This window comes from Copadichromis virginalis, linkage group LG8, assembly GCF_057382275.1.
Source record: "Copadichromis virginalis isolate Kocher_CV1m ecotype Utaka linkage group LG8, C_Virginalis_male_GT1.1, whole genome shotgun sequence".
Classification (NCBI taxonomy): domain Eukaryota; kingdom Metazoa; phylum Chordata; class Actinopteri; order Cichliformes; family Cichlidae; genus Copadichromis; species Copadichromis virginalis.
In genome coordinates, this window is record NC_140625.1 from 21,028,238 (window position 1) to 21,170,617 (window position 142,380).

General features: G+C 39.2%; 10 protein-coding genes across 16 annotated transcripts; 4 read left to right on the top strand and 6 right to left on the bottom strand.

Moving 5' to 3' along the window:
• Positions 1 to 386: 386 nt before the first annotated feature.
• ascc1 (activating signal cointegrator 1 complex subunit 1) lies at positions 387 to 15,922 on the bottom strand. Of its 4 annotated transcripts, XR_014921983.1 has the most exons (11): positions 15,564 to 15,922; positions 15,342 to 15,444; positions 15,120 to 15,217; positions 14,846 to 15,024; positions 14,599 to 14,732; positions 12,735 to 12,854; positions 12,500 to 12,624; positions 11,815 to 11,888; positions 9,434 to 9,578; positions 8,423 to 8,574; positions 7,051 to 7,497 (listed from the first exon to the last, which is right to left on the bottom strand). XR_014921983.1 is itself a non-coding variant. In XM_085466478.1 (10 exons), exons 1-9 carry the CDS (start codon positions 15,676 to 15,678, stop codon positions 9,462 to 9,464), a joined length of 1,065 nt encoding a protein of 354 aa, XP_085322604.1. In that variant the 5' UTR covers positions 15,679 to 15,922; the 3' UTR covers positions 387 to 1,153; positions 9,434 to 9,461. The 4 variants fall into 4 exon arrangements, 3 of the variants coding, with proteins under 3 accessions (XP_085322604.1, XP_085322606.1, XP_085322605.1); XM_085466478.1 differs by lacking the exons at positions 7,051 to 7,497; positions 8,423 to 8,574 and adding an exon at positions 387 to 1,153; XM_085466480.1 differs by lacking the exon at positions 8,423 to 8,574.
• A 110-nt stretch (positions 15,923 to 16,032) lies between these two features.
• On the top strand, positions 16,033 to 18,805 carry anapc16 (anaphase promoting complex subunit 16). The gene is made up of 4 exons (XM_085466483.1): positions 16,033 to 16,119; positions 16,407 to 16,560; positions 17,669 to 17,743; positions 18,163 to 18,805. Exons 2-4 carry the CDS (start codon positions 16,419 to 16,421, stop codon positions 18,270 to 18,272), a joined length of 327 nt encoding a protein of 108 aa, XP_085322609.1. The 5' UTR covers positions 16,033 to 16,119; positions 16,407 to 16,418; the 3' UTR covers positions 18,273 to 18,805.
• Positions 18,806 to 20,213: 1,408 nt separating this feature from the next.
• On the top strand, positions 20,214 to 22,029 carry ddit4 (DNA-damage-inducible transcript 4). Its single transcript, XM_085466481.1, has 3 exons — positions 20,214 to 20,353; positions 20,592 to 20,814; positions 20,906 to 22,029. The coding sequence occupies exons 2-3, from the start codon at positions 20,631 to 20,633 to the stop codon at positions 21,403 to 21,405; spliced, it is 684 nt and encodes a 227-aa protein (XP_085322607.1). The 5' UTR covers positions 20,214 to 20,353; positions 20,592 to 20,630; the 3' UTR covers positions 21,406 to 22,029.
• Positions 21,904 to 30,217, bottom strand: dnajb12b (DnaJ heat shock protein family (Hsp40) member B12b). Its single transcript, XM_085466477.1, has 9 exons — positions 29,866 to 30,217; positions 26,423 to 26,600; positions 26,166 to 26,311; positions 25,905 to 26,078; positions 25,718 to 25,788; positions 25,458 to 25,567; positions 24,825 to 24,997; positions 24,516 to 24,654; positions 21,904 to 24,115 (listed from the first exon to the last, which is right to left on the bottom strand). The coding sequence occupies exons 1-8, from the start codon at positions 30,008 to 30,010 to the stop codon at positions 24,536 to 24,538; spliced, it is 1,116 nt and encodes a 371-aa protein (XP_085322603.1). The 5' UTR covers positions 30,011 to 30,217; the 3' UTR covers positions 21,904 to 24,115; positions 24,516 to 24,535.
• A 776-nt stretch (positions 30,218 to 30,993) lies between these two features.
• scd (stearoyl-CoA desaturase (delta-9-desaturase)) lies at positions 30,994 to 42,013 on the top strand. The gene is made up of 6 exons (XM_085466482.1): positions 30,994 to 31,126; positions 31,392 to 31,650; positions 32,503 to 32,633; positions 32,787 to 32,992; positions 33,343 to 33,575; positions 36,311 to 42,013. The coding sequence occupies exons 2-6, from the start codon at positions 31,413 to 31,415 to the stop codon at positions 36,499 to 36,501; spliced, it is 999 nt and encodes a 332-aa protein (XP_085322608.1). The 5' UTR covers positions 30,994 to 31,126; positions 31,392 to 31,412; the 3' UTR covers positions 36,502 to 42,013.
• Positions 42,014 to 45,048: 3,035 nt separating this feature from the next.
• Positions 45,049 to 57,450, bottom strand: sec31b (SEC31 homolog B, COPII coat complex component). 2 transcript variants are annotated; one of them, XM_085466485.1, is made up of 25 exons: positions 57,326 to 57,450; positions 56,462 to 56,694; positions 55,704 to 55,899; positions 55,507 to 55,602; positions 54,698 to 54,838; positions 54,191 to 54,433; positions 53,446 to 53,607; positions 52,876 to 53,028; positions 52,552 to 52,782; positions 52,383 to 52,457; positions 52,172 to 52,264; positions 51,980 to 52,088; positions 51,714 to 51,892; positions 51,492 to 51,618; positions 51,237 to 51,382; positions 50,882 to 51,055; positions 50,620 to 50,772; positions 50,339 to 50,534; positions 49,860 to 50,246; positions 49,674 to 49,712; positions 48,978 to 49,036; positions 48,491 to 48,616; positions 48,287 to 48,406; positions 48,091 to 48,162; positions 45,049 to 46,500 (listed from the first exon to the last, which is right to left on the bottom strand). In XM_085466485.1, the coding sequence occupies exons 2-25, from the start codon at positions 56,662 to 56,664 to the stop codon at positions 46,321 to 46,323; spliced, it is 3,660 nt and encodes a 1,219-aa protein (XP_085322611.1). In that variant the 5' UTR covers positions 56,665 to 56,694; positions 57,326 to 57,450; the 3' UTR covers positions 45,049 to 46,320. The 2 variants fall into 2 exon arrangements, with proteins under 2 accessions (XP_085322611.1, XP_085322612.1); XM_085466486.1 differs by lacking the exon at positions 49,674 to 49,712.
• Positions 57,451 to 57,687: 237 nt separating this feature from the next.
• On the bottom strand, positions 57,688 to 63,828 carry ndufb8 (NADH:ubiquinone oxidoreductase subunit B8). The gene is made up of 5 exons (XM_085466484.1): positions 63,696 to 63,828; positions 63,328 to 63,454; positions 63,057 to 63,156; positions 58,792 to 58,947; positions 57,688 to 57,851 (listed from the first exon to the last, which is right to left on the bottom strand). Exons 1-5 carry the CDS (start codon positions 63,826 to 63,828, stop codon positions 57,759 to 57,761), a joined length of 609 nt encoding a protein of 202 aa, XP_085322610.1. The 3' UTR covers positions 57,688 to 57,758.
• A 653-nt stretch (positions 63,829 to 64,481) lies between these two features.
• On the bottom strand, positions 64,482 to 66,260 carry gpx9 (glutathione peroxidase 9). Its single transcript, XM_085466487.1, has 5 exons — positions 65,917 to 66,260; positions 65,734 to 65,827; positions 65,096 to 65,226; positions 64,821 to 64,951; positions 64,482 to 64,743 (listed from the first exon to the last, which is right to left on the bottom strand). Exons 1-5 carry the CDS (start codon positions 66,046 to 66,048, stop codon positions 64,686 to 64,688), a joined length of 546 nt encoding a protein of 181 aa, XP_085322613.1. The 5' UTR covers positions 66,049 to 66,260; the 3' UTR covers positions 64,482 to 64,685.
• Positions 66,261 to 67,249: 989 nt separating this feature from the next.
• On the top strand, positions 67,250 to 69,837 carry fbxl15 (F-box and leucine-rich repeat protein 15). Of its 2 annotated transcripts, none has more exons than XM_085466488.1 (5): positions 67,250 to 67,430; positions 67,761 to 67,923; positions 68,014 to 68,516; positions 68,640 to 68,843; positions 68,979 to 69,837. In XM_085466488.1, exons 1-4 carry the CDS (start codon positions 67,405 to 67,407, stop codon positions 68,827 to 68,829), a joined length of 882 nt encoding a protein of 293 aa, XP_085322614.1. In that variant the 5' UTR covers positions 67,250 to 67,404; the 3' UTR covers positions 68,830 to 68,843; positions 68,979 to 69,837. The 2 variants fall into 2 exon arrangements, with proteins under 2 accessions (XP_085322614.1, XP_085322615.1); XM_085466489.1 differs by having other exon boundaries at positions 67,764 to 67,923.
• Positions 69,838 to 111,938: 42,101 nt separating this feature from the next.
• pax2b (paired box 2b) lies at positions 111,939 to 141,695 on the bottom strand. 2 transcript variants are annotated; one of them, XM_085466490.1, is made up of 10 exons: positions 141,102 to 141,695; positions 139,367 to 139,532; positions 138,691 to 138,888; positions 135,828 to 135,907; positions 135,616 to 135,735; positions 127,008 to 127,183; positions 124,141 to 124,255; positions 117,109 to 117,210; positions 115,103 to 115,189; positions 111,939 to 113,797 (listed from the first exon to the last, which is right to left on the bottom strand). In XM_085466490.1, the coding sequence occupies exons 1-10, from the start codon at positions 141,142 to 141,144 to the stop codon at positions 113,676 to 113,678; spliced, it is 1,209 nt and encodes a 402-aa protein (XP_085322616.1). In that variant the 5' UTR covers positions 141,145 to 141,695; the 3' UTR covers positions 111,939 to 113,675. The 2 variants fall into 2 exon arrangements, with proteins under 2 accessions (XP_085322616.1, XP_085322617.1); XM_085466491.1 differs by having other exon boundaries at positions 113,671 to 113,816.
• Between the last annotated feature and the right edge of the window lie 685 nt (positions 141,696 to 142,380).

The following is a 142,380-nucleotide window of genomic DNA, read 5'->3' on the forward strand; positions in this document are numbered from 1 at the left end:
CTTTTTTTATTTATTTTAATTGCAGACAGTTTTTAAGAGTGCTGCTCTTCTATATACGAGTAGCAACACAGGGTCCGAGTGTTTTTACTTCTCTGAAAATCAAATACTTAGAAACATGTCTTACTCAGATGTGAAGAAACACCTCAGATTATCATGTTAGTTAACTCAAGGTGTCATGCTCTCACACCCTTCTGTGGCCAAGAAATATTTATTGCTGTTGGATGTTTTATAGTCATTTTTGATGACAAGAGGCACTTTAAAATAAATATACCAACCAAGAAGACAATGCTGTATGTATATAAACCCTTTTATGTTATTCAGAGCCATCAACACATGGCCGAATCACATCTATTACAGCCTTTCACAGAACAGAGCTCACGGTAAAGTAGACTACAATGCTCTTTAATGTGCTTAACATGACAATATTCATGCTCATTTAACTAAAACTTGTATAATCACACATATCAAAAAGCACAATGTGAAGCCTCTTGCATCTTAAACATAAAAGCAGCTCCATGCAACTTGTTTAACATCTTCTTCTACACATCAAGAGTCACGCTGTGGAAGAGTGCCTTTAATTGTAAAGGGATTAGCTGATGGCATTGGTTCCTCCTGCTCCTCTCTAGGCAGATAAACCATATCAATCCTCCACCGAGTGTAATCAGTCTACACAAAAGGAGCAGAGGGACGGGAAGCTTCATTTGAATATCAGGCAAGACTCCATGCAGCAAAAAACTTGAAGGCTTCCTTATCTGTTAATATTTCCCATCCACAAATGTAAACAACGCATCTCTTTTCTGTCTCACAAACAGCTTGTGAAGCTCAACAGGAGCTTTGGACCTTATCACAGATGTACATTGGTTATAAGTGATGTAACCGCTCCGTAAAGATCACTTCAGGAATTTCTGGTACACAACAATTCATTTCAGAAGGCAATGGTTGGATGGAAAAGACATTTGTTTATTCCTGACAAATCAAAACAGAATATACAGCACGAGAAAACAACCAAAATCCTAATTTTCCAAATGAGTTCAACATAAGATTCAGGAAAGATGCTGTAACGTCGTGTCCGTGTCCAGCTGTCAGGAAAGAACTTCTTCATCAGCGAGCATTTCTTAACATTTCCAATCCTGCTGTCGTGTTCATCAAAGACCTGCAACACATAATCAGAGATGAATTTTGTACTTTAAAGCACCACCAGGGCTGCAACTGACCATTATGTTCATCTAAAAATTAGTCTGCTGATTTTCTTTCATTACTTGCTTATAAATTCTCAGATGTCTTGAGCCACCTTTTAAAGTCTTTTTATTTTCCTAAGAAAATGGGAGAAGCAACTTTTTAAAATGTGTCCAAGCGTACATACAATTTGAACAAGCTTGAAAGTCAGTATTTGGTATGATTGTTTGATTAAACTATTTTCTGCATTTATAAATCCATTCATCCGTACAGCCTGACAATGATAGAGCCTCCACTGTGTTTTAAGGATGGCTCTACACGCTCAGTGTTGTACTTCCATGTATGGCGATGACGATTTGAAGCAAAAATTTTAAATATGGATGTGTCACTTAGCAAGACCTGTTGCCACTGGCAACACAATGGCTTCTTGACAGCCACTTTCACTGACATCTTCTCCAATGAGATTTTGGCAAACAGGGTCAGATGCACCTCTCAGGTCCTGTGTCAGGTCTTTGCTGGATCTTTTCCAGTTTCTTAAGGACATGAGTTTTGGATACTGTTCACCTGCTCTAGATTGTTATATAGACCTGCCACTTCTTTTCCACCCTCCACTTGTCCAGTTTCCTTAAATTGCTTAAGGACTCACTGCACATCATGCTGAGATATGGCAGGTTTTCAGTTAATAGCACTTTGGGAGTGACCTTGTTGGTGCAAAAACTGTCTGCCTGTCAAACTGTGTTACCTTTGGCATTTGTTGATTCAATTAAAGAAATTCTGTATTTTTATTGCCAAGTTGTCTGTTATGTGTGGACAATACAGGCTCATCCCTTGAATAAATTGCTCTTTTACCCTTGAATGATTCATAGGTGAGCATTAAGTTGCTTAAAAAGCAGCCGATGTCCAAAGAAAAACTTTGAAAGACCTTCCGAGATCCTGGAGAACCCTTGCTCACGACCACTTTAAAAAAAAAAAAATACAAGATAGTTCTCCTTGGAAGCAAAATATAAAGAAATGATGGGTGGTTCAAGACTTTTGCACACTACTGTACAGGTGACTTTCTAAGTCAGTTACTTCATGCCCATATGCAATTATGCAATACAAATGTACAGAAAATAAAAATAAAAAAGGGACCCTAACACCACAGTAAAGGGCATTAAGGCATGAAATATTGATAAAGTAACAAACTACTTGTTTTCTTACAAAGGTCCCCTCTGTGGTTGTTTTTGTGTGTGTGTGTGAATTGTGTATGTCCAGTTGGAGGTACCCAACGACACGGTGAAGAAGAAAAAAAAAAGCAAATAGCCTGTAAACAGGATCATGGACAGGAAATCCCATCAAAAGAAGATATTTTGAGAAAATAAACCACACGGGGAGACATTTAATAAGTAATCCTTAGTGACTTACAGCTGTAAGTAGAGCTGCTATAAATGTGTATAGATTTAATTCAATAGGATTCAAACTGGGTCACTCAGCTATTAAAAGTGCAAAGTTAGTTGAGAGCAGTCTGACAGCAGTTTGCCTTTTCCTGGCAAGTACTGAAAGCTGCTGTTTTCCATTGCAGGCAGCTGCTGCAGAGGTGGAAGAGAGTGTAGCACCTTTTTCAATTAAACGTGCACAATAAACAGAAGATGGCAAATACTCTGAACTGTGACACGTTCGGTCTCAGTACAGGGTTTCATTTTTACTCAGTATTATTAAGCTTATACCGGCTATTATAAATAACAAATCCCCATCAGCTGCACTTTTATATACTAACAGTAAAAAAAACAATTGAGTATTAAGTGATGCACTAAGGAATTTCACATTGCGTGATAAACAGATGACACAACATTTATAACTTTTGTATAAGCATCCTTCGCATTTAGTGCTGAAATAAGAGTGTTGATCTGTGCTTGTGTTATTACATTATTTAGTTCTGTAAAGCAGCTCTAGTGATACAGTAACAGCACTCACCCACCTCTGCAGTGCTCTCCGGAACAGTTTAGCAACCTTGAGCATTTTTGATTTTATGAAACACCACCTTACAGTTTCCTTTGACTCTTAGTGCTTTCATTGTTCCTTCCTGGCCTAATATGCAGATATATTCATTCAAAAATCATTCATAAAAATAGACCATGAAGCACTGGGCTGCACATCTTAAAAGAAGAAGAAGGTCACAAGTACTCCAGTCACCAGTCAACCCAGTATTAATACTTTACTGGACCCCCTTCTGCCTTAACAATTGCCTTAATTCTTTGTGGCTAGACTTCGAAAAGTTGCTAAAAACATTCCTCAGAGATTTTGGTCAATGTTGACATAATAGCATCACATATTCAAAACTGCTCTATTAGATAGAGATCTGGTAACTGTAGAGACCATTTGTACACAGATAAGTCACTGTTATGTTCAAGAAACATTGAGATCATTTTGAGCTTTGTGGAGTGGTGTGTTATCCTGCTGGAAGTAACATTCGGAAGACAAGATGGACACGGTAAGTAGACAAAAGGCACAAAGTGTACCAAGAAAATATCTGGCACACAATTACACCACCACCTCCTCCCCAAACCTTTGATACAAGGTAGGATGGATTCATGCTTTTATGTTGTTTACCCCTAATTTTAACTCTACCATCCAAGCGTTGTAGCAGAAATCGAGACTCATCACACCAGTCAACATTTTTTCCAGTCTTCTGGTGAGCCTGTGTAAATTGTAGCCTCCGTCTCCTGTTTTTAAGTGACAGGAGTGACACCCGGTATGGTCTTCTGTTGGTGTAGCCCACCTGCTTCAAGGCTTGGGGTGTTGTGTATTCTGAGATATTCATCTTTATAGCTTGGTTGTAACAAGTGTTATTTGAGTTACTGTTGCCTTCCTATCGCTTGAAGCAGTAAGTTCATTCTCCTCTGACCTCTGGCATCAACAAGATATTTTTGAGAGCTGCTGCTTGCTAGATACTTTATCTTTTTTTCAAACTATCCTTTGTAAACACTACTGATGCTTGTGTAGAAAAATCCTAGCAGATCAGCAGTTTCTGAAAAGTAACTTAAAATCACCTTTCTTCCCCATTCTGATGCTCAGTTTGAACTTCAGCAGGTCATCTCCACCGTGTCTGCTGATTGTGTATACACATCAGTCAAACATCTGGTAGATTTAGTCCTTTGCCAAACGTTTCATCATTTATCATTTACTACACAAAAATGTCAAAACGTTCACTAGCTACTGCTTCTTAAATGTGAGGATTTAATGACTGTTCTCTTTCATATTACTGTAAATGGAACATATCTAGATTTTGAGAGGCAATTTGGGTCCTTATATGCAACATGTTCAACAATTCCTGACATTTCATAGCTTAAAGTATAATTTTTTTTTTTAAGTAACAGAATGTAACTGGTGATGATAATCCCCATTTTAAAATCTTGTAGTGCTAAGTGTACATAAAGTAAACAGTAGCTCTGAATGACTTCTTACTGTTCAAACACTTTAGGCTTTTTGCCTTCCCTCCCTCTGTGAATGCCTCCAGCAGTAAACAGACGTGGACAGCTGCAGGCAGCCTCCAGACTCAGCACTCTGAATGATAAAGAGCTGGTGCAGGGATCACCTGCCTTTTTGCTAGAGACACATATTAGACATTTCAAATACTCTAGCCTTGGCTCTCCATCAAGGCCCCGTTTACGTCTATTAGTGACAGAGTGATCAGTGTGAAATTCAGTCGGTGGTGACACACGACTGGAGAGTCAAACACAAGAGAGTTTAAAAAAGGCACGCCGTCATATTTCACCCATAATGATATCCAGTTTCGAAATTTCAGTTTTGTCTAGCAGGATTGTTTATAGAGCACCTTTCTACTTCCCGTGAACACAAGTGAATAAGTTCATACAACTGGATTCAAGTGTGTTAGAGGAATACACGGCACAAAAAGGCCCAAACCACCTTTCGATATGTCATATTTGATTTAAAATATTATTTGTATCAGTCTGAGTGTACACTGAGCAAACCTTACTGTGACCTTAAAAAGTAATTAGGCACTTAATTGATTTGATGCATGTCATTAGTTACTCCAAGCATGCAAATCAAACATATCTACTGTATTAAAGGTCATGTCTGTCAGCCAAAATCTATTTTTTCCCCCAGCAGACGTTAACGCTTTCCATATGGAAAGAAAGCTTAATTTCTAATTACCCTATGAAAAATTCCAAAGTGTGGCTCTGAATATCAAAATCCGAAATGTACTAAAAAGAAAAGAACAAAAAAACAAAAAAACTGACAGTGATCAAGTAAAACCCATTTAAAAACTGGCTTTTGCATTTAAAAAGGCTACTTTGAACATTGCCATGAAATTAACTATGCAAATCGGGTTGGGGGAGCGGGGGGTACAATACTTGGTCAAGATAACAAGACTTCAGTTACCAAATGTGATATGAATTTCTTATTACTGAACAGTTCAGTGCAAGTTCTAAAAGTGTTGCAGGCGCAACGAAATGATTGCTTTTGCTTTCAATCCTTTTAAAAATCACAAAAACAAATTGGCTGGAAAATAAGGTTTTATCAGCTTGTTTTATACTGCAAAGGCGCATTTTCAGTGGGTGTCGTTTACCGCCCTTCTAAATGCTTATCAGTGCATGTAAACAAGCACATGCACACATGCCTGCATAAACAGCTAAAATGTGCAACGTTTTAATTAAAATCCCATCTCCTCTGTCCCTTTAGATCGTTAGAAATAGAGACGCAGATCCACAAAGGGAAAGAGGTCGCTGGTAACACCAACACACGCAGGGGTCTCATTTATCAGTCTTATTTAAATTGGCTCATGCTAGTTTTGAAATCTTAAGGGTCTAGTTGGATGTTCTCACTGCAGGGACTGCGGAGATGACTAATTAGGTAGAGGGATGTGGCAGAGACAGAAAAAACTATGTATGTCGGGCAGTGCGTAAGCAAGCTCACCCACACGGACATGCAAAGCCACATTTAACTATGTTTACAGATAAGCCGTGACATTCTGACCACTCAGATGAAACGTAAAATTGCTTACGTTGTGACAACAGGGTGTCATGGTGTAGGAAATATGACATGTGGTTTCATAGCCAAAATAAAGTTTTTTTTCTGACTAGGACCTTATGGGGCATTACTAGGAATGTTAGCAGTACAATAAAGGCTGTTTTTGAAAAATGTGTAACTGTGTCCAGTCAAGAAACAATTGTTTCAGATATTTCTGTTTAATATGTTTGTCTCTGTGTGTAGACAACAGCTTTGCAAAAAATTGCAACAGATTAGAAACTCTTAGCAGACTGATTTTGTGTTATTGCCGTTTTATCGCCAACCTAATGTACCAAAGGTTCTTTGAAGAGAACAACTGACTGCGAGTGGTTGGAGATTTGGTCACCATCGCAGGCTGAGTAGTCATGATCATGCCACGATCTTCAACTACTGTTTTTCCTAGTTTGACTGGAGCATTAGGCCCTTGTCACACAGTCCTAGAGACCTATTGGCAAACATCTGGCAAGCACTGGTGGTTAGGGCAAAATGTATATTCTTTGGCTGGTGGCAAGTGCTTCCTGGAGGTTGTTGGCAGACACAAGGTGAAATTGGTCACAGTTTTCACTGCTTGCAACCAGTTTTAACGAGCAACTGTCTCCAACCTTGACTTGGTCGATATACATTTTTCCCTAGAGAGTGACGGTTGCAGGGGATTTACTGACCGGTCTTCTAGGCCTTTTTGGGACTTTAGCCTTACAGAAATCAAGTGATTTAAAGACAGACTGTAGTAATAATTTTTTCAGCAACTTTTTATATTATGTCCTATCTATATAAATAACAGACATAAAAAACATTTGCTAAATAATCTATACAATGTAGCAATCTATCAATCTTTTTGTGAGCAAATTCTTACTTGGACACATTTATAGCTGAAAACAGACTGAAAATTTATTAAATATTAAACACGAAGCCTTTAACTTAATTAAAACTAAATTACAGTTTCAAAAACCATTTACTAAATGTTTGCTTCCAACTTATCAATGTTAAATCTGGCATCCTAAATGTTACCCATGTTTCCAAATTTCCTGACATTTCATAGATAATTAACCAATTTATCAAGACAATATGAATGTCTGATAGTGAGAAATTATTCCTTCATTGCAGCCATAATCCAATATGCTCCCGATCTATACAGCTAAGAAGACATATGGCCATTTAAATAAACAGTCAGTCTGAATGCGTTATATTAAGTCTCAGGACAAATCGTATCTGTCTTCAGAGTCCGTGTCTACGGATGACGTATGTTTCCTCATGTGTTTTCAGTACAATCATTAATGCGGACATCTGTGCAAAACATCCTCAATCATGTCCCTGCCAAAAGAAAAACAGAGGCATAGTCTCAATGAATTCAATCAAATTTCAATTGCCTTGTGATGCTTTCTTTTTGTGCTTAGGAGCAATAGTATTGGCAAGTGTCAGAATTCTGTTATTAGCTGGAGTGCTTTTACGTTGGATGCAATCCTGACCCACTAAAAAGCATGCTGTCAAGAGCTCTGGGCATGATTAATTAGGTCCCAGGTCCTAGGTCGGAAAAGATCCCACTCCAAGACAATGAAATAGTGAGGGTATGGGCAGCTCAGCTGGCTAGTCTATATCCAATAACAAAATCTGCATGGGAATCTGTGCAAGCAGCTTCAAGAAAAAAGAGAAGAAAAGAAAATCATGCCACTGCTGGGATGGGAGGGTGGATAGGACAGGGTTGCAAAGCTGACAAACAAAAAGACCCCTTTGTTTTTATCAGTGTAACTTTTGGCTGCCTGGCAATCACCCTCCTGCATTCCAAACAGAGAGCATTGCCAGCTGAGGGGAAAGCGAAAATAAAAAAAAAGGCTGTGACGGCAAAACCAAGTGTCTGTATTCACTGACACTGTTGACAGTCGGGAGTGAAGACAAGGTTCATGTGGGAAAGGCAAAGATTTAAAGAAAAATGATGGAAAAAAAAAAAGCTGGAGGAGAAAAAAAGGTCTGAAAGATCATATCGGTGATGCATTCATACTTTCATGAGGCAGTGCGTTGAAAGGATGAAAGGAAAGGTGTAAATCATGGCTATGACCTAGAGTACTGCAAGCAAGAGATTAGAGCAGCATGAAATTCAACCAGTGTTTGGACAGCTATAGAAGCCAGTTTGGCAGAAGATCTGCATTTGAATCTATTGGGATGCTGTGTAAAGTGTAAACATGAACAAGATGCAAAGATTGTAAATTGTTTAAGCCAAATATTTAGATGAAATTGTTACTGTGCTGCTGGAAACATTCCTCAAAGATTATGGTCCACATTGACTTGACAGCATCAGGCAGGTGATACAGACTGCATATACTTGATGCCAATCTTCCTTTCCATCACATCCCAGAGGTCCTCTATTGGACTGAGATCTGGTGACTGTGGTCACTGTGTGAAAACAGTGAACTCACTGTCATGTTTAAGAAACCACTAAGATGTTTTGAGCTTTGTGGCATGGCACAATTTGGTATTTATATTTCTGTGTAAAATCAACACCATAGGTATTTTGTAACAACAAACCCTTCTCTAACCCTACACTGTAACCTGATATGCACCTCCCTAGGGATATAACTACACATCCCCGTCGACAAAGCCAATACAGATAGAAATGTTGGCAACAGCACTGGCCACTTCCATAGGGTACGTCACTGGCTCTATGTAGATTCACTACAGCAGTATAAACTATGCACTATCCTGCTGACAGCAGCCAGCTACTGTTGTAGCTACTTTGGCCATTACAGAAATAGCTGAAGTAACTGCAAATTGCCTATTAATTTTCATAAACTATTCATTTTTACAATGATCAGGATTATAAGAGTGTCTTCTTCCTGTAACTTTCTGTTTCATTTGATATAAATATAAAAGTTATTAAAATTGTATACATTTTATGAGCTTTTTAGTCCTTAGGAATACATGAAAGAGCAAATGTTTTAATGTATAATCTTATCTTCAAATACTTGTCAGATAAATATACCAGGCCAAAAAAATGTGGAATAAAACTAAAAACTAAATAAAAACAAGTATCTGAAAATTCCATTTAACTAGATTTCTATGTTTCATTTGGGCACTGTGGTTTACAAAGTACATCTAATATTTTTTATTCTTCTCTATTAAAGGGATAACCATGACCCAATCTCCACCTCTCTGTTAACAGCCAAATGACTCAATCTATGCTGCCACCTACTGGACAGAACTATCACGAATGCTGCAGTGCTCTCAAAGCTATAAACTTTATTAATTTTCCCACCTCAGTATATGCTCACTCTTGCATGAGCTCAAGACAAGCTGATGCTCCCTGCAGAGCTGTAGTATCCAGTGCAGTCTGTTGAATATCTCTGGGACAGCTGGACAGTATTCAGCTCAAACTCTCCAAAACAATAAGCATCAAATTTCTGTAATGAAAACACATTAAATTCATAAACTTGTAACAATCAATCAATCCATCCATCCATCCATCCATCCATCCATCCATCCATCCATCCATCCATACTTACATACATACAGTCAAGACTATTTCAGACAACCGTGTGAAACAACAAAGCAGGACAACTTGTGTTGACATCAAACAGTCAGCACTGTGTTAGAAAGTTAAAAACTGCTTGTCAAATTCTATTGTGAAAACAAGGTAAGCTGTCGCAAACATGGTATTATCATATTTATAGGTGGCTGAGTGTTTGCCTGCTACCTTTGTGTCACTTCCAGAGGAAAAAAAAAAACAGCAGCAACAATGTTGTTATTCAAACAAAGACCTTCTCTGTAGAGGAGGGGAAGGTGAATGTCAGAGCTTTTCATCTCCAGTGTCGCATTTCAGTTGTCAAAACTCCACCAGGAAGATTTTTGCAACCTGACTCTGACAAGTGTTTTTTTTTTTAAACAACACAAACAACCAAGAGTCTTTGAGCTGTACTGGTGCGTTATTTTTATTTATTTATTTATTTTTTAACCAAAAATAACAACTGCTAATAAAGTATATTCTTAAGTAGTGTTCCCTAATATTTCTGCCAAAATAGCAGGTTTTCAGTAGTCAGTCAGCACAGACTGTATATAAATGATGGACATAGAAACACACATTAATTTGTGGGCTCACTTTGAAGCCTCAACTTTAGAATTTTGGCAAGTTGTTTTTTTGAAAAGTGTCACTTTCATGTAGTGTTCAGTGTCTGCTGCAGACACTTTTTTAGGCCTGTCACGTCTTATTTTGTTCACTTTGTCCAGTTTTCTTAAGATTCTTTAAGGACACACTGCTTACCAGGCAGAGATATGCTAGGTTTTTGGCTAGTACCTAACTGGGAACCACCTTGCTGGTACAAAATATTATTTTATGCCTGTCAAACTGTTATTTTTAGAATTTTTCATAGACTGAATTAAAGAAATTGGAACAAATAATGTGTTTTTACGAGAAGCAATTTCTAACAAAGTGCCTAAAGACACAATTGAATATTGGTTGTTATGTGTAGGCAGCACTTGTTCATTCCTTGAACCTCTTTTATGATTGAATCATAGGTCAGTGTTAAGTAGCTTAACAAAATTCCTATATAGCCAATGTCCAAAAAAAACTTTGAAGGACAATCAGAAACCCTGAATAACTACTGCTCAAATCCCCTTTAAAAATTACAAGCTAGTCTAGGTTGGCTTCACTTTTCAGACCTGAGGCTCACTCCTCTTTTAATATAAAAGGTCTACAGCTGTGACACAAAAAAAATAGGTGGGGGGAACCAATTTTGACATATCACACTAGGAGAAGCATATGAGGTAATTGTTATTACTGGTTCAGTTTCAAGGTGGCAAAACAAGAGTGCATCAGTGTTTCCCAACTGGACATGAAGTCATAACTAAACACGATTTGAGCCTGGACTGCTGTGAAGCAGGTCAGGTGGTTTAACGTTAAATTACATAGCTCGTATCACAACTAATGTGAGAACATAATTGATTTGTCCCAGGTGAAATGAAAACACCTTTTCCCTAAAGAAGATAAATGTAAATCAGAACCAAAAATCAATACAATACTCTCAATTTTCATGTTTTTTTCACTAAAAGAGCAAAGAAGCAATTAACTGACAAGATCACATGGGACGAGCTATGGACAAGTCAACCACAGCTGGAAAATCTATACACAATATACTTTAAACAAAAACAATGTTGCATCAATTGGATAGTGTAATATTGCTGCAAGCTCCTGAACATAGCAATTAAGATGCATTTGTATTTATTTATTTATGCATTTTAGAGTTTTTATACATTTTCCCAATTAGTATATACATAAAATTCTAACACTGTATTTTATTTTTTCCCCAATTGAAACTATGCATATTGTGCCAATACAGTAAAATGTTTTTTTGAATGGACTGGCTTTTATATAGCACTTATCTAGGCTTTTTGACCACCCAAAACAATTTTTACTGTGGGAGGAAGCCAAAGACCCCAGAGAAAAGCACAAGGAGAACATGCATATGCCACAAGGAAGCCTCAGGAGTCAAGGAGACTCAAGCTAGCACCTGTCTTACTGTGGCGTTGGCACTACTAACCACTGCACCTCCATCCCGCCCAGTGCTGTTGCCTACCATATTGTTATTAACTGCAGTCAAGAAGTGAGTATGTGTCTCAATACAGTAGTAAATTTCAACTAACCTTTAGTATGTTTTTGGCATCAAAAGCCTCTCTTTCATTGACGGTTTGACGTCCTGCTGCGCCCGTATCTTCCACTGTAAAAACACGAGAGTGTAAAGAACAAGCTGATCAATAAAGCACAGCACTGAGATATGTTATCTCAGTGATAAACTAACATGTTTACTTGAACCTGTCAGTGGCTTTACAACAGTACGAGCAAAATCAAGGACATTTAGTTAGTAAAATTAGTTTGTGAAATAGGGACTAAGAAGATGAAAAAAAAACTAAATTTTAATAGGGCTTATCCACAAGGCGGTAAACATGGTCAGCAGTGGCACAGTCTCTGTGTTGTGTTCCTAGTAAGCCCAGTACAAATTTGAGAACTGCTCCTGGACTTGATCCATGTCCAAAATGAATGAAGCTTTTGTCAGAGTACTTGGAAAACATGTAGCTCAGTGCACGTAAACAGAACTGTGGCCAAACAGAGAACTGCCTCCCCAATTCCTCTCTGCACAATTTTGTTGTCAGAATTGGTCAAGACTCTGCTTTGTCGTCACTGCAGCTACACTCCAAGCCAAAAGATAATGAGGGAAAATTGGCAAACATCCACTGGGTGGCAGCAATCAATACGATCCCAGCAGTTCAATAACTTCTCTACTATGCCTTCGTGCGAGTTAGGCTGGCATGTGTGTGTTTATGTCTTTACCTGTGGAGTCTTTTCTGAACAGAGTGTTCATCACAGTACCATGTAGCTTTACTCTGTCCCACTCTCGGACCATCAGCCCTGCAGAGACAAAATGCTCTACCAGTCTGTCTGCAATCACCTGCAACCTATAATGTGATTCCATTAAAATAGAACAGAGATTAAAGAAATAAAGTTAAAACAGTAAAATGTTGGATATTTGTAATGTTGTTATTTAACTATTCACTGATGTACTAACCTGTCAGATCCATCTCGAACATTGACCTTCACATACAAAACATCCACCACTGCTGGGTCATCATTCATGTACTCTATGCCTGTCACCTCCAGTGGGAGAGGTTTTCCTTCAGTGATGTCTCTAATGAAAAATCAGACAAAGAAAACCATTGTAGTGTAACACAAACTGTATTTTTTTAAATAAGTGAAACTGTCTGGGTATGTAAACAGCTAATCAAGGTAGTAAAGTACAGTGACACAGGTTCTCCTATTCAGAAATAAGGCTGGAGATACTTGGTCAGAAAGTTAACAACGATGCAACAATTCAGTCCACACACTGCATTCATAACTCACTGAATTTACATAAAGATTTCCTGTCAATACCTGAGGTCAGAGGAGAATGGCCAGATTGCTACAAGCTGACAGCAAGGAAACAGTAACTTAAATAACCACTAGTTACAACCAAGCAATGCCGAGAGCATGTCTGAATGCACAACCGCAGAAGAGCACACTGGGTGCCACTCCTGTCAGCTAAAAGCGAGAAATTGAGGCCACAATTCGCATGTGCTCAACAAAATGTTACAAATGTTGCCTGGTCTGAGGAGTCCAGCGACATTCAAATCAGAGTAAATAAAATGAAAGCATGGATCAATTTTGCTTTGTATACAGTGGCTGGTGATGGTGTAGTGGTTTGGCTACTGTTTTCTTGGCACGTTTTGGGTCCATTAGTACCAATCTGAGAATTGCTACTGACCATGTCCATTCCTTTATTAGACAGTGTACCCATCTTCTGCTGACTGTTTCCAGCAGGATAATGAATCATGTCACAAAGCTTGATCATCTCAAACTGGTTTCACAAAGTTGAGTTCACTGTATTCCACTGCCCTCCAAAGTCAATAGAACCCAATTCAATAAAACTCTTTTGCCTCTTTTGCCTCGCCTCTGTCAGTGCTCCCCAGGCCGGCTGTGGCTACAATGTACCTTGCCATCAGCAGTGTGTGAATGTGTGTGTGAATGGGTGGCTGACTGAATGTGTAAAGCGCTTTGGGGTACTTAGGGACTAGTAAAGCGCTATACAAATACAGGCCATTTACCATTTCACCATTTTGGGTAGAATGATGGATTCTCATAAATGTGCAGCTGACAAATCTGCAGCAACTGGACCACAATGTCAGAGGAATGTTGTCAACACCTTGTTGAATCAACGTCATGAAGAAGGCCACTTTTTTGCTTTCAGAGGCCACTCTGAAAACAAAAAAGGATGCTTGAAAGGTGTAACTAATAACTGATGTATAAGCATACACCAATGAACAAAACATTTTTACCAACCCATAAGACTGACAGTTACAGATGATTTTTAAATGATTTTTCTCCTTTTTTAAAGAACCACATAAGTTTTGAAAGTATGAACCAATATGAACAAATAGGTTCTCGAGCAGGATTCTGCTAGTCGATCCTAAGTGCACAGCAAAAGCTTTAAGGGAGGCAGCTTTTAGTTTTTTTGCAATGGAACAGCAGCTGGAAATGTTGAAATCTTTAAACTTTACCCTGGATTTTCATTAGGAAGGTTAAACATTACTTTGTTTTGCAATTTTATTGTTTTGGCTCTTTAAATCTATAAACTAGTGTGACATTATTTTATTAGGATTATTTTACTGATTGTTGTATAATTTATAATTTTGTGTTTCATTTTATAATGTTAGTATTTTTCAGTCAGTGATTGTTTGACATATACATTTTTTTTTTACTGCTCTTATTTTATTTACTTATTTTTAGATCGCTTATGTTTAACATTTCATTCTGTTTCACAGTGCAATTTCTTTTGTAGTCATACACCAAAATCATTAAGTGCTTTGTATAATGCAATAACCTTGTTCGAGCCTTACCTGATGAAGTTTTGACACTCTTGGAGATGTTCACATGCTTTTCTCACTTCCATTTCACTTAACAGAGCCAAGGTGCCGATGGTCAAGTGGAGCTTTGCAGGGTTCTGAAATATGCTTTCCTCTACTCCATGATCCTACAGAACATGGAATTTGTTAATGGTGTAAAATGCTCTCCTTAAGCAATACATTGCCATAACTGCCCCTCACTATCACCAGTTATATTTTGGTTCCTTTTTACAGAAGATACCTGTGAACATTGCTTCAAAACCTCATCTTTAAATCTCAGGAATCCCTCTTGAATTTTTGAGTCGTTTAAAGGGAATGACAAAAAGTGTGTGAAGGGCTGCTTCCTCCGGAAATTCTCAACAAGGACCTCCACCCGAGTGACAGCAGATGAAACTGCAGTTTTGGTGGAACCTGTAATGACTGTTACACAATGAGAGAGTGGAGGGAAATGAGTGAAGGGAAATATCTTTTGCTCTCTGTTCAGTTTTTAAGTGACATTTGCCCTTAGTCCCCACCAATCTGCCCTTCCACTCCTTGTTTTGGGATGTTAATAGACGTCTTTGTGTCAAACTCCAGACGTTTACGCGTTTCTCCTTTTTTCCCAATGATGTATCTACAGAACACAAAGAAAACAGAGAAACACAGACAGACGTTATGCTGCTTACAGAATCTTGTATTATTTTCAGAAAGTGAAAGGTTAAGGACAACCAAAGCAAGGTCTACTGTTGATGACACACTTGTAAAGAACACTTGGGACATCGATGGCACAGCGATATCCTTTATCACTCTGTTCAATTAAGTGGGTATCACAGGTTTCATCTTCTCCAAGCTCTTCATCATCTAGAAACACAGAAATATACTCACATTTTTAAAAAGAAACTGTGCTAAAATCTGAAAGCATTATCTGGAGCTTCTTACAAACATGTATTTTACCTGTTAGCGGATAGTTCTCGACTTACCTGGTGGTCCCATGTAAGAAAACTCTTCCTCTTCCTCATAATGCTCTTCCTTAATTATATTCCTGCGGTATATTCTTCCATTTATATTTATAAGAGGAGGACGTAAGACATCCATACTGGTAAACTAGCTAGTGTTAGCAAACCTGTGCAAATCTGACAACAGAAACGACGGTTCAGGCGATACTGAGGTGACTTTTGGTGACGTCAAAAACACTTAATAGATAATATACTAGCTTGTCAGCTAAGTGAAAATTGTATAAAATAACAAAGTCTGTCTTTCAAAACTTATTTAGCTAGCTAGTTGGAACTGTCCTGGTTATTGACGTTTTAAATGTGTCGGAAAATGTGTTAACAGATCTACAAAAGTGATTGAACAACCTTTTAGCGACAGACGACTGAGACGAGCCATCCCTATGAGTGTAAAATCTGCAATAGCTGCAACCCCCTGTCGCGACAAACGTAAAATGCGGTCTCTGTCGTAAACTACTGGTATACGTCTGAAAAACAACAAAAACTGGCTGGATTTTAAGTTGTTATATTTGCTGTGACATCGACGGTAAGTTGTACTTTTGAATAAAAATGGAGACTTAATGCCATATTATATTTGTTAATATTTCTGCTGGGTGGTTATCATCAACAGTATAAGCAGAATAGTTAGCTTTATTGCTAGCAATGTTGTATCATTAAAAATAGTGAAACAGTCCTTCCAAGCTAACCCCTACCGGTTGGTTTGGATGTTTAAAAGCCTTTGTGATTACTAGAGCACGAACCACCTTGCTTTATCTGTGTTTGACACATTAAACTGGTAGTAACAACAGTCGTTGTTGTGTGTGTTGTTTAAAGTTTATCGAGGCAATGGCCGCGTCTTCTTCGTCCTCTTCTGCGGGAGGAGTGAGCGGCAGCTCCGTGACTGGCTCTGGGTTCAGTGCTTCCGAGCTCATCCCACCAAGGAAAGTCCTCTATACGTATCCAAAAGGCGCAGGGGAAATGATGGAAGGTACGATGAAGGAAAACCGGATAAAAGTACTTGTATAAAAGCTGCCCAAATGCTCCCAAATAGCCAGGAAATAGAAATCATATGAAAATCATATATAATGCTAGGAGGTTTGCAACATAATACCTTAATATCATAATATCTGCCAACTTTAGTATAACACTGAGAATATATGTGCCTGTGTTTCTAAAGTATTTAAGAAAGATATGTTACTACAAAGCAGAGTCTGCCGCTCTTCTTCACAATCAAGAGCTTTCTCTTGCACATGGTAGACAAATTAAGATAAAGCAAAACCCTTAAGCCTTTTAAGCTGTGTGGGGCATGGCATAGATTCAACAAAGGTGCTGGAAACATTCTTCCGAGTTTCTGGTCCATATTGACATGATGTTATTAAACAGTTGCTGCACATCCATGATGCAAATCTCTTGTTCCACCTGGTGACTGTGGAGGAAGTTTGAATACAGTGAACTCATTGTCATGTTCAAAAAGCCTGTTTGAGATCATTTGAGTCGTGTGATATGGTGTGTTATCCTGCTGGAAGCAGCCATCAGAAAATGGGTACACCGTTCTCATAATGGGGTGGACATTATCAACATCAATACTCAGGTAATATGTGGCATTTAAATCATACTCAAGAAAGAAAATATCTCCCACACAATTAGACCATCAATAGCGAGATCCAGTGATACAAGGCAGGAAGGATCCATACTTTCATATTGGTCCCGCCAAATTCTGACCCTAAAAATGTGGCAGCAGAAATCGAGACTCATCTGACCATGCAGCATTTCTTGATTTCGTGATTCACTGATTGCATGTTTGCGTTATCAAGCCGCTAAACAGGTGTGCCTAATAAAATGGTGGTTGAGTGTATACTAATGGATGTTGTCTCTTAGGCTTTGACATTGTAATGTTTTTTAAAAAACCCAAAACTATTTTAGCTGTATTTTACTGTTGTTGTACTTCTTATGTCATAAATATATGAAATATTTTAAGATCTCTTTCTGATGTAGCTTGAAATCTATGTTTTGGCTTTTATTACCCTGGAGACGAAAGCTTGAATAAGAATTCTTTATTTGACTGACCTTTTTTTTCATTTTACGTTTCTTTTTAGATGGCTCTGACAGATTTTTATGCGAGTCTGTATTCAGCTACCAAGTGGCCTCAACACTGAAACAGGTTAAACATGGTAAGTCTAACTATATTTGCATAGCTTCACATTAGTCTTGGTTGATCTAATACGGGTGCCAAACCCATTTTACATTACAGGCCACATATAGCCTACCTTCATCTTAAATGGGCTGGATGAGTGAAACTCCCGTTTCTCACAGTGTAACTACAAATTTAATCCCTGCGAGATATATAGACGGTGAAAAAACACATTTTTTGTTTTGATCCGTTACTTAATCACGTTGGCATCATATAAATGGTTAGCATTATTTAACTGCATTTTAACTGTATAAAAGGCTAAAATTTATGCCCACCTTCAGTTGTTCTAAAGCCATGTGGGCCGAATTAAAATCTTTAGTTCTGGCTCCCAGGCTTTATATTTGACACCCCTGATCTAATAGAAACAGGTATACTAATGAGTAATGTCCATTCTTACAGATCAGCAAGTGTCTCGAATGGAGAAACTCGCGAGCTTGGTGGAGGAGCTAGAAGCAGACGAGTGGCGGTATAAACCTATTGAACAGCTATTGGGATTCACACCATCTTAAATAAAGAGATTCAGATGTCTTTTGCTTATTTAATCAGCCAAATAGAAGGAAAATGTAACCTTTTTTTTTCAAGTTACACATGATATTCCTTCTGTATTCTGTATCATAAGTTTAAAAGTGTTATCTGGAGATCCCAAATGTGAGATGTGTTATTTTATCACTTCTATATGATTGTTTTATTTTTAAACCACTTATTACATTAAACCCAGCATACTAAATAAAATCTTGTCAACAACATTCTTATAAATTAGTAACTACACAATTCACAAGTTAACAGATTTTCCATCTGCTTTAGGCTGTTCAAGATGATTCTCTCATTGGAATTAGCCTTCATGTTAATGTAAATACTACATTTGGTATTAAATCCCTGGAAGAGAAGCATTGTGTTTCCAAATGGCTCCAATGTAACTTATAAACATAAAGCCTGCTGCACTGTTGGTCTCTTCTCCTTTCTGTGTATGTCCTTACTCCACCAGCAATTGGAACAAAACAAAGAGAGCTTGTAAATAAAATCAGACTTGGGACATTCTTCACATTGGTTGCTGTTTGTTTTGCCTGGTGTGTATTTTGTCCAACTCCACCTCACTGTGTTAAGTTTTGTTAAATCCAAGGATAGAAAAGTATTTGTGCTGCTTTTTTTGTGGTATGTATTTTGATATTGCTGTTGTTCATTCTGTTCTTTGAACGAGCTAAAGTCTGAAACCCATCAGTGCAGTTTTCCGTGCCACTTTTGTCTTGTGGTGACAGTGAGTAAACGTGCAAACTTGGTGTTTTCCTCAGTGAATGATTGTCTTCAAGCAAGTGAAGGGTGGGAGTGTACAGAGTGTACTGTACTGTACTGAGTGTTTCAGGACGGCCCTGAACACAACAGGACACACCTCTGGCTGGAGCCTAAATTTCTTTTTCTAGTTTGTTTCTGGCCACACTTTCTGAGAATCCAATTAAAAAGTGATTTCTCATAGTTTTTGTTGTTTTTACTCAAGCTACTAAATCTTCTTACTCCACGTCCCCTGCTAAAGATTTCTGATAACTTTTTTATAGCACCCACCTCAGAACATAGTGTTCCTACACGTGTTTATGTATTTCAGTTCCTGTCTAACAAAGTACAGTGTATTCCACGCCTACACACGTGCAGAAATGCAGCGTAGCCTCTGGCTGCTTTCCAACATACAGCTGTGAGCAAAATGTGTAGTATGTAGCCTATGGCCCCGACACAAATAACTTGCTTTTGCATTCTAACAAATCCGCTATATGTTTTTACTCTCATACACAGTTTGTGTTATGCCTTAAAACACTTTGCTATCTTTTGTGATGAAGTAATAAATGGTGCAAAGATGCTACAATAACAACCCCCCGGCGCATTTCTGCATAGAACGTTGCTAAATAACTCTAATAATAATGATGATGATAACATGTGTAATTTCTGTGCAGTCTTTTTGTTTGTAACTCAAGGGTAAATGTAGAAAGAGGTGTCCCATAGCCGTTTTTATTATCTGTTTTGCCTTGAGCACAGCGCACTGAGTGTTCTCTGCATCTATGTGTGTCAGATAAAAAATTCTGATGTAATGGTTTAGCAAAACAGGTGACGTAATGTGCACTGCAACACTGAACCTGCTCATCCAGGCCTACATTCTGTTAAAATGTAGGTGCACATACAGAAAAACGGTTTACCAAATACCCACATAAGATATCAAACAAAGAAACAACAAGATCATTTTCAAGCCCACTCAAGTCCCCTGAAACATATCCATAACACTAGGGTCTGCTATTCATCCCCCACCACCCCCCTTCCTCCTCCTCCCCCTCCTGTTTGTCTTTCTTCTCTGCTGGCATGTTACCAGGCAAGAAGCAGCGCTGGTGTCGTGCCTCTCTTTTTGATTGGCTGGTTAGGGAGAGACAGGCGTGGCCTCGCAGCCCACATATATAAACATTGTTGCAGGACAGACTGCAGAGCTTGGCAGCTGGTGAGAGAAAGAGCAGAGGAAAGAAGTTTCCATATACAAATTGCAGACAATAACCGTTAAAACTACGCATCTTAAACATCCACCGCGACCTTGAACCACGCAGAATTTAAATAACGAGTAAGTACAATTAATTTATTTGCCGGTTTTGCTAGTTTACAGCTAATTTTGACAGTGAAACAGCTTCTAGCTGCAGTCAAATTAAAAAGGTGTTCTTTTTGAAAATGTTTATTGTTCATATCTTTAGCAGAAAGCTATACCTCAAAAGCCTGATATGTATGTTTAATTAAGTCGTTAAACGTGGAATTAACGGCAGTAGTTGGGTGCTCATCTGTTGCCTTTGTTTCTCCTGTGACAGTTGACCACATAAGCAGCTGATACTGCAGGGAGGACAACCATGCCTGAACTCTTTGCATATACTGACATCGGCAGCTCACCTCCTTCTCCAGTGGACAGCAGCGACAGAAGGCTGTCCTGGGGCAAACTGGTTCAAAGACTGACTGATTTCAGCACACCTGCCAGCAGCAGGAGTATGGAGTCAGGGTCCAACAATAGCAGCAGGAGTGATCTCTCAGACTCAGGTAAGCAATGCTGCATAGGCATCTCACATCTCATGATTCTTTTCTTCTGTATGCAAGTTTCAGGTTCTAACTCATTCTTGCTTTTACACAGGCTCAGATGTCTCAAGTGACTTGTGTGCCTTCAATGAGGACCTGTTTTATGATCCAATGGAGGAGACACTCTTAAAAGAAGTAGTGGACCTGATTGCACGAAGTCTGAGAGAAGCCAAAGACACAGATTGCGCCTTAAGATGTACAAAACTGCTCATTCCAGACAAACTTCTGGAGCACATTGGACAAGAGCTCCTTCATCTGGCAGCTAGTGAGCCCTGCGGTTTAAGAGGGGCTCTCATTGACCTCTGCGTTGAGCAAGGGGATGTTTGTGAGAGCATGGGACAGCTATCTGTGGACCCATACCTTGTCCCTACATTTCAGCTCGCTCTGGTGTTGAGGCTAGAGTCGGGCGGCCTTTGGCCTAAAATTCAAGGACTCTTTAGCACAAAGTCGCCTTCTACTCCAGTAGTGAGACAAGCTATTAAACTTAGCACTGGTTTCCGTGTGATCAAGAAGAAGCTGTATAGTTCTGAAGATCTTCTAATTGAGGAATGTTAAGTAATACAAACACTGATGTGCTTTGATGCTGACAAGAGGACAATAAAAGCTCACAAAGGGGCCTATTACTGTAATTACATGTATATGAAGCATTCTGAAGTGTATCAGATGGACTTTGTCATGATGTAGTCTACTGTTCCCACTGTAAAGGGGCTGAACTTTATGGTACCTGGAGCAGGCAGTGCTCCTAATACTCACTCACTGACATTCAGATTTTAAAATGACAACATGTAACCATCATATTATATCTGGTGACATGGCATTTACAAGTATTGGAAGTGCATACCTCAGTTTCTATTGAAACTAAACAACGGCAGCTAGCTATATTGTTATAGTTATTATTGAAGTTCATTGTGTTCTTTTTCTTTTTATACATGACAGTTAATTGAATTGGACAAAGCCTGATGAAGTGGTACACCAAGAGAACATTTGGTAACCTTTGTGAAGTGTGAAAGGCCTACCCTTGCTTGCCTTGTGCATTGTTTTTGCAAGCCGCGGCTAAGATTACAAATGTAACTTGATCTTGTGTTGTGCAGCCCTGTCCTGCTTCGGTTGATATTCAAATACTCAGTGAACTTTTTTTTGTACCTTTATCGAATGCAAATAAATGATTGTTTTCTAACATTTTGTTCTTTCTTCTTATTATTTATTCAATCTTTCATATCCAAATGATCCATAGTTGACTTCGCTGACAGAGTTAGGAGAGATCTAAGAATGAGAGAAAGCGAATGAACATCAAGTCTTCAAATGTGCGTGCATATGTGAACCCAGTCTGCAAAATCTACAAACGCAAACTACACTAGAGCACACCAGCTGGTGCGGTGAGGTACAGTGGTTAACGGTATTCCGATGCAGAACAGCTGACAGGAATATGTGGCAGCCATTAAAGCCACATTAAAAAAAAGCTAGTGTGAAATTTGAAGAAGTCAAAGTCATGAATCAGATGTGCAGCATCTGCAGTCTGCAAAAAAAACAGCTGAGTGTGTTTGTGCTGAAAGAATGTGACGCTGCACATCCTGCCAGGCACATTTTGCACGTCACTGAAGAGCTGAACGTGCACGCCGCCTTGTCTCTAGTTCCCTGTCTCTGTAAGCCAGCCGGCCGGCACACTGTACGTGCCAAATGCGCTGACTGAGCTTTTATCTCCCATTCTGTGCCTGTTCTGTTCAAAGCAGAGAGTCACACTTAGCACGTTTGAGCAACCATGTTTATTTTCATCTAGAATTAAAAACATGGTGGAAAAACGAAGTGAACAAGATCTGTATGGTTTTCTTATCCTCTCTTTATAATCTATTTCTCCAAGAAATAATACAAAGAATAAGTAGCATACTATAAACTTAAAAAGTGAGACAAAAAATGGCTTTTTCCGACAGATTGAGTAGAGACGTGACAGTTCCCAACTTGAACTGGTTAAAGTCTGATTTTGTGGATCGCCACGTCTCATTCTCATGGCATTTATTGTGAAGTTGTACTACATGTTTGCCCTTAATACATTTAAAGGAGGTAAAGTGACAGGGACATGTCCTAGTGGCTATCTCACACACAGCAGAAGAAGACAAATTTCAGGTGTTCAAGTGTCTAAAAAGCCTAGACATTTGACGTATTAGATTACTACTGCATAGTCTGAGAATGTGCATCTAAAATCAAAACCCCTCAAACTTTTCTCCATTGAATTACAGCATAAAATCAAGGTGGCATTCAATGTGGCATCTGTTATATTGCTACATAAATAACATCCATATGACTACATATAACTTAAGTATGGTCTGTTTTCATACCATTCCCCCCAAAACAAATATAAAGTGTTCTTTATGTTCTTTCTTTAGTGCTTGGAGGTTCTCATTCTTAGTATCCGTTTTGACGTTTAGACATGGAATGCGCCTCCCTGTGTACTCAGAACCATTATGCCAATCCTAATTGATTGGTGATTACATCCTCATCAAATTAGCAAATTCTAAACATGTTTTCATGACCACAAATCACTATGATTTTTATTTTCCACAATAATTTGTCAACACAACTTCCAGTTTTTCATGTATTTCATGTAACAGGGTTTTTGGTATATGTGCCTATCTCTTAAATACTTTGGGTCAACTTCTGTTGTTTAAATGTGCTATAGGCTATAAATAAAATAGATGCAACAGTCCCCACCAAAAAATAGTTTTGTTTTTATACTATGGTATTTTTTGTAATGGAAAAATACACAAACAAAAGAATTCATTTAGGAGTGTTAGCTCACTGGGTGCTAGCTGCCTAGCTTATCTTGAATAAACATAGCTTATTTGTGCAAGCTACTTAAGGGTGGTTGGTTCTGAATGACATGTTTGTTACGATCATCAGCCAATCAGAATTGGCATAATGAAATAAATATTTCTGAGGAATACCCAAGGAGGAGCATCGCATAGTGAGCCATCGAAACGAATGCTTTTCTGAGAACCAGAGTTGCGCAAGTAACCTAAAGTTTTTCAAACCCACATTTTTTGAGGATAGCAAGCTATTTTAAGTACCATTTCCATTCTAAAACACTATATTAACACTATATCTTTTTATCACATACTAGACTTCCACAGAAATTGTTTGAGTTAGTTTGTGTGATCTGTTTGGTGACGAGTGGTGCTGGTCTGCTCCTTGTTGAGTCATCTTCAGCCTCCAGATTGTAGAAATGCATCTTAATAAATTACTGGTAATCTTTTGTAGTGATTCTGGAAACCTGGAGACAAGAAAAAAAAAGCCTTTTTCAAAACGTCTTCACAGCAAGCTGGTTGACTTTTGTTGACTTTACCACCATTCTTTTTAGAGGTTCAAGTGTCATGAAGCTGTGATTCTGGTAAGTAAAATTAGTCTGATGTGCTTGCATGATACAAGTATTGACATACTGAAGCCAAATATGGTATTGAGAAAACAGAGGATAGCCAAGCGGAAAGCCTTCTGACGGGCTGTCTGTCTGGTTGTGTATTCAGTCTTTAGCCCCATGCCAGCTGGGATAGGCTTCAGCCCTCCTGCAACCCTAAGTTAATCAAGGGGAATCAATGCTATATATTGGAATGTCAATATTTTTGCCCCATCCCTGGTGCCAAAATGAGAAAATATTCAGAGTTTGAAGAACTTGCTTTGAATCATGAAAGCATTTTCATCCAGAAGAAGCTGTGATCTCGGACAACTTGGCGCAGCTTGGTGTGCGAGCCCTCTGTGCTCTTTGGTATAGATCGCTGTCCCCAAAATAGCGAGCTCTGTATAGCATTCCTTCCTCTGTAAAAAACAAACACACACACACACACACACACACACACACACACACACACACACACACACACACACACACACACAATTAAAAAATGATCTCAGCACTGATAATGACACTGACAATCACACCAATACTCATGCTTAAATTCAGATATAAGAATCATTTATTGTCATACTTTGCTGTTTCTCTTTCCAGCAGTTGTTGCGAAGGTTGGAAATATAATCATCCTCCACCGTCCGCTCCAGATTTTTCAGATTCACACCAGTGAACTCTTTGGAGAACTGCTCCCCCACATAATATGGCACCTTCAGGTTCTCAGTCAGCCTCTTCTGTGAGTAACCTGCTGACCTACGTGACAACAGGCCAGAGTGTGGGAGTGTTATCATATGACAGAATGCAGCACAGATCTTGCACCATCTGTCTGTCTTAACATGAGTCACTGCTGACAATGGTTTAAAGCAGGGCCCGAAACTGCAGGCGTATATCTGAACACACAAAGGCAGTGTACTGGGAACGGGACAAGACACATGACAGCAGCACAAACAAGAGGAGCTCTGTGATTAATTGGAACTAACAGAGGTAGCAGCAAATTAATACGAGGAGAAACAACCGCCAATACTGTGAAGGCAAATCTAACACGACCACCCAGCTTATGCAAAGATCGAGTGAAAGCACAAGTACCGTGAAAAAAACCTGGGTTGGATTCTGCTAACATAGAGATAATCTTTTGTCTAAGTCCCTCGCAGTTTTGCAGAACAACAGTTAGTTGTGTTACTTTAGATTCTTGTGTTACAAGGATCACACTCACGGCCTGAAGCTGAGGCTGTAGGAGGGGCTGTTGACCATTATTTGACTGAGAGCTGACACAATAACCAGGATGAGGATGGGCATGACTTGCACAAAGAGGGCGAGACCTCCCTGTGGAAAAACACATTACAAACAAACACACACAGTCTCTGAGAGAAGCCTCAGCTTGTAAAATGGCAGATGACTAAATGTCTCCCCCTGCAGGCAAAACATAAACAACTCTATACAGTTACAGTTTAGCTTTTTAAGTATCAAACTTACATCTTGCTGTCGCTCTCTTCTCTCCCGCCTTTGGTAACGCATCCGCCCATTATTGTATACGTGAGCATGGCCTAGATTGATTTAACACATTTAGCACATAAAAAAACGCACCACAGAAATATATATTTGCAATTAAAATACTCCGTCTCACATGCATTATATGGAAACACCAAACTATGAGACTAACTTGATGGATAACCTCCTCCAAAGAACATATTAAAGAGCTCTTCAGGTGAAATATCCGGCTCAAAGTTTCCATTGTCTGGGCCGTGTCTGGAAGGATGTCTTCTCCCTTCCTCACACTGATCGTACTGTCTCCTTTTGTTAACATTGCTCAGAACAGCGTACGCGCTGCCAATAGCTGTTGGAAAGTTAGAACATGAAGCTGCTATAAGTTGCTTTCTGTAAGTGCTATATGAACCTTGGATGAGTTTAATCACCGTCTTACCTTTAAACGCCTCTGTTGCCCCAGGAGCGCTGTTCTTATCTGGATGGAATTTCAAAGCAAGTTTTCTATATGATCTCTTCAGTTCATCCTCTGAGGCATCTTTCGACACCCCGAGAATTTCGTAAAAGTCTTTACATTGTTTTATCCTGTGCAGAGAGCACATGATTACAAATTTCAATCACAATTGCAGTCAATATACCCATCAAGGAGTTTATTTTAACCAACAGTATGTTTATGTAATCAGCAGTCTTACGTACCTCCTCACAGCTTCTAGCTGATCAGCCATGTAGGATTTTGAAGACTCTGCAGGCTTTTCTTCAGGTCTGGCGTTCTCCTTTATGTTCTGCCGTTGTCGAGGCTCCGACACCCCGCTGAAGTCTGAATGGATATCTTGTCTGGGTGTAAATCCATTCTTTGCTATTACATCCAGCAATACTAGAAGATATGTTCAAAGATATTCTATCAAGTACTCAACAGCAGTTAAAAACACAAAATGTTCGATAGTGGGACTATCCATGTCATCAAGCAGATGTAAAGCTACCAAGCAATCAAGTTCAATGGTATTATAAGAGCTTCTTGGGGGCAGAGTATACAACTATAGCTATGTTTGAAAATCATTAAACTAAATATAGTTTTTGTTGGAGGATCTGTCTGCTTGTTGCAGCTTTATTTATTTTATTTTATTTTCAGATATGCTGTGGCTGCAGTTTTAACAGGTTTTATATTTATATGTGAGGTGGGTCATGGTCTAAGGCGTATCTGGGGTGTATGTGGGTGTCCACAGGAATCTAAGAAGAGGTAAAGTTGGGCACAAGCACATGCCACCATGTATAGTGGTGCAAAAAAGTATTTGCATCCTTCCTAATGTCATATTTGTTTTGCACATTTGTCCCACTTCTATGTTTGAGAATCAAAGAAAACTTAATGTTAGACATGGATAACTCAAATATAATACAAAGTGCAGTTTTTATATCAGGATTTCATTTATTAAGTGAAAAAACTAACCAACCTACCTGCCCCGTGGGAAAAAGTTATTGCCCCTTAAACCTAATAACTGGTTGTGCCATCCACGGCAGCAAGAACTGGCATCAAGCATTTGGGATAACTCACAATGAATCTTTCACATCACTCTGGAGGAATTTTGGCCCACTGTTCTTGGCAGAATTGTTTCAGTATGAATGGTCTGTTTAAGGTCATCCTAAAGTATCTGAATAGAATTTAACTCCAGACTTTGACTAGGCCAACCCAAAACCTTCATTTGGTTTTTATTTAAAGGTGGACTTGCTGGTTGCTTTTCAGTTACTTTGTGCGATTGAGCTTCAACGCAGGAACCGATCGCTGGTCTGATGTTCTTTTTATGAAATGCTGTGTGTTTTATGCCAGATGCAAAGGCACTCAACCTTTCTATAAAGTTCAGCTTTTGTCTCATCAGTCCACAGAATTTTGTGACCTTCTGGATGAGCCATTGATGTGCTCTTGGAGTACTATTGGTACTCCAAGAAGTACTCAATTATCAGAGAATTTTGTTTGATGATCTGAAGCATGTAAGTGGCACAAATGTACAAAAAAAATACAAAAACACAAAAACAAGAAAAAGACAAACTTTTTCACACCAATAAATATAGTACATTTGTTTGCATGTGTGGCTATATTGATCACTTTTCTGTTTTTATTCAGCTGAATGTTGTATTTCTGTATTTATTTAGTATTGAGCTACAAACCAGATTCCAAAAAAGTTGGGACACAAAACAAATTGTGAATAAAAACTGAATGCAACGATGTGGAGATGGCAAATGTCAATATTTTATTCAGAATAGAACATAAATCACGGAACAAAAGTTGAAACTGAGAAAATGTATCATTTTAAGGGAAAAATATGGTGAAATGTCATGGTGTCAACAAATCCCTAAAAAGTTGGGACAAGGCCATTTTCACCACTGTGTGGCATCTCCCCTTCTTCTTACAACACTCAACAGACGTCTGGGGACCGAGGAGACCAGTTTCTCAAGTTTAGAAATAGGAATGCTCTCCCATTCTTGTCTAATACAGGCCTCTAACTGTTCAATCGTCTTGGGCCTTCTTTGTCGCATCTTCCTCTTTATGATGCGCCAAATGTTCTCTATAGGTGAAAAATCTGGACTGCAGACTGGCCATTTCAGTACCCGGATCCTTCTCCTACGCAGCCATGATGTTGTGATTGATGCAGAATGTCGTCTGGCATTATCTTGTTGAAAAATGCAGGGTCTTCCCTGAAAGAGATGACGTCTGGATGGGAGCATATGTTGTTCTAGAACCTGAATATATTTTTCTGCGTTGATGGTGCCTTTCCAGACATGCAAGCTGCCCATGCCACACGCACTCATGCAACCCCATACCATCAGAGATGCAGGCTTCTGAACTGAGTGTTGATAACAACTTGGGTTGTCCTCTTTGGTCCGGATGACATGGCGTCCCACATTTCCAAAAAGAGCTTCGAATCGTGACTCGTCTGACCACAGAACAGTCTTCATTTTGCCACAGTCCATTTTAAATGATCCCTGGCCCAGTGAAAACGCCTGAGCTTGTGGATCTTGCTTAGAAATGGCTTCTTCTTTGCACTGTAGAGTTTCAGCTGGCAACGGCGGATGGCACGGTGGATTGTGTTCACTGACAATGGTTTCTGGAAGTATTCCTGAGCCCATTCTGTGATTTCCTTTACAGTAGCATTCCTGTTTGTGGTGCAGTGTCGTTTAAGGGCCCGGAGATCACGGGCATCCAGTATGGGTTTACGCCCTTGACCCTTACGCACAGAGATTGTTCCAGATTCTCTGAATCTTCTGATGATGTTATGCACAGTTGATGATGATAACTGCAAAGTCTTTGCAATTTTTCGCCAGGTAACACCTTTCTGATATTGCTCCACTATCTTTCTGCGCAACATTGTGGGAATTGGTGATCCTCTACCCATCTTGGCTTCTGAGAGACACTGCCACTCTGAGAAGCTCTTTTTATACCCAATCATGTTGCCAATTAACCTAATTAGTGTTAATTGGTCTTCCAGCTCTTCGTTATGCTCAAGTTGACTTTTTCCAGCCTCTTATTGCTACTTGTCCCAACTTTTTTGGGATTTGTTGACACCGTGTAATTTTGAATCAACATATTTTTCCTTTGAAATGATACATTTTCTCGGATTAAACTTTTGATCTGTCATCTACGTTCTATTCTGAATAGAATATTGACATTTGCCATCTCCACATCATTGCATTCAGTTTTTATTCACAATTTGTTTTGTGTCCCAACTTTTTTGCAATCCGGTTTGTAGATTGGCGAGCTCAGAAGGATAATACCTGTGTTGTCAAAAATATTTTTTGAAATGATCATGGGAAAGTAGCATGTAGTAATCTTGGACATCTAGGACTTATTTAGCCTTTCTCCCAGTCCACTCCTGTTCACCTAAATTAAAGGCTTAGCTTTCTGTTAGAAAAGCAAATTAAAGCACTGCAGACACTTCATTTTAAAGTGAAATTCGTACAAAAAAAAGAATGAGAAAAAACGCAGAAGCTGCATAAATGAACCAGCTAGCTTAAGAGCTATCAAAGGCCCTGGCTACATGCGCTGCTCATGAGGAGTGCAGGTGATGCTGCAGGCTGTGGAGGTGATGATGCGCATCTTCGCAGCTGAATGTGCGCCCCCCTCCCCCTTTCCCCCCATATTGACTTACCTTTGGCTTTCTCTGTCGGGAAGAGCCTCTGCGCCTTCTCCAGGAACCTCTGCGCCTTGTCCGGCTGTTGGTTGGTTAAGGCGGCCGCTGCAATGTCAATGCAGCGCTCCGCTTCGTCCCTGTTTACCTCCATCGCAGCAGGCATCAGCAGCAACTAACTGGACCAGAAGTAAATACGGGCGCCTGATGATGACGCCAGATAGATGCTGCAGGAAAAAAAAAAATGTATCAGTCAGTCGGTGATATGCATTCATCAATGTGGTGCTATTTTTTTGTCTGCTGCTGGTGCATGGGGATTGGAGATTTTAGTAATAGGTGAGCCCTGTTTGCAGAAAATCAACAGTATCGGCTGCGTGCGCTGCCCCATTTTCACCATTAGATGGCGACAGATTGCCATTTTTTTTTCAAATGTAGGTCAAGAGGGTGAACACCCATTGGTGTGTTTATCCATCCGTCCAACCATCCATCCATTTTCTGCTCCTCGCCCGGGTAAATATGGGCCGTGTGATCCTTAATTTGGCCATGCAGTGTGTATCTGCAATTTCCTAATGTTGTAAACCTGCTCAACATTTGGCAATAAAACCCTTTCTGATTCTGATTCTGATTTTGCAGCAGAGTCAAAGCTCTTCTTCACAGGGTGACGTAAACAGCCTTTTCGACCTGTTCTGCAGTGTTTATGGAGACTCAGTTGTTTTTTTTCCCGTCATGCCTAAAATACTTTTTCTGGTGTTCAGCAGCTTATGCTATTTTTGGGCACATTGAAAGTTTGTATCTCACAATTAAACTTCTATAGACGGAGAATGGGGATGACGTAACAGATGAAGCATCCTATTTTCCTACGTGGGTGGAGGACAGGGGGGAGGGGGCTCTACTGCCGGGGTTTGGGTACAGTAACTTGTTTTGTTCCACTTGCATCATTAACACAGTGCTTGTGTTTCACTCCACGCCTGATTTAAAAAGGAAAACGGTTACACGGTTCAATGTTTGTGCATGTCTAGACAGCAACAAGATCGGCTAGTCTCCAGAGGTGGCAAATATACATCTGGCAAACCGGAGAATGAATAAAAGGTGAACAGCAGATAAACAAACAGCCAATCAGAGCCCGAGCAAGAGGCGACAGGCGAGCGCTCATTGGTCGGCCACACCACGAGTTCTAGTTCTCATTGCGGAGCTATCACTCTCCCTTTTCTGGGTTACTGTAATTTTGGGTCAAGCAGACTGTCCTCCGTTTATCTCGTTTCTGCCCTTCTGCCTATCTTCGGTGAGTTATTGAGTAAAAATTTTCCCTCCCACAGGTGTTTCATCAGGGTTTTTTTTTTGGCGCGTTGGAGCGTCGCGTTACCGCTTTATAAGTCAGCATCGTCGCTACCGTCTTCCTCTTCATCCTCCGACAGCGCCAGCCAGCAAGCAGCTAGCCTGCCGGGGCTAGTCAGCACAAAATTAATTAACATATTGACAAAACAGCCTCCATTACACACAAAAAGCGCCGAGGCGACTGACTTCTCTCCTCTGTTTGCCGCTCACAGCATCACAGCACCGCTGCCACAATGACGGAGGCGGAGGCGTTAGAGAACAAGCAGCAGCAGCGCAAGTCCAGCAACGGGGATGTTCTTCCAGAGAGCGCCAGAGAAGACGCGTTTGATCACACGTACAAAGAGAAAGAGGGCCCAAAACCTCCCCGGATCATCGTATGGAAAAATGTCATACTGATGACTCTGTTGCACATAGGAGCCTTGTACGGCGTGTTCGTCGTACCTTCAGCATCTCGTTTGACCTTGCTTTGGTGTAAGTGCGAAAAGAAAATTGCCTGTTACACCCCCTTTTCTCCTTTTTTGCATGTTGGTTTTGTTTACTTATTTAGTAGAAATCATATTTTATCAAATCAACAGCTGTTATGTCAGCAGCACGCCCTGCTTTTCTCGCCGGTGGTGAATGCAAATAGGCGGCTTCATATATCTGTGATCCTCCCAGCATCCTTCATGGAGATGGAGGATTATAGATCAGGAATAAAGTCATCAGAGATTACATGTCACAGCACGTACCTTTAAGATGGGCTGTCAGGAAAATAAACTGGCCTCCTTAATGTCAGTTTTTTAAAAATAAAGGTCAAGTAGACAAATGAAGAATAGCTGGATAATTAGCATAAACTGCACTTTATTTATACAGTTTCTTCACTGCTGTGTCACAACTCTTTTAGCTTTTAGTCTTTCATGAACTCAACCATGAAATGTTTTTATTATTAGATTTGGCTTCTTTTACACTGTAAAGGACACAGCTTTACACTGTAATCTCCTTGGGAAACAGACAGGCCAGTGCTAACCAGGTGACCTGAGGGAAATTGTGCACAAAATCTAATCAAATCCCAAAGAGCCTTTTGGATCAAATTGATAAAGATTGTGGTAAACAAATACTCTACTGCTTTAACAATTTATGCTATTTGGGGGGAAAAAACAGAAACGCATCTGTCTCGTGATCTGTCACTTGTTGCTGGATGTTCTTCCCAGCCCTAACAATAACAGTGCAATTGTGCAGAAAATAATGCACAAACACTGCAGTGTGCAGCATCTGCAACAAAGTGCTGTTGACATGAGCACAAAAGTAGGTCAAACTAATTTGCCCATGTGTTTCTTTCCACAGCTGTACTTTGTTTTTTGATAAGTGCGTTAGGAGTCACTGCAGGAGCGCATCGCCTGTGGAGTCACAGATCCTACAAGGCTACATTACCTTTAAGGATTTTCCTCAGTGTAGCTAACTCCATGGCATTTCAGGCAAGCAAAAATGACTGTTCTGCTGACACATCTTTTTAGTATACAAACACACACTTATGACCTGGAGCCAAGATAATAGCAGCTTTTGTTTCACTATAAGTACCGTGCTGTGTCAACAGTGTGCATAATCTTGATCTTAATTCCAAACCACAGAATGATATCTTTGAATGGGCTCGAGACCACAGGGTTCACCACAAATACTCGGAAACAGACGCCGACCCTCACAATGCCGTCCGTGGCTTTTTCTTTTCTCATATCGGCTGGCTGTTGGTACGCAAACACCCTGATGTGATCGAGAAAGGACGCAAGCTGGAGCTCACCGACCTGCTAACAGACAAAGTTGTCATGTTTCAGAGGAAGTAAGTGGCATGATTAAGGTTCAGACTTCACACTGCATCTAGTTGCTAAAAAAAACAAAGTGCAATGGGTGCAAATAGCAAGACAGTAGTGTTGCAGTTTCTATAAATATAAGTAAATGTTAGAGTACTGCTGTGGAGATGTTTTCATAATGGCAAGCTGTGTTAGTCATTCTGGTTTAACAAGATGACAATTACTAACGTAAGATTCACGGAGAGCAGGCCTAAATGGAAAATAGGTCAAGTGGAAATAAAGGGAAAAAAAGTGAGCATTTTCTTATCTGGCAAACAGAGTTTTTGTATTTAAATAATTTGTTTTTTGCTGATACCTACTCTCGCTATCTCCTCAACAGGTATTACAAGCTCTCCGTGCTGGTCATGTGCTTTATTATCCCAACAATCGTGCCTTGGTACCTGTGGGGGGAGTCTCTGTGGGTGGCCTACTTCGTCCCAACTCTGCTTAGGTACACCTTGGTGCTGAACGCTACCTGGCTGGTCAACAGCGCTGCCCACATGTGGGGAAACAGGCCCTATGACAAGAACATCAACCCCAGAGAGAACAAGTTTGTCACTTTCAGTGCTATAGGTATGAACAACACCCCAACACATGCTCATGGCAGAAATTACACACCAGAATGTACAGCACAGGACAGCGAATGCTTGTATAGGGATATTTTTAAGTATTTTTTAAGTAAAATTGAAGAAGAAAAGCCAGATTTTTAATGTAAGTTTGTTACTTCGGTATAGCGTCACCTTCAGAGCAAATGTAATTACATTGTACATGATACATGCCCTCGTTTTGCTTTTATTTGACTGCACAGTTGCGTCAAGCGTTCAGTGCAGTAAAAGTCAAATCATCCAATTATGCTTAAACAAATTTGCTAACAAGTGATTATCATCTCTCTCTCCCCTATAGTTTCTGTTTTTGCCCTGTCTTCCTATGCTTTCTCTTTTTTCTTTTCTCTGTCCCCTCACCTCGCAAACGGTCGTGGCACGTGGCTCCCTGTTTCTCCCTGGTTCTTCTGGAGGTTTCCTGTTAAAAGCGAGTTTTTCCTTCCCACCGTCGCCGACAGCTTGCTCATAGGGGATCTTCCGATTGTTGGGAATGCCTCCTTAATACTGCAGGGTCGTTACCTTGCAGTATAAAGTGCCGTGAGGCGGCTGTTGCTGTGATTTCGCGCTATATAAACGAACTTGAATTGGACTGAATTGAACTAAAACAAAAGGAACGACTTTTACAGGCCCATGTAAACATTTTATTTACCAGATGTGCTAAATGGTGGATAAAATGTTTAAAAACAAAAAGTACATACTTGATTTGAACCTATTTTATTAACGATTTTTACCTGATTACCACTTTGTCCACCTCCTCCCCTCACTATGCATGCACCTTGTTCAACCAGTAGGAGTCAGCAGTGCAGTGACAAAGAGCACCCGATAGATATATCAAAAGAGCTGGATATTCTAAGATGGCACCCAGCTATTCACCCCATAGCAAGTTAAGTCTAGTTTTAGAAGAGGCACAATTTAGCAGCTGTATCTTTGGTAATGATTATGCAGGGAAGAAAGTCATCTTTTGTTAGGGAACATCACACGATGTCACCAATATACCACCACAGTCTGTCATTGTTCCTGCAGTTGCTTCTGAATTGTTTATTTTAGGGATGCAACTGCTGTGCAATTCTCGGATGATATTAACATTTAAAGCATTTTAGTCGATTCCAATATTTTTTTGTAGTATTGCTTTTCCTTTAAATAACTGAACAGTTTTAAAAGCTGTCAGCTCGTCACACCAGGTTCAAACAATTAGTCAGTGCAAAACTGAATTAATGCAGCAGTTAGCTGTCCGACACTGACTATCATTTTATATTGGTGAACAAGGCCAATGCCAATCTCTTGATCAGTTTTTCATAAAGAATTTATCAGAATTTAAATGTAGAATTTATGTGCATAAAACCATATAAACTCCTAACCGTCAAAGCCTGGAAGACACAAAATCACTACAAAGCTACGTGGTTGCAAAAAAAGTTTTTCTTCAGGGGGAAAAATGTTTCACAAGGTTGTAAACGTTCTACAACCTTTAGGCAAGGTCCACATGGCCAAGCTTTAGTTGCATTAGCTGGCTGAACACACACTAAAATAGGATAAGATAAAGATAAAGGGTATAAAAAAACGCTGTTATCAACATTTTTGGGTAACCCAGTCTTTCTTCATCAGGCTTTGTGCATACAGCTATAAAAGGAACGTTAGCTAATCAAGGACTACCTACTAAACTCGAGCCAAAAAGGTCATGGAGGAATAAAAATAGAGCACTGCTGGCTGAAACATTTATTTCGCTGTCTCTCAGTGTGTACCGTTGGCAGCAGCACATGAGAGCTTTCCAACTTTCAGCTTGAGATAACATGATGATGAAGATGTGCTTTTAGGTATAGTTTTAGTATAGTATAGGCCTAGTCTAGTTATTTACTAAGATAATATGACAACGGAAATAAATGTAATTGTAAATTTCTTGTTTATACACTGAGCTCTGCTCTAATCAGCTGGTTATGTTTGTAGCCAACAGGGAAATTGAGTTTCAGGTGGACAAACTATGTAAGATCACCACTCATGATTGAAGGGTGTTTCCCCTTGTCCCTTCTTTTTCCTTATCAGCCAAATAGCAAATATTGGCTGATAGATCGGCGGTTGATATATTGGTCGGGTTGTTCAATAGATCAATACGTTTTCAAAGCTCAGAATTGCTGGCTGCAGTATTAGTTAAAAAAGGACCTATGTGCTACTGCGTCTTTACTCTCTAGTTGTGTGGTATTACCATGGTTTGGCTGAAGCAGGTTTGCATCTAGGGAATATCATCAGGAGAAGAATGAAACCGAACTTATAAACATTAGAATTCTGGTTTGACAGCCTTTTTTTTTCCCTTTTATTTTGGTTTGTAGTACACCTCATAAGCAGGCAAACACCGACAAAGCTCAGAGACGATCTGAAAAGTGGGTGAGGTGGGATTATAAATACTGCAGGGAATGATTAGAGAATGGAAAGGAGGGAAGCGCGGCTCAGGTGACTTTACAGGTGGGAAAAGCAGACAGGTGGGAGCAGCAGTAATGACATCACAGCCAGTGGTATCGAACCACCCAAAACCTGTGACAACACCACAGGCTACCTGTAAACACAGATCCCAGCAGTGAAACAGTTGAAGAATCTTCTTTTTCTTTTAAAGACTGAAAACTGAAAACATGGAACGCGTTGCAAAGACGGCTTTTGACTGAAATCCAGTTTTACATGTTTTTTTAATCGTTCATTCCTGTTTCCTGTGCTTTGCAGGTGAGGGATTTCACAACTATCACCACACGTTCCCATATGACTATGCAACCAGCGAGTTTGGCTGCAAGTTGAACCTTACCACTTGTTTCATCGACTTCATGTGTTTCTTGGGCCTGGCCAAAGACTGCAAGAAGGTGTCCCGTGAGCTAGTCCTGGCCCGGATACAGCGCACCGGAGACCGCAGTGGCTAAGATCGCTAAACTGTGGTCAGCTTCAAGGCAAAACGACCGATATGAAGAAATTCCACAGTCCTTTGACAGCTATACATTTCTCATTCTCTGAGGATTAAAGTCAGCTTTATAAGGGCCTTGACCACATTTTTGCTTGTTTTTGTGGTTTTTGTAGCTGTAACTAAACAAATTATTCAAGATGAAAAGAAAAAAGATGTTTCAGATTTGAATTAGATGCATTTTAAAAGTCACCTCCATTTTCCGCTGTTTTGCCACTTTTGGTGTGCATTCTTCATGCAAGATCAGTTATGTAGCCGATCATTTTTATGTAAGTATGAATTAATTATTCTTCAAAACTGACAAGGAGTGGAGCACTTAAATATGGAGTAACATTTTAACTGTTAAGGTACATTACTGCTTCAAGAGTGTTGCCTTTATTGTAGTTTACAACAAGTTTTCAACTGTTCTCATAAATAGATTTAATTTCTGAGCAGTTTAGATTTGAAATGAAGAGGTGAGAGGTCATGTTTGTTTTGCTTTTTGCAAAAATAAATAAATAAATAAAATGCTTGCTTTAATGAAATATGAGAGAATACTGAGGGAACCCAGACCTTCTTATTAGCCTGAGCATTCTGACAACCAGTAGGCCAAAGCTTTACACAACCTGCAGGGTGCAACACTGTGGTTGCTTTTAGCAGAAATCTACACTGGATATCTATTGAGAAAAGTTCAAGCACTTTGAAAAAGATTAGCTGTGCGATAATTGGACGGAGTTTTCTCGCGATAATATAGGGAATTTGTTTAACATTAGAATGAAACTGCCGCTTAGCGTAAGCAGTTAATGAGAATTGTAACTTTACCTTAGAAAGATAAAAAATTTCACTGAGTTTTTGGGTGCTGGATGAATATATCATTAGTGCCAAGAGCGTGTCAAATGACAACATTTTTACAACCATCTCTGTGGTCCACTAGAGCACACTAAGTCGCCTCTTTGCATAACATGATTGTTGGAGTTGTTTTTTTTTTAACATTGTGGCATGAGCGGCTTTTTGCTTAACTGATTTTATCCAACTTGTGTGACTATTTTGTCCTTAAACATCTGCAGCATAGAGCTCCCTGATAGGTGTAGCAGCCAGTCATGTGGCAGTTCTGGCGTTACAAAACAACATGTCACCCATGCATGGCGATATACTGTAGTAGGTGTTGTAGTGAGGTGTTGTGTCGGTGACTGTGAAGGCAGAACTGCGTCTATTTTTGTAACGTGCTGTGGAGCTGCATCGCTTTGGATCATCAGAACCGTTGGCGCCGCGTTGATTTCCGAACAGGGTCTGGTTTCCCTTTGATGTGCTACAAAGGTCGTTATTTCAGAATTTTAGGTGCATCAGTGTTCATGTTAATCTTTGATTCTGATGTGTGGAATGCGTAGATTATTTATGTGTTTAATTGTTTTTTCTTTCTTATCGACTTTCAAAAAAAAAAGCAAAAGAAAATATTGTTCGAACCTGATAAAAATATTTCTGCATTCCAATATTTGGCTGACAGCCTTGTAAAAATATATCTTTAAAAAAAATCTGAAAACTGGAGCAATTGTTCATTTGTTCTTAAGAGTCAGGATCAACCTAATGCCTTATGACTTGCATCCATTCCTTCGCTTCCTGTCAGTTGAGTCAAAAATGCTCGAGTACCGCAAAACAAATTTGACTTCTGAGTTCCGTGTTTACACTGAGTGGAACATTGTTTTTCTCCTAAAATCATGTTTAATTTTAGGCAAACGTAGCATGGCAACACTGAGGAAATGTACATGCAAACGGAGGATAGGATTTAAGCGTAAAAGAGTCCGGTACAAAATGAAAAGCTGGCGAGAATGTTACATCGTGAGGTTTAAAGCTGCAGTGCGAAACTTTTGCTTCCCTTTTATGGCCGTGAGAGCAGTTGTGGCGATCTGTGTTGCCCTAGCCGTTGATCACTTCTTCCTTTTTTTGAGATTGTGATCCTGCCCATGAACGCATTGGCTTTCATAGGGTTTTCCACCATTGCTTTGTCATTGTAGCTATGCCATGGGTGGTGAAAGCCGAAAGCAGGCAGACCAGCAGTAAGACTCCCAGTATAAAATGGAGCACCCATCAATTGCAAAAGTATGAAAAAGGAGCTGGGTGGAAGTAGGTTGCTTGTTGTAGAGACGGCAACTGAAAACTGGCTTTAAGATCCATGTATTTGTAAGTTAGATGTATATCAGTGGATCATCTTGTTTGGGCTTCCTGAGCTAATGCTATATTTGATATTTAATCCTTTAATTTGACTAAACAGATTTATCCATTAGGCTTACCCAGCTCCGTGAATGTAAATTAATTACTATCCAAAGGTCTCGCACTTTAGCTTTAACTTGGGCCCTGATAGATGGATGGTGCCAGCTTCTCTCAACTCATCACAGCATCTCGGCATAAAAACTTAAAACAAAGGTGCTGTCGTGAGGACATCATTAGAGCACTTACCAAAACAGATGGCATTATATACTATTACAACAACGCCGGCTGGCCAGAGCACCAAAAGCAGTGTTTTCCTAATGAGGAGAGAGAGGGGTCGAGCTGTTTTCAGTCTGATAATGTCTACTGTATTAAAAATCTGAAATAAATTCACAATATTTTCAATACACTTGTAATTCCATTAACAGTTGTTGCTCATTTATTTCTGTTTTCACTCTCTGTGTCTTTGGGTTTTATGATTCTAAATAAATTTGCGCTGTGCATGCCAAACATTTAGAGTAGTTCCATGAGACATTTTGGTTTACACATACTTAGTTCTCGCTTTCAGAATGGTTTTGTAGTTGGTGTCAGGAACGAAGCTAAATACGCCTGTGATTTCTAAACATTTCCTGGATATTTTGAATTGGTTTTCAAGATTTTAACTCCATAAGGACGTCTTATGGAGTTAAAATGCTTCTCGTTGTTGTTACTGCTGTCTTCTATCTTGAAATCCTTCACTAAAGTAACAGAGAAATAATAAGTAACACCTTAAGCACTCATTGAAGAGATTTAGTCTCAGCGATATAGATTTAACCTCGAAAGTGAGTAATTGGTGATCTCCTCTCTTTCACGTCATGGTAAAATTTATATTTTGGGATTTGTAAGATTACCAGAAGCCACTGGGCTTTCTGATCTTCATTTAATAGTCAATAAAATAAAATTGATTTATGAGAGGGGGAAATGTATTAGCTACGCCCCAAATGTATAAATCTATCTTATAATTTATGTTCAAATCTTAAATCTGTCCATTAACTCTTGGAAATGAAGGATTACACATTTAAATGCCTTGTCTGTGTCTACAGTTGTGGTCAGAGTTTTACATCCACTGATCACAGATATGAATGTCATTATAATTTGGGGCTTTTAATAATCTCTTTCGAATGATTTCATTTTCCAGGGTGGAATTATTGTACAGCATATATTTTAGTGACTTTATAAATTAAGAATTGGGTGGACAAATTTGAATTTATTTTGGATTTTCTTTAATCCACATAGTGTTAAAAAATATACATACAAATATGTACATACACTCATTTAAATCTTAATAAGTGCTGCTAAAGGTGCTTCAGTGTTGCTTAACTTGACAAGGCCAGGGTTTATTGCTTTCTCATTAGTAGTTTCTCTTAAAAATTATTTGTTTGACAGCACTCATTGGATCGACTAACAATCAGAACAATGAAAGCCCAAGACTGTCAGGATCTAAGAAATAGAACTGAACATTTACACAAGTTGGAAAGGTGTCTTCAAACAACTATATGTAAATACAAGTTATTCACATGTGTCACCACTGCCAAGGTGTATACCAGGGGTGGGTGCCTCAAGGGTCAGTGTCCTGCATGTTTTAGATGTGTCCTTGATCCAACACAGCTGATTTAAATGACCTCCTCAATGTGTCCTGAAGTTCTCCAGAGGCTGGTAATGAACTAATCATGTGATTCATGTGTGCTGACCCAGGGTGAGATCTAAAACCTGCAGTACACTCCAGGCCTTGAGGGCCTGGAGTGTACCCCTGGTCTAAACTCTTGCGCTCAGATGAAAGAAAATTGGGTAGGATGTTCAGGGACAATCTAGGAACCACCAAGGCTCAAGCCTGCTGTGAGATGGAAACTGCTTTAACATCAGTGCGACTGTCCACAGTAAAGCCAGTTTTATATGGCCATGAACTGCAAGGGTGCTGACCAAAAAGGAAGTCTCTCTTTCAAAATTGAGAGGTTCAAACTCAACTGAAATTTTCAGATGCCCACATGAACAAGCAAAATGCCTTATGGAGAAAGGTTTTATGGTCAGACAAGACAAAAATTAAGCTATTTAGCCATAGCGACGAGATATGTTTGGATGAGTAAACGTGAGGCTTTCACACCTAAGACCAGTGTACCAGCTATCAAGCATGGTGGTGGTAGCATCACGCTCTGGGCTGTTTTGCTGTAAAGGTACATCGCACAAAGTGGAGAGAATAATGACAAGCAGGATTAACTTAAAATTTATCAACGTCACCTCAAATTAACAGCTAGATAGTTGAAACTTGAGACCAAACACAAATCAAAACTGATTTTGGCAAGCATGCTAACTTTAATCTTCTGGAATGGCCTTCCCAAAGCTCCGACCTTGTGGTCTACACTTAAAAGCCAGATCTGTTGAAGAAAACCAACGAATTTAAAAGACCACTACCAATTCTGCCAAGACATTTAGTCAAATATGCAGCTAGGATTATATAAGAAACTGGTAGAGGGCTACCAAAAGTGTCTGGTCACGGTGCAGTTTGCAGACATTTAGCCAGATCCTAGTGGGGTGTATGTATACTTTTGACCCTGTGGATTAGAGAAAATCCAAAGGAAATTCAAACTTGTTCACCCAATTATTGTTTTTTAAGTCAATAAAGACATATGCTATACAACCACTACACCTTAGAAAATTAACTGTTCAAATAAACATTTAAAAGCTCAAATACAAGGACATTCATGCCCATTATGAGTGTATTGACCCTTCTGACCACATCTGTACATCAACTTCATTTTGAGTTTAAAATATGTCGAAATGAAGGTTTTTGACATCGCAGTGTTAAATTGTCTCCAGTGATATCATACTCCATAACCCTAACCAAGTGCGAGTGTCTGTGAAGAAGCCAGCTGGAATGGTTTGGGGAATGGCATGTTCCTGGTTGCCTTTGGGCTTCTGTGGCAAAGAACTCATCCAGTGTGCTGCTGGCATAAGTGATCAAGTCAAATATAACCTCTGCCCGATTTCCACAGTCCAGAGAGGAATGTAGGACCAGTGTGGTCACAAGAGACCAGTTTAACATGTCAGACTGTACGAGGTTAAGGAGTATGTGTCTCAAAAGAGTGATTGCAAAATCTAATCATGCAATTTTATGCATTTTTTTTTTTGTCTTTGTTCTTTATTTGCTCTGTAAGTGAAGGGTTGGAACCTCTTAAGTGTCATTATGTTGTTTGTGTATTAATGCCACATGACATTATGGAAAAAGTCTAATAAAATGTTGAAGTTTTACAGTCTTTATTTGATTATTTTGTTTTTTCCACCATCTTCCATTCCTGATTTAGAAGCATGAATTGCAAACCAGCCCCTGCTCATTTCGATCCTCAGATGGACCGGCCAAAGGGACACGAGTAAAAGACCTGCATTTCCAATTTTGCCCGTAATTTTTTCTTATCATCACAGCGTGGACAGACAGGAGGCAGACTGGGTGAATAAAAAGCAATCTGTTTATTCTGGCTATTGTACAAAAAGTCTAAAGCAAAGTTCATAAATAAAGTGGTGAAATCCAATGACACACAAGTGCACACAACCAGAAACACACAAGGGAGGTTAGCAGACACAAAGGCAAACACTGATGGGAAGACAACGCTTATATTTTCATACACATGAGGGTAATTAGCAGAAGTGGATGCGGGTGATAGTAATTGAAGACAAATGAGGCAGTAGAAGCCAAACTAAACACAAGTCACTAGAGACGAGTAACTACCAAAATAAGACAGGAATAAATACAAATACAGACAGTAGCTTCAAACTAAAGGGAAGCAAAACAAAACACAAGGAATTAGACGGGACTGACTGAAAACTAACAGACTAGGAACAAAAACTAAAAGCTAAATCAAAAGAATGGTCACAGCGACAAACTAACAAACACTATATATATATATTTATATGTGTGTGTGTTTAAAATAACAAATAGCTATTTAATTCAGATGATATAATGAAAATGCAAGTGCATTCACCTCTTACATATAAAAAGAGAGACAATGCATTGTCACAGACACTGGAAATACTGAACATTGTTGTGCCATATACTTAATACTGTCTGATTATATTTTCTATTAATGTGTCTCTGTAACATAACAATAGTTAAGAAAAACAGAGTAAAATAAAAGCATATTTTTCCTCTGAAAAGCACAATGACAGAATTATAATTGTTGGTAGACAGGGTTTGAACTAGTTTGTGTTTGCAGATAGGGATTATGTGTTTTTTCTTCTTAACAGTATGCAAAGAATATATTTTTAAATGGGACTGGGAGAGGACTAAAGTAGTGTAACTTCGAAATCCCAGTTGAGTGGCGTCTGGAGGCATCATAATTTTATTAACTATGAATCCATGTCATCGTCCTGCATGACTGCATCCATTCGAGTCAGCCCATTGCAGCTCTACTAAAATCTGAACCTAAGTTACCAGTGAAGGCTCAGCACGTCATGACTCAGCACGCTTCTGTGGTGTGATGTGGGGTGGTTTAAATTGCACGATATTACTGTCACACTATCCTGACATGACCGAGGTTACTCCAGTACAAATTCCCAAAACATTCACACCACGCACGTCCCGCAGCATCTGACTGAGAGCGACCAATCAGAGGGCGTGATCCTGACTTCTGATCCCTGTGGCCCCATAGAGGAAGGGCGGGTGAAACACCTGTGCCAACTTGCAAACTTACTGACACTGAACACTCGCGGATTGCAGTGAATTTTAATGAGTTGTGTAACGCTCCTCTAAGTGTGCAAATTGGGTCAGATAACAAACAAACAGGGGGAAAAAACCCCAAATCGTTAAGTGCAGACTTTGATGCATTCACGTGCTTTGTTGCAAACAGGAAAACGGATCAACATCTAAAATAGTTTACCTGAGGGCACTGATGCGGGAAGCACCATGATAAACACCCATATTTACCTTCAGTAGAGCAGCTTGACTACGCTACACAGAGCCCTCTGCTGTTCATAGTGAAAATTGCTTAGATAACCAAGATAACAATAGCACACTGTGAAAACAACTGCTTCTAAGATGTAAAAGCAGCAAACTTTTAAATATTTGCTCTCATTGTTCTCTTCCAAAGTGGGATAATATATATTGAAATAGTGAATAACACTTTGAACTGTTTAGTTTTTGTGTAAATGTTGGTATGACAACACATTTTGATGGTTGTTTTCAATTTAACAGTGAGCATCAGAGGAAGAACCAGTTTTCAACTTTAAAAGTCATGTATACACAATACACAACATGACTTAATACATGAAGCAATACAAGAAGCTGTGGAGCACCTTTTTATTTATTTTTTAATAAAAAATTTTTTTTTTTTTTTATTGCACGGGTAAAGGACTCAGACACTGTATTGGCAGCACTACTCCCTCACACTAAGAAGTCTTTTGGTTTGAATCCCGTCTCTGGTTTCCGTGTGGGGTTTGCATATTCTCTTTCTCTGTGCGCTCAGTCTGGGTACTCTGGCATCCTACTATTGTGCAAAGACATTCATGAGGTGAGGTTAATTGATTTTAAATTGGCTGTAGTTGTGAATGTGAGCGTGAGTAGCTGTCTGTCCCTGTAAGTGTTAGCCCTGCAATGGATTGGTGACCTGTCCGAGGTGAACCCTGCTTTTTGTCCAATGACAGCTGGGATAGGTTTCAGCCGGCCTGTGACTGTGGATACTTTGAATAAGATAGATGGAGTGAGGAGATCACCGATTAAAGAGATCAGAGTTCAACTGTTTTGCTAAACCACAATGTCATTGCCTTATTAGACGTAGGTACCAGTGACATTGTGATCTCTAGTGACAGTATGGAAGAGAGGTTTATATACTTAGCATCAACCCTCCAAAGCAATGAAGTGTGTGCAAGAGAATGCAGACAAGGTGGACTGGGTGGAGATGAGTATTAAAGGTAATTTGCAGCAGAAGGACAGCAGCAAGAGTGAAAGGAAAGCTTTACAAGATAGTAGAATGATGAGCTATGGAGAATGGTTTGGAGAAAGGAGGCAGAGCTGAAGATGTTAAAGATGTTCACTGGGGGTGATGAGGAGAGACAGCTCCGGTTTAAGAGTTTGGAGGCAAAGAGGGATAGTGGATATACTGGATAAAGGATGTTGAAGCGGGAGCTGGCAGACAATAAGGGAAAAAGAAGACCACACAAGTTCTTGGATGTAGTGAAGGAAGTCATGCAGAGGGTTGGTGCAACAGGCAAATGACCTCCCTTACAGGGATCACTAGAAAAAGGACAAAAAAATTGTATTGAATATGAACAAGGAGACAGATAATGTTTAGAAACGTGCAACCTTTTAAGTGAAATTTTATTTGAAAAAAGGATACCGAAATGAATAAAGTAAGCAAGATGGATTGTATAAATATCTGTGCAACCACAATGGGCACACTGAGGCACTTCACTGCCTTCTGCTGCCACAACACACCAAACTATAAAGTTTTATGTTCAGCTACAAAACTCTTAAGATCTTTGTTTTGTCAAATCCTTTAAGTCATATCATTATTATGATCTAATCTAAAACTTGTATGATTTAAAAATGGGAACTTTAGGTTATGAAAGGATAAGATGTGGCCTGGATAAAGAGGAATAGTGTATCTTTAACAGAAGGAGTGGCTAACACAGAGGGGATGTTAGTTCATGTTCAGTTTAACATAAAATTGTGTACTTTTGTTTTACAAGCTGCCCCGTGAGCAATAGGGGAAGTAGTTAAAATGCATACTGAAGCAAGACTGAGAAAAAAAACAAAACAAAAAAACTTCAGTCGTTCACACAAGCTATCAGGAAATATTGTACCAGTGCTAATAAAGTGTGGAAGAGGAAATAAAACAGCAAAACTTTACAATCACTCTATGACATTCTTCTGCAGTACTTTGGCCCAAAAACACACATGGCACAATGAACTGGAAACAATCTATTACAGCAAGTGTAGAGAACAGTAAGATCTATGTTACAGTGTTTAAACGTGTTGATGCTTGTTGTTGTTGTTGTTGTTGTAAAATTATACACACCGAGTAAAGCGTGTCAGCCTGTTCCTCCCTCACACAAAGAACACCGACAGGGTGGATAGTAAGTGCAGCCCAGAGTTTATTTTCATGATTTTTAGTCTGACCTTTGGAGATGAGAGTTCCTAGTCAAAGATGTTTGTTTCTAATGCTGAACTGGACTTCTATATGCACTGGTGTGCAGTGTAATATGGAATATGAAAATGCACCACTTTGTAAACTACCTCAATTCAGACTTTGCACCACTTGCTTCGTATATTACATCAACTCTTGAATGTACACAGAATCACAAATTTTGGAATACATTCAACTTTTTTTTCCTCTTTCTTGTTTTGTAAAATTATCACAGCAACATCGACAACTCTCTACAAAAACCAACCTGACTGCCCAAATCAGGCAAGTCTTCTGGCAAGGAAACTGTACGAAGTGATGAAGAACACGATCTGTAATATTATCAGCCATTATTCTCATTATTGACGCAAGTCATCAGGCCAAAAAGAAATAAATACATATACAACAATATGGTAACACTGAAGTCTGGTTGGTGGTGAACCTGGAGGTTACACGCCCAGCTTGTTGGCGATAGTCATGACTACTTTGAGGATCGGCATGAAGGCGGAGATCTCGCTGAAGTTGCTGCTGCTGACCACCTGAGTGTGGACCTCCAAACCCCGCTGGTAGTTCTGGCTGGCCACACAGCGACTGATCTCATGGAGTCCGCTCAGGATGTTGTGAGAGAGCTGAGAGGCAGTAGGGAAATTATATTATGTTTAAAGTTTTTACTGTACTATGTGAGAAAATTGTGAAAAATCTAATTTACTGTTGCAGTTTAAGTCACAAAAAACGGCAAATCCCAAGTTCTATATTTTCTTTTTTCTCCCACTTCTTCAGCATGGTAAACACAGTAGTTCTTAAACTGTGAAGTGACCCCCCCTGGTGGGAGCATTAGGTGTCTGCAGGTGGATGACTGAAGAAAAATGCAGAGTGCGATGATGTTGAATAAATATGATTTAAGTGAAGGAACATTAACATTCATCTATGATCCTTTTTCATGTTAATAACTATTAATAGCAATTGTGTTGTAAACAGTTATCCCTGTAGATCCCCCGAATCTGTTTACTGGTGTGCTCATGGAAAATGTTTAGCTTGTACTGCATACTTAATTCTGGTTTTATCCCCATTTACTGGACACTGTAAATGCATAGTTTGTCTTGTTTTACTACTTTATTTCTTTGTATTGCATTCTACCTAGAGCATCTCGAGTGCCCACTGATAGCAACAATTACATCAGTAAACTCAAATTGACGCTTGCTTAGTTACAAATACATATAATGGACTAAGACTGATCATTTTCTCAGCTATCTTCACAAAGACTATGCTTTTTTACTGGCTGAGCCCTTAGTTGCCATTGGATTCAAGTAGAGCATGTCCTGGGTCCTTTTTTTTAAAGTCATAACAAGTAAAAATATCAGGTTTACAACTTCATCCCGATGTCTGACATGCACTCTAGCTTTTAGATCTCTTGTAAAAAAAAATTGTACTTTAAAAATTCAAGGTAACGTTAAGCACTTGGCAGGTTAGCGTACACAATTACCTGCTGAGATGGATTAAACAGATCCAGGTACGTTTCATATTGTCAGTGTAGTGAGTACACAATGGTTTAAACATTTTCTTTAGTCTTTAAATAGGTGACCTTAAGTGTGTGGCATGTTCATTTAACTCAAACCTTTTAAAGACCTAATATTTTATTGTATATATCCATAAACATTTATTCTTAAATTGACAAAAGCACTTTTTTATTTCAGGTAATGCAGTGCACCTCCACTGTACAGCACTGACTTAGAATTATAAAGCATTGCTATCACAGTGGTGGTCCTTGACAAGGCTTAGCTCATCATGCAGGTTTTATGTCCTTTTTTCTGAGGTTGAGAGTGTGATATCTATTAATGCAACAAGAGTCAGCTGAATTTTATTTGTGGTGGTCAAAACGGAAATGGTGCAAACATGTCACCCATAGAAACACACCTGCTTTTTGTTTTTGTGGTTTTGGCAGGTTAATGTAAACAGCATTTGATCTTTTTAAGTCATTGCTACATAGTGAGAAGAAACTCAGTGGTTTTACCCTCACAACAAAATTTTAAGCAGACAAAAAGGGAATATCAAGAAAGACAAAGTGATATTGAGATTTATCAACTTTTACCTCAGATTCTGTTTAAGTACACAATGCATTTCTAACTGCACTGTATCATTTAAAAGCAGCTTTTTAAAGTCAAGTTTTTCTGTCAATTTTTTAAAAATAATTTTTGAATCTGATCACTTCTGATCCTTACCGACTGCTCTCTCAGCTTATCATACAGGTGCCCCAAGCGCTTGGCAGCATCATCAAGTTTTCTTTTAGTTTGCTGAAAGAGAAACACTTCTTGTCACTTTGTATCCAATAACAAAATAATTTTGTTTCAATCAACAAAAACATTTGCACCAGAAAAACTGTGAAACCTAGATGCAGCTACAGACTGTGGAACTTACTGGGTCTCCTGCAGCTAGCTGGCAGCGCTGCACCAGGCTGTCAAAGGTGGACTTGAGAACCATGTGCTCAGGAGGGATTTCTTTCTGCTGCACCTTCTCTGATGGCAGCTGCTGGAGGAGCTGAATAACACAAGCACAGAAACATAAGGTGACAAGGTGTTACTGTTGAGAATTCACAAAACAGCCCCCTCGTTTGACACCAACCTGTACGCTGGGCTCTTGAGGGGCTCCAGGGGGTACCTGGGTGTTGTCATGGGGCTGAGCAGCCTCCACTGGGAATCTCATCACAGGTGCTGTGATGGGGGCTGGTGGAGTATAGTTATCAGGAACCTGAATATACAACAAAGTATATTATAATGAGTGAGGAAAAAAACAATGAACCAAGCAGTTTAGTTTTGGTATATCAATAAATGACACATTTGTTACATTTTTGCTAAACTGTTGGTGTAACATAAATTCATCTGCCTTTCTTGCCTGCAAGAAAGAAGAAGTGCTTAATGTGAATGTGCTTGAGTTTTCAATAAGGGTGAACTAAACTAAGAGAGTCTGCTAGTTTAGTTTAGTGAGCTCTCGAGAGAATAACAATGCTCTCCTCAAAGGAACGTGGTGCCGCACAACAATATAGCTGCTTTTACTACATTTGCAAGCATACAGCAGAACAGTATTTTGACAGTAAGAAATGCAGGCTTACCTTCTTCTTCCTGGGTCCACCTCGCACTGTAGGTGGGTCATTCCAGCCTTCTTGAGATCCTGAATCAGAAGAATAATGACAATTATTAAGGAATTACTAACATCCGTTGTTTAGATACACTCAAGCAACCAAGGATTGTCTACAAGAGACAATCTTTTTGGGCCCAGGTGGTAAAAACACTGCAAGTCAAGCCATACAGATTTGGCAGTTTATGCAGAAACAAACAAGCAAATTTTCAGGCAGCATTATTCACTCAAAGGCAAAAAAACAGAAAGAAAAATTCTATGAATATCATACTGAGTCTATTTCAGGTTAATTATGTAGCAGCTGCAAGTGTTTAAAAATGTCCTACTTATGCTTTAATTTCAAATAGCAATGTATATATATGCGCGTCATCTTTAATTGCCTGACACAGAATCATCTACAGTCTTGTCTGAGTCTGGAAAATTCATTTAGAGCTCACATATAAAAAATACACCAGGTAAGTCTTTACATTTCCCTTCAATATAGGGTAACACAAACAATCATCAAGAAACCAGACAAATGGAGAAGATCTGCATGGATTGCAAACCAACGCATATTAACTTTGAGGTTAATTTAGGGATACTATATTGTTTTGCACAGATATTTTTTTTCTGGTTCTTGAATGGATTGTTTGATCCTCCCTTATTCCATATCCAGCCCTAACCCTGTCACCTTGGTTGTCACACTGGGAATTCAGCCAGGGAAAGTATCCTGCAAGTCAAAAAGGAGTGACAGCGGAACAGATGTAAATCACCACGAGCAATACATTCCTGCTGACCTCTGTAATTTCTTTCTTTAAATTCATGACTAAAAAAATGTGGAACGGTGTCAGGAAACAATGTAGCTGTGATCTCATACCAGTAGGAGGAGGAGCCACCACTGGAGCTGGGAAGGGCTTTGCAGCAGGAGCTCCAGGTCCACCCTGTGGATATCCAGATCCAGGAGGAACATAGGGAACAGACGGAGGTGCAGTACCCTGGTTGTGAAGGCTTCCTGGGTACACTGGAACCGGGGCTCCAGGCTGGGAGCGAGGTGGTGCAAAGCCTGAGGAGGTAGGTGGCATGAAGCTTATTGGTGGCACCCCGGGGCTGGGCATGGGGGGTAGGCCTCCAGCAGCTGACGATGAAGGTGGCAGTTGAGGCCCTGATAAAGTAGCAGCTGGCATAGAAGGACCTGGAGGTGGAAACACTGGAGGTCCAGCAGTGGACGGTGACTGAGGCTGGAATGGCTGGTGAGGAAGGAAACCTGGGAAAAGCCACAAATGATTGCCATAATATCAAGAAACAAAAAAGGGCAAAAAATACAAATAAATTCAAATATTCTACAAATGGTCAAACCTGGAGCCACAGCAGGATGTTGGGGGTAGGAGGGTCTCAGGGCAGGGCGGGTCGTACTGGGTGGCAGTACATGAGAAGAAGGCTCCAACCAACCAGGCCCAGGGTTGGTTGGAGCAGCTTGAGGGGTAAAAACCGATGGCAAAGGAGGCTGCTGTTGTGCAGTCATCTGAGCAGCAGGAGAGGGCTGGTAATGACTCTAAAATACAAATGAATACAAATTAAATACAAATTCATTTTGGAAAATATATTTAATATTCATTGTATTGCTAACAAACTGATACCGTAAACTGTGCTTTTGATGCAGGAGTTGGAGCAGCAGGAGTGGGCTTTGCAGTGGACACACTGACTCTGTTGAAGGTGTTTGGAGGTTGCTGTTGGACAGGAGCCTCTCCCTGAGCGTGAAACAGCCTGTTTCTTAGCATCACGATCCCAGCCTGACAAGACAAAATTGGACAAACATGCAGATGCAGTTATTACAAATCAAACAAAGCAAAGAAAAATGAATTGTGCCATTAATAATTAAATCATTTATAGCTATTTTACTTGGTCTGAGTTCTCAGGCAGGTAGCTCAGGGCAGTGGTCAAGCTACCCTCTGCAGCCAGTATGCCAGCATAACAGGTTAGCTTCTCAGCCAGGACTGGGCTTTGGACCGCCACCTCACAGTTACGGAGACGTTCAATGGACTTTCGCAGCATCATGACTTTCTCAACCAAATCCTGAAACACAAATAAATGCCTTTAGACTAATAGATTCTTCGCTGGCAGGTAACTGTAACTATTTTTCACCCCCGAATCATCTCAGTAAGTGCACAGCGACTCATTAAAACTTTGCTCAAATAAGCAGAAGAGTTTGTTCATCATTGCTAGAGGCAGATTAGAACAAATATTAAGATTATACCTCTAGACCAAGAGGAGAAGAGCAGTCTCTATACAAGGCCCAGCATTCCACTAGCTTCTCAATGTTTCCAGAGCAGATGTAACACAGACATGCCTGCAGGCAACGCTTCTCTGTACCCTCACACTCCAACCGGCTTCCCAGTGTATCTACCATGATGAATAAAAGAAAATTACAATTTTTTTGAATAGAGGGACTGAAATTAGAACAGATACCATGAGCACAGGTAGATTTGGTATGAATAAGGTGGATACTAACCGCACAGGCGAGCAAAGTCTTCAGGGTGAGCATAGGTCAGGAGAGCAGCGAGAGCTTCCTTCCAGTTGTCCAGCTCACAGCTTTGGACTATGTCTTTCCAGTTTTGGGTCACCACTGATGATATAAGCTGCAGTTGGAACAAACACGTTAGGTATACATTCAGGAAAAACATTCATTTCATTGTGGTTGTATGAGCTGGACCACTATTAATCATAATCTTACCATTGAGATGCTATTCTTTTGTTTGCTTAGGTATTTCTGTTGAGTTTTCTTCAGCAGTTCTTCTCCTCCGCTTATAGAAAGCAGGATTGCTTCAGCGTAGCGACCATCATTCAGACACAGATCCACAGCTCCCTCAAAGTTACCAACCAACAGCGCCTGACTTATCAAACCATCGGTGTCTTAAAAACAGAAGGAGATAATCAATGCAATCATAAAATCACAAGTAAATATCAGATAACAGTAGATTTTCAGAGGAGAAATTTTACCACATGACACTGGGATCTGAAAGTTAGAGTTTTCCTTTGGGGTCTGGCTGAAAAAATCTGCTGGTGACACAGAACCTGAAGTTCTAGCTTCAGCTGCTTCATCAGACCTCTGAAAATAACAAAGAGTGTTTTAAATGGAACAGGAGACACACAGCTTGAAAATAGATACCGTACATTTGCAGAAGTGCTGACCTCAGTGGAGAGTCGCTGCATCTTTTCTGCCAGATCTTTGGCATCTACTCCATGTCCATTGGGTTGGAAATTCTTCCCCAGACATTTTGAAATCTGAATAAGCACAACAGGAAGTATGTGATATGATTTAGAGAACCAGTGCATTCACAGAAATTTTAAAGTTAATGTTAAATATCAGTGACTAGCTACAGTCAAGTAAGAGCCATGATACCTTTCTTTCCAATTCATCCTTGCTAAACCCCAAAAGTTTAAGGAATTTAATACGGGCTTCATCCTCAAAATTAACCTGTAAATTAAAAGAGTGAATCAGCATACAGGATAATAACACCCAAAACTGACTGACAGATTTAACATTAGGTTTTAGTAGCTGGATGGCGAACCAGAAGGAACTTCCATATGTCCTGCTCAGCATCTGACTTGGAGCTCTGAATCTTAGCCTGGCAGTAACTGTTGAAGGAACCTGACTGCAGCGCTGTCTGCAGCTCCCTAGAGCGCTGTAGGAACTCTGTCTCTGTGGTAACTTGGCTCACAAACACTTGTCTAGGGACGGGTTGGGGGCTCTGGACTGGAGGCAACTTGGGATTCTCAAATGTGATCAGCTTTCCACCAAACTAAGAAACAAAAACAGATCATATATAAAGATAATTGTTCTGTTGTTTTTAATGGAAGAAAATTGCTACAAAAACATTAAATGCTGCACTTACAGCAAAGGAAGCTCCCACTGGCCTGCGCACCCACTTGGGTGGCTTCTTGAGAGGAGGAACTATGGTGTCCTGCTCTTGAGGCTGAGGAACTTGCAAAGGAGGCAGCACCTGCCCCGTACCAAAGGGATCCATTGTGTCAAATGAGGATGATATCTGTTAAATAAAACATAAAAAAATGTTGAAACAAATATGCTGAAACAATTAACTGACTGCAGCTATTTTGATAAATAGTTCATAGACCAAGCAGACAAACAAGACATTTAAACATGTCAATATTTCTGTTGTGAAACTGATTAATATTTGTAGCAATTTTTAACAGCTGATGATCAATCAACCATTTTAATGAATAAATATAATTAGCTGTGACCCTGCTTCATGTGATAGCTTTCAACTATGATATAGCCATCGTTCAGACTTAATGTACAACGTGTTTATAAGTCAATATTAAGTGCTTTACATGGGCACCATCTTGTGGACAAACAATGGAGGTCAGACACGGTTTAAACAAATAAAACCGTAAATACAAACACAGTTAAATTCAAAATCTTTTAAAGACAGAGCAAACATTACTCTTTCAGCTGTGCTCTGCTGCTGAGCCTTCAAGCTCCCTCCCATCACAGAGTAAACAGTGATTCTCCCATCAAATGATGCCGTTGAAAGCAGCGCTGGATTCCTGGGGCACCACTCCACATCAAAGCACCACTGGTTAGTTGTTGGAAGCTCATAGATTACCTGAATAGAAGACACAGCTTTCATGATTGGAGTAACAAATATAGGTAACAACAATGAGGGCTTATTCACTCATAATACACAGGATTCTTGCCACAAAGTTACCAGAGCAGCTCCAACTAGCTTGAGGGTGAGGTAGGTTGGGGAGTTGTATATTAGGTACTTAGCTAATTATGTGTCACAGATACAACAGTGGTGCTGTATTGCTGCAGCTCTGCAGTCAGTGAGAAAGGAAAGACAGACTCTAGCTTCATTCCTGCTTCAAGGCTATATCAGGGTAAAGCATGAAATGAAGGTTAACCTTTTCACACACAGCAGTCATTTAGCCTACCAACTAAGGATCAAGTGTAGTTTATCCCATAAGTGGATGGATGACAGCTTAAAAGGCAAAATGATATTACGTCATAATATTTGCCTGGGTTTTTTTTTTTTAACTTTGAAAACTATAGTCTTTAACAGCTGGTTTATATGTGTAAAACCTGTAAGAGAAACATTAACCTAATAAGGTGGAATAGCTCAGTAGCTTAGAGGCTTGCCAAACAATTGCAGAATCCCTGATACATGAGCAGTAATTAAGATTGTGTACCTCTCCTGTGTTTGGATTCCAGCAAAGGATCCGATTGTCTTTAGCACTACTAAGCAGGAGCTCAGAGTCAGCCTGGCTCCAGGATATAGACAAAATTCCCCTTGTATGGTTCTCCAGTACTTTAAGAGGTGATGTGGCAAAGCGAAGGTCCCACATCTGGATCACTGGCAGTCGGTCATCTTCAGAGGCCAAGACCAACTGAGTGGCCACATCAGGGTGCCAGAGCATTCCTGAACAGTGCATCTGAAATCACATAAAAGTAAAGAGTTAAAAATATGAGAGTTCATTTCTACAGGATGCAACATTAAAATCTGCATTTTTGATTAACAAATGAGTCAAATTACTGAGCATCCAGAGCAAAACAGGATAAAAGTGGGATTTTGCATTCTACAAATAGTCTTGTCTCAACACATGTTGCTTTAAAATGATAGATAAGCCTTTTTGACTTGTTCACATGATTTCATTACTTTTACAGAAGGAACTCTGGACTTTATTTAAGCCACCAACCCTGTTGCTATGATCACTGATCTTGATGATGGGCTCGTTCTTTCTCAGGTCCCAGACGACTGCTTTCCCGCTGGGGTTAGCAGAGGCCAGGATGTGCTGAACCTGCCGGTTCCATGAGACTACACTGATATCTTCAGCAGGCTGAAAAAGAAAAGAAAAAACAAAAGTTGTTAGTCTAAAATAAAAACAAGTCTACCTGTGAGTCTTACTACAACAGATCCCTCATGATTATATGCATATAGGGACGGTTTGACATATGAGCAAAAAATAAGTACTGGGTGACACTATTCATGTTGATTGCCATAGACTTGGAATGCTTCCAGTGGTAAAAGTGCTATGTGAAAAACATCAGTATTAGCCAGAACTTCACAATCATTACACCCAGGAATGCAAATGCCATGCAAACACTGTTTGTTTCTGTTATGGAAATATCATGTAACCATGGCTTATTCTAACAGCAAGGACTCCCATGAAATATAGACAGCCTGTGCAGACATGTTTTATTCAGCTATCTTGATACTGAGGAGAACAAGGTTATACCCAAATGTTGGTAAGAAGTATAGACACCAAGGCTTAAATTTACTCCTTAGCAAGCAAGTATTATATAACTATACAACCACAAATAAAATATTCTTGTGATTTCATTGTTTCTCACCGATATTAAAACTATAAAGGCAAAAAAAAAGAAAAAGAAAAGTCAAAACCTACTTACTGGGGAATTGTGGTTTGACTCATTATAAACACATTGGTTTAGAAGAGAATAAGATTTCAACACCATGACAAACCACGTGATCCCATCATGTACTCACCTGTGTCTTTGCTCCTGGAGTCATAGGACTGCTGAAGTTGTTTAGATCCCAGATGTATATCTCTGAATCATTTGCTCCTGACGCAAGGAGGTTACTCTAAAAATTAATAAATTAAAACATCAATCTGAAACACAGAGGGACGTCTGTACCGACTGTCTTTGAATGACAAAGGAAATCACTAGCAGGTTTCTATTTACCTGAAAATGGTTGAAATCTAATGCTCGGACAGGTCCTGTATGTTTGTCAGATTGTCCCACTACAGCCTCCCCACTGGAGTTCATTATTGCCTCTGGATCATAGACAGTCAGTGTTCCATTTTCACTACCACCAACCAGCCTTCCTCCAGTACCATCTGCTCCACTTCCAAAATTTACCCACACTATACTATGCAACCTATAAATGACATAGCAAGTTATTAGCACCCAGTCATAGACTGCATACTACAAAGGTTATATGCTTTATTTCTTTAACATGCTGTCTTCTGAACAAATAACTACACTAAATATCTCAAAAAATAAAAAAAATGGAAGAATGATTCTAAAGCAAGATGTGAGAACAATTAAAAAGATAGCAAATGAGCAACATTAATTTAATTATTAATAAGTAAACGTTTATTTTAAGATTGCACTAGTTTTATCTATGTGGTATCAAATTAACTGGCAGGCCTGAATTTACTTGTTGATACAACCATTTGAAAACATTCAGTTTTATCAGTGTAAGGAATTTACGGGCAAGTCACAACATGAAGTGTCCCTTCTGTGACAGTCACTGTCTGCAGCTTGTGATAAAACTAACCGAATCAATCAGGGAGCCAATAATCATATCAAAGCGGCATAACGTGGTAAACCTTTTCCATGGTTGCTGATATAGGCTGTGTGGAAACAATCAGTGGCTTATACTCTTGCCATGAATGTGTGGTCTTGTGTGGTCATCATTTATCTCTTCTGTACGTTACCTGTTTGTAGTTGCCAACGACCCTTTGAGCTGCATGTCCAGTGAGGGGTCAGAAAAATCCATCTCAAATATCTCTATAGCAGCTGTGGTGTTGAAAGAAGCATCAAGCTGTTGTGCTGCTGTTCCCAAGGCCAAGTATATAGGATGGTGCCCGGCAGGACTCCACGCCTGGTGGGCAGTCCTCTGGATCTCTTTCAGCCTCATCTTCCTCTACAAGTGTTCAAATTCCAAATCCTGGACAGCAGAACAGACTCCGCTAAACCAATTACACTATATCCCAGTCCCTAAAATATATAATGTTGGCTTATTAATAACACAAAATTCGCATTTATATCTCGAATATTCTTACTTTCCAGAGTACCTCAGGCTATTACCTGTAACAGCAGTAACTTAATCGTCTATACATAAATCTAGCTTTCGAATACGGTTGTGCAAAGTTATATGTTAATTATCACAATGAAATGAATGTAGTTATCCTCTAAATTAAACTATCGTTAAGCCCCCTTTTAGGCAAGCTAACATAACATGTAGTTAGCTTTTATTAGCATTTAGCAATCATGTGTCAGAAACCGTAGCGTTAGCTTTTGTCGGTTAATAACTTTGTAAGAGCAGACTCTTCTACTGGTAATGATCTCATTATATTTGTTTTAATGCTAAATTAACCTCTCATACACGTTGCTACTCATTTTTAAATCCCGAGCTAACGCCGGGCTATTTAATTCCGGTGCACAAACGGACCAGATCTTTATTGCACGCAAGCTAGCCAACAGCCACCACCCCAGTTAGCATGTTTTAACAAAAAGGACCACTGGGCGCCTTAAAACTCAGCCCAAAAAAGATAAATATGGCCTTGAGAGAAACTTACGTCAATTTATTTGTCAGAACTTGACTGCCCGCATCTACTACAAACTCGAGAGCTACTTTACAGCCAAGCTAGCCAGCTCAACCACAGCCGGAGTCGGACCAAAGTGCTTTGCCGTGTTGTCACTACGGTACGGTAGCTGACAAGGACATTCCTCACAGTAACCTGAAGTTAACCCAGTAATACTGAACCAGAGAAAGTGTATAGACTTACACCTATAGATCATGTTCATTGCTAAGAGTACATTTCATTTGAAAATTATTCTGTTTTATCAAAAGTCGAAAATTAACATTTAACAAAACAGCAAGAAGGCAAGTTAACATTCTTTACAGACATAAATAACAACAAATCACGCAAATACAAACTTAACTTTGAACATAAGTCTTTATTCTTGACAGAAATATATATACACACAAGTAGAATCACATTTTAGTGATTATAATTCATAATGTTTGACTTCTTCAGGCTGTTTTTCAGGATCTCCTCCTTTCTCCAAGTACAGGTCATTGAAGGGATATTGCTTCGGTGCCTGGAAAAAAACAAAAGACAATTACTTTAATGAAACCTTGTACACCAACAGTGTTACTGTACAGAAAAGGTGATTCTAACTTTAACATACATTGTTATATAATTACTGAAAATAAAATATTTAGTAAATATAATTATGGAGATCATGTGTTTTGCCACGTTTAGTATCTTCCTCTGTATCAACAATCATCAAATTGGCCACTAGACTGCAAAAGAATCTAGTGTTAATAAGAAATCTTTATTAACTAGGGTTAGTTTAGGGGTTTTGCCTTGATCCATGCTCAACCATCCAGATAAGACTGAGATCAAACTGAAGAAGTCGCTTGGATAAGTGATGCAATGTTTTTCTTACTGATAACAGAACGTCTAGATCAGGGGTGTCAAACTCAAATACACAGTGGGCAACAATTCAAAACTGGAACAAAGTCGCGGGCTAACGTTAGTATTTTTTGAAATATATTTATTCCTCCAGATATAAGAATGAATCTTTTCTTATGTGCTCAAACACGTTTTGCTGAAAAACTGAATATGGAACAAGCAAAGCTTAATACTAAACAATATATATATTAGCTGTATAATACCAGTAGGCCAGCTCTAATAGTAATTTGGTATGGCCCGCGGGCCAGAGTTTGACACCTATGGTCTAGATGAACAGAAATAGCTTTCTGGGGGTTTAGAGGGGTCCATCCTTCTAACTCTGTATCTGGCTCTGACACCATGTCAATGTCAGAGACATTTAGATTTTTTTTAAAAAAAGAAGAAGAAGAATAAAAAAGAAGGAAACCATAAAGAGTAAGTAATAGTGACTAAACTAAACTATAAAATTGAAAGAATGATGATCCAGCCATTTTTAAGCTGCTGAAAATTGTAACAGTGAGGGAAAAAAAACACCAACAAAAAAACAAAGAAAACCGAATTCTTGCATTAAGGTGTGTACTTACAACAGGTTGGTATGCTGGAAATTTCTCTCCAACATAAAACATAAACAGCATGAACCCAATGAAACCAAACAGTTGCTTGCACATTGTGGACCATGGCACAGGGCTGGGAGATGTATCCACACGGTTCCTGATGTACATATCAAAATCCCAGTGCATCTAAGAGGTAGAACAATCACAGATTAACTCTCAAACGCAATCTTAAATTGCTTATTTTATAATTTTAGTCAATTTGTGACAGCTCAGAAAACTGCATTCTGCAAAGAGAGCTGGGTCTCAGCCAGGCTAAACTGAACACAGTTCCTTGTTAATGGTGCTGACCTCATTTTAGTTGCATTTTAGCCTGGGCCCTATCACAAGAAACGGGTTTCACTAAAACAGAGGGTTTTTAAAAAAACAAACAAAAAACAAACACAGAAATCTGTGCAAATCTAGGTTTTCTGTTCCTGAAAGAGAGTTAACTTAAACTCTGATTCAATTACCATGGTAACATACTCTTTAAACCTATCCTGCTCACTCGCAGATTTTCTTCTCTGACTCATTCCCTCCTGCTGTACCTGAATCAGCTGAATGACACTTGGTTTCATTTCATCATTGAAATGTGTTTAAGACTACATGCATTTGACTGACTTTTTAAAATGCAGGCTTCAGACATTCTGTGTTAAATGGTAAACAAACTGGTTCTTATATAGTGCTTTTCTTCTTTAGCTGAGCACTCAAAGTGCTTATACAGCATGCCTCATTCACCCATTTACATGAGCAGCTTTTTCTATGCTCAATTGCTTTCTAGGTTAGTATTTTGCCCAAGGATATCTGGCAAGCAGACTGGAGCAGCCAGAGATCTAACCACCTTCTAATTAGTAGATGACCTGCTCTACCTCCTGAGCTACAGTCAACCGTGAACATTGTGAAATGTGTTGACAGGTTCAGTTATTAAATGATATCAAACAATATTTTTTAAATGTCTGTCTGAAATTCAGAGTCTGAACCTTAACACATTTTCTACTTAAAATCCTCTCAATCACTCTAAGTGGGTTTATCCAGGTAGAAGTGACTCTGAATCCAAGTGCATTTGTATGGCTGGACAGTAGGGCTGGGCGATATGGCCTAAAATCCATATCACGGTATAATTTGAAGCATGTACGGTAACGATATATATCGCGATATATTCTTTTCTTCTGTATAACGTATTTTACACACTATAAGGCACACTTAAAATCCTTTCATTTTCTCAAAAATCAACAGTGTGCCTTATGTATGAATTCTGGCTGTGCTTACTGACCTCGAACCAATTTTATGTAGTACACGGCGCACAGAAATCTGTCAAAAAATGTTTTAGTACGACTTTGGTAAGCTATGAAGGCGCACTGCTTGATGGATTGCCGGAGCATTACGGTTGCCGTAGTCAGGAGCCACACGCAGTGTTGCCAACTCCTCAGTAAGGAAAATTGCTATTGGCTGTCCTAAAAGTCACTAAATGACATCATTGCCTAATTTGCATAATAGGTCATACTAATGTAATTGTAACCTACGTTGGTGGAGAGAGAAATAACATTGTGGACGAGACATAAAGTGAGTAAAAAATGTCCTAAATGCATTTAGAATTTATTTAGAACTACAAATTAAATTTCTTTTAGGAATTATTGTTTTTTAATGTCACAATTCCACCCATACAGGATTAGGCCTGTATAGCTCTATAAAATCTTAGATATTTCTCATAAAATGTTTGCGTTTACTGATAAAACGTAACATTCTTTATGGACTCGTAAGGTTGCCCTCCATATTTTGAGTTGAATGTAAAACAGCTAGCATTACTTATAAACTATAAATCAGTAAATGTCTGCTATGGGCATAAGAGAGTTATCATTTATCAGTGAAGGCTGCTATTAGATTAGACCATAAATGGTGGAACTGGGGAACATTAAAGCAGATATGCTCTTTATTTACTTGTTGCCCAGGTGAATCCTGATATCTGGGGCCTGTTCTTCGTACGTCGCTCACTACATCCAAGATCACATGACACATCCAAGACCAAACCATCGCGCTAACCGTGAGCTCGCTAATCCGGTTCCCCGAACACACCTGCTGTTGACGATTAGTACAGCTGGACGCAGTAATGTGACATCACTGGGTGTCGTAAAAGGGGCTACGCATCGATAGTAGAAACATTGATCGGCAACCCGCTGATTGGTCAGCGAAAATGTCGAAGGGGCGTGCACGGTATTTTCCGGCAGCAGAGCAAGAACTCATGAGTGCGGGATTTCAGAGTTTAATTAAAACGCAAGAGAACACTGCAAAGGCTGCAAAAGCAAGGAGAGAGGGCTGGCAGAAAGTTGCTGACAAATCAAACTCGTAGGTAATTTAATAATAATAATAATAATAATAATAATAATAATAATGGATTCGGTTTATATAGCGCTTTCCAAGGCACCCAAAGCGCTGTACGATACCACTATTCATTCACTCCCACATTCACACACTGGTGGAGGCAGCTACGGTTGTAGCCAGGCTGCCATATCGCGCCATCGGCCCCTCTGGCCAACACCAGTAGGCGGTAGGGTAGATCTATCATATGACACTATATTGTCCAATATTATATGGCATTATATTATATTATAATATGTTATATTATATCCCCTTTCACATTAGAGCCACAACAGGACCCACAAGAACATGGGAACAAGTAAAAGTGGAATACAGGAGTATTCTACAGAATGGTAATATTTATCTCTTAGATTGCTTTTCGTCTCTTGGCAAGGTAATACTGGCCTGTAATACTCTGTTAGTTTGTTCATAACAGCAACCAAGAAAAGGGCAGAGGAAAAAAAGACAGGTGGTGGTCCTGCACCCCCTCGTCAACAAGTTGGTTAAGTAAATAATACCCTCACGGGAATATCGATATCTCTCAATGAGCACACTGTCGCGCTGAGCTAAAGGATCCTGTCTATCCCGCAATATACGCTGAATTCTGAGGACTCTCCTTATCAATCTTGCACCTTCCGCAATGGGTTGGTCGCGTATACGGACAGGACATGGCTGCGACAGACTTCTCAAATCCACCTTCGCTTTTATAGCCGTGGTCTCTCATCTTGATTACATGAAGTAATTTACTATTACTACTCTAAAATATGAATTACATCTGTAATAATCACATACATGTAATAGAATGTTAATAGTACATTTCCCTTTTTTAGGAAATGACCTGTATGTATCTGTGTGACATCAATAAAAGGATCAGGTGCTGCATTATCTTTAGTTACATTGATAATATTTATTTATGGTGAAACAGTGGTGGAATATCGCTGTTGCTTTCGTATACATGAAGCGGAAATACCTGAGTGGCCGCGATCTAATCCTGTTTACATAAAGTAAACCTGCTCCCGAGCAGGTTTACGCTTACGGCTCTGTTGCTATGACAGCAAGTCCCGGATGAGCTTCGGGGAACCGAACGATCCAGGATCACGCGAAATCGTCAACAATCTAATCCAGCTAACTTACTTAGCGAGGTACGAAGAACAGGCCCCAGAGCTACACCGATGATGTCTTTCTTTCTTTGTCTACTCATACACGTGCTAAACTCAGAATTAGTTGACTGAACTAAGTCTGATCAGCTGTTCTGGAACTGACAACCCAGACCTGTCAATCTCAGAGTTAATCACCAGAGACTAGACTAGACTAGAGTTTGTTTAACCTGCTTCCTGGAATAAGGCCTATGGTGGGCATAAACTAAGACTTTTAGACATAATGAGAGAGACACCCACATCTATTACCTCACTCAATTATATTTCATGTTAGTATTAACAAAAAAAAAAATCTGAACTCATGCTAGAAAATATTAGTGTGATTGCAGCCTAAATATCTGAAAGAAATATTCTATATGGACAAGTTTGTTAAATCTTACATTTAATGGATATATAGTTTTAATTTTAAAAACAATACAATTCAGTAATGACAACATCATAAATAAAAGACAGGGTTTTTTCTGTTTTGAAATGTGTTTTGGGGGCTTGACTACACATGCAAGCACTATTGGTGCATAAATACCTAAAGCAACATACTTGTGTCCATTTGATAAACAAAAACGTAATAGGAAAACCTGTAAAAAGGTTCCACTCAGACAACCTAGACACAATTATTCAGGTAAAACTGCATAATTACTACTGCAATGCATTTCAAATAATCAACTGATGTATGAACCATCATCATTATACTCATGATTTATTCAGAAAAAGGACAACAATAGCTTTTAATGTCAGTCGGTATCTTACCGGCTCTCCCCAGTTTCTCCTCAGGTCAGGGTGGTCCCATTGGTACCAGGGGTCTCTCTCTTGCTGAGATCTTTCTGGCAGTTTTGGATAATCACCAAAGCTACAAAAACACAGTAATTGCTCATTATTTTCTTTGAAATCTTACAGTTTGTTTGTGACTTAATGTTATAAGAATGAATGGACTGGACAGTCATTTTCGCCGTCTACATTAGCAGTACCGGCAAAAGCAGTTACAACAACAATCATGAGACTTGTTAAAATTAAAGCTCACCCCTCTCCATTGTCGGGATATGGTTCATAGTCCTCAACCCTCATATTGTACTTCTTTGCAGCTGCAGCTCTTTCCTCCGGGGTCTTCGGATATGGCCCAGGCAGGCTATCCTTTGACAAGCCGGAGGCTGAAAGAGCAATAAATGCATACGTGAAATCGCGGCAGTCAAAGCTCGCAGGCTCAAAAAAGGAAATATGAGAATTTTATTTTGTCTGCCTGCACCCTCATAGAAGAGCAGCCGCCAAGCTAGCCTAAGCCAACCTTAGCATGTCAAGGTTACGTCCATAGGAGGCTAAAAACGTTAAACCCTGATATACACCTCCAGAGAAATTCATTGTACAGTACTACCAGACTAAGACACAACTAACCTGCTCTACATCCCGACAAAAGGGCTGAAATACCAGACCCCTTTCCCTTAGACAGAGCCTGGGCCCACCGTCGGAAACCAACACCAGCCATGTTTACTGGCTGCTGCTGTTCGACATACTCTGAAGTGCGCATGCGCAAGATTTCAAGTACGGTTCGGCAGAAGGAAAAATTCCGTACTCACAATTTGTAAATAAAGGTAAATAACCGTGCACTCCCAGTGCACTTGAAAAGTAACACACTAATACCACTGATGCAAAGTGCTTCAGCACATATATTAAAACATTATATTTATACACAGTTTTAAGTATTTTGATTTTATGTTAGTTCATTATTCTACACCAATGATAAAGAATATTGTTTTCTCTGGTCATTACCAGATTAAAACTGTTTTATACATAAAAACATATATGAAGATTTAATACAATTTAAAACGTACTAAGCTAGATTCAAACTATTTGTTTTTAGACCTCACAAAACCGGTGTTTTTGAGTATTAGAAGTTCCATCAAATAAAAAAGTGGGGGAGTCATAACAACAAAGAACAAAACTCCATCCATTCATCCATTTCCATTTTCCAGCAGTCATAGGGTGAAAAGCGGGTACCACTTGGACAAGTTGCTTATCTATTGCAGTTTTAATAAATTCTATACAGTGATTCATCTGTATTGACAGTCTAGTAATGTAATATATGTTAAATGTAGAAATAATACTGAAATTCTATTGGCAAACTAAAGTAACAATAACCATGTGCATATTTTTCATATAGTGTTTTATTTACATCTGTTTTTTTAATAGCAGACACCATCACATTAAAGAATAACGTGGCAGTGACATGAAAACGCATTAAGTGGCAGAAGGGAACTTGTTCTCAAAGTGAATGCACTGAAGCTCCAAGACACGTTCCTCTTCCCATCAGATCCAGCTCAGGTGCACTTGTGCATTTACTGGGGGATCGTCACTCTGCCACCAGCGACATATTGAAAAAATCCATCAGAGAAGTTCTGCTATGTCTTTTTCCACTTGCACAATGGGACAGTGAAGTTCATACCTGTAGCAAAGGGAAAATGCTGAACTTAGTAAAATTGAAATCACATGAAGGGTTTAACTCATGGTCTATGGCTTTACCTTTTGAAGGGCATGCCATTTGCAGTTATGAGAAACTTCTCAAAATTCCAGCGAATGTCATTGACTTTGATCGGAGACCAGTAGAATTTCTTTATGTCTCCAATAACAGGGTTGACAAATGGCAAAGATTCCTGTGGTGAAACAGGGAATGACATGGTATCTGAGTTTTTCAGGGTTAAGCACCTGCAGCGCTGATAGGAAAAAAATAAACTATATGGGTAATAAATCCATTCAGTGAACTTATAACTTCCAGCCTCCAATAAAACTCAATGTACCTTCAGAAAGGTGAAAAGAGGATCTTCGTTTAAACCATTCACTTCAACCTTGCTGAAGACGGGAAACTTTGGCACAAAGCCCCCACCAGGTCTGACATACTTCAAAATATTGAGCATTTCATGATTCACCTCTGCACAGACAAGCGTAAAAAAAGTTAATACTTCTGTTTTTTGCACGTGTGTATTCAAAACCTTGTCTTTAAAATAACTTGTTAATTAAAGTATCCACAGTGCATCTAATAGAGCTTGTATATGGTGGAAAGAGTTTTTAGATTCCTTAAGTACAAATAGATTAATGTATTATAAGCAGACTTTTAACTTCTATATCGTTACAATGATGGATAATAGTAGTAGTATAGTTGCTCATTGCTTCAAGTTAATATGGCCGTTGTTTTAAATAAAACTTTTACAAAGTTTTTTTATTCTATTGTGTGCTCTGTATCATATGAAAGACAGGGAATGTCCTTAATATGGTCATTTCAAGAACAAGCTCTGCAGAGTCTCATGCTGTTCAAACCTTCTGTTTGCGAGGGGCAATCAATCAGAAATTAAAGATAAAAAAAAATCTGGTTTGTTTTGAAGTGTGGCATGCAAAGCTCCCATAACAAAACAATACAGGTCCCTATTATCCACCTTACCAGGTGATTGGAGACCAAACTGGTTGCAGGGGAATCCTAAGACAGTGAAATTGAGGTGGCCAAACATTTCCATGAGTGCATTCAGTCGGTGGTACTGGGAGAACAAGGCATAAAATCATTCGCCTTCAATATAACGAGTTAATGTGGTCTGACAGTAATCAGTCAACTCTTGCAGAATATTACCTCCTCTATTGTTGACCCTCAGAATGTTGCAACGTTGACGATGAGAAGCACTTTACCTCTGTAGCTACTGAGTGGAACCGGCTGTCCATCCAGGGTCTCAGAAGAGAAATCATAGACTGATTTATTTGCCATGCTTGTTCTTTAGCTTGTCTATGTGACTGCAGTCGGTCAAGAGTGAGTATTCACTCAACTAGCCTGTTGGCTCGTCTCATCCACTGAAACACAACTCATGGGTCAGCAATTGTTCAGCATGACTGACTTCATTGTTCTTCTGGCCAGAGGTGAGCAGGCAACATGGTTAATTGTTCAACACTTGTATACCAAACATGTGGTTGTAACAAGTAATAGGCAGCCAACTGCAACCAGGAAAGTACATATTAAACATAAATATGGATCTTTGCTTTTAGCAGTAATTATCTGAAAATCTTTGCTTAAAAACAGTATGCATATGATATTTCAAACTACAACAAAGCTAATAAAGTAAGCCCCTGTGGGCTAACAAAACAATTTTTGATTATTGTATGATATGGTAACAGGGTTAAAATTAACAGGGGTGCGCAAGTTCTCATGGCTGAATTGATCTATTACTATTACAACTAGTTCTACATTCTGTGCCAGGACAGGTTTTAGATATAGTTTTTTGTGCATGGATTTGTTTCAAATTCAAATTTGTATAGAGTTGTACAATTACAAGATGGAAGTTATTTCTTTTGTGTTTGAAGTGAGTACATTATTTTTCTTTTGTTGATAATCTCTTCATAAATGTTACTTTGTAACTTACTTCGAGGTACTGTATTAAACTGGGGAAAAAATCAATATAATATTTTTAAGAAATGCGCATGAAATGAGCTAAATATTTGATTGTAAGAAGATCCAGAGATCTTGAAAAATCAATAACAAGTTTTCATTTATTACAGTTATGGCAAATCAATCTATAAATTGTTTTGAATATTACCATTGACGTCAACCCGGAAAATTACAACTGCTGAGTTCAAGTTCTCCCTGTAAACCACAAAGCCACGACTATATCAAAGCTAAGATGTTAATTCTCGGGCATTCTAGTGCAGCACACTGTAAATACGTTTAAAAAATACAGTCTCTGATAGGATGGTGTTTTAGTTGTTACTTTAGTTAACAACACAGCGCAACCGTGCAGAACTGGGTCTCTTTAGATTCATTAAACGAATGAATTAAAAATCAAATACAAATTCATAGAAAAGCAATAGCTCTAAGTTGCTATAAGAGTTTGAATGTTTCCCCCGTAAGTTACTACTTCCTTCTTTGACGTGTAAATTTACATCACTCGGCGACACTTGGTGAGCCTCTTGTTATTTTGATCTATATCCTTCTGACTGTCCGTTAATGCACCATCAGGCTTAGGTTACACCTTGATTGCTTTAGAAGATGCTAAAGGAAACTATTTTATTTTGTCATCCATGGGAAGAATGATATGTTCGTGGAAACGTACTGTAACATAACGGGTTCATAATGGATGAAGAAGCTAAGATGCGAACGTAAGTGCTTTTCAGAGGGGATTTCTTTTGCGTATAAAACTGTCTGGATTCGTGGCCCCGGCATGCTAGCTTCGCGGCTAACAGCGATAGCTTCCAAGTCGCTGAAATGTAGATGGCTGCTCCCATTTATTGATTGCTGCTAACTTTCTATAAACTACCCATCTCCTTGACAAAGCTGCCATATCGTTATCTATTGCTAATGTTAATTGCTGTTCTGTCTCCCTGTCAAAGCGCTTGCTGAAATGTAACGGTGTTTATAATTCCGTTAAACTGCTTTGCATCAGCACGCCGAAGTATCAAAGTTCATCTGTAACAAGGTTTGCTCCTCAGCAGATGCCATCTTTTGGACTTGCCCTGGGAGGATGTACTTGTTCCACATATTTTGTGCTATTTACCGCTGCAACACCTTGTCAGCCTCCAGAGGGTGAGCAAGCAGTTCCACAACCTCATTAAGGTGTACCTATCCAACTGCAGGACCTTTCATCTGTCCCCGGTAAGTGCTGATAAGAAATGACGTGATTTCCAGCTGCATTACATGCTCATAAAGGAGGCTGCCCTCTTTCTTCTTATGTCATATTTACAGACCTCACCATGCATTCCCAGGGAAGCATTTTGCTCCATGTTAAAAGACAATAAAGTTCTGCAGAACTTGTCACTGCAGAATTGTTCAGACTGGGTGTCCGATAAGGAACTGCTGCCAGTTATTGGCCAGAACCAACATCTGCAAAGGGTGGACATGAGCGGGTGTGCATGTCTCACCCGCCACTCCCTGGTGGCTGTGTCCTTGAGCTGCATGCACCTGCAACACCTTGGCCTGGCACACTGCGAATGGGTGGACAGCCTGTCCCTGCGCAGCCTGGCTGACCACTGCGGGGGGCTGCAGTCGATCGACCTCACCGCCTGTCGCCAGCTGAAGGACGATGCCATCTGCTACCTGGCCAAGAAGTGTTCAAATTTGAGGTCTCTATCGCTGGCAGTCAATGCCAACATCACCGATGAGTCAGTGGAGGAGGTGGCCAAGAACTGCAGGGGTCTGGAGCAGCTGGACCTGACAGGTTGCCTGCGGGTCAGGAACCAGTCCATCAGGTATGCGATATCTTATTTTAAAGAGTAGTCTAACTGACTTTGAGCTGTTCCTTCCCACGCTTTGTTATCAACTAGCTCACTTGTTCACCCTTCCATAAAATCTTCTGCATGCTGTGCTCACAGGACTCTTGCAGAGTATTGCCCAAAGCTGCAGTCGCTGAAGGTGAATCACTGCCACAATGTGACAGAGTCTAGCCTCGATCCTTTACGGAAGCGCAATGTAGTGATTGATGTTGAGCCGCCCTTACAGAGGGCACTTGTACTTCTGCAGGATGTGCTAGGATTTGCACCATTCATCAATCTCCAGATATAACAAGTTGATAGAAGGTAGATACAATCGGCCTTATATACACAATTATATATATATATATATATATACCTTCCAATCATCTTTATATAACTTATATAAATATAATAACAACAGATAAGACTGACTGATTTCAACCTGTTATTGTGTTACAGGTGTCTTCATATCTCACTTTCATCTGCATCACATGGGCATGTGTTGCTCTGAGAAAGTTAAAGAACACACGAATGTGTTGCACTCAAGCTTTTGTGGAATGTGATTAATGATACATGTTTAAGAAGGACTTGAAAATATCATCAGTAAAGTAAGCCATGTACTTTTAAGAACTGCTGCCTCGTGTACAAAAGAAACCACTGCACTATTACTTAATCATTTGGTGTGATGGGTATAATGTATAAACAAGGTACAGTGGAATTTTTCTTTTTTTTACCAACCTGTCACCTTATGTTTCATTTGGAAACATTTAAAAAAAAATGTTTGAGTTCAATTAAACATCTCATTTTGCATGTGTGCCAGCTTAAAGGTTCATTTCAACCAAATCGCACAAAAAGCATACTCGCACTTACCACTTAATTGTGTAAATATTTGTTTTGTTTATTCCGATTTTATTATCTCCACTTCTGCGTCTTCTGCTGCCACCAACAAACAAGGAAAGTGGATGCAGTTTTTGTTTCCGGTGCTTACTTAACGTCTTCCAGAAATGATCCTGGCTCCTCAGGATCATCTGTAAAATCTCACTGTTGTCAACAATTTGAAAGCTGAGATGAATTGCATGGTTACATGTACAGTGTAATGAGTAGAATTTTTTTTTTTTCTGTGACGTGGGTGAAGTTCCCCTTTAATTCATAATATTAATAAATACATAGCTTTTGAATAAGTATAAGAATTTATTATGACTATTTCCCATTAAATCCCTTAAATGGCTTTTGTAAAAATGACCTGTTGACATGTTGTTGGCCTATGAATTATGGAAGTACTATTAAATTGTGAAATACTGCCAAAAATGACACTTGACTTTGCTGTGATGGAGTTGTCTGTTTACGCCCTTACCGCCTCCTATAAATTTGAAAATACCTGTTTGGTGCAAGTGCTTCTTTTTATGAAAAAAGAAAAGAAATCAGGATAGTACTAGGATAGTTTCGTTTTTTCCTTCTTTACATGTAGGGAAAAAGTGCTGCTTTCCTGCCACTGATGTGAATAATTTATAATTATATTAAATAAAGTGAACTGAAACTATCTGAATTACATTTTGTGGGATCAGACGCTAAAATAACGAAAATATATCTTGTTTAAGATAAAGGGAAAATGCCCAGGCCCACATTTTATTTATGTATTTTTTTCAAATCAGTGTAGATGAGCTCATATATATGTTATTCCGTACTGTGAATGGCATCGCTACAAAATTTTATGACTGCAAAGTGGCTTGGCCTCTTCCCTTCACCGGCACAAGGTGGCAGCAGTGAGTCAGGATATTTGTCAGTTTAATCCTCTTTGCTTGACTTTTACACTACAGAACATGAAATGAGAGAAAAAGCGCATGGTGTTAAATTTCCCACTACAGCATCAATAGTACAGGAAAAACACCAGTTCTATCTTTTTCAAATTTAGCAGAAACTGTGTTTGACAGGTAAGTCTGTCTTAAACCGAAACAGGCTCTTTGACTCAGTGAATATAAAGTTAAGAATAAAGGCTTCATATTGTTGCTACTGCTACTTGTTAAAAATCCCCCTTACAGTTTCCTCTGGTGGTCCAATTGGCAGACTGTTGTATCTTGTATCTTGTCTCCGTGACAACACAACAGGTCTATTTTCCACTTGATGGCATGGTTTACCCCATCTGCTGTGTGCTGTCCACAAGCTGAATTTGCACCAAGAGAGTTGCTTTTGAAGGGCTTCAGGGATCGACCGGCATCCTTCTGTTGGCTGTGCTGATCATCATATTGTATCGCTGTCCCTCAGCGGAGGCTTCACTGTGTCATTAGTTATAAGGTAAATCTTGAAATTTCAATTCATGTTGCATATGGTGGTGTAAACATCCAGATTTAGGCAAACAGAGAGAGAATTTCTTTCAGCAAGATTTTGAGTTAAGACTACTTCTCCTGCAGAACAGATGAAGTATCCTGATATATGCAAATAGGACAAAATACCCACCTTCAGCCTTAACTTAGCCCAGCAGTTGCTTATGTTTGTTGCTGCTCAGCAGTCAGTGGGTTAAAAACATTTCAGACTACATTCATCATGTAGGACCTCAATTAGCATTGATCTGCAGGGGGGGAAAGAAACATTGCTGCGATATCATATACCGCGGAGCAATTTCAGTTCTAATGATTGAGTGTGTGGGGGGATTTTTCAAACATAAGCAGCCAAACATATTTTGTCTTCCTGTCAATAATCTGGCACTTGTCTAAATTATTGATCAATAGCAACTGATCATTTTATACCAAGGCACAGGAGTGAAGTTGGTTCATTCTGCTGCAGTTTTAGCCTTTGGCATTGGCTAATATATTGTACTTATTAATACAAAGAATAAATCCATCTTTAATCTCTGGCTGCTTTTAAAGTCCTTGCTGACATAGTAACTTACCTGTTACTAGAATACCTGAGTTTCATTTATATTTGCTGTGGCAGCTGATTAACTAACAAGGATTAAACAGAGGCCTTCCTCACAGCAGACATTATTAAATGCTATTGCAGAAAACATAGATGTACGGGTATTATTGATGGCTCAGTTCTCAGAATCTCTAGTTATGGTTTATTTCGTTTTGCAAAACAAAATCATGTCTAGATGGCCAGTGCCAGTTTAGATAGTTATTAAAAGTTTTAATAGCCACATAATAAAAAAATCTTGGGCCCAGGAGATAGATTCGAGTCTGTCAGACTGAGCACTGCAATCTTTTCACCCTGAATCTGATTCTAAATATTCAAATTGATCTCTAATATTGCCAGGGACTAACTAATTAAGCCAAATTTTGAAGTCACACCTGCTTTTGCATATTTGAAATGCACTTTCAGGACTTCTCTGTTTCCATTATTTGATCTTGACTTTGTCGGAAGCCGCCATACAAAATCCCTTTAACCTGAGAGTGAAGCAGCTAAACGCAATCCAGTCACCATTAATTGTATTATTTACACCTGTGCCGTTCCAACTGTGCCATGTCAAGATGTTTTCACTGGAACAGACCAATTAAAGCTGTCATCTTCTCTTATATTTGTCTCTGATTTTTCTGTGTAAGGGAAATCTGGAAACACAAACTAATCCCGCTTTCATACTAGTATAATCAGGAATTACTTTCATCCTTATGTTTTCTCTGACACTGACAGAAATGACAGGAACCATTCATTTACAATAATCCAGATTCTTATTATTTGCTTCCTTCTGCAAACAGACAAATTAGCCACAGTATACAATTTTTATTGATTGTCTTGTTTTTACAGTACATTAAAATGACAAAGATCCAGTCTTTGTTTTCCTTTTGCTGAAGGATCTGGAGACAATCATATCCTTGGCGCAAACGATTTCCTGGTAAGGAAGTATCACTCAGAAAAAAAAAAAAAAAAGAATTCACTACTGTAGCAACACACATCCATCCTTCTACACATACATCTAGTGGCATGAACATTACCCAAATTCTAAATGCTCACTGTAAGGAGTGATTAAAAACAAGTAAATATGTATACAAATCAGCAATCCTAGAAAGTAAAACAAGTTTTAAAACAACAGATGATGTCTGTAAAAAGTTGAGTTACTTAATTAATTGTTCTTTAAATTGATGTTTGTAAAAGAAACAATATCACTGTTATTGCAATTTGAGCCTCATTAGCCTGTAACAGACATTTACTCTATGAATTCACAATGTTTTACACTGTACTTTTATGCATGCGTCTGTTGACATTATACTAATGTTTCCCATTTGTGCTCTATCCCCAAAGCATTGAGTTAAATACTTAAGCTAAATCACGTATGAATTGGGAAGAACAAGTGAAAAAATCCACTCACAGCATCAGTCAACTGAGTAATAAAAGTTCATTTAAATGTATCCAGGAATATTTGTAGTTATTTACTTGAATGCAGAATATTATTTTCATCTGCAGCGTGAATGAAAACCAGATCCTGCTCAAGAAATCAGAAATTGGTTTAGGATACTTTTCAGCCCTCTGTTAATTAAATGAAGTTCATATGAGGTGAAGAGAGAATTACTGTAGCTGTTCAGATGGGACCAATACTGTGTCAGAGATTTTGTTCATTTTCATATTTTTAATTAACAGGCCTTTTCCCTTCGTCTTCTTTCATTTATTTGATGTAGTTTATCTCCTCCAACCATTCATATACAACCTTATTGGATCCTGGGACTTAAGGATCCATCTTTTGGCCACCAGAGAAGCATAACTAATGACAACATTAAAGTGCCTTTGTGAGCGTAGCCATCAAAATGTCGATCAACCAAGCAGGAAATAATGTTGGATTTAAAAATTCAGCATGAATAAACATGTATGTTAGAATCTGCGCGGCTCATTTTAGGAAGAGTTTGAAGGTGTTGATGTACTTGTGAAACATCCCGATGAAATCACCAGGTCTTCAGAGTTCATATGTGTGGCATGGATGTGAGACTAATGGAAAAAAAAGACTGTAGTGTGGAGAATCAAGCTAGGCACTGTTGAATTTTCAGCCTTTGAGCGGAGTGAATGACGGTGCCACACAAGACGTCTTCAGTGCACCATCCAATTGAAGCGACATTTGAAGCTTTCCTTGGACTCAGACCTGTCAGACCCATTAGCATCTGCTTAATTGCTGCACTCCTTGCTGCAGACTGGACAGGAAGCACATGGTCATCTAGTTAGAACTCACATAGTTTATCTCTTCATTAAGACATTTTTGCCATTTTCTTCAATGAATAGAGCATCCCGGCGAGCGTGACTCACAGCGATTTACTACTTGCCTGGAGAATGTGGGCTGTTAGTGTTTGGGATTAGATTTATACAGTCAGCATTTGTGGTGCTGTGTTGTAAAATGAGTGATTGTGGCAAACTATATATAGTTTAGATTTAGATTTTAAGGACAACAGTTTTGCACTAGATTAATTATATTTGTTATAGTCCAGCTAAAAAATGTGCAAATTGTTTTGCTTCATACAATGCAAATGTAAAATTTTTTGTTGTGTGGTTGGAGAAACTGATCAAACATGGGAACTACTATTAAGACTGAAACAGTAAATAAATAGTAAATGAGTATAAAATCTAAATATAACAGATAATGAGAATAAATATTCGTTGTATCAGTGACCTCTGCTGTAACTAAATACTGTAAATGTTGTAAGGGATCTTTGTTGCAGGCTTTGTCTTTCTGATTGGTAATTCGTGCAACCTACCAGTCAAGTTCATCTGACTTAACCCAGCAACTCTTCCATCTGAGCTCAAATTCAGCTTTATAACCACTCATCAAAGCCCACATGTGCTCAGAAACAGTGAACCTGACATTGTCAGTATGTTTGTTCTTTCTTCTTCTTCTTCTTTATTTATATATATGAAGTTCACTACTTTCCTGCACACTATCAGCTAAATCTAACCGATAAGAAAGCCACTTCTTGGGCTTTACATGTGATATTTATCCCACCTATCCCTCTCTTTGGACTGAGGCCTTTTTTTTAAAGCTTCGCTCAATTTGGCTGCACTATAAATACACTGATTTACCTAATAGAGAATACAGTATGCATGATGAGGATTCATCTTGGCAGGAGCATTTTGCCCTCTGACTAATCTGAGCTGCTAAATTGTAAGTAACTGTGTTGAACTTGTGTCCTTCAGGCAACAGAGATCAGAGTTCAGCATTCTGGCGTAATCACAGGTCACATCTTGTTATGCCTAGTGGACGCTGAAAGATGCTGGAGGCTCGCTCATCTTTTCTTGTGGAGGGAGACAAAGATCTGACTTTAAAAAGGTAACTTAAATACACTTCACAAAGGTTAGAGATTTGAATTGTGCAGACCACCAGCGTGTGTGTAATTTGTACAGAATTGAGTGAATATGATAATTTGTAGCTTGATATTGTCAACACGTTGGAAGGAATAATTAGATTAATGCTACATGGACTATTTTTTAAAAAAAGAGAGCAAAATATCACCATGGCATCTCACAGTGCTTGCATCCTCTGTCTCATTTCTCTTGCCTTGCTTCATTCTCTATAAAGGAGGCTCTTAGCATTATTTGACAAATGGAGCACAAACAGCAAAATATGTGTTTAGTACATGCCTCGGCCCGTAGATTAATGACATTAACGAAGTTTCCATTAGCACAGCGATCAGGGGAGACAGAGGCGTCCATGCGTAAATCCACATGACTGAATCACTGATAAAAGAAAATGAAACACATCTCTATGGGCCAAGAGGGGCCAAGAAACGCCACTCCAAATTAGTGTGCGGCCCAATTTGTTGTTACTTCATTAACCAACCAGCATCTGTAGGAGTAGGGGAGGGAAGTTGTGACCCATCTCTCCTAAAAATTCCCTTTGTCGGGCCTCTTAGATTAAAAAAATAAAATAATCCAAGAGTAGGACTGAAGGAAACGTATGCTAGAAAGGAGATTAGGTTTTCATATCTCTGTCCTTAAAGTATCAAATTTAAGATGAGGAGATATTGTTGTCATCTAGGATTGACGAAAACAATTACTCTTGGACAAGGCAATAAATTACTTTAACACAAAATTATCTAGTTGATATGATTATAAATGCCAATATATATATTTTAATAGTTTTAAAGTATTAAAGTTTAGCTGTAAAAATCTCTTTAGCAACTGAATTTGAACATAAAATACTTAAACTTTTCTAGTCTAATATTTAAGTGAAGACAGCGTGTCATTAATAAATGAAAGAATATGGCTTCAAGTAGTAAAAGAGGATAGGAAATTTTTTTTATATAAGCACTATTAATAGATTGATTTGCAAACAATATTCATAATGAGCTGCTAAGAAAATACTGGATGAATGCTGTAAGATTAAAGTCACAGCACACCAGGCCTGTAGTGCATCAGTGGAGGTTCAGCTCTTATCTGCTGATGGAAACTGGCTGTCTGGGATGGGTAGTTCCTTATCTTCCATGGCCCAATAATATCCACGGGGGACCAACACTGTTTGGCACCCTGAAATCCTTTTTTCTACACCGGATGGGAAATCAGCCTGGGTGGATCATGGGGGCTTGAGACATGGAGGCCATATGGCTCAGTTTTATTCTCAGTGGAGTACAGGAGTTTGGGGTTCCCAGCTTCTAAATGTACACAGGAGACTTTGACAATATGTGCGGCGACAAAGACATTGTGACATTTTCTGTTTGTCGTTTAGCCATTACTGGCATATCACTGTGGTTGCAGTTTTCAGAACTGTTGAGGTCTATTTAACTCCATCTGTTGATGTGAATGTATAATACGCATACACAGACTAAAAATATCAGTGCGTGTTTTGAACTTTTAAACTGCCAGTCTTGCTAAGGTAAATTTAATTTTCAAGAAAGCCCAGAGAACAAAGGAAGACATCAGTCAGACATTAAATGAAACCACTCACTCACCTGTGTACAATAAAAAATAACCATACTCATTAAATTCCAAGTCCGACAACCAGCAATTAACACAGCCAATTACTATGAAACCTCATGGAGAAAACCTTCCACAACTGGATGAAAAATCTAGGTTTAGACTTCTGGGATCCTTATACAATTAAAAGGACGATACCCGTGTCGACTTTATCTCATAATATTTCACTGCATAAATATGGATTGTTTAGGTTTAGGTAAATACTGTATTATGTACTGTACTTATGAGATTGTAGTTTAATGATGAATCTTTTTTTATAACCTATATTTCACCAGGAAAGCATCACTGAGATTTAAAAATGTATTTTTTTTTGACTGATCCTGACCAAATAGGTGGCAAAAACAGTGAATCAAAGAGACACAACTAATATTTTACAAGTAATAAATAATAAGACTGTAAGATAATACCAAGAAGCAAGTAAATAATTAAGTAATAATAATAATTAAGTTAATCAAGTAAGTACTGTACCTTTTAAGAAGAATGTTTCATCCCTTAAAAGTCAATTTTCGTACTATGAAATTAATTTATTTAGAAGTGCAAGACTTATGTCTTTGCCGGATGTTTTTTATGTTCATTTTGAAGAATAATAAGTTTCCTCCCCCAAAATTCCCAACAAAATAGCTCAAAAATTGCTTGACCTTTTAGTATAAGTTGAAAGTTAAATATGAAAACAAAGCTAAAGAACAGCTCCATCCTTAAGGCTTGACTGACAGGTCTAAAAAAGGGAAAGGGTGCACTACTGTTTCTGGCCAGCTGAGGACATGCTTTCCTTAGACTGGAAAAAGGGGAACATTTAGCTTCAAGTATTCTCATACATCCACTGTAATCCAGCATTTAGTTGCAGTAAGAAGTAGCTTTACTACACAACCGTCCAACAAAATGTTGTTTAGGATCCACAAAGTGCAAGTAATAACAAAAACAAATAATGCTGAATAAAACGTCTTGGGATGCTAAAGTAGGATGGGACGATACAAACTAAAACAAAGCAAAGTATAGATTAGACAGTTTGAATTTATGTGGCAAAAGTAGCTATAACATGACATACACCAGAATGAATCTGGTTATGTAGTAAACATGCATGTAATAGAGTAAAAAGGATTTTTAAAAATGTGGATGTTTAGAATAAGAATAGACAATCGCTGCCACTGTTGGTCACTTTATAATTAAAAAATTGACTTTTACATGCTTTTTAATATTTTGCCCCCGAGCCCATTAGTGGAGTACATGCAGACAGGAATTTGACCCCACTTTCTGAAGCAACCAAGTTTTCCCACGCAGGTGTAAGCCACAGTGAGGTGAACCTACCACAGCACAATATGTTTAGGACGCAGCCTGAGAGACCTCCATCGAACATCTTTATGAAGTAGATTGAGGACAATTTTCCTGCTGAAAGGTGGTCTACCTGGACGGCCAGGACTGCCTGCCAGCTGCATGTCATTTCTATCAAATGTGGCCTGGGTCTGTCAATTAAGAAAACACAGGGCAATCTGTGGCTGCTGAAAGAGATCCCCTTGGCCTGCTCCCAGGCTGAGAGACGGCCTTTTGTTCCCAGGCATGTCTCACATACTTTTAGAGCCCAGATAAGCTCAGGCTTCATGAAGCCCTGCTTTATATTTGCCCACTGTAATGTCTCTGTGGGGTCAGGGAATATGGGGAAGCACTGTCTGCGAAACGGTAATATCCCTCCTCCCACACACACATTATAGGGTCAGGAATAGAAGCCACAGGTTAGGTGGTCCAGAGGCCTGGCCAGGGGACTTTTTTTGCTGAATGATCCCCTCCACCCATGTGCCCACCCTTGATCCGTTCCTGCCTCTCATACCAGAGACATAAACTGCACAACAAGCAGGCAGCTTTAGCCGTTTCCTGAAATCGGATAAACAGGTACTCTATGCTGAGATCTGCCAGCGTGGGGGGAAGGGAATTTGTTTTAGTACCAGCCGGACCACCCACAGACAAGAAAACAGGTACATCAAGGTGACTTGAAATATAAGAAGAGGGCAAAGGGAGGTTTGAGCCAGCAGGTTGAAGGTTGAGAGGGGGCCTGGACTGCTCGATGACTTAGTGTTACTGTGGTTTATCAAAAAGTAAGTCCTTAAAAAAAGGAAGAAAAATACTAAATATTCTTCTTTGACAATATGCTCACACATGAATCACATTGACCAGGCCTGCGTCGAACAAAAGTTTAGATCATGTATGAATTTCGTCAACTGAGCTCTATCTGCGGACAAGATGATTTTAATTTTCAAGGTTTTATTTGATGGTTTTATTTAGGCTGGGATTATTTCTGACTCTAACTTGATTGTATTAGCTTTGTTTCTGCCTGTAACTGTAGCGACATACATCCATATTCGGAGTGACCAGCAGAATTGAACCTTCATTTTCACTGTTCAGGGCTTTCCTTTTCTTCATTTTTTTCGGTGGGGGTGAGGTGGGCTTGTGGGTAATAGGGATGTTTCTCAGTAAGCTTTGTATATATCTAGAAATAAATTGAACTCGATTCAGAAACAAGCTGCTTTTTGCAATCACTCTAAAAATACTTTTTTGAGTGAAATACAAGACATAATAAGATGCAATAACCACTTCATGTATCCTAATATATATGAAAAACAATCTAACATGATAACCCTCTTTGGTTAAATCACATTAGGATGTTGTATTAGAGCCTTAAGTAGCAAGTGAAGTCCCATCATGGAGCTTCAAGCTGAGTGTTTTGGCCTTTTTAGTCTGGGTGTTTTGAAACTGGACAAACGATGGGTGGATCTGACTGATAAACTGAGAAACAGTGCGGGCTCATATAGTAGCCACTGATTTATCATAACCTGCTTTGTAATTCTTTCTGACTCAGATAAAGAGCAAAAGTTACAAAACTGACACTATGTTGTGTTAGATAGTGTAAAACCAGAGACTGAGATGATAAATTCAAAATGGTAAGCGTAAAAAGACCTCAATCTTATTCAGCATCTTCAGTCTGAACTGGGACATTGACTAAGAGCCAGACATCAGTAACAGACCTTGCTGAAACCCTTGTAGCTTAGTGAGTGAAAAATATCTGCAGCCTGTTTCCAAAATCTTCTTAATCCAAGTTTAACAAGTTTACCAATCAAATATGGGTTTAATATCAGCCCTCTTCCACACTGGTGACCTGTCCAGGGTGCACCATGTCCCTCACCGGGTGACAGCTAGGATAGGCTCTAGACCACCACAATCATAAATTGGATAAGCAGAGGAAAAGGAATGGATGGATCTCAGTGTAATATTAAGATGTCCACATACTTTTGGTCATGTAGCATTTGTTAGAGGTGTTAGACACTGTTATTTGCATTGCTTCTTATGTTTTTTTCTTTTAAATGTTAATAGCCGACATGGTGATTTCCTTCATCATTGTCAGCAAATTGCCCATGCAGGAGTGAAGTATTTAACGTCCAGTAGGGGTGTGGTTCCATTAGATAGCTTTAAGACCATGCTGAGTGCTCTTGAAAATTAGTTTTTTGGCAACTTCCTAGGATGCACAGCCTCCCAGCAAGCCACCAAGGCTTTGTCAAGACTGTGCTGGTTTAAGCTTGCAGCTTTTCAAGGCTCCCATTATGCCTGACTCAGTCAGGCAGAAAGCGAAAGAGCCTTTTCTGCAGTCATGTGGGCATACTGGCATTATACACAGTTCAGTATTAGATATTTGTGAGTCATATAAACAGAAGGGAGGGCACTGAGGCTTCGTAAAGAAAAAAAAAAAAACTTTATAATTGGGGAGTTATATAAGTGCCTAAATCCTCCTCCAGGGATTTAATTTTTCCCCCATTGTGTGTTTTCAAAAGCAGGAAGACCTCACAGCAGCGGTGACAAATCCTCTGACACAGAAATCACTGTGGTACAGTTTAAGGACTGTAAATGAAGTCTTTGAGTCTTCAGGTGAGGGATATTTAACTGTCTCATAGTCTTCATTTAAAATGTTGCACTATATACCTATAACTAGTTACTTTTGCTACTTTTTTCTTTGTATGACAAGAAGAAAATGGAATTATAACAAGCTGAGAAGCAATGCCAAGAAAAAGATTGGAGACAATGTAAGTGTCACATTTGATGGATTGGATATATTTAGATCATTTTCATAACCCGCCTTCAAATATTTACCCTCTCTCCTGAAATCACTCCAGTTTTTGAGTCTACTTTTAGACATTCAAGTCTATTTAGCCTCATGCACCCTTGTGTAGATTTGTTATGGTTCTTTTCTTCCTTCTGTAGCCTCCCCCAATTATAAGCTGTATAGATTTCCCAATGGTGAGTCCCTGTCCTCTCTACACGTCTACAGTCTGCATGTGTATCAGTGTGTTGGGTCCGTGTGTGTGTGTGTGTGCGCGTGCACGTGCATGCGCAGCTCCCTGTTGGCCCAGATGCTGGGGTGTGTACAGTGTGTAAATCTGGGGCTAGTCGGGTCACTCAGGCATGACCTGGACTATGTCGAGGCTTGTCTTCTGAGTGCCTCCAGCAGTGTTCCCCTCCTCAGTTCTGACCAGCCAGCCTCACAAACAAGGATTTAGGTCATCTTGACCCCCCTTGCATCACCCGTGAGTTTGTTAACGTGGCTGGGAGTCACTGCCTCTGATGGTCTGTGGTTGCAGAGTTCAAGATACAAAAAGCGTTTGCCTTGTGCTTTCTACACCAGAGCATATGCATTAGGTGGTTTCAGTTATTTTTTTGCTCAGCTGCCTTAGTTTTTTTCTTCAGGAAATCCAAAAATTTGGTACAGCGCCAACAAAATTTGTTACATGTGACGTCTCTTGCTGTAACAGAATCGGGCTGTTTGTAAGACAACACATACTCTGTGATCTGAAATGACCTAGTGTGTGCCTAGTGTGCTACTGACATAATCTCTTATGAGCCCTAATAACAGACAAAGTTACAGTGCTTAACAATTTTATTAGACCACCTGCAACAAGAAGCAGAAATATTCTAGAAATAAAAAAAACTGTTGATAACTAAAGTAATATTGGTATTTATCAGGCAAAAATAAAATAAATTCACTTTTTTTTTTTAAACCAAAATTTGAACTGTATACATATAGATAGATAGAAGTAAATAACTCTAATTTGGCATCCTGATCAGAAAATAATAATGCATTTTACTATTTTTTCTACTTTTTGGTCAGAAAGCAATTTTTAGCATTAAAAATATCATTTTGTCTAAAGATATTACTGGTGGATTAACCATTACAGAAACATAAGTTATTCTGGTAATTACCAATACTGTTTATTCAGGGCAGCTGTGGCATAAAACTTACATTTTTTGGTGGTCTAATAAATTTGTTAAGCACTGTATTTTTGCAATGAGTCTGGACTGACTGTTGATGTTATCTTAGATTATATGGGAGAAGCAGCCTCTTTCTTATGCTGGTCCTGGCTGGTCTGTAGCACTGTTAGCAGTGTGTCCCCCCCCCATTCACAGTAGCAGAAGTGAATAAAAAATAAAAAAGTTCTTGTGTTTTATCACCTGTGTGCTGCTTTGTGCTAGGATACCATTATTATATGGTAGCAACACATGTTATACTTTGTGTGGATTTTGGTCTTCTTTTCACCCTCTCACTCCTACAAATACCAACACACCACTTCACCTAAGGGAGTGCAAAGGCCTGTCCTGGAACAGGCGTATCACTAACATTTACATGGTGCCTCTGAAATCAGATTATGTATGGGTTCAATTGACTTAATGGATTTGAAGAGACTAGATCCTATTAATGAATAGACTGCCCTACGGCACTGCCCCAACCAATAGCAAGCTAATCTGGCATGCAAATTAAATCCTGCCTCAATATGCCTGCCTGTTTAATGCGATCCATTACACAGTTTCACTTATTTATATATACTATTATAAAAGAATAGGCTCATAAACAAACCGAGGGAGGGGTTTGTTCTATAAATGGTGCTGTGCTGTTTCCCCATGCAGAGCCCCTGGGGCTGGTGGAGGCAGCAGTGATATCATCCATTGACAGTCAGTGAGGCTGTGGCTGCCAGTGTTGTAGAAAATATGGAATTACACCCACAGCTACCTTAACCTGTAAATGATCAGTCCACCTTTAACCACCAGTTCATTTCATTTCACAATATGTTTTCCTTTCAGTACAGTCTTTTATTACTGAATTTGCTGTGATTTACACAGCAGGACGTGGAGCTTTTTTCTTATTGGGCTTATATAACACATCATGAGAATATGTTTAGGGTGAGATCTGATCTGTTTCAGATTTGATTATATTTGAAGCATTTAACCCCCTGCGTCTTCTTTTCAGTTTAAATTCCCACTTTCAGTCTTTCAGCTGCTGCACTCGGGTAAATGATTTGACGGCTGCGGTGTGTATTCAGAGTCGTAATCTGGCACATGATCACACTGATGGCTGAGCAGGACATCTGCTAAGGAACTCCAGCATTTCTAGCCTCTTTGCTTGGCTTTTCATGCCTGGTTACCTTAAAGCCCACTTTGTTAGTGTTGGAGGGAATAGGGGTCAGGGGGAGGCCAGATATAACCTGACCCTTACTGAAATATTACAGCCATGTTTACTTCAGTCTCCAGCCGGGAAAAGAGCCTCTAAAGCTGAAAGGCGTTGGGAGGAAAGACAAGGGAGAAAGTGACAAACTAATGAGGCTGTTTTCCTCTGATGATGTTAAATCATTACTCTGCTGGTATTATTTCGGTCAATCCCTGCATCGTATTGCTTAAACATGTTCCACAGCAGCCTGTAGTCATATGTAACTCTGGCCTTATTGAGGATCAAAGTCTGATTCAATCTGGTTCAACCACCTTCTGAGCATACTTCAGCACAACTGGCTTTTTGAGCAAAATTGAATAAGACGTGAATTGAATATTTGCTGTTTTTCTGACACGTGTTCCTTCACAAATATAAATAAATAAAGCCTTCCCAATGCAGGTATGCTCGAGTGTGTGCACCTCATTTCAAGCACAATTAACTTGAAATGGAGTGCTGCAGGATCAATAGTCCCCATTTGATCCAGGGGGGTCTGTCACTCCATGGAAATGGCACACATATGGTAATACAGCCAGCTTAACAACAACTTGGAGGATTTACTATTGCCGTTTTCAGGCCAACATGAATAACAAACAGTGGGCCACTCTTGGGACCCATCTTCTTTTATTCCAGCTTCAATTAATCTTAAAGAGAGATACGATTTAAAGCTAATGAACAGGGGTAAAACTAATGCATTTTGATAACAAGAGGTGAAAGCATCAGATTGTCCGTAATATTCAGAACCAAAGGAGTCATGGTGCACAATTCACTGCTATAGGCAGCCTGGCTTTAGTAGTTTGCCTCAGAACACAGCATATAAAGATAAATGAAGACTGAATGACCCTGATGTAGCCCTGTTCCTTCATCATATAAATAACAAAAAGCAAAGCGAATAAAGCAGACTGTGCTGGGACCAATTCCCCAATGGGTGCTTATATGAAATGCAACTTTGAGGCGATCTCCCTGCTCAGAATGTAGCATTTATTTGCAGGACTCTGTTTCAATTTAAAGGGAATGGCAGCTGAAGGAGGCACAGGGGACAGTGTCTCATCACCGCCACTTACCTCTCTTATAGGCCTGCAGCCGAGGAGGAAAACCTCAGCAGGCAGCTCCACTTAAACAGTGAAGACCTCCACCAGTCAATGTAATGTGTACAGCTCTGATAGCCCCCGTATTCTCAATCCTGCTTCACTGTGTGGGTGTTTGTGTTTTCTAATGCTTAATAGAGCTAATTATTTTATATATTTGGTCTTTGACCACACCAAGAACCTAATATTTTACTTTCACTTTTACTATTCTGTAACAGATATTTGCTTTAATGTCACACGTTAAATAAGAGGACTGTTAAATACTATTAGGATACAGTCAGCAGCTAATTATCTTAGCTAAGCACAAACAATGAATACAGGGTGAAATAGTGTGCCTAGCTTCTTCTAACAGCCTACCAGTAGCTTTATAGCCCACTGATTAACATTTTATATGTGGTTGTTATACTCTAAACAGAGCCAAGCTAGCATTTTCCCCCAGTTCTCACTGTGTGACACTAAGCTAACTATACTTCTTATTATATACTAATATAAAATTACAATAACCCAAGTGTATTGCCGGAATAAAACACTAATAAAATGACTAAGTATGCAAATTTAGTCCTATTCAGACTCCTTGGGTTTGCGGTTAGGATCTTAGAAATCAGTGTTTTCAGTATTTTCATTCATTATCATCAGCTTTATTGTTCTTTTGAAACAATAAACCGCAAGGATTAGCTACAACATATCCTTCTTCTAACATGAATAAAGAAGATCAGCACATTGTAGTGCTATGGTGAAATGTGATTACAGGGTAAAATGACCTTAAAATGTCATCTAATGGCAAGGTAATTTTTTCACAGAGATATAACACAAGTTCCATACTATAGGTCACATATTCCGATACTGAAAACACAATTAATTATCTTGTATTTTCACCGCAGGAATCACTGAGGAACCAGACTAACGAAAACAGTGTGACTTCCTGCCCAAGGACGTTCCTGGGCCTGCTCTTGAAAAGACAGCATACGGACGTTACTTGCCCAAAGGGTTAATGTTGATGAAAAACAAGCAAACATGTCCATAAATAGGTGCTTTCCCTGGAAGAAAGACTTTATATGCTACAAGCTCATTTTAAAATCAGCTGAATGTTTCACACAATGGTCGAACATACAGTGCTGACGACGGGGGGTAAATTAGAGCTCGGAGATGAATTATCAAACAATTTAAAAAAAAGTGAGGCTGAGCCAAAGGGAAACAGAGCACAGATGATATCGGCAATAGATGGAGATGCGCTTGTCTTTCTGGGTTAAGTCAGTTTATCTTCTGATTTGTTTTATTCTCTAGTTTGTTTGTTTTTTGTTTTTTTTAGGGAGGAGGGTGGGGGGTTGCTATAACAAACCATATCATGGGGTGTTAAAAGTCAAAACCATGGGGAAATCAAAGCTTACTTCATAATCTATTTTTTGGCAATCAGCAAATCAAATATAAAGTCACATGAGCTGACAGCAAGACCAGTAAAACGGCAAAGGATGTGTCCATCCCCACCCCCATTTGTGCTCCAGCCTGCCCTCTGTGTTCCAGCGATACTCATTTTGATTTCAATTAAAGATCCTGAGTGTGACTCTCGGAGAGAAATTGCCTGCCTTTAATTAGGTAGTCTAAGTTCATGGAAGCAATTGTTGTTTCTCCACCACTTTCAATTTGATGAGCCAAGGACTTCCATTTTATAGCTATGAATGAATATAGTTTCATACCCCTCAGGTTCCTTGTCCTGCTAACTGTTTTGCAACCAAACAGCGAATATTACTTGTGTGTTTGTCATTAGTCGCTGGGGGTATGGTGCTGTGGGAATCAATGTGTGTGCATTGTGCGTCTGCATGCTCTGGACTGCAGGTGGGCTGCTCCATCTGTGATGAAGAGGTCAGTAGCTGGCTAGGACCACATGGTGCTGCCAGGCCGCTGCCCGCTGGTCAATAATCTATTACAGGATATCCCTCCTCCTCCTCTATGTGACTAATGCACTTCACAGAGATGGTCTTCCAGAGGTTAATGCTGCTCAGCTGACCCTGGTCCCCTCTGACAAACACTGTCAATGCTTGATTCAGAAAAGCTCTTTCTCAACCGAATATCAGATTGGCCTCTTGTGGAGGTGGCATGAATATGTTTAAGGATTCATGTTTGAGCTCTCAAGTCTAGTGGGCACTTTTTATATAAAGTGCAGTACAGTGTAATTTTCTTCACATACATAAAGTGGATATCTGATTATGAACCTTAATTCTTTCTGCTTAAGTTCTGTTGGTGTGATTGGCATGTTCATGAGCTAATGTAAGGCATGAGAAATGAAGATTAACTCTAACTTTATAGAAGAAATTCTTCCAGTTTTCCAGAGGTGAACTAAGTCTTTGGCTCTTCTGTTGGCTCTGTAAACCTGCGCATTTGATCCTAAGTCAAACTGATTATCATATCATTTAAAAATACATGTTTTGAGACCATTGGGTGAAGGACTGCAGATTCCTGAAACTCCACAAACACATGGCTAAAATATTCACCCTGCGTGAATTTGTCAAAGTGATGTAGCTGCTACATGAACGTAAACATGTCTTTTAGTTTAATATCTGCTGTAAGACCTTTTTGCGTAAGGTTTTCAGCACATACACGTCAGCAGATGTTTAACGTGGGTGATGGTTGTCTTCACTCTGTGATCTTGTGAAGCTGAACCACTGATCAGCTGGACCGAGTCATGTGAGTTGGCGTGGTAACAATTTGCTCTTTCACCACAATAACTCCTTGGACGAGACCACAACCCCTACAGTATATGCAACACATGTAAATCCACTGAAACTGTAGCTAAAAGTCAGCGCTTTAACCTCACGGTTTGTGTGTCATTTCAAATGTAGCATGCTGGTATATGGAGGCGACACAAGGAAAATGATATCACTGTCCTGATTTCACTGTAACTGTCAAGTATTACGTTACTGCACTCAGCTGTGACTGTGGTTTGGGGTTGCAAGGGTGAAAGTATCTCAGCAGAAGATGAGATAGGCAGATCTCTTTATAGGATCCTGATTGGTAAGAAGATCATGTTATTCTCACACCCCTCAGTTCCAACCAATTTGCCACAAATTTTATCTTGCAGGCACTCAAGCATTGCTGGTGGCTTTGTTCCTACTTTTTCTTTTTCCCTTGTCAGCTCCTTTAGTATTTTTTTTTCTCTGGCTCTGAAAAAGATTAAATGTTTATCACTTGTGATTTCCACCCAAATCTATCCTTTTTTTAAACAAACGAGCAAAAAAAAAGTTACAGTTTGTTCTTCCATCTCATTTGCATAGAGTGATATTTGAGCTGCCATTATAAGTCTCATAAATGAATTGGATTGTGAACACTGTGGAGTCGCAGTGTATTCTTTGTTAATCCATAACATTATGGTGATGTCTCTTTGTTTCACTGTTCTGTTTTAATAAATCACCTGCTGCCTCTCCAAGATGCTGTCATTTGAAATTCTAGCAGCGGGTCTCGTCTGAGTCCGATGAGGACTACAGGCAGACCTCACGTCTGCGTGTGGAGCAGAAGGAAATTAGCCGCACCTGAATGACAAGGCAAAGGCTCCCACCCCCAGAGGGACTGTGATCTACACACAAACTCCCTTTTAATAGACTTACACCTCATTTGGCCTCTAAAGCTTGTTGAAGGGTCCCAGAGGACAGGGAGGTGGGGGGGAGACCCCTCAGAGGTCAGCCCACTGCTCGCTGTAAACCAGCTGCAGTGAAAGGGAGAGCTTGATTAGATGGCCATTCACACCCAGAAGGGGACCGCCATCCGGAGACAATGCCACATTTTCCCTTGCAAAACAACAGGGACATTTTGTCTGGGCTGTCGCGAGCAATATCTGTTACATGGAGGATGTAGAGACAACTGGCTGTTCAAACTATAGCCACTTCTGTTTAAAGAAAAATCACTTTTCCCAGTGGGTTTGGAGGAAGCTGATATTGCCTATTTATCTAGGTTTTACTTATTTAGCTAATATGCTGTATTCAACATGTCATCCTGGTGGTAATATGTTACAATCTCTCTCTACTTAGCTCTTTAGTCAAGTTTAATTTAAGATTTAGCGAAGGTATAAAATAAGATATAAAGTAATCATATTAAATTATTTAATAAAAAGGAAGATTAATATCACCTTCATGTCTCACAATACTGCTAGCTAAATTTGGTTAGCAAAGAGACAGAAAACAGCTAGCCTGGTTCCATACATCTCTTTCAGATGAACATACCAGACAAGCAGTTTCTCCCTGTTCAGCCTTTATCTTAAGCTAATTTACTTTTCTAATCTTTCAGGTTCTGTTCTTTATCAACCACAAATGTTTTATTGTTTCCGTCTCCATGATGCTGCAGCCTGCTATGATAGGCTACTATGACAAATAGCCATCCCTTTCATATGTTCAAGCAATAACACTTTAACATTTTTCCCCAACATAGAGGAACATCCTACTGATTTGAGTATGCACTCTTTTACCTTCATAACTGCCTTAATTCTTTATGACATAGATTCAACAAGATGCTGAAAACATTCCTCAGAGTCCATGCTAACATGACAGCATCATGCAGTTGCTGCAGATTGATCTCCCCTTCCACCACATCCCAAAGGTGCTCTACTGCATTGAGATCTGGTGACAGTGGAGCCATTTGAGCACAGTTAACTCTCTGTCATGTTCAAGAAACCAGTTTGAGATGATTTGAGTTTTGTCATTGGGCACATTATCTTGCTTGAAGCAGCTATCAGAGGATAGACTGGTACACTGTGGTCATGAAGGGATGGGCATGGTCAACAACTATACTCAGGTAAGTTACGGCATTTTATCAATGCTTAGTTGCTATTTTTGTCAGTCCCTTAATGTCAGAAATTTTGAAATTGTAGCCCAAACTATTGTCATCCCCTAATTCTGAGTAGCATTGCTAGCTTAACCAAACAGTGACTGAAAAACATCCGTCCGAATACAGCAGTCCTAAATGATGTATATAATGGCATTTTATCAATGCTTAGTTGGTGCTAAGGAGCACAGAAGTGTGGCAATGTCCTTGACACTATTACAACAGCTGTTGATGCAAGGCAGAACAGATCCATGCTTTCTGATTTATGCCAAATTCTAGTCTTGGAATCCAAAAGTCACAGCAGAAATTGAGATTCATCTGACCAGGCAATGTTTTTCCAATCTGCTTTTGTCCAATGATGCTTAGCTAGTGTGAATCATAGTCTCAGTTTCCCATTCTAAGCTGACAGGAATGTTCTTCTGTTGCTGTAGCTCACTTGCGTCAAGGCTCGGTGTCTTTAGAGATGCTGTTCTGCACATCTTGGTTAATATGAGCGGTTCTTTGAGTTACTGCTGCCTTCTTATCACCTTGAAATGGCCTAGCCACTCTCCTCTGACCTGTAGCATCTACAAGGCATTTTTTCAGAGAGAACTGCTGCTTCCTTGATATTTTGTCTTTTAAAGATGATTCTCTGTAAACCTTAAAGATGGTTGCTAGTGAACAGCAGATCAGGTGTACCTAACAAAGTTGCTATTTTTGTCAGTCCCTTAATGTCAGAAATTTTGAAATTGTAGCCCAAACTATTGTCATCCCCTAATTCTGAGTAGCATTGCTAGCTTAACCAAACAGTGACTGAAAAACATCCGTCCGAATACAGCAGTCCTAAATGATGTATATAATGTCATTGGTTTTTCGGACTACTAATTTAAAGCCTTGTACCACCGTCTAAAAATCTTCTCATCTTCAAAAAGAAAGCATGTTGCCCCTACCAGAGAAACTAAACAGCAAATTCTAGTGCAACCAACCATTCAGAAAGAAAGAACGACACCCAGCTACCACTAACAGCAGGCACACCCTTAATTATGCTTAAGTTTAATCCTTAGTAGTATTATTTTAAACAAGTCATATACTTTATAGTTCACCACATGTACAGTTGGGATAAACAAGGCAAAATAGATCTCAAAATTGGTGGCATTTCTTCTCTCTCTTAATTTTTCATCCCTGGAATGAATGACCTGTGATTTATGAAACCACCACATCTCCAGACTTTTGCGGGAGGTTTTACAAATGGGTAAATCTGACAAATAAAGCAACAACAAGAGGTTCTAACCAGCCATCAGTACAGTTTGCAACTAGCTGGAAGGAAGAATGTGTGTGTGAAACAGACAGCAGACTATCCAGCTGATAATGTAACCAAAATGTGTTACATATCTTTAAAGACTACAGAAAGTCAAAGAATTCTTTGTTCTTCAAAAATGAATGTCCAGATTGACTATAAAGTGTTAAGACTCATTTGTTTTGATTAAGAGACTTTTGGGAATACGTTCATCAGATTTATTTGAAATGTATGGTACAAATCTCACATCTAAATGTCAGCCAGTTGGGATGGATTCAACCTTGATGCATATTTAAAGAAAAACACATTACACGTGTAAGACATTTGAAATAAATGATTATTTAGTGGCTGAAAGATTTTAAATAAATGTCATGTCAGCAATTTTTCTTTACTGAAAAAAATGCCTCAGATAAAATACATTTAAAAGAAATCAGATATATCTATATTTCACTGCCTCTCAGGCTGGTGCCTTTACAATGGTTGGTTTGATCACATAAAAAGTCCCACATTATATGCTAATATTGTCTCCCAAAGCAAAGGTTTGTAGTGTCAGACATGACATCAATTCACTTTAGATGTATTTGAGCATCAAAAGCCTAAATCCAATGGTGTGGACAGTTGAAAAATGATAAGAACTAAAGTATTTTCAAAGTGAATATTGTATTTAAATGATTTTCAGGGCTTTTATTTTGATAGCACAGGTCAGTAGACTAGAGCTATCCCACTCCTGCATATTTTTACAGTGTTTAAGCAAAAGCTGCAATAAAAACTGAATTAGTATTCGTGAGCATAGGATGGGATGTATGTCATCAAATTTAACAAAAAACATCTTTTCAGATAGAAAATATACAAACCTTTGAAGATGTTTCACAGCTGTGGAATATTCTCCTCAGGTTGTTACTTTTGACAGTATGGTTACATGGGTTACTAAACAATAGATCCCAGTTCTTTTATTGTTAACCAGTGAAAATATTTCAGGTGAGATGCGGCGATAAACCGGCAACTCGTTGTGTTTGTGTGCCTCTCTGGATGCTCTCACTGTCAGTGTTTTCTTTGCACATAATTCAGTGACATCCAAAAACATTGATGGTTAATTATTTCAGAGCAGGCTTTCTGCATAGCTCCTGTATCCCCGGGTTAATTCAGAAGCATCCCCTTATCTTCCCCAGGGTATAGAGTTTGCATTTTAAGTGAGGCACAGCACAGACACTCAGCAGCATTTTAACTTCCTAAGTTGAAGTGCGGCTGGGGTTAAGTGGTCCCTGTGCTCACAGCACCTATCTCAGCCCAAATATGACAGCTGGGGACTTGACTGTTGCTATGGAAATCCCTCCCTCCTCCTCCTCCCTGCCTGTCCACCCCTCAGTGTGCGTGAAAATGCCCCAGACTGCTCATTTGAGACCATACAAGTCCTCCTCCTTTTCCCAGTGTTAACAAGTCAACTTTTCTGTTGTTCTGCCCCGTTTCAAACGGGGTTTATTGCAAATGGAAAATGGCTCGGGGTGCGCTCGGGTGCTTAACAGTGCTCAGCTCGGCTTTGCAACTGGAAAATTTCCTAGAATGGGCTCCTATGAGCTGGCTAGAAATGGAGTATGAGAAATTGTTTGCTTCACAGTCTCGCGATGTCATTTTTAAACAACAGTGCAGTGCAAATAAATGTATTGATGAAGTGATATTTCCTAAGATTGTTAGTAATAAATATCAATACAAAATTGATTGACAGGAAACAGAAGAACAACAAGCAGTATGACGTTAAGCTACTGTGCCTGAAGAATATTTTCTGTAATAGTTTCTTTAAACAATGTGTTGACAAACCGAAGATTGAAAAATGGTCACGTGTTACTTATCAAGTGATTGTTACTGAATTCAAAATTGTTTTCAGTTATTTTACACTAGATATTATAAGTCCTTTATTTTAGCAAGTTGCTTGTTGCTTTGCATTTCAACCCTGTAGAGAATTCTCTAACGGATGCATATATAGTCTTTGTATAAATAGAGGCCATAATTATGCATAAATAAACATGCACATCTTTATTGTTTTACTAATTTTTATACTTTTTAATCGCTGGACCTATCACATTTTGGATCAGTCAACATCTTTTGTGCTGAAAAAATAGCTGAACTTTGGTACGATCCAGTGAGGCTAAGGAAAAGACTTCTAATAATAATAAGAATAATGATAAAGGAGTAATAATTTTAAAAAGAGGCAGGCAGATTTTGAATGTTTTGGTAGTGCACAGGATAGCAAAGCTAAAAACAACAACAACTCCCCTTCAAAAAACATCACTTCAGCCATTTAAAAAATTGTATGCATTCGTCAAATATCTCTATCTGTTGTGATGTCAAGACAAACTTTCTTTTAGAATAAAGAGGGGCTGCGAGTTAACACAAGTCACAAAAAAAAGTTTTTCAAACTTATGGTGTAAACAATGTTTATTCCTCAACAAGCTGCGTGGAAAAAAATCGCCAGGAGGAGCTTCATACAGCCACCATAAATAATTATCTGCTATACATTTCATCACTCCCACTCCTTTCCTGTCTCAATCAATCCTCAGCCGAGGAGCCTTGCATGCTGCTGTAAAATGACTAGAAGCTGATGGATACAGTCCCCAGCAGAGCACGTGACCTGTCTCCATTGGCGCCGTTGGCACCACATTTAATCTAAATGTAGTCCTTGACAACAGGAGGATCCTCACTTGCAGTTAGAAATGTTTTATGTATGCTTTCTTTGTAGTGGTGTTTAAGCTGAAAATGGACAGATTGCACCATCTGTTTTTCTATCTCTTTTTAATTTAAGCATTGTAAAAGGAAGAACAAAAATAAATCCATTCATGCTTCTTCCACTCTTATGGTTGTAGTAAACGGTGTGAAAGTTGTAAGCTTTTAGGATGCAGGTGGGAGCTGGCTATTCTCTTGCCAGCTCTTCTCCACTCAGCTTCTTTCTCCAGGGCAAAGCACTAGCCCTGCTGAGAGCACACATGAGTGGTCCACGGAAGGGCTGAGATCCCGACAGCTCTAACCCCCCGCCGACATCTCATCCGTCTTGCAGTGTGTTGGCACTGTGAAGGGTAAACTGGGCTGATCTGTGGGACAGGCGGGGAGGGCACAGGAGAGCAGCCTTCCCACTGGAGCTCTAGACCAGCACATTCAGATTAGAGGAAATTTGTTCCACAATATTGTGGCCTCCTGTCTTCCAAGGCTGGGCCCGCACAGAAGGCAGAGGCAGAGATTTGGGCGGTGGCCAAGCCTTTTTGTCGGGCTCCTCGTTCGCGCCACATGTGCAGAGCTCGACTCCCCACTGATCCTTCTAGCTTTATAGCCTCCCTGCCTGATGGAACAAATGCTACATTGCAGAAAATAAACTTATCTCATTTGGATGACAACACATTCCCCCAGGTTATAATGTTGCACCATTCTGAAAAAGGCAGACAGGGTCAATTGTACATTTCCAGCTCAACCAGGGAGTCTTTTGCTTTGAAATGCCTGTCTCACCACATGCCTGACAGTAAATTTGGAACGATTTGCCTTATTGACTCCCTTGGTGTTTAGTGTGTTGTATTCCCTTTTGAATGTTGTACATGTTTTTACAGAAAATTCACATGGACATGCATCCTCTTTTTGTAAAGAAAAGAAGGAGGAAGGTATGTTTAAGCACATTACACCAGACAGTCTTTTTTCTTCTTCTTTCTTTTTTCCAGAGAAGGGTACATGGGATGATTGATGACCTTTCTAGATTATCCCCCAATACAAAAGCCATCATTGAACAGCAGGGCTGCCATTGTGTGTGGGATGTCTCCCATTGATTTAAGTAGTATATTTTCATGATCTATAAAGAGGCCAGCTGGAGAGAAAATTGTTTGCTCTCAAACGTTTAGTATCTATAAGGCATCATACTCGTGATTAGGAGATGATTATCTCTCTTTGAACTCCTTTACACTTTTTTCCCCAGAAAAACGGTGCTTCAGTTACAGCTTTGTGCATAGTAAATTAATTATAACCAACAAAAATTAGAAGGCCAGATAGTCCAAATTACAAAATAAACAAGCTATTTTTATTTGTTTTAAGGTATGTTCCTTAGATTATCTTCTCACTAACATAATGGAGAGAAATGGGATTTAATTTGTAGCACTTTGCACATTTACCCAGCCCGTCTATTTTGAAATATGGCTATGTAACAATAATTTATCTTACCAAATAAGTTTTGAGGCAATATGATTACTACTGTGATTCATACTGGTCATACTGGATGAAGTCTCATGAAGCACAGCCCAGTAATTGGCTGATACCTGATGCTTGCTGTTTGCATACCCCATCCATTGTTTCGTTAGCTTTAATTTAACTTAGGAAGAGATGAAACTGAGAAATGCAGTTTGCAGTGAACATTTGCATATCAGTGATAACATTTTGCACTGCTGTGAACACTGCAGAGTTGCTCAGAGTAAGTATTTCCCTTCTATGCTGATTAAAAACTGTAACGAGGACGACTTGTATTTGCTCTCGCAAATTAATTGTGTGTATGTTATTTGAACTAAGTCAATGCTCCAAACTTTGGCAAACATTTGTGATACTGCAGAGTTCATCATAATGCATAATATTGTAATAAGACCAAATGTAATGTCTGAGGGTGTTTTATAAATGTATGAGTATATACTAAATTAATAATAATAAAAACACATAGAAAGATGTTGTTTAGGTCTAAATGATGCGTTGATAATTAGAATTTCATTAAAAGCATAGTTTATAGTTTCCTCACAACACGACTTCCTTATATCTCTGTATATTTTAAGGAAAATAAAAATATACTATATAGGCAGCGTGAACATGAAATATATGTTATAATATGTTATGCACCTGATCCTTTGATAATGCTTTGCTAATGAGGATCAGCTGGCTCTTTCACTACATGGATTCACTAATCAAGATCAGCTGACTCACTGTGAGAGTTATAAAACCTCCATGATGCATCATGCAGCACACATGGCTGTGCTGCAAAGGTCAAAGGCATGTAAGTTCAAAGGTAAACAAAAGAAGTCAGATTAAATAATCTTTAAGAGAGCATTAAAGATATAGTAAATCTAAGAGAAAGCTCCAAGAATAAATAAACAACCCCCAAACCACTGTTGCAAAGACAGCATACTTTCCCTTTGAAGCCATATGGTTGTATTTGGCTAATAAGATGGGAAGCATAAACAGTGTTAACTGAAGGTTGCGTTTGAACCTTCTCAAATCCCTGAGTCCTCTCCATTGAGTTTGACTGTCCGATGTAAAAAGAAATCCTTAAAAAAATGGAAAATGTGCTGGTAATTTTCTGCCAGTGTTAACACTGATTTCTCTATCTGAGTGGCATTTCCACTCTTATCCTGTTTGTTTATCACCAACAGTTTCAGCAGCAAATAGCTACTTGGTAAACTAAAAGCCTTTCCACCACCTGTTTTAGCTGTGCTACTCAAGTAATAGTTTTCTTGGCACTTTGCTCTCTTGGCAAACAGAACTGCACTGTGGGAGTAAAACCAACCAAAATATTGATTGTTCTGTAGTCACTACACTATGCAATCTGTATTTACTTTATAATGATAAGCTAAAGTGAAGAAGTAACTATACTGTGTTTGACTATACAGTTACTTAAAACCCACTACAAGCATGAATAGGATTTAGTTTCAAAGATACTGTGTATGTATAGAATCAAAATATATCAAATCATATTAATTGCTTAACAAAATGAAATTGCAGTTATCTACTGACTGGGAAAAACTAATTTCCAGTTGCTATGTGCACTAAGGGCCAAAGGGTCCCAAAAAAGGTGTTTTCCCAAAACATTTTTAACTGGACGTTTTTTGGCCAATCAGCTGATAATTTGCCTGGAGAAGTATAGCCCGCAGTGGCATTATACTGTGATGTCTCTTAATCCTCAGATGAGTGCAGACAGCTGTGCTGTGTCAAAGTCAGTTTCCAAACTGGCTTGCAGTGGGCACACAAACAGTCAGCACCAATGTTTAATTTTGGCCTTTCATCACATTATATCAAGGACAGCTGCTAGTCAAGGACAGCTGTTTGTCCAGTGAAAAGCATCAAGCTGCCATGTCAATATAAGAGCTGGTGTGTCAACATCATCATTCACAGGATTTTTAATCACTTAAACCGAATTTTTGTTTTTGGTGCACGAGAATAGACTATCAGCCTCAGAAGGGGTTTCTATGATAAACAGTTCTTATGAAATAGAAATGGAACTAAACTGGAATGAAATGATTAAAATCCTCAATCAGAAGTCTAAACCCAGCCATTGGTTGTTTAAATCTTTTCTCCTGGTGTCTTCAGCCAGTCCCATTCATTCCTCTAATAGACCTCTTCTGTCCACAGTGGACCTATTAAGCACAGATTTGTTTTCATCTCCCTGACATGCAAAGAGAGGCGTGCACTCCCCATACAAAAGAGCCCAGAAGAGCCATGAAACAAAATGTGAATAAAAAGACTGGATGATATCATTATATACAAATTAATTCTCTCTTGAGTCATTGGTGCCCCATCTTTTGGCTAAGAATTGGAGTGCCTTAATTGCTTTCACTTAGCCCTGTGCTTCCCAGCAATCAAGTTGCTTCCATTTAATTCAAGTGCCACAAGATGGGGAGAAAGTGGCCGCTTCCCGTCCCCGGAGCATAATAGACGGTGGAGAGTGAGGATACACCCACAAAATTGGAAAACACTGGGATATAGATTAACAGAAATGAACGCCATTAGCCTGGCAATGAGGAAATCATTTTCCCCCTCAGGTGTTTTGAAAGACAGAGACAGGCTGTGAATTGGGTGACAACTCTGGTTGATCAAGTTCCTTTTAGGTGACCCTTGTGAGTATTCAAGAGCTGGGGGATTTGAAGCAATGTTAAATTTCAATTTACAGCTTTAAGAAAAGTCAAAAGGCAATGATATTTGTGAAAACAAGTCCAGATTGAATAAAAATGTAGATAGACCCACATTTAGACATACCAAACTTTTATGAAGGATTATTACTTAGCTGTCTCTGTGTTCATGGGGTGAAAGGTGTTTGACTTTTGCATTTACTTAGAAAAAGGAGGGTTAAAATAATAAAATAATGTGTAAAATCACCACAGGCATCAGTGCTAATGTTAGGAAGGTTAGCTCATTAGTTTCAACTAGAACCCATCTGTGGAGAGTCCATTCACTTGTGAGTATTTCCACTGTACCAAAAATGGGCTCACAAGATTACCTTCAATTAGCTGAAGTAAAGGGCTATATTTTTTTTTAAAATCTAAGAGGCACTGCTAGATCTTCGACCATGCACTCAATAACCAAGCAAACATTTTCAATTGAGTACAACAGAATATCCTGGCATGTTGGCACTCTTTTGCCAAACAGCAGGGCATCATTTCTTAGTATGTTTCCCAAAGTTTACATCGCAGTTGTTTATGGATTATTTACTGTGGTTGCAAATGTTCAGACATTTTCCAGTTTCCCATAAATGCCTAGCTTGGTGTCTTTAGTGATTATTAAGTGAAAAAAAAGGATCCAGAACAAAATCTTAAATATTTTAGATATGTGTCTTAAACCTCTGGTGATTTTTTAAAATGAATTTTGTTGGCTCTCCCGGGCTTCTTTATGCAATAACAGGCATTTCTGAGATGTCAGTCGTGCACATTTTCCAATAATAACACAACAGACATCTGCAGACATGAGACTGTTCACTGATCTTGATCAGCAAGGGCTGTTCTCGCACTTCTGCGGCTCACAAAATGGAAGTGAATGACAGGTGGATGATACCAAATCCATCATCTGCGAGAGCTTGCATTTTATTTTTAGCTGTAGCGACTGATGAATGTGTTTAGCTGGATTTTATTTTTCCTTTGTGCAAAGCTTTGCCAGTAGACTTCAGGAAAGTTGACAGGATTTGTGGTGAACCAACTGCATGTTTCTTTTCAGCCTGTCCAAGTCCACCAAACTCCTCTTCCTCCTTACTTCAGGTTAATCAGGTGTAATTTAAAATCCAAAATTCCTGACAGTACATTTTCTGATGGTATTGCCTGTATGTTCTGCATGGCTGTTTGGATCAAAGACTGGTTATCTCTTCTATTGAGCTGTTCTAACCTCTGTCCACTCTCATTACAGGAAGGCAGTGGTGAATTTCCTAAGCAATCAGGACTAACGCTTCCTGGCAGGTATAGACTACCACACTCTAACGAGTAAAAATGCAAAGCCAAGTAGAATATATTAAATAAGAGTGATATCAGTAGTGACATCGCTGTATATGCATACAATAGGGGAGTGAATGCAGCACAATTCTAAATTGTCCATGAACATCTGACCCACATTGCTTGAAATTCAACTAATCAAATCAATATATTTTTCATGACCACTGTATTTCTCTCAGCCCAATCGACTTTAAACTTACAATTTAGTAAAATATCCTTCTTACAGTGTACGTCTGCATATCTATCAAACATATATCTGCCAGTTATTATGTTTTTACATTTATTAGTTGCTACTGTGTATAGTACTTTATATAGTGTGGTGGGGTCTGCTATTTCCATGCTGATTCAAAAGGCTTTCCCATGCACAAATACTTCAATGAATGATACATTCATGTACTGGACAAAATAAGGAAAAACACTAATTAGTGCACGTGTGCTTTACATGTAACTTGAGCATACGCATATGCCCTATAATCATGTCACTCTTAAGTGCAAAATAGCTGGCGCGTATCCTGTGTATCCTGCATTTATGTAATAATAAAGCTGAGTACAGCTCTGACACTCGGCCTTTCAATAAAAAAGTCCTTGGGAGCGAACAGCATTTCCCCCTTAGTTACCATAAGAGAGAACTGTTCAACACTTCAACAAGAAACCTCGAAGCATTTCTGCTCAAATCAAGCTCTTTTAGCCTAGATCTGAATTTTCTTTGAACGATTGTTCAAAGCACGTAAACATCTTTACATTCATCTTTAAAACTGATATTTTATTTTTTTTATTTTTCTTTGATCATTTTTTTTTTAATCTCTACTTTGACACAGAGCAGCGTTTGTAATCGGTGTTTCTACAGACTTTAAAGTGATTAAATTAAATTTTATTTATATGATCACAACAGCAGTCACCTTAAAGCTTTATATTGTAAGGTAGAGACAAAGACGCTACAGCAATGCAAGTTTGTGGAGGCTACAATGTTATAAGCCTGACTGCTCATCTTATCTTTGCTGAAAATTTAAGCTCAGGGCCTGTCTGCTCGGCTGGGATCAGCATGCACTCAGATTTAACATCAATTTGAGTTCGTGGCTGGTTTTGTGTTAGCATACTGTTAGTGGATGTTGTGATGTGTACTGGACACAACCTACATTTCACCATGGCACTCTTGTTCTTTCATGCAACAAAACAAAAGTAATGTCCTTATCTCCACTCCCCAAAAGCTGTAGACCACTCCACCGTTTCCCTCCTCCCAGCACACAAACTAAAATCAGGTGATAGCAGCAAATGCACAGAAAGAAAAAAAACATGCTTCTTTCATTTTCTTCTTTTGCTTTTTCCCAGCATGCAGGCAACTGAAGAACCCTTGTTAATGATTGGAGCACTTGAAAAACTGTACTGTAATTAGTGAATTTAGCACAGTAACACATTGCATTAATAGGTTACTAAAAATATAATGTGATTGCAGCAACACATTATTTTGGCACATCTTACACCCAACACTGGTCACAGGTTTTAAAATCAAGCATGCAGCCATGCAGTCTGGCTTTGCAAACATTTATGAAATAGCAGCTCCTCCTCCTCTGGCATTAACACCGTCACAGTAATTGGCATAGGTATGGCACAGGTTTCAGTGGGACCTGCAGTTACAATAGATTTCACGGACTTTTTATCTTATATATCGCCTTTTTTTTTTAAATATATTTTGGGTTTTTAGTTTCAATTTGCTTCAGTTTAAGAACTAAAGCTTCATATGTTTTCAAAAAGTTCATGGTTTGGAAAGGTCATGAAAAATAGTTGCTTCACAATATTAACAGTGTAAGAAAAAAACATAAGGGCTTCTGCACACAGGTAATGTTTTTTGAGGCATTTGGTGCTCCATGTGTCTGGTTCTTATACATTCACTGCTTCTGCCTAACAATGACAAATAAAACTCTTGTTCTGAACTACAGGTGTTGTTTACTTTTCTAAACTCTGATATTTAACATTTTGTATGTATGAAATTAAGAAAATACACTGAAGCAGTGTGTTTATTGTTGTGACTAAAGTGTAATTCTAATAGAAATAAAAAAGAAAATCAGGTGAGGCAAGTTAAAAGTGTCAGGTTTAAAGTTTAAAAGCACGATCATGATCATTCTTGCACAAAAACCAGATGTTTTATATTGATGCCATGACATTGACCACCTAACCTCAACAAAATATTACTCCAGAGTTCTTGTACTTAGTTGACATCAACACTTTTCTTGCATGCACCTTTGTTAAAAAAAAGAAGAAGAAAAAACTAGCAACATGAATCTAGGTTATGTGTGGTATTTCTTGTGTTGGGGTGAGGTGCGAGGTGAGGGTAGATGTAAGGGTTTTGATGCTGAGACGCACCAGCTGTGTTTATAGATTCCCACTGCACCTGCTGGGGTTACAGAGCAAGTGCACTGAGGGATTAAGCACTGGGGCACTGGGAGAAGTAGAACAAGAAACAACATATTCATAGTAAGGGAGCATGTCAACACTTCTCTGGTGGGTGTCCGTACTTAAGCTATTCATTGTTGTTGGTTGCTATGTAGGTTTCAGACTAATCTGTGCTTCTTCTTTTTCTTTTAGCTCTTAATCAAATATGCCCAGCTGAACAGGAAATGTGCCAATTTGCTAAGACAAAAACATATTTAAAAAAAAGATAGATCTAAGAAGAAGAACGCTGTCGGACATTAACATTTAGCATCTGTAGACATTTACATTTTGCTGGAGTGTGCTAGTTCTTGATTACAATGTTGACATTTTACTTTGAATTAACCTGATTAATGTCATTGAGCATAAAAGCCCATAGCTCAGCATTTCTCATGATCACAGGAGATGGATTAAGAAAGAAGGCTTTCAAATTGAATATACCTCTCCCTGCTCAGCCTGCTAATTGTGCCATTTACCACTACTTGAGTCACTGACCGATGCTACTTAGTCAAACTAATGATGATGCACACTCCAAGCCATCCCTTGATAATTTAACGAAAGCTCTGCATCTTTTTTAGCAGCTGTTTTTTTTTTGTCTTTTGTGAATTAGCCAGTCTACACAAAAACATATCGAGCTGTGGTTGCTTTGTATTTTTATATAATTTGTGGCATTTTTAGATGGGAAATTACTTTTCTTTTCAAAATCCATTTCATGTCACCGGTTATTGATTACGCAAAGTAAGAACTGTTAACACAAAAATTGAGTCAGGTGAGGCTGTTTATTGACTGCACAGCAATATCTCCCAAATCCTTTACTTTTCAAGAGTTACATTTCTTTTTAAAAGATTGTCTTAATAATTAATTGTTCTTATTTCTTTTCATCGACAAGTTTTACATGTCTAAACCAATCAAACACTTTTCAGATATTAACCAGAAAGGTGATTAATCTGAAAAGACCCATATTTATTCAGACAACGTACACACATTTAAATATATTAAGTGGCCTTTCCCAATTAATTTGACCTGTTACAATTTTAGAGTATATATTGTAGCAAGTCTTCAACATTTCTGCCACATTCCAGTACAGAAGTTTCCCTCCTGGGCAGACATGCTGTCTGCACTTGCAGGTTTTATTTACGCTTTATGGATATGTAAAAATGCGGGCTCCATCCAGATTGGGTGAAGAAAATTCAGCTGTAATGCTTTTCCCTTTCTGGCCTGATTGACTCTGATATCACCAGTGCTTCTAAAATGAAATACCCATGTGTCTCTAAACACACAGCATTTGTTCTGAGGCAGAGTGGCACTACAGAGAGGAGCAGAGCTCCTCTCCTCCAGCAGCACTGAGCCTGACCGAGCCAGGGAATAAGTAAATGAATAAATAGGCTGATGTTGAATTTTCCCCTCACTTGCCTCCACTGACACAAATAGGATCTACAGTAATTTATAATGCTGTTAGAGAGGCGGCTCTCTCTCTAACCGAGGTGTCTGTCACCTCGTGTGTAGAAGGCCTCTCAGTGCCAGAGAGGAGGACCTGCAGCACCCTGACATCCTGCTTTACTATTCCACACACACACGGCCCAAAGGCTAAGTGACATCAAGCCTCATTATTGTCATCACATGCCACATTTGTAACTGGTTAGTGAGCAAATTGTGATAAAATAGGCTGATGCCCCTTCTGAGTGTCTCTGACTGAACAGGCTGGACTTTCCATACTGTTTAGAACCAAATGGTAGAGCAGAAAAAGAGGATGTGGGGTTTTTTGTGCGGCAAAAATACTGTTGTTTCTTCCATCTATTGCACTATTTAAGTAACAGAATGATCCATCAATAATGTGATGTTTTCGTTCTGTCTGAAACTGTGGTTAATATGCAATCATTACTTTTATAATCCAAGAATGACCAAAAATTGCATTTAGCTGTACAGGTACTCTGTTGCTTGAATTCTAAATCACCAGCTGGTGTGCACCGAGTAATACAAACCCATTTTTTTCATGCATAACATTCTAAATGTGTGACATCTCTATGGTATCTCTGGTGAGCCACTGCACACATTCATATGTGAGTGTCTCAGTTGCACCGTCTTTCTTTTTTATATATTATTTTAATCCACATGCAGGAATAATGAGGAGGAAAATCTCTTGCTTGCATCAACCCCAAATTGGTGAAATGAAAATCTGTCTTAAACAAAGGGAGAGACCCCCATGGTGTCTGGGTCTACAATTTCTGTCACATATATTCCTTGGAGGTTTCATGTGACAAAACACAGAAAGTTGCTTTGTCCCTCCTCTTGTCACGTTACACCCCTTACCCATAGGTTTTTTTCCCCCCTTCTTGTTGTCTAGCTGTCTTTGCTGTCAGCCCATAGCCTGGCACCTGCTCTCATGTTCCTAATTAGTCTCATTTAATTAATTATATACTGCAGCACATCTCCTTATTCCTGGCTTCCTCAGAATTTCATCGGCTTTGTTTCAAACTTGCAGAAAAGAGCAGTCCTCAGGTGCCGCTGCTCAGTTAGTTTTGTGACTTTAATGCCATTGTGGATTAAAACCACCTTCTTTGAATGCATAAATTAACTCACTGCAAGGAGTTTGTAGGACTTGCAACTCCCACAACGTACCACTGAATGTTTTACTGGATGTAATTTCTCTGTATTTCCCATTTCATAAAAGTGCTTTGTAATGCTGTTTGGTACATTATTGACATTATTCATGCTTTCAGCTGTTGTTTGATCTCAGTAGGGCATACCTGATAGCAAAAACAGCTTTCCAGCTGCCTCGTCATGCTCCCGTTACACCGAGATGCTTGATGTGCTAAAGAAAAGGTTCCATCAAATATTTACCAGCTGATCAACACAACACAATAGGGAAAGATCAAACCTTTGACTGAAAAGGTCAGCCACAGGCTCATTGAGTTTCCAGCAGGGAAAACAGAATTCTATCTGCTTGGCAAACGACAACATAGGATGTTATTATTTTTTAGTCTTCAAGAAAATTTTTGTTATTGATTGCTTTCCTTTCGGAAACGGTTTCTTCCTTAGAGCAATTTCTTTTATACTAAGTGACAAATTTGATGCAAATATAGAATAAGTTGCAAGGAGATGTAGCTGAAATAAGCTTAATATAATAGTACATTACGCAATAATGATTATGATCTATTTTTCTGCAATATACGTGTGAATTCTTAAATAGCTGCTTGTGTTGCTTTTGTATCAAGTGGCTGTAAGACGGACCTGACTCTTTGTCCTTTCGCTACTGACAGACGATCAGCTGTCAAAACTCAGGGCAAGATATAGTTTCCTTCATCATGATTAGAATCACACTTCTGAAAAAGTCCAAGCACCAAAATAGATTTTTTTTTGTAATGTAACAGCTGCTGCAATAAAAATATTTATCTGCTCTGTGAGTAATTACATTTTCTCCTCCTTTGATTCGGGTTTGTTTCTAAAGGACCTGTTTGTGGAAGGGAAATGACAAGAAGTCGAGTTGACAGGCCTGGAGTGAGACAGTTAAATGCCCCTTGCTGCTCTGGATAATTAATAAATAAAGTACCAGGGGAGTCCTGTCATGGCTTCCTCTATGACAGGGGCTGTCTCCAGTGCGCTAAAGCATTAAATGACCAATTCCTGTCAGGCTAACTTCCACTGCACTCCCCTGGCACCCTCTCCTTCATTCTCCCTCTCTCTCTTCCCCTCTCACACACACTGTCTCTCTTTCTTCCAAAGAGAGCTACTTTGCTCTCTTTGCTCTGAGTTTTTCAGCGACTGATGGCTCTAGTTCATTTCTGCTGAATTAATTGGTCCCTGAATGAATTCTGTTGACAGGGCAATTCATCATGTGTTTGGCCTGACAGTGACTGGGGTGTTGGGAGTGTGGTGGTGGTGGTGGTGAAGGAGGAGGAGGAGGAGGGGAGCTGCAAGAGAAGCTGGGGTTATAGGGGAGAAAGGATGGGGGTTGATGATTCTGCCCTCTCTTCCATTATATCCTCTTCTGCTAACTGGAATAGCTTGCATCAAATTCTGCTTTCCCTCCTCGGTTCTCTCTGAATATTTCCCAGTTCCCTGGTTGCAGGCAAACAAACACACCTGGGTGACAGATCCAGCTGATTAGGAGAGCTCTTCTGTCTGCTTTGGAGGACATCCCCTTTACTGGGCAGTCAGGTAGCTAGCCCTGTTAGCTCAGGACCACCGCTGCCTGTTGTGTGGGACCTGACACGTTCGCTAAGTGAGGTGCATTGCATTAGGCTTTAATTGCATCATGTATCACACAATAGCCATTAGGGTAATTATTTACTGGTGAAGGGTAAATGAGGTTTGGCGCTGGGCTGAGACAGCCTGGTTTTGGCAGTGGTGTGGGGCTCACCTATACGCTAACCGATCTAATAACTGGTCAATTGGAAATATGCTTTCATCCAAACCCCACTACTCACCCCCCAGTCTCCTTTCCTCCCCCCCTTTTCTCACTCGCTTTCAGTCAAGCAGGGCACTTATTATGTCCAATCAATCAATGCTCACTCATTAGGAACCTCCCCTCAAGTATCCTCTAGATGGCCTCACACAGCAAGAGTCAAAAATTACCTCATAATTGCTGCTCAGGCATCATAACAAGCTAGGCTGCCCCACTGACACGGCCATACAAACAGGTCTAACACAGGAATTGATGGATACTGGAGAATCATATTATATATTGCCATATCCAATTAGATACAGCACATAAAGCAGCAGATCCATTCCCTCTTTTCATAACGTCCAAACCACTGCTCGGATATGAAGACGTGAAAAGCATTTTCATATTTTCTCTACAGCTCCCCCTCCCCTCATCTTCTTCTTCATGTGTCACTGCAAATGATAACATCCTGAGGATTTATTGTACATTTGACACACCAGTAACCAAATTATAATTCAGTTGCTGCAGCATATTCATGGTACGGCTGTACAAATCACACAGAAAGGGTGTTCAGTCAGCAAGTATTAGCGTGGAGCAGCTCAAAAGGTCAACAGTTAGATTTGACACTGTGGTTTGGAGGTATATGAGCAATACGGTTCACTGTTATGATACCCTGGGAGGGTATCTTGTTACTGTCAAAACTACATTTTAACACATAGTCTACCACGTGTAAAAGTCCAGCTTGTTTCCTTGAAACAGATCGTACATTTCTGAGATCATTCCAAATAGAAATATTTTTCTCTTGACTTGTACAATTTAGACATGCTGATCAAGGAGCAATCTGTAGAATGAGTTCTATGCATTTAAGTTATTACAGCTTATTGAAGTGAGGAGTAATTGCATTAATGTCGCTGTTAGATAAGGAATAAAAAGTAGATTATAAAAAGCTTTTCTCTCTCTCGCTCAAGTAAATTGAAGTTTCATGTATATAATTAATCAAACTTTCAGCACTTGTGCACTAAATTGATTACTGACCTCGTTTTCTTCTTCTTTTTTGAGTACAAGTAAGAACATTTTTGTTCAAACTTTGCCTTACTGGACTTTTTTCCCCCCAAGATCAAATACTCAATTTTATTTATACCCGCAAACTTGCATTGGCTGAGAATATATGAGGAAATGTCTGCACTTGTGTTTTCAAACCTATTAACTGAATGTTTGATGCGCAAAAAGCGTGACAGGTGCTGATTACAGCCAATCAGATCACCCCAACATTTTTATATATACAGTAAATAATATATATATTTATATTCAAGAGGATGGTGTTGTCATCTGGCATGCTGCAGTCAATTTGAGCTTGATTGACAGATTCGTCCATGTTCACAGTTTATTGGTTTCAGAAGAGAGAGCCAGATATGCCAATTTAGACAGGAGAGTGACAAAAAAGTTTCCATCTAAATAGAACAATTCTGCTTCTGGGAATTCTCAGCTGGGAAGAGAAAAAGAGTCAAGCTCTCCTTTTTCCCTTCTTCCTCTAACAAGGGCTGTGAATGACAAACATGTACGACAGTTAGGGGCTGACAGAACATCAGCTTCTGATGCTTCACAGGGGAGCTATGAAATAAACAACAGCCAGAGAAATTGAATTACAAAGTAAAAAAAGAGTCTCTGCTCCAGAACCCAGAGGTATCAGGGCGCACCAGAGAACAGCTCAGCTCAGTATGTTTTAGAGAAGTGTGTTTTTCGGAGTCGATAGCTATAGTAAAATTGTCATTATATCACTCCTATCCAGAAGGTTAAACTCACTTTGTGCAATTAAAAGGAGTTTGAAAAAAGCATTTTGACTAAGAAACGGATGTTTGAATTATTGTATTACACTTGCACATTCTGGCTCCTGTGCTTCTGGAGCCCAAATCCTTTGCAAATCGCACAACGTTAATCAGGACAGTGTCCACTTGTTGTAAATCAATAATGATATAAGTAAGTCATACGAAGCGGCAGCGGTGGAGGGATTACGGAGCGAAGAAAGAGTGAAAATAAGCTCTAAGAGGGATTTCATGCATAAATCTCTCGCTGCAACTTAGCACAAATTGAATTCAGGCACACTGCTAGAAAAATTAATTCAGCTTTACAAAGCGAGGAGAGGTTAAACACTTTATGTGCTGCTCAGTGATCCAAATCATGGAGAAAACATTCAGAGGCATTCTCACTGTAGTCTCTTTGTACTATGTGATCTTTATACCTGAAAAGTAAATACATTTATCTGAAAACAGCCTCATTAAGAGCTTGAATTCACTGATGCGTTCAGCTTTCTTTTTACCCATCAGCACGCAGACCTATGTTATTTGTCATCTCCACAAAAAAATAGAAATCAAATATATACTTAACATGGTAATGCTGTATTCTAACCTTCTATCTAGGATTTAAATTCACTGTACAAACGTACTAAACATTTTACTCACACAAAGTAGTTATAGGCATAAAAAAGAGGACATTCTGAATTAAATGTATTGTCAACTGTCAAATGAACTGGAATTCTACACATTTTATATTTTGCATTAGCATTAGAGAAACCATTCTTGGGCTGGGCTGTTTGAGGTATTGTTTGTCAAGCAATCTCTCTGACTGCTTTTATTAATGTAAAGGAGAGATCCAAAACACAAAATAAATATAAATTGGTATTTTGAGTTGGAGGCAAAAACAACTAATAATTTAAGCTTGAGATCTAAAACATTGAAATATATGCCACGTTCAAAACTCTCTCAAATTGTTAGATTCAGAAGAAATACAGAAGATAACCCTTTATAGACTGTTGACAGACAGACAGTATAATATTTTAATTCTTACCTAAATTAATGTGACTTATCAGCACAGTATGGCAGCTAAGCTATTAGCTGTAGTGTTTTGTTTGTCTAGTCTTTATAAGGTCAAAGGATTCATTCAATTTCCAAACATTCCCTAAGAAGCTAACAGGTTTTTTTTATATAGCAATGTAAAGCTTTCTTGTATAGATATGTGTAATGTCAGATATTTATATAAGTCTTTTTATTTCTGTCCTCACAAACCACTCTTTAATTGTTTATCTGCCAGGTCATTAGGCTAGAATTTCTTGAAAAATATGTAATAAATACATAAAATGTCCTTACACATTAGATCTCATGTAAGTAAAGATCGGGACATCTAATAAAAAAGAATCAGTCACAAGAAAATATGCTATCCAGGCAAATTATCCAATATATAACAATGGTATTCTGAATTTCATGCCATCAGCCTGTTTAGAAAATTTGGGAAAGTGTTACCAAAGTGTTACATCCTCAATAATTAAAGATTGTTGATGTTGATTGAATCTTTATGTTGAACATGTTGAAAAAGTACAACAAAATAGAATTAAAAGAGACAAATGAACAAAGCAAAAATATCTTTATTATCCCCAAGGGACACCATTAAGAAAAATGAAATAAATAGACAATAAATATGCACAAGTAAACACAAAATGTAGTTTGTAAATTAATGTATTTGTTGCTAAGTGGAAAAGGGGGAAAAGGGTCCTATATAAAAACGAGATTGCCCCCTAAACTGAAAAACTTGTTGGGCCACCCTTAGCAACAAAAACTGCTAAGGGTGGCATTTGCAGTTACTGGCAATGAGTCTTTTGCAGTGTTGTGGAAGAATTTCAACCTACTCATCTTTGCAGAATTGTTGTAATTCAGTCACATTTGAGGGTTTCGAGCATGAACTGCCTTTTTAAAGTCATGTCACAGCATCTCAATCGGATTCAGGTTAGGACATTGATTAGGCCACTCTGAAGTCTTCATTTTGTTTTTCTTAAGCCATTCAGAAGTGGACTTGCTGGTGTGTTTTGGATCATTGTCCTGTTGCAGAACCTAAGTGCAATTCAGTTTTATGGCCAGACTTTCTCCTTTAGGATGTTTTAGTAGACACCAGAATTCATGGTTTCACAAGTCTTCCAGGTCCCAAGGCAGCAAAATAGCCCCAGACCATTACACTACTGCCACCATATTTTATTATTTGTATGATGTTTCTTTTCTGAAATGCTGTGTTAGTTTTATTCCTGATTCCTCAAACCTTCTAAAAAGTTCAAGTTTTTGTCTTGTGAGTCTATAGAATATTTTTCCAGATGTCTTGGGGATCATCAGGCAAATGTGAGATGAACCTTTATGTTCATTTTGGTGGTTTTCTCCTTGTGCCCTCCCACGGATGCCATTTTTGCCCAGCCTCTTTCTTATTGTTGAATCGTGAACTCTGACCTTAAATGAGACATGTGATGCCTGCAGTTCTTTACTGTTTTCTGGGTTCTTCTGTGACCTCCTGGATGTGTCATTAATGTGCTCTTAAAGCACCTTTTGTAGGCTGGTCACTCCTGGAAAGGTTCACCACAGTTCCATGTTTTCCCCCTTTGTGTATGATGGCTCTGACTGTGGTTAACTGGAGTCCCAAGCCTTAAAATGTTTTTTTTAACCCTTTCCCAACAGATAGATGTAAGTGACTTTATTTCTCAGGCATTTCTTTAAATCATGGCATGATGTGTTGCTTTTTGAGATCTTTTAGCCCGCTTCTTTTGTCAGGCAGCTTCTATGTAAGTGATTTCTTGATTCAACAGGTCTGCCAGTAATCAGGCTTGAGTGTGTTTAGTGAAACTGAACTCAGCTTTCCAAAAAATGTGGTTAATCACAGTCAATTCATGATTTAACAAGAGGGACAATTACTTTTCACATAGGACCAGGTAAGTTTAGATAACTCCCCGAATCAATAAAATCATCATTTAAAAATGTCATTTTGTGTTTACTCGGGTTATCTTTGTCTAATATTGCATTTTTATGACGATCTGAAACATGTATGTGGGACAAATATGCAAAACAGGAAGGGGCAAAAACTTTTTCACAACACCGTTTAAAGCATATATGTGGCATAGAGTATCTGCAGGCAAATGGATGTAATTTAAACTCCTTTAATGAGTGTGGCTAGGATCAGCCAGAAAGGGCGGCACCTTCTACAAAGTTCTCACTTGATACAGGTGAGTACAATCATTCAGGGTCACACAGATGGCCGCCCCTCCCTGACTTAAGAATATGGTGGTTTGTGTAATGGCTTTGGCATTATACAGCAAAATAATGCACCCCTGTGACCTTCCAGATAAAAACAATCCATCAGACTACATCAGAAGACATCAAGCCAGGATCAGTGTTGTGAATCCTCTCAAACCTTCCTGCTAAAATGTGAAGTTGAATACAAAAATGAATAAAAACAAGCTGCGCAAAAGTTTTTGCATCCTCTAAATGTGGGAAAAACATATTTGGTAATGTGCCTACTGTATTATCATAACTCCTCTGTGTAGCCACTGAGGGGACCAGTTGCTGCAGTTTTGAAAGCCAAATGTTTCCTCATTTTGCATCTCAAGGTTCTAGATGTCCGTGCTCTATATTTTGTCTCATAATGTGACAAATGTTTTTAATGGATGACTCGTTCGGATAGCAGGAAGACCAGTCATCCACCTTTCTGCCGAGCAGTCATGCTGTTGCACATGCAACATGCTTGGAATTGTTATCCTGAATTGAGAAAGGCTTTCTCTGACGAAAGTCCTTGTGTGTATAGAGCAGCACATGTTGGTCCTAAACCTGCATATATCATTCAGTATTATTGTGGATTTCTCATATATTCTGCACATTGTTTGTGTTCCTTTCCTTTCCTGTTAATCAAACATTCATGATTTAGATTTTTAAATATTTATTTGCCATATCATTCTGCCTGCATCCTAAATGATCTCATGCTCCTATATGTTTACTTCTTTGTGTGTCAACTACAGACTTAAAATGAATTATTTTTTCGTAAGTAATAAAATTTCTCAATTTCAACTTTTGATATATTGTGATTTTGAATTTAATAAAGGGGTAAAATTAGCTGCAAATAAACACACTTTGACAGTGAGTCTGACAATACATAATGTTTAAACACTCATAAATATATTCAGTTTTCTTTTTCTTATTTCATGGCTTTTTTCAGTATTTCTATAAAAAACGTTGGAGTTTACCAACTTTGAATTCAACTTTACTTACTTAATATGTTTTGGGACACCTGTATATAATGGTAGATTAAATTTATCTATACATTCAGTCTCATAGACCTTTTTAATAATTCATCATATACATATATATTTACATATATATGTTATAATTTTAACAAAGAACTGCAATAGTATATAGAGCTTTAAGGATTCTTGTACAACTTATATTTTTGTAGATAGATAGTAATTAGGTATAGTCTATTTGATACTTCATATTTATTTTCACATCTGTATGCCTTATTCTTATAGCTTTCTATTTTATTTTATTTGTTATACTTTATTGTAGTTGCACACCAGGGGTCAGGGGTAATTTTGATTGTCATTTTGATCCTGTTTATGTACATGCAGAATTGACAATAAAGCTGACTTTGACTTTGACTTAGACGTTGACCATAATTTCACAAAATTTATATGAATGGACTGAAATGCAGCCCTAAAATAATTAAGTAAAGAGAAGCTATACTTAATTGCTTACTTTTGAAATGTATCAAATAAATTTAAAATGATCTTGTCATTTTTCATTAAATTTAGCTTGTACAAATGAGGATTTTAATCACTTTGTTTTGTTCTAGTAAATGCACAAATATAAAAACAAACAGTGAAAAACTTTCAAACATGATTTTCTTTTTTGCGTGAAGTGATAAAAAATAGAAAAATATGAAATCCTCCCATTTAAGAAGATCTAACCAGTCAATTTTTTGTCTTTTGTCTTTATGTGTAAATGCAATGATTATACGAGACAACCCGCAGGTCCTTTTGCGTAAAAGATTTCAGACACTTTTATTATTGTACAAGTGATATCAGCATAATGAAAGTGATAATACCCATGAACATGAAAGACATTTTTTCTTACTGTATTTACAGAGAAGTGTCTTCACATCACACACAAAGAATGCTTCTACAAAATGAACAATTTGTAAATAACATAACATTAAATAAACTCCACCTACCTTTAGGTTTACAGCTGAATATGCATATGATGACCATCTCTGCACTGCATAGAATTTATACATATACTTTTCCTCATGAACAATGCGGGTTTTTTTCCTAATAATAATAACAATAATAACAATAATACTGCTCTCGTGATGCATATAGGCGGCCTGTAAATAAACATTAATGAGAACTAAGTCTTTGGCAAATGCAAATACATTCACTTGACAGATGAAGAAACCATCATTCCAGCTTGATTCAAACAAATGACTTGGCCTGAAACATGTTGGAGGGGGAGGAGGGGGCTAAAGTTAGGAAGGAGCATGTTTAAGGCATTTAGCTGAAAACGTCGCCCTGCTTTTTGATTTTATTGGAGTCATCAGAATCATCTTATCAGCGTGAATCTGAACGCTTCAGTTATCAGACTAGACAAATGATGATAGTGTTTTTACTTGGGATGGCTGTTATATCCTTTTTTTGTGGTTGAATGCCAAAGACTTAATCAACTTAAATAGAAATGTAAGCTGTGAGAACATAGTATAGTGCACGCCAAGGCAGTGACATGATGGGCCTTGAAATACAAGATTAACTGTAAGTGCCTTTTGGACTTACAGCCGGTTTTGTGAAATAAAGCAAAGATGCATGTCAGTTTTCTGCATAATAACGCTCCAGTGTTGCAAACCTCCAAAATAGTGCAAAATTAACAACAAAAAAAAAACCACAACAAAAGTTTTGCCTGATGACCTCTTGAATCCTGACAAATAAGACATAGTGAAACACTAGCCAAGCAGTCTGCAGTTGAGTCATTACGAATTATAAAAATGAAATAAAAAAATCATTTTAAGAATATATTTACTAGTTTCTCGAAGTCTTGCAAATAGCGGGCCATGGTGCTATATAGTCATGGCTCCATCTATTTTCAAACGGATGTTTCTTTATTTATTTCATTTTCATTTTTACATCTTGATTGTGTATCACAGAGAACATGTCCTAATCTTCTCATGGCATCAAAAGCGATCGATTTACTCATGCTGGATGTTCAGTCGGTGACTGTTCAAATGGATAAAATCAACATTAGGCTGCCACAGCCTGCACGTGTTGCTGCTAATCTCCTCTGATCTCTCTGCACTGCCGTTTGAATCGAGAGGGAGACAAATTGGAAAAGTGGGGAAAAAAGGCTGCTGCTACATTTTAAGCTCTGGACAGTGTCCCTGCTGAGAGCCATCAAGAAAAAGGAATGTACAGTATTGATCCATGATGGGATGAAACTGTGGTACTGCTAAAGGGGGAAAGAATTCTTGACTTTTCTTTTCTTTTTTAGAGTCTTTTTCCTTTTATTTTATTTGTTAAATCACTGCATTTAGCCACAAGTTTTATCATGTGTGTAGCAACTTTCCCTGTCCGTGATGATGTCTTGGAGATTAAGTTTGGCTTTGATGGTCCAACAAAGCTGTGATGAGAGAGGACTGAAGTTGTCACAAATCCCAAAAACCGTTTAGTTTCTTTTTGTGTGAGCCAGGAATATTTTATGCGCAGTTGCTCAGTGTCCAGTGGACCATGCCGCTCACACCGGGGCAATATGGAGGCTGAGGCCATGGTCCTGCAGGTTGATTTGGTTTCCATGGTAACTAGTGACGGTCATAGGCAGTGGCAGCAGTGGGAGGGGCGGAGCCTCTCGATGCGGCACTATAATAATAAGGGGAACCTGAAAGTTAACAGAAGAACGAACCATTTGAAACAACAAATACAGTTTTCACTGCCATTTACCAAATATGTTAATATTCATATTATAATGTGTAATAATAGGTTTCATCATTCAAGTCACATCACACTAACCATTTACTAAGACCTGTCCCCCACATTTATTGTTTTTACCACCTGCCAATGTTTCCATACTGAAACTTTTGCATCAATCCTTGATGTTAGACCAGCAAAATTAGGATTTTCCTTTAAAGTTTACTTAAATGTTGTTTACTTAACTAGCTATAAACAACTAAGAAAGGTTGCATCTTATGCATTTCACATTTTTTATGCTTTCTAAATTTTTAATTTGATTTAAATTTGAATCTGCAAATGCTGTAATCAAAAAAGAGACCCACTAAAGCTACATGTCACAGACAAAAGGTCACCTATTGGATGTAGAAGACATGACAGGAAGAATTTTTTTTGTTTTTAGTATAGCAATATCAGCAAAATGATTACTCAACTGTTGTCCTAACATAATTTTTCAAATATAACACTTTAACATTTAGGATCGTAGAAGGATGTTCAAGGGGACCTATTGTGCTCATTTCTAGCTCTTTAATTTCTATTATTGCACTCTACTAGAGTAGTTTTGCATGATTCTCTGTTCAAATTAGTCTTTATTTCTCTGCTACTGGGCCTTAATTCATCTACAGTCTGAAACAAGATTTTTAACTCCTGTCCCTTTAAGACCACCATCCCGATAAGACAGCTGTCTCCTGATTGGCTGCAACTTGCAAACAGAAGGTTTGAAGAGCAGGTGGGTGGGGCTCGTGTGTTGACAACCAGGGACAGGATCATCATATTAGGAATATCCTGGTTGTACATATCCAAAACTGCCTTAAACTCAGGATTTAGAGCAGTGTAGTCTGAGCTATTAAACATACTCTAACCTTGTTATTGGAAACATATAAGAATCCGTCATTGGAATAATGTAGAAATGACAGAAAATAGTAGGTCAGTTTTAAGGATTAGCTCAAGCTTTACTTGGGCAAGATAATACAAAATAACACTTGCAATACATATCTATTTTATTACAGGTGGTGCTTAAATATAACACAAATCACCACCTCAAATGCACTAAAGCACTAAAAAGAAAGTATTGCTCTTGTTAGCGCTCCAGCTGTAATGCTTTGGGATGTATAAATATCCTAAGACTTCCATGTCTGCAAGGCTACAACTGGACTATCGCTGATCTAGTAAATGGTCAATTAATCATTCTCATCAAGTTTCTCACTCTCTACTCACTTAGTAATGCTGGGTTGCTGAATCGCCAGGCTTCATTGTAGGTTGTGTACTGTGGATGACTGTAGGGGTTCCCCGAAAACTCACTCCCTGCAAAACAAAAACAACAAATCAATTAGCATTTCAATGCATCAAACCATTACCCCCTTCACATGCAGTCATTTCTCGTCATTCAAAACAGGATGCAATTTGTGGGTGGAAATGATAGTCATCGATGTGAGACCAGTCAAGCAAGTAATTTATTTCTTTTTCATTTCACTTAAGTTATGCAACACTGAACAATACAGGATGTGACACTGAAGGCGGCTTTTCCCTGTCCCATTTATGGATATCAACCCATTCTTCTTCCTCCAGTATATTCCAAAGCAGTCTAATAAATACAGAGTGGTAATAAACAGTTTCATGCATACGTTTTTGATATGCTGCAATAAATCCTGCAGCCTTTCTTGGAGGAGTTTTAACATCTCCAGTCTCAAAGCCCTCTGGTCTAAACTCTGATGTTTCTTGCAACAGAAGTACCTTGGAGCATGTCAGTGAGCACTGCTGCTGGTTCAACACGTTTCTTTCTTTTACGAGATAATAAAGGCCAGATTTTATATGGAGCTGGTGAGAAATGGCTTTGCTTTAACAGTGTTTTGTGCCTGTCACTAAATCTTAGTGGTTGTGTATAGGATGAATCAGTTGTAACACAAAACCACAAGCCATGGGATTAAGGTCCTCATCTTTTGCTTGGTGCCACATAGGAACAAATGGAAAGTAAAAGTATGTTTGACTTGTCTCTTTTCCACCCACATGATTTAACAGTTTTATTAGCTGAAATCAAAAAAGTAAATCTGGGCTGCGCTATCGCCCAGGGCTCCCACATCACCCTTTGTTTTTACTGCTGCTTTGGCTATTATGGCATCAAGCTTTTGAAGAAGAATATGGAAAAATGTATACAATATATGTATTTTTATTGTCTCTATATTTTCAATATTTTCAAAAATAAACTACTATTTTAAAAATAATGTGCTAAATAATATAATAAATAATTTATAAATAAATAATAAATAATCTAGCAACATAGCATTACATGTAAGCCATTCAGTTCTAAGAATACCACAAACATTAAAGCAGGGCTAGATATGGATGATGCGATGTAATTTGGGTGTACCTACCCTTTAAGAAATACCCTTACCCTTTACAAAAGCATTTGTTTAGTGCTTTGAGGACTAAGTTACCACTAGGTTTTATGAAATGCTCCTTTTTAGTCTACCTTCAAATCACAAAACAACAACAAATGGAAAATAAATGCAACCTCCTTGGCTGAGAATATACTAAAAAATGTCATTTTATAATGGAAGAAAAAGGAACAGCCAGAGTCTGTGATGGGGTGCCTGATTGGTAAATGATATGCTAACACAATGCACACTTGACTGATTTCCTTGTCCATGTGGTTTAATCACGTCAAAGCAAAATGCTGGCTGTGCTTTGCTGAAAACGTGTGCCTCGATGCTGGAGCTGGAGAAGCGTATAAAGCCCTGCACCAAAACTGCATCTTTGCCCTGTTCCTGGCAGTGAAACACAAACCTGACCTCCTCAGAGAGACAATGATTTGAATATTTACCGGGCTCTCATGCCTCTGCCTTTTGACCCTTAACTGTTTGCTGTGAACCTGAACTGCAGGTTAAGTAGAGGAGAGTAAAGGATATGCTCTGGAGCTCAGAGGCTGGGGAGGGCTGCTGGTGCTGTTTATCGAGGCCGCTGAGAACGGCCACCAGAGGAGATGATGAGCCAACAGAACCGGGAAGATGAGAAGAAAGAGAGTTTGACCATGCTCTACCCTTTCTTTGATCACCTACTCAGCTTGTCTGATCCAATCATATGCACACATAATATAAGAATATGTGAATCCCTTATTCTACAGGTCAATATTCATTTAAATATTATACATCTTCTACAAATGTTTTGAGGGCAACGCCAACTGTTAAATAACCCCTAATGAAAATATAAAACACTTCATCTCTTACCAGGAACCATTCCAGCGAGTGTGGAGGTTGGGTAGCTGCCCTGGCCTGTAGGGGGAACGTGAGGGGGATACCCAGGTAAGGTTGTGTTGGCCATATCCCGACCTGCAGAGAGAAAACAAAACAAACAGAAAGAAAACTCAGGTGTGATCTAGAAAATCTTCTGTTTAAGATTGGTGACGCTGTAACTTACAAATGAATCCTTAACACTTGAGTGAAAAGAAACATTTCTATCTTTAAAGCAAGAAGCAAAGTATTCTTTTTTTAGGCTTGGAGAATTTAAAATCTGAACTTTTTTATATTCTGCTTGAGTTTCTGCTTTCAGAGTCTGATATTATCAAACAAAATATGTAGAATCTGAATCTGCTGAGCAAATAAGTAGCTGTTCCTGCAAAATAAAGGTTGGTAAAAGCAAACTCAAGTGCGGTTAGCCACTTTCACCTCTGCTTTCAGCCTCCCATCCTCAAAAATGCAAATGTGCAATTACACAAAACAACCATTACCCCCTGTTTCTGTGGACGTCATGACTCACCACCATCACCACAAGTCAGTCAGTACAAAACTCCAAATTTCAGTTACCAGAAAGCATCAGCCTGCCTCTAATAGGTGAACTAAAAACAAACTAACAGCTGCTGCTTCCAATCAACCGAATCCTAGTCACGTATATATGTCTCCTCATTAAACAATTCAAACTTGTCTAAATATGGCAGCCTTTAGTAAACCCCAGAAGTCTCCTCTCTTTTCTGTAGTGGCTGTAAAGGCAGAGCACGCAGGCCCCTCCGCAGAGCGTCACCCGTCTGGCTGCAGATATTCAGCTCTGTAATTGAGAGTGACGGTTGGGCTGTCCTCGTTGGCCACAGGGACATTCGGACTACGGCACGTAACTCCATTTACCACAGTGGCTGGGGTAAGAGAGGCCCCTGCTATATTGTCAACTGTGAGGGTCACTTAGACTCAAAGGGAAAAATCATTTCCCACTGGAGCTTTAATGAGGAAGTACAGGATAAAATGCACCGTAACACCAGAGGACAACAGTTGTTCGTGTTGTTGGTGTTACAAAAAAAAAAGAAAAGAAAATTATAGTCTGGCACCAGATTCAAATCCAAGTTTACTTTTTCATCTTATGAGGCAAAAAGTGTTTACTGGTAAATGCTGTTTTCCCTCAAACAATGTTTTTGACTCTGCAGCGCCGCTATGCATGATTTGTCTCACTTTTAATGTCTGTGACTCTGTACCTCTAACAAAATAAGAGGATATGCAAAGCAATAACTATATAATAGAATAAAACAACAACAACAACAACAACAACAAAGTACTGCCAGTAAGCATAAGACACAGAAAACATATATATACTGGATTAAAAGAATAATGGAACAAACACATTATTTGTTTATTTTGAGGATGTGGGAATGATACTTTTGGCTAATGATGTACCACTACTACAAGCTGGCAGCAATACTGGCTATGCCGAGGGATGTGGGGGCCAGGGACTGAAAAGGTTGGTGGTAAAACTGGCAGAAACATGGTGGCAGGCCCACAAGGCCAAGATCTGCCAGAGAGGACCAGGAGGACGAGGGTTAGGAGTAAAAGAAGCCATGGAAGCTTTGAATGGCTTCTATTTAACGCAAAGAGTGCATGGAGAGTTGAGGCTCTCTTTGTTTGTTTTTTGGTAAAATAGGAACCAATACAAAGGATTAACAGCAGCTGACACTGCTTTCATTGTTTTCTCACTCAACTACAGTGCTGCACTTGAATATGATGTATACAACAGTATTTATTCAGTGATTAAAATCATCTCCAGGCTGACCTGCTGGCCTGCTTTACTTAAAATATACTGTAACTCATATAATCCATGCTAACTCCCGAAAAAGACTCTTATGTATAATATTAATGTTATGATACATTTTTGTGTTGTTATTGTGAACACCAGTGGAAATTCTAACTGCAAAAAACAAACAAACAACAAAACCCCCAAAACAAAACAAAAATACCAATCTTAATCAAGGTTTTCAGCTCCATCATCAATTGAACCCTTAAAATGCGAATATTAATTTAAAAAAACCATTTTTTTTTTTGTCTGAAATTGTCACTCGATGACACAAATTTGCCACTCTGTTGTTCAGCAGAAAAAAGATTTATTCACAGGTTTGTTCAAAGGTACAATGTAAACCACAACGCTGTAAAATAGTACATGAAAGGCAAATATCAACTTACTTGTGAAGCGAATTTGCTCTAAAAACACTTTCCCCCCCAAAAAAGAACTTTTTCATTTGTGATCACAAATTGTCTGATAAAGAAACGATTAAATCTTATGTCCAACAACTGTTCCCTATTGTTTGCAAATCTCCACACTGATCGTTGTATTGTACGAGGGTCTGCTGAGATTTATCTTCTGCTTAAAGCGCTGAAACTCAAGGGCTGCAGAGTTAAAGAGCTTTATAGAAAAGAGTGAGGTCATGCTGGACCTTTCATTTATAATAAGAATTAGTTAGCCACAAGCCAGTGCACATAAGTCAAAGGGAGCCGTGGGAGTACTGTAGGTGGGGGGTCCAGCAGGGTTGAGGCCATTGTGTATGTGTGTGTGTGCATGTGTGTGTGTAGACACTGGTAACTATTGTCTAGCTGTCTCCCTAAACAATGACACTATCTTTTCTTCATTATTATTGCAGCAGCTACAGCTTCCTCATATGTTTAATAAAAGTAAATACTCTAATCTCTCCATTAGCTTCTGAAAAATATAATCACCACAACATCTGTTTTTGCTTGCAGTTTTAATTTATTTTCTTCAGAAATAATAGCATACTGCAGTTCAATTCGGCTTCTTTTATGCTGGATGAAGTCACGGCTGTACTGTAGTCATCGACGGGCACTTTATATTTTAAATAACCAAGCAAGACTAGATAACTCAGTTTTATGAAAGCTGATTTTACTAAAAGTTTGGATGAAGGAGTCATTATATTTTTCCTCGTGTGACGCTGCTTCCAATCTGGGATGTTATTGGTATATTTCTGAATTAAAAAAAATGTGTCCAACTGAAACTGGAAATGAACATTATTGGGGTAGTAAATTTGCATGAAGTAAGTGTAACTACATCAAAAAAAATAAACAAAACAAAATCACTAAACAAATTAAAAAAAAAAGGATTTGATTTTGTTTAGTCAATTCACCAATATTGGACCTAAAACTGATCAGGTCAATCAGATCAGTGAAACAATACTTTCAGCATAACCCTCATGGAAACTTCAGCCTTCATTTCCTCTCCAAAAAGTGTCAATTTTGCTAAGCGATTAGAATAAATGAATAAAAGAAGGACTTTAACATGCAAAACAGGAAAGGTTTACCCATTAAAAAACAGTTAATAAAGGTGTTTTAAAGGTATGTTTGCCAAGCTTCTGCGCTGATAACCGCCTGTGCCGAATCCTGCTTTTGTATATTCCAGGATGCAGTTGGCAGTGACTGCCAAAAGCTCTGTTACTGTTGCTTTATGTCCCCTTTAAAACCCTCTTTCAGTGAGGCACCGATTTGGAGAACTCTCTGTACAGCAATGATAACCTCATTAGCTGCTTCCTAGCCTTTGTTGTTTTTGCAACAGAGATGTGTGTCCAGATTCTCATTAAAAGATGGCTTTCTTTATATTGTCTGTTTCCTCTGACAGTCCCCTTAGATTGAACGCCAGCAAATCGAGCTATTTATTTTCCCCTGTCCTCTTTTTTTTCCCCTTTCTTTCGCTGCAAAAATCAATTCAAAGATTTTTTGGTTCGCTGTTACAAAAGCCTGTTGATTTCTGTCTTCATTTGAGAAGCAGCTCGAGCTGGGAATACTGTGTTATATTTCATAAACATAGCGGATTTCTTGTGAACATATTTGAACCCCCCAAAAAAGCAAACTTTGAAGTACACAGAGTGACTGAAAACATATATTATTATAGCAATAAAACCCGTGGGTTTTATCTGAACCCACAACCAGACACATTATGCACTAACAACTACTCAATTTCTTAAAACACAAAGGGAAAACCGGGGTGACCTTCTTGTTATTTGGCACAAAAACAAAGTCATTTGTGAATTACTCTTTTGCTTGCAAGAGTATTAAATTTACCATGACAGGGACACCTTCATGTTTGCTACAACAACAACCAAAAATCTTTGACCTCCATTTTCTAGGCTATATGCAGAATGGGGTAATTTATCACGAGCCAAAAAATCTCAGCACCCTAATTAATTACAACTAAGTAAAGAATGTTTGGAGAGCCAAATTGCTTTAATTCCCCGAACACCGGCTGAAAGTCATTCATTATCAAATGTGTGCTCAAAGGTTAGTTTGCTTTTCTGAAGATGAAATAAGCATTAATTTCGGAGCCCGCATTTTCCCCTGTGGGAAGACACGGGAGCGATTTGTCACGAGGCCACACATCACTGATGGCAGGTTCACTGTCTGATCATTGCTCGCTGCTCACTGGACAACGGCAGGTCTTGACGCTTTCTGTGTAGTTCACCCTGAGAGCACTCGCTCAGCTAAAGTGTGGCTAGTTGTGTTTGCTGGATGAGGTTTTGTTTAATAGCAGGAGGGTATAAAAGGGGTGTACAGAAGCAGCTGCTTGAGTAGGAGAGGTGTCATTGACACAGGGGCTTTAAGCCATTGGAGGCCTCCATTAACAGGCCCAGCAGGGAATATGTTTAAAGAGTCTTCAGTATGCGGCCAATGAGCAGAGATGTGTAAAACTCCCACTGAACGCTCATGGGAATTTTAAGAGGGCTCTTAAGTCTGAAGCAGCATCAAGAAAACAGGTGGGCTCTGGCTAATTTCAGGAAATACAGAAACGCTCTATAGAAATAGTGGACAATTGGCCGTATCAAGACCATCTCTCCATTTATTTCTCAAAATACACACAAAAAAAGTTCCGAACTCCTCCCTCCGCTATTCACAAATTCACCCACGGCTCACACTATTTGAATTTTAAGCAGTTCGACTGAAAAAGAATAAGAAGCACTTGAGATGAAATCCATCTCTCGAAGGGAATTCATCAAAGAAATTACTTCCCATATCAACAATAGAAATTACCTCACAATATGCAATTGTCCTATCCACATATTCATGGAACCCTTTGGTGTTTTTATGGGGTAAGAGGGACTATTTAGCAGGTAATACAGCATTAATGTGGAGGAAAGGGAGAGAAAAAAAGTGTTTTAATGGAAGTGGCTTCTTGCCTCTGAATTTCGATGATGTGCACAATGCCCTTAAATCCCTTTCTTATTTGAGCCTGCTTTGCAGGTACTTTTGAGCCTTAATAGGATAAGCAGAGGACACAAAAGATTTCTATCTCTGAAGTCTTTCAGTTCACTGAGAATCCTGATCTCTGGCAATGAGCACTTCATGAATCATTCATTTTTAATAGATTATGCAAATTCCAGGACATAAAATCAACAAGATCAATAACTGCAGGCATTTTAATTGGTGTTCAAAAACACATTTTTAAGCACGAACATAATCTGCAGTTCTTTCCCGCGTAAAGACACAATTAATTTGAAATTGGATCTCAGCCTAAATACTGCAGATAATTTGCCACTTTTTGCAAGGCTTAAAATTCCTCTGGTGAGCTTATCGCTGGCAAGTAAACTGTAATACTCAGCCATTAGAGAGACCACACACCTGAATATCACCTATTATCCACACAGGCAGGCACTGGGGGGAAAACCAAGCAGAAGAGCCACTAACCAAATAGTAATTACCAAGTGGAAGTCAGAGCCATGTTTGTTCCATTAGTTTGACCTCTGTACGCTTTATTCCTGAGATCTTCCAACATGGAAGGGCGCAGAAAAAACTTATTTACTAATACAAAATCAAGTCGAGTCAGGTGCTTTCCACACACACACACACACACACACACACACTGGAACACACAGCCATCCATACAATCCCATCTTTCTTCCTCTTAATGTCTCTTTGCACCTGTAAAGCAGTAAGGAGACCCTCTCTGCAGAGACCATCTAAAATATCCCAGGTGCCGCCTGTAGAGACAAGCCTGTTTCTATGGGGCCATCAGTGCACAAAGGACAAACACACACCTTTCTTCTCAGGAGGCCTGCCTTACAGGGGGAAATCTACCTCCCACATATTAATGAGAGAAGGGCCCTTTCTTTTCTCATAAGACTGCTTGGCTATCATTTGAGAAGGAGGGCTGCAGCAATTTTCAATCACCCTGTCCCCCCCCCCCCCCCCCCCCCCCCGCGCAGAACTCGTTGCCTTTGATGGCTGCTGCATAATTATATGAATTTTAATAAAAGCTCTGTATATTAATCTCAGGCCCCCGACAGTCATCGTAAACTTTCAGTAAACTTAACCTTCTTCTTGGTAATAACACTGCAACAACAAAACAATATTTCAATTAACCAGACAGTCATTAACTGTGACAAGGAGAGGAGACAACTAGGAGGGAGAAGCAGAGAGAGAGAAAGAGAGAGAGGAGGGTGAAATAAATGATCGTAGTGTTAGAGTTAGGCGGCAGAAATGCCAGAGCGTATTTACCGAGGCACATTACTCGTGCTTTGAGACACACAAACTATCTCCTGGAGAACAAATTGCAGGAGCAACACAGCAGCAGCCAACAAGCAGTCAGTCCTGCATGGTGGCCTTTTTTTTTCCTCCCAGAGACCTTGCTCTGATACACAGTCATAGTTCTGATGTGCTGGCACCCAAAGGTCCTTGTCCAGTAGTGACTGAACAGCTCCCCTCCCCTCCCAGTCTCTCTTATCGCCCTGCTTGCTCAGCAAAAAAAAAAAAAAGGAAAAAAAAAACCAAGACGGAAGACTGCTGCTAAGCTTTTTATCGCATTTTCAGCTCAGAGTGAAACGGTAAAAAAGTCTTCACACTTAACTTTTTGCTTTGCCTTTATTGTCACATATTTCATTTTGCTCTTTGTCAGTTGCACAGGCATGTTTAGCTCTGACTTTCTTGTCCTTTTACATTGTTCAAAACCCCTCAGCTGAAGCTGTGGCTCAGCAGCATAAAGGCGTACTGTATGGCACTTGATCTTACCTACAGGGTAGCTTTGCGACACGCTGGGGCCCAGGTCTGGGTTGGCGCTAGAGGATAAACTGGGTTTGCCTTCGTCCAGGCTGGAATTCAGGGCAGGAAGCGAGTACTCATTAGCCTGGGAAAAGGACAGTTGAATCATTACACAACCAAACAATACCTATGGAAATCCTCCTTTCTCCTCCTCCATTAAGCGTTCCACACAGGCCTGTGTGAGTATAAATTTGTATGAGAGCATTGTGTGTGTGTGTGTGTGTGTGTTCATGCTGCAGGGTGGCAGTTCAAGCATATCATGAATGTATTTTGGTATTGTCTGAGAGGAAGTGGGATTTTGAGATGAGTGAAAAGCCAAGGTGTCAGCTGGCCCTTTGTGCTTGACTGCAGTGCTACTCCTGATCAGCCAAGGGAGAAAGCAGTTCTGCTTTGTTACAGACACACCATGTGGCCTCGTTTAAGGAACACTATTCAGGTTTTTTTTTTTTGAGTTTTTGTTGTTTTAATTTGGAGTCTAAACCACCTTTAAATTTCATTACCTCTTATCTCTGAATACAATCACTTGTACAGCTTGTGTGTTTTGCTATCGTAAAACTGTTGAGGCTTTTCTTTTTGTTTGGGCTCAGATGTTGGCTTAAAGGGCCAGTTCACCCAAATCACGCACGATACAAACCCTTAATCCTTCTGATATTTTGAAATGTAAACACATCTGGAGCCACCCTTTTAATAGAGACTGATGGAGATGTAACTTTTTTTTAAAGGAAAAATTTTGTTAAAACACTGCGGTTTGCCATTAAAGATTTTCATTATTATTGCTAATCTATCAAATATTAAAAAAAAAAAAATAGATTTCCTCATTTCTTTTTTCTTTTAAAAAATAATATTTTTTCAAAATAAACTTTCCTTTTAATTTTGAAAAAATTAAAATTAAAAAGACAAACAAAAAAACCCCACATGAAATAAAGTTTAAAATTGATAAAAAATAGATTATTTAAATAAAAAAGTAAAGTAAAAAGTAAAATATCATTATAAATAAGTGAGGATTTTTGATGTAGAAAATATTTATTAATCATGACTTTTGATCAAAAACTCATGGCAACACGTCTTTTCTTTACTGTGTATTATTATAGCACTGAATTATCTGCAGAACTCACATATTTTATAGAAGCATTTTTATTGTCAGCGACTGACACCAAAGCCTGTACAGGCACTGTGCTACACAAAAGCCTCCCATTCACCTTCATTGCACTGGGATGGAATCAAAAAACAAACGAACAAAAAAAATGAACTCTAACTTGTAATTTGGGTGACCTGACTTTTTAATTAAATAAAAAACTTTCTCAATGTAAAAAAATACTCTTCCAGGTTCCCCATGGCAGATGTTAGCAGATTTTTTTTAATGAGATGAGACTTCCGGAGTCTGAGTGTTGACAATGTTTGTCCAAAGCGCAGTGTGCGAGGCTCAGTGGGCCGCGCTCCCACAGGAGGACGCCTGTGACCCCGCTCTTGTCTGCCACTATCACAGATAAACTCTAATTGTCTGCTACAACTGTTCACTGGCACAATGTCGGATGTTTTCCTCTATTCTCGCAGGCTTCAGACGCCAAACAGACGTTTTATCATGCAGATAAAGGGCAGGAGGGGGAAAACTGAAAAGATAGGTCTGAAAAGGATGACCAAATGGCTAGCAGAAGTGTGGGAGGGGTGAATCCATTGAGTTTTGCATCTCCAGAATGGCTTTTTAATGCCTCGCTACAGAACCCAGACACTGGCTAATAGGGACACATTTTCCAGAGGAAAAAAGAAAAAAAACCATGAGGCACCCATGAAAGGGAAAATACTCTGATTAATATTGCATTAAATTAAAGCTGATTTTTCTGGACTGTTCCTGGCCTCCTTTCTTTTTTCTTACTTACTCACCCCCTTTTCCTAGTCTAACCCTTTTCCCTCTGCCTTTTAATACTCTCCCTGACGCTCTTTGTGATTGCAAGTCATTTCCAATTCGTTTTGGTATTGATCTTCCAGTAGAAATCAGTTTTGTAATTAGCTGCAAATTAGGCCCTCTTCTGGAGGTGAGGCCTGTCCCACTGATTTATCACCTGCGTAATTCGCCCCGATTGGAGAGAAATTAAAATGAACTCAATTAGGTGACTGCTTTTGCTTTATGGGTCCGACTTGTAGTTCGGTGGGAGAAATTAATAGTCTCTTGTTGTTTAATAGTATAATGAAAGTAAATAAAGGTTATCCATTGTAATAAGCCCAGAGCTTTTAATAAGCGGTGGGTTCTGGCTGTCATTTTGGCGTGGGGGGTGGCTGTTTCCCAAATGCCTCTTAATTTTTCGAAATGAGGATGGATGGCCAGAGTGGCTTTAATATCAGGACCAGGAAAAAGGTGGAGGCTAGTGTTTCATACAACTATTTCATGGGCATGTGTTACAATAAAGGCAGCTTTTTGAGGCTGCGTCAGTCGTTGCACATTAAGATATGTCATAGAATTGGAAAATAAACAACAAAGGCAAGAAACAACAGTTGAATAGTGTGGCAAAAATGAAGAAAAAAAATCTAGGTATTGATTAATTTCTGTTGCTTTACTGTTATTCTCAATTACAGGGAGTACACAGAATGTGTTTTTCATCACCAAATCAATAGTATGTGGGAGTTTTCCTACTGATACCTCCAGCATTATACATGCTGGGGCTGTAATCCCAGGCTTTGCCATCTCAGACATTTATTTAATTAGCTTTTATTTCCAGGAAAGGGTTTGGGAATATATGTGACAGAGGTGCTTTTTCTGTGTTTGACTCAGTACTAGCATGCTCGGTTTTCAGTGCTGCAAGAAAGGAAAAGCAAAGATGGAGAGTTTCGGTGCCACTAACCTGTTCTAGTTTGACATGTTCCGTCGTAGAGAAGACGTCAGGGTACGAGGGGCGTTCAAAGACCCGGTCCAACGCTTCCAGCTGCTGCTGTGTGAAGGCATCTGCCCTCAGGTGTTTCCGTAAACTCTCCACACTACCCTGAGAATCACTGTTTGGGCCAGAACCATCTGAACCATCTACAAGAAGAAAGAGCAACATTCGAGACACTGACCCCGGGAAGCTGGCCTTTACTTCAAGCTATGCACTTTATATTCTTCTCATGTTTTTTTCCTGTACCTTCTCTGTGGGGGATCTGAGAAATGGAGTGCAGGTTTTTCTGTACCTTAATGGCTGTGGTGAGCCACTGGCTACATTACACAGGCTTTTCCCTGCACCCCTCCACAGTATTAACACCATCATGATCTGAAAGCCCTCTGGTAATTGATGGATTACCGTCACTTGCAAATATATACATGTTGTGGCAAGCATGTGTACTAATGAAAGCAGCAGCAAGCCCATTATAGTGCCTTTTCATTTCAGCCAGTGCATTTTTCTTCCTTCTTTCCTACCCCCCCACCCAAAACCCTACCGATGTTACTGAAATCAAGAGCAGCCTTTTTTTTTAAAGCACAATTTCCCTTTCACAATTCAATACTGCTTCCATTCTCAGTGAGCGGGTGGTTCCATTTGAAAGCAGCAGCAGAGGACAAGGGGCTGAATAAAATTGTACATTCTTGTTCAATCATCCTGCTCTCCAAACACGGGAATTTTCTCCCGACTCCTGACCTGATTACTCGTCTGTTGGGAGAAGGATGCCTCTCCCGTTGTTACTTGTGTGCAACGCTTTCAAACCTTCACAGACCATCCTTCCATAGCGCCCTCTCTTTTTCTCTTCTCCAGCCCTTCTTAACCACCCCCCGCACACCCCCTCAGCCACCTCTCCAGGCTGCAGTGACAGTGTCTGTAGGTCTTCTTCCCCGGATCCCAGAAAGCTTCAGCTCCCTTACAAATCTGTCATTCTAAATTTGCGGCAGATTATGTTCTCCCCTCAGTGGGAGAGTGGTGATATATGATATGCAAGGCCGCTATTGATTGCCTGTTCTGGTGGCAAGAGGGAGCTGAAATGAACTTGAAATGAACATCATGCCTCAACTCATTGTGCGTATAATACTCTACTTAATCCCACATTTTTCTCTGCCATGGAATTCAATTGATCAATCATGTCTGTGTGATAGTACCATTTGGGAGGGTTATTGCCGTTCTATTCTGCTGCTTGACCTTTTTTCACCGGCTGAGGCCAGAGGATGAACCCGACTCTCCAAAGAGGAGCTGATGGAGCTATAAACAAGACCATAGGTAGGTGTGCATAAGCCAAAATTGTGCTGGCTGCAAAAATGTAAAGAAATAAAGCGTTTTGCTAACAATATCTTATTAGCAAAACTTTCAGTCTCCAAAATAAATGCATTAAGGTTTATTTAAAAGTGCTGCAGAGATCTGACAGGCTGTATTGTTTTGTGACGGAAATATTGCCATGAGTTTCTTAGTCAGTGTCACGTTTGCATAAAAAGGCTTTTATAGAGCTGCATTGTGAGGAACTCTTATATTTTTGCTATGCGGAAGATCTGATTTGGGAGATAAACGGTTTCACTGATGCATCATTTACCTTTCAAAGAGGTAATATGAGGTAATGTGTAGAGGGTGTCTGCAAAGGAAGGACAGCAGCATCATTCATTTCAGCAACTGCCCTAAAATGAATTTATTTGTGTAATTAATTAAGTGACAAAGCAGCCCAGTAATTATAATGGTGCTGTGACAAAGGAGGAAACTGGGTAATGTATTACATAGTGTGCAAAGGAAGAAGTTTGAGGTGATTGAATTTGCTCTTTGTTTCCAGGTTTGAAACATGACCACTCGATTTACATCAAGTTAGATGAGATAATCCATTTCAGCCCTAATTTGAGGTTTTATCTTACAGGACATAGGTTAGCAGTAGAAAGGCTGTATATAAAAGATGGATGCAGCTCTGAAAAGTGAAGTCTAATACAGCTGAAAAAAGATTAAGTGCATTTAAAAAAATGACCCTTTGGCTCCCTTGAGCAATGACCTCATTAAATACTTTCCTAATGAGTTTGTACTTTCAATTATTAGTGCAAAGTCCTATTTAATACAACGTGACATTCATTTTGTAAAGTATGGTCCCATAAAACAGGATGTATGAGCTTACAGTGTCCTTTGTTTCTTAGTCAGATCCACTCCTTGGTACCCATGTTTCATTTTAAAAATAAAAGATGCGATGGCCAAACCAGGAGTCAACAAACAAATATGGGATGTCATGCTCAGCACAATAGCATATGAAAATCCCCCCTTATTGCCCCTCATAGTGTCACTCTATACCAGCGGTCCCCAACCCCTGGGCCACGGACTGGTACCGGTCCGTGAGTCGTTTGGTACCGGGCTGCGAGAGTTGAGGCTTGGGTGTGAAATGTATGGTTTTCAGGGTTTTTATCGGTTTTTAGTGTTATTTTGTTCTTGTTTTTATCGTTAACTCGGTTTTCCTGGGTCTTTTCACGTGTGTTATGAATATATCTTCGTTTTTTTCGGTACCAGTACAAGTTTTATTTTGTTGTATTTATCCGCGACACCTTAAAGGCCGGTCCGTGAAAATATTGTGGGGCATAAACCGGTCCGTGGTGCAAAAAAGGTTGGGGACCGCTACTCTATACCCCCCTAGAGGGGCCTATCCCCACTGGTTTAACATGTGCAATACCCAGAAAATACAACGATACAGCTCTACTACTTGGTAAAAAGTTAAATTTATTACTTTAAGAGCATAACGCAATTCATACACAACAAAAACAAGGAAACACCTCCCCCCAAAAAACTGCTTTCTTGCCCCTGTAGTGGCACTTTGGTACATTCAGGTGGATAATCTCACCTGCTACAGCTGCACCAAGTCACTTTATCAAACCCAGTTGTCCTCTTTGCTACCAAAGCAAATAGAGTCATTAATTACTTTCCATCAGCGAGCCTGATCCACAACACCCTGATCAATACCCCCAACCATATTTGTCATTCACCAGTGTGGAATACACTTCCCACACACAAGACAAACCATCCTGGGTCAAGCTACACACTTTTCCTCCCACTCAGTCCAATCTGCCCTCCCTGCTACTGATTCTCTTCTGACAAATCAGCAGAGGTGGTGTTTTGGTGAAGAAGACGACTCTCTTAAGACCATTCAGGAAGCTATGTAATTATGATTCTTCAAGCATAGGTTTAAGTAGTTTGGAGAATGTTTCCCCCAAAAAAACACCAAAGTCCCAAAAGAACATATTGTTCTTAAGTGAATTATGACTCCTGTGCATTAGGATAAAAAAAAGAGTACAATTATGTCATTATAAGTGCCAACAAAACATCTTTAACACCAGACATTCCCGTTGCTGGTGAAAACTGGTTTTTTAAACCAGACTATGATTGTTCTCTCACCTTATTACCCCTGTTGCTATCATTAAAACCCATGACAAAGTTGCTTAACCACAGCAAGGTAGTTATTTTAAGTCAAACCTAGAAAGGCCTAACTGGAAAAGCTCTGGAGTGTGAGGTTTTTTATTTAGATTTACTTTTTTTCCATACTCAAGATTGAAAAAAAAAATAGTATCTAAATTAGTAATTTGATAATAATTTACATTTGACTGATTTCTGCCTCATTAGTTTAACCTCTTAATGCCCAGTTTATCACATTTAATATGTGATTTTTTGTGTTTTTGAGACTTCCACATGATCAGTGTGATCCCACCCTCAACATAAAAAATTTAATAAATTGCACAATACAGTTTTAAGCAATAAAGAAATAATAAACTGTCACAAACTAAACTCACAAATGCATATATATATATATTTTTTTTAAAAAGAAGAATTTTCTGCTACTTATTTCATGGTTCGGGGTTTAAAGAGTTAATGTGTTAGCGAGCTGAAGCCGCTGTCAATTAAATTTGACCAAGCCTGATCTACACTATATATCTACTATATTTAAATTTAGAAATGTTAACTTTAACATTTTGCTTATATAGCCATACATATTGTTAAATAAAAATGCATCAGCTTGCATAAGTGCTTCAAAATCTCTTCCGAAAGTCCGAACCATCATCTGGACATTTCTAAATCTGCCCATTACGCTGCAGTGATAATAATCTCTGACCACAGTGGCTTTGTTGTTGCTTGTCTCGCTCTGTGGTCACTTATTGATCACCGCTGGCACTGAAGATATTCATCTTGACATCGGTCTGTATTAACACTCTGGTAACAAGGGAGTAGCCTCCATCAGATCAGATAACCAGCTTTATGAAGCAGCCTCCTCTCTGCAGGATTGGCACCCAGAGGTCATGACCCCTAGCAGGAGACTTAAGCCAATGCAACTCCGAGTCTGAAGTCGGTCTGAGTGACTGGCTTCTCCGTCACAGTTGTTATTTTTGATAACAATTATCGCAAATGAAGTGTAGACTGAGTATGAATAGCAGCTTTTCTTAGAAGAAGAGAGGGGCTTCAGAATAGAAGCTTAAGGTCTTTTGTTTAATGAAAATTGAGTTTTGAAGTTTGTGTTTGAGGCACCTTGAGGTCAGGAAAGACTCCCTTAGACGAATGAGCTTTGCCCCCTCCCAACTGTACTCCCACCCGGTCTGCTTCGTGTTTAAATAACATGTCAACATGCATACGAGTTTGTTCCCTCAACACATTCACGTATTTCACAATAATATACCTGTATAATTTCCCGCCTGATTCAATTCTTGGCTAAATGAAATCAAATTAAAACTCGTTTGCATCAAATTGGATGAACTCAGCTTCATTTTGGCTTGCTAATTGATTATTCTGATTATGTAAACATAGATGAAATACTGTCTTCTGGATGTAATATGTTTTTTCTGTGTTACTGTAGGAACAACAAATTGTGTAGATCAGCAGAAATTAAATTTTGGTAATAAGAATTTGAGAACTTTAAACCCATTTTTTTTTTTGCATTATTTCACATTTTATTAGCCAAACATAGCCTGATTGATTACTTGCAAAAAAATGTGATTACTCCTGAGAATTTGGGTACGTCGAATATCACCTAGTGGTGACCATTAATTTGTTGTGATGTTGCCAAGCTTTTAAAGGCTTTATTAATCTAATTCGGAGGTTACACTTCGGTGCTGACATTTTGCTGCACTCCCAGTTCCTGTGTTGATTCTTCCTCTCTCCCAAAACAGATGCTGATACACAGAGCAGGGTGTGACGGCGGCCCGCTCCATCACTCATCTCCATCCACACGCCTCAGTTCAGTCCTCATGACACTCAGAGATGAGAAATAATTAATTCAACAGCTACTGAAGCACAGAATCACATCCATTCTGACTGCCACTGGCTATTGTTGTTGGGTTTTGAAATATATGATGATCATCTTATCATGAAATTTCTCTCTTGGTATTTCTTTCATAAATCAAAAAAGAAAGCCAGACAAAAAGCAAGAAAAGCACACACAATGGCTGAAATTAAGAATCATCTACCGGTCTGATTGTGCAATTGGCGAGTTGCTTTGAAAGGACATATGATATCACTTTAAAGGACCGGACACACTTCATGGACACGGCCTGTTATCAACACACCTCCGAGTTGTCTGCTTAAGTCAATTCAGCTCTTACACACATTCACTAATAACATGAAAAAAAAAAACGAACAAACTCAAAAACAACACCGAAAGCAAATTTGTGCTCAAATATTTCGACTGTTTTTACTTCACTCGGGGAGAAGCAGCTTCTCCTTTGTCTTTTCTGAAGCCCACAGTGTCAGAAGCAGTGGGGGGTTTTCGAGCAGGGATGCAGGGGTGAGGCGGGTGGTGGGGTACTTGGATGTTAATCTGTGAGGTAATAGCTTTTCTCTGCAGAATTGCGAATTCTAATATATGTCAATTTGTAAAACGTGCAGACAGCCGTGGTCACCAAAGACACCATCTCCTGGGGTCTCGCTCGTGCTCCCTCCCTCTCTCTCCCACACCCTGTCCGTCTGCAACAATGGCTGCCAAGTGTAACATGCTACTTTTAATTTGTAATAACACGTGACAATAGCAGATTAATGGCTCTTATGACACCTGTGTCCCTGAAGCTCCTCTTGCCGAGACCCAGTGTACATAACGTGTGTCACACTACATTATCTCTACATCCCGCCTGTAATGGGGGAACCTTTTTTAAGGGCACTGCTGACTTGGAAACTTAGGAGCTGTCTGCCGGCTTGGCAGAGAGCCACGGCTACTGCCTAAAACAAATACTCTGGGCTACACGGCCAATCCATTTCACCGGGGCTTGTGTTGCACACCGCCTCCCCTCCCTAACCCTTCCCCTCCTTTCCTTCTCTCTCATTTTTGTTCATGTTTTCAACCCTTGATAATGACTGCTTGTGCCATAATAATCATGAGGCTTACCAAGTTAAATAGGGCTCAGGCAAGCTACTGTGCTGTGAGGAAATTTAATCCCAGCATTAACCCAGTATACACTACTGCCTACTGAGTGAAGGAAGATATGTCTGAACAGCAAACAAGGCATTGCTGAAACACAGAGAGAAAATCTGCTTTGAACCCAAAACAACAATGAAGCGCTCCGATAACAGCAATATCTTTCTAACATCTCCGAACATCTTTGCTTTCATTGGTATATAATATGAATATGCAAATGCTACAACCACCGCTTAAATGTGATGTCAGCGGAGTCCACATCATGCATAAATGCTTTACTTTCAAAAATACACCCCTAAAATATTGCTACATGGCAATATCGGTCTCCTAAACCACAAGAGAGGACGGATTGGAGTTGCAGCTCAAATGTCAGAACATTATTCACACAGTGAATCACATTTACTCAGCGGCTCAAATTTATTACTAAAGCAAAAATCTTTGCATTCCTCATCATGCAGAGAACATGGCATAACTGTAGCGAGAGCCCTCGTGCAATGGACAGTTTAACCTACCTGCAGCAAAATCTTTTTGTTTGGTAAAGTGCACTTTAAGGGAAGACAGCAACAGGACAATTGTGTCTACAGGGTAGCATCGTATGTAATATACTATTCTTACAAACTGTGGCTTGAGGCAAGACATTGCTTTTGCAGCTGTGTGTGGCCAAAGGCCCAAGGTTTTATGTTTTGGAGAGATGAAGTATCCATGACCCTGTAGTTTCAGGTAGGCACCAGCTGGCTTTTGCGAGAGTATATAAGAACCAAAGCTCCACCATCTCTGTCAGTATGAGCCCTACTCTGACTTAAACACGCACGCACACAGGCACACGCATCCACGCACACACATGCAGCTTTCGTCTCTTTCTATGTAATGCTGGACGAGCACCTAAATCACAGAAATGGCAGCACATCAGGGGAATCATTTGAGACTGAATAGCCATAGAAACATGGTGCTGTCACCTGGAAGACCTCCACAAAACAGGCCAGTTCTCCTTCTCTCTCTCTCTCTCTCTCTCTCTCTCTCTCTCTCTCTCTCTCTCTCTCTCTCTCTCAGACACACACATACACACACACACACACACACACACACCTTATTCCTCTCCATGCCCTTTAATACCTCTTTGCCCTTCAGTAGCAATCTGCATAGAAATGTGTGCATTCCATCATTCAGTGACTAGACATTACACCCTGGCTAATATGAGAGGTCCTCGAACGACTGAAAATGAACCCTTGAAAATACCAGACGTTTGCATTATGCCACTGCGATTGCATCTCTTACAGGGAAAGACTTGATTATGTCATTTGCCATGTCCACGTCATGCTGGTTTTTATATCTTTGCCAGGAAATCTACCTCTGACAGGTCATTAGTCATCCCTCCCTCCCTGCACGCACATAAAACATCAATTCCACTCAATATCCCGCAAACCCCTGTGCTTCTCAACAAACGCCAGAACAAAGAAGACGCTATGTAAACTGCTGCCGCGCTCTGATTAGCTCTCATTCCAGAGCACTGCAGAAATAAGGCACTCATTCCCCACCCTGTTTGAGATAACTGCCCCTTTTCAGCAGCGACATCATCCCTCCATACCCATACACGCCTTGTAACACGAGTGCATCTGTTTAGCTATTCTCATCAGCTTCTTATGTAGTGACATTAAGGAAGCCTATTGCTTACAGAACCAATAATCTGTATCGCCTCAGGCCCCCTTACATCCACTAACCTACGACTTCAGCTGCAAAACTAGAGCCACTTTTGCTCTAAAAAAACAAAACAAAAACCACAAGCCCTCCACAGAGCTATAGCCGCTTTCTTGACTGACCTGGGTGGTTGGCTACATCATCTTGACATGTAATTATCTAAAGCCCTTTAATCACTTCCATAAAGATTAATTGCAGGAGACAACAGCGGAGGTCGTGTCTTCAAATCAAAAGACTCCTTGGCAGGTTGACACAGCAGTGTAACAGAGTTCAGACTTAGGTGTTTTATAAGGGTCATCTACTGGAACTGAAGCAGGTTTGAATGCTGTAATTGCATGTTCAGCACAGAGGGTTTTATAGTACAAAGCTGTAACCTCGTTTTTAAAAAGACTTTTTTTTCCTCCTGATCTTATGTGTTCATTTTTTCTTAAAAGTAAAAATCTCACTTACCTTCATCTCTTTTCCTCTTTTCACCATTGGATCGTGGAATACCCAGAATTCCATTGATGGAATAGGATCCCGCAGGGTCGTTGGAGGCGCTAGTTACAGGTGGAGAGGCTGTGCTTGGTACTGAGAAAAAGACAGGAAAAAAAAATCAGCAACTCCTATTTGATATACATGTATATATATATTTATAGCACACATGGGAGCTGTAATATTACCAATTGTGTGGCCTGGTGTCGACAGAGATGTCCCATCAGGAGATGGATGGAAAGGCTGCTGGACTTTTGTTCGGATGATCCTGAGCAACACCAGAAAAGCACATGTCACCTCACATGACACTTATCTATGCATAGAAATCAGTCATAGCAGTTACTGTGAATAAGCTATCAAATGTAACTCATACACAAGAGGGGATCTGGTCAGTGGTTCTACCTTAAAGGTGAGACTGAAGAAAAGTCTTCATTGCACTTTTGGTCTGAGTGATCTTGCAAACAAAGCATGAAATCACATCAATTCACCTCAATGATCAGCTTCACTGACTCTACCTGGCCCACACTAATCAGCACGCTCTCTCTCTCTGTCTCTCTCTCTCTCTCCCCCACTGTGAAGGGGGTTTCACTGGGCCGATCACAGCCCTATAGCAGCCCGCTTTGCCTCCCAGATCAAACATCTCCGCAGAACCACCAGCCCCCATGTGCCAGTGCGGATGAGGTTGTATTGATCGGGGCTTGGGGAGAAAAAGTTGGGGATTAGTCACACGGGCAAACAGATGCAAATAGAAAGCTATAAATTATATGTGACAGGAAAGCAATAGTTCCTTATTGCCTTGCACAAGCTTACGCCAGCATTAGATTCCTTTAATCTGAATGGCAACTGGGGAGAGAGGGAGCTGTCACAATAATTTGTAAACTTTAAAACTATTCATCACGTATGCCACGAGAGCCATTTAAAAGTACTAAAAAAAAGAAGGCGGTGTGAGGACCGTAGAGCCTTTTGGATGGTGTTCTTATCGCTCATTTGTGACTATGTAGATTGGAACTCTGAATCAAAAATAGTATGGTTTTTATTTTGGTCATCCGATATCAATGTTATGTAGGTGCCAGAAGCCTTCAGAAAAATTAATCCCACACTGTCACGAATTAAAAACAAAAACAAAAACCAAGAAAACTCCCCTCGAAGGCAAAGCTACCTAACAACAAGCCTTTGCAGAAAGCGCATATTGATGTTTTAATTTTTTTCACTTCTCCCCATAACAGTTATTCGACCCCTTGACTTGTGTGTGCTACATAAATTCAAAGACTTTATTTGGTATCCATGTTCTTGATATTGAATAAGCAATTTGGGAGAATGAATTAATGACCTGGCTGTTGCTGAAAATCCCCTGAAGAGATATTAAAATTGCTTTACTCCTGAATCAATAATATTGAACGCCATTGAAGACCCTTTTTTTTATGTCTAGCACCCAAGGTAGCGTTACTTGTTGGTTGTGGTGGCCCTGACGAACAGTACAACACTATCTCTGTAGCATTTAATAATGCATGCACAGGGGAGAGGTGTTTAAATCAAGCATCCCCTTTGTCACAAGTCCTGAGGTCAAACTGTCTGCCACAGAAACCCACAACTGGCCCCACTCACTCACAACCATCCAGCTGGAAAAGACTCTGGCTATGGCCTTGTTTTTTTCTTTTTTCTACATAACTACTTAACTGGGAAAACCCCTTTTTCAAGTACAAACATTTCTTGAAATGGATTAAGCTATTATTATAGTGACTTTTAAGAACTGCTGCATCTAAGTTTGCAACTGACCGAATCACTGAGAATGTTTTCATTGTTAAAATTTCATTGTTATGTTAAAATATTTAGCCGTAGCTAAATCAAAGCAAATGCTCATAGAGTTTCATTTATATGTGTTTTTGGAGCAAGACACTGAACTCTTACATGAGTTCTATTGAAAAATATATTCAGCATTAAGCCATAATAGAAATTCAAAGTAGCTCTCATATTTGGCTGATAGAATTACACCGCTTTGTGTTCGCATTTTAATTTCCCACATAAACAAAGACACATAAGTCTCCCCCCTCTCACACACACAGCTTCCTTCCAAAATAGAAAGCTTTAATTGGAATTGAAAAACTTTATAGGGCTCTTTTAATGATATTAATGTACATTTTGAATTTATCACATACATGTGTCTGAGCCTCCTTAAATGGGGCTTTTTAAGCAGCCACGAAGCATGAAATGAATTTTCTTCAGCCTTTTCTCTATTTAAAAGATGTCTTGTGTGGAGCTGTCCATGCTCTCCCATCAGCTCATTAAAATGTAATGCTGATGCTGGCTCTATGGAACAGTGCCTCTTAACCAAAGTTCATCACCAGGGATCTCTGGTGGTGGTGGTGGTGGTGGTGGTGGGAGGGGGACAGGGTAAGGAAGGGTGAGGTGATAGTGGGGATGTCCTGGGTCTTGCTGTGACTGCCGTTTTCAAAATACAGGCTATAACTATATGCTGTTAAAAAATACTTTGAAGAGATGAAAGCAATTATAGGGACAATTGTGAATGAACTGAAAATGTGATAAGAAATGTGATAAAAAAAAGATGTATATATATATATATATATATATTTCCGAAATATTATCTTGCTGAAAAACCCGCGTTGCTTTCTCTGTGCAGTAGCTCCAGCACATTAGATGTGCTAAAGAAAATTGGCCTTCTTTATAGCGCCACGGGATCTGGTCACCGAATATTGATCGGTTTTCATCTCGACAGATTCACTCAGTCCTGGATGTACTGCTGATTGTTGAGGGAGTTTGGCCTGAAAGATTGAATTGCACCTCTGAGACCGCAGGCAGCCTCGGCGTGCCGGGCAGCAAGAAGTTGGTCAAACAATATTCTGCAGTGGGTGGCGCGTTTAGCCCAGACATACAGTGATAAATGATTTTCAATTTGCGCCCTGCCGGCCCTCTTCATTAAAGTGTTTACACCCGGCAGCCCGTCGTTTACCTAAACTACATTCACAAAGGAAAAAAAAAATCCAAATTGTGTATTTATTTTGAAGTCACTCTATAATTTCCATTTCCCCCTACCTGTTAATGGATGAGACGCTGGGAACAGTGTCATTGTCGCAGACGCCCTCTGCCAGAAGTCTGTCTCTGATCTCCCAGGCAAACATGGTTGGGTTTTGTCTCTTGTAGTCTGCTATTTTTTCCACAACCTTTGGCGTGGCTACTTTGGGTTTAGACCCACCAATTACCCCTGGTTTGATGCTGCCAGTCTCATAGTATCTGCAAAACAAAAACCTGCAATAATTAAATCAATACGAGCAATAAACGGACTGTTAACCTTAAGAGTGGGCAAATCCAGTTATGTTTTGTTTAACACGAAAGTGTGAAACATTTAACTTCTTTAAAAAAGAAAAAAGAAAAAACCCCAATCAGTTTTAATCGTTACCTTTAAATAAAAATAAAATAATAATTACTAGCAGGAAACCGCACGCTGTGCAAACATATAGTTCTGTTGTCAAATCCTTTTAGTGGACACTAAACTAACAAGTCATCTGACCCCTCCCAAACTAACAGACTGCTAATTATAACGGTTACTCAAAGGCAGTTTTCATTTATATTTCAAGATTATTAAAAGCAGAGCTGAGTTTAGTAGGCTATGTTCAATTCTCTCTTCCCACATTATTTTACATCTGCGTTACTTACTCTCCTGCTAGGAAAACCTGCCTGGCTGAATGCAGGGCTGAGAGTTTTCACCTACCTGCCCAGGATCTTGCTGACGCAGCCGTGGCTGACCCGCAGCTGCCTGGAGATGTCGCAGGGCCGGACGCCCTGGTGGGCCAGCTCCACTATCCGCTGTCTCACCACGTCCGGGAGGGGTCTGCCGTTCACAAACACCCCGCCGAGCTGGTTCACACCTCCGTGCCCTACGTGGGATACAACAGCAACACCACAAACAGACGTAACATTACATAAGGTCGTAATAGACAGGAAGGTCCAGGCAGGTAAGTATTTAAAAAAAATTATATCAGGCAGAAAAAAATCACGGAGCAAAGGCGTGTGTAATATAAGTGAGTAGGCTGACCTACATGCATTTATTATTATCGAGAACCCTCTAATGGTGTAATTTAAAATATATATTTTTTTCATTAAAAAAGTATGTAGCTTCTATTTTAATTTTATGAAATTACAATACCATATTTCTCTTTGTTTCTCAAACAGCTTCACCAAAGCGACTAAATAATAATATGTTTTCAGAATAATCGCAAAAATTGTATGATTGTTTCAGCTGCTGGAGATTTAAAAGTGGACATAGTGACAGCAGCGCAAAGCAATATGTAAGATATTAAATATTTATTTAATTTGGTCACATATTTTCACAAAATAAAAACTGACTAAAATAATTTTTATTATTATTTTGATGAATGTTGCTTGATGTATTTTTTTTATATGTATACATATTTTATTCAAATTAAGTTACAAAAATCAATCTCAAACATCGTGAATTAAAATACTTTCAATAAATAAATAAATATCGATGTGACACTCACCTACTCAACCACAAAATTATTTAGAATATGCATGTGTTTATTTCTAATATTTTAAATATTATTGTAAATAATCTCTCTTATTGTGACATCTTCCTCCTTAAATTGGACCTGTAAGCCTCCTCCACAACGGAAATGCATGTCCCGAAATTAATTTAAAAAATAATATAAATATATTTTTGACACTCCATGAAAGTTTCACACAGTCGAAACAAAGACTTGATATTTTCTTAGCACCTCACGGCTCCTGTTGGCTATTAAGTTACGAGCTCCTTCATTCCCTTCATGCAAATTTAAATAATTGAACAAGCCTTGATTACTCACATTACATATTATTTTAGTAAACGGAGAGATTATCAATAATTCACACACATTCGCCAAATTACGAGTAAAGCACACTGTGCGTTGACTACAAAGTGCTGCACACAGAGCTTGTTGTTAGCTGGATAATTTGAGTAATAGATGTGTAATGTGTCCTGACTTATTAGGCCTACACACACGCGCGCGCTGCGCGGGAAGCTACGTGGGGATGCACGTGTAAATTACAAAGTACCTGCCAACGCATGTTCTTTGTTTACTAGTGGTTAAAAAGTTGAATTTGTGCACATTGCTGCTGTGAGCGGAGCAGCTTGGCTGTGACAATTTCAGAACATTTCGCGAGGTTCAAATTCGCGCACACGAAAGATATAAGGTCTGAAATTCGTATTAAATATAATATTTATTCCACTGCCAGTCTTATGATTCCTTTTGAGGCTCTGTTCGTCCGTTTATCAGATGGTAATTTTGTCTTTTTAAATGCACGAAGATGCCGGTTACGTCCCAAATTGCTATACAGGCTGCTGCGAGCCGCCTTTGTGCTGTGCAGAAATATTATATATTCCCGTTATTATTTTATCCGCATGCATGCAAAAGCTGCAGTGGCAAAGAAACTCGGGTTGTGCTACTTACGGTGCATCGCTGTAAAGGGGTCTGCTTTGCAGTGAATATCCATTGGATAGCAAAGGAAAGACAGATAATCAACTGAAGTCGCCGTTTCGCCTTCCTATCAAGAATGAAAATGTGAAGAAGAAAAAAAGGTGATTCTACTCGATGGAGGGACTAAGTTTGCCCCTCCACCCCCGCTTCAGCAACCGATCTAATGGCAACTTCTTCCCCCTCAAAGTTGCCCTTCTTTTCTTTAACAGTCCCGTCCTGCAGCGGAGGTCTGGCAGGTGCAAAGCATGACCGAAGGATTGTTTCAGAAACACGACCTGTGCTCAGTTTATCGGTATTTTTTCAAAGCCTGGAGTGACCAGAGGTAATTCTCACAGCATGCCAGCGAGCAAACTGGGTCTCTTTTACAGAAACGAAACGTTCAGGTTCCAGTGTGCAGGGCCCGGTATCTCCTTTAGTCCTGGTGGCTTTGATTCACACGTCAAAACGGCGAAGGGAACCTGCGCGTACGCACACACACACAAGCACACACACGTCGGGGTTTCTCTTTCGCGCTGGATGCGTTAGGCTGGATCTTTGGGTTGGAAATGAAGCCTCTCTCTGTGTCTGTGGTTCTAAAAGCTGCAACCCTCCCCTCCCTCCCTCCCCCTCTCCTCTGCAGACCCCCCTTTTGCTTATATGGATGACTTGTCAGACAAAGGCAATAGATGCCAACACTTTGTGATTCGCCAACGCAAAAAACCGGGGGTCCAAATGAGGAGGTCTCTGGGTCTGTCACACCGGCAGGAAGGGGAGGGAGATAAATAAGGAGTTCCGAGTTACAAATATCAGACTTTATTAGACATTATAACGGCAGTGAAGTATATGATCGCATATTGGAAGTTTTAAATCAATGAATTAGAGCTATACATATATATATATTTTAAATGTGTGTTTTCGTCTGATTTTTTTCCTCCCTAAAATAAACGGACTAACAAGCGTATTTCTGGGAATATACCGGACATCCATCCATTCTTCAAAGCTATGAAGTAGCTCTCCTATTTATTAAGCTTTTTTTTTTCTTTTCTTTAAAAAAATATTAATATTATAATATTATTGATCTTGCCGCCAGCCCTGGGCCCACTTTAGGCCCATTTTGTTTTTGCCTTTATCCTATTTCTCCCTTTAATCCGATGTAGGAAATGTTGAAACTGGCTATGTAAATGCACATGTATTCACTTTACTACATTCTGCTGATTGTGATGATGATTGCGGTGGTTCAAACTGAACCGGGGTGATGGTTGGAGGTGAAAGT

Coding starts and splice junctions, on each gene's coding strand:
- pax2b (XM_085466490.1), bottom strand. CDS start 141,144: ATGGATATTCACTGCAAAGCAGACCCCTTTACAGCGATGCACC. Junction 124,256..127,007: donor AACATGTCAAACTAGAACAG/GTTAGTGGCACC, acceptor TCCTTTTCCCAG/GCTAATGAGTACTCGCTTCC. Junction 115,190..117,108: donor ACTCGCTGGAATGGTTCCTG/GTAAGAGATGAA, acceptor TTTGTTTTGCAG/GGAGTGAGTTTTCGGGGAAC.
- dnajb12b (XM_085466477.1), bottom strand. CDS start 30,010: ATGCCTGCTGCGATGGAGGTAAACAGGGACGAAGCGGAGCGCTGCATT. Junction 26,601..29,865: donor CCCGACAGAGAAAGCCAAAG/GTAAGTCAATAT, acceptor CATATCTTCTAG/TATTGCTGGATGTAATAGCA. Junction 26,312..26,422: donor CAGCTAGAAGCTGTGAGGAG/GTACGTAAGACT, acceptor CTCTCTGCACAG/GATAAAACAATGTAAAGACT.
- sec31b (XM_085466485.1), bottom strand. CDS start 56,664: ATGAGGCTGAAAGAGATCCAGAGGACTGCCCACCAGGCGTGGAGTCCT. Junction 51,056..51,236: donor CTTCTCCTCTTGGTCTAGAG/GTATAATCTTAA, acceptor TTTGTGTTTCAG/GATTTGGTTGAGAAAGTCAT. Junction 49,037..49,673: donor TTCCCAGTGTGACAACCAAG/GTGACAGGGTTA, acceptor CTTCTGATTCAG/GATCTCAAGAAGGCTGGAAT.
- fbxl15 (XM_085466488.1), top strand. CDS start 67,405: ATGGATGAAGAAGCTAAGATGCGAAC. Junction 67,924..68,013: donor GGACCTTTCATCTGTCCCCG/GTAAGTGCTGAT, acceptor TCATATTTACAG/ACCTCACCATGCATTCCCAG. Junction 68,517..68,639: donor GTCAGGAACCAGTCCATCAG/GTATGCGATATC, acceptor CTGTGCTCACAG/GACTCTTGCAGAGTATTGCC.
- ddit4 (XM_085466481.1), top strand. CDS start 20,631: ATGCCTGAACTCTTTGCATATACTGACATCGGCAGCTCACCTCCTTCT. Junction 20,815..20,905: donor GAGTGATCTCTCAGACTCAG/GTAAGCAATGCT, acceptor GCTTTTACACAG/GCTCAGATGTCTCAAGTGAC.
- ascc1 (XM_085466478.1), bottom strand. CDS start 15,678: ATGGATGTCTTACGTCCTCCTCTTATAAATATAAATGGAAGAATATAC. Junction 15,025..15,119: donor AGGAGTGGAAGGGCAGATTG/GTGGGGACTAAG, acceptor ATTGTGTAACAG/TCATTACAGGTTCCACCAAA. Junction 9,579..11,814: donor ATGCCAAAAACATACTAAAG/GTTAGTTGAAAT, acceptor TTTTCATTACAG/AAATTTGATGCTTATTGTTT.
- ndufb8 (XM_085466484.1), bottom strand. CDS start 63,828: ATGCGCACTTCAGAGTATGTCGAACAGCAGCAGCCAGTAAACATGGCT. Junction 63,455..63,695: donor TTTGTCGGGATGTAGAGCAG/GTTAGTTGTGTC, acceptor TTGCTCTTTCAG/CCTCCGGCTTGTCAAAGGAT. Junction 57,852..58,791: donor TTCCAGCATACCAACCTGTT/GTAAGTACACAC, acceptor GTTTTTTTCCAG/GCACCGAAGCAATATCCCTT.
- anapc16 (XM_085466483.1), top strand. CDS start 16,419: ATGGCCGCGTCTTCTTCGTCCTCTTCTGCGGGAGGAGTGAGCGGCAGC. Junction 16,561..17,668: donor CGCAGGGGAAATGATGGAAG/GTACGATGAAGG, acceptor GTTTCTTTTTAG/ATGGCTCTGACAGATTTTTA. Junction 17,744..18,162: donor ACTGAAACAGGTTAAACATG/GTAAGTCTAACT, acceptor CCATTCTTACAG/ATCAGCAAGTGTCTCGAATG.
- scd (XM_085466482.1), top strand. CDS start 31,413: ATGACGGAGGCGGAGGCGTTAGAGAACAAGCAGCAGCAGCGCAAGTCC. Junction 32,634..32,786: donor CTAACTCCATGGCATTTCAG/GCAAGCAAAAAT, acceptor TCCAAACCACAG/AATGATATCTTTGAATGGGC. Junction 33,576..36,310: donor TGTCACTTTCAGTGCTATAG/GTATGAACAACA, acceptor TGTGCTTTGCAG/GTGAGGGATTTCACAACTAT.